The following is a 144179-nucleotide window of genomic DNA, read 5'->3' as shown; positions in this document are numbered from 1 at the left end:
CCCAGAATGGCTTGACATGGGTAGTCAGCGCCCCAGAATGGCTTGACATGGGTAGTCAGCGCCCCAAAATGGCTTGACATGGGTAGTCAGCACCCCAGAATGGCTTGACACGGGTAGGACGGCACCCCAGAACGGCCGTACCGGGTAGTCAGGCACCCCAGAATAGCCTAGCAGTATGTATGTTACGTGTTTGTATGGTATGCGGTACGATGGGGGAACTCACTAAGCTTTGTGCTTACAGTTTTCAGTTTTGGTTTCAGGTACCTCCTCAGCTAGGGGAAAGGAGTCGGCGCGGTAGCAGCATGTCACACTCACACACTCTCCGATTTCCGCATTTACGAGCTTCACTGGGATTTGTACTCTGATATTTTGATTGAATGTATGAATTGGCTTTTAGACATGGTTCACTTGTATTATAATTTGATCAGACAATGTTTTTAGCTTTTAATATTTTCTAAAGTAATGTTTTTAAAACGAAATTTTTGGTCAAGAAAATTGGGTCGTTACAAGTAACTCGGTGTTATAAAACGCATTGTTGTGTATAGTTGGTTAATGAATAAGTAAATGCATATAAGTCGAAGTTTATCTGTAACTTTTATCTAAGAAGGTAAAAGCGATATCTCGGCCGCTCGATGATTTGATTTGACTTATGTGCCGGGCCCGGTCAGAACTGAATTGATGTGTTCGATTAAGTTCTATGTCGAATAAATTGGAGATCGAGAAACCTAAATGCTTGACTAACCATTCCATAGGATTGTCAACATAATATCTAACAGAGGACTGTACGATCCCTTATCTAAAGGACAAGATTGATTAGATCAGAGTTTGACAGCGTCTTTGAGAGCTACGATTGCAAACAGAATTGTACTTGTGCATATAGTTACTAGACTTATCCAAGTGGGAGACTGTTGGAATAGTGTCTAAGGCTACAACTATATTAGGCAAGTACTTGACCCGGTTGTGCATGGTCCTTTTGGGTTGACTTCACCATAGCAACTTGATAGGATGATTTATTAAGAGAGAGTAAATATTATTAATATATTATGAGAATAATATAAAGAATAATAATATTGTTATTTGATATAAGTCATAGAATTAGTTGGAATTAATTTGGTGACTTAAAGAGATTAATTAAATAAGAGGGTATAAACTGTCAATTGTTTGATAGTTAAACTTTAGACTGTAAATCCATATAGATATGCAATGGACGGATTCTAGAAGCTAGGATAGCTTCAAAATCGTCCAAGAAGTTATCTAAGGAAAGGATTTGGATAGCCTTAAGAGAAGATTATCCAATTAGGGTTTAGGTTGTAACCCTTAAGGAGTCTACAAGTATAAATAGACCCTATGGCTAAGGGAATTCGAAACTTCACCTAAAGTAGAGAAGCTCTGGCCGAATTCCTCCCCTCTCCTCTCTCCCAAATCATCCTCCTTGATGTTTGGTGTTTGTAAGCCATTAGAGGAGTGACAATTGTGACTCTAGAAGCTCTAAGACAACAAGATCAACAAGGAATTCAAAGGTATGATTCTAGATCTGTTTCAATGTTATTATTTAACCTAAATAGTCATTAGAAGTCTTGGATTCAAAGCATGTTTAATTAGAAAGCCTAGATCCAAGCATTAGGGTTTTGCATGCGCACATAGGAAAGTTCTTATGGCTAAAACCCATCAAAAGTATCGAAAACACGAATGCTATTCATGGCATGTCATGCGCTCGATATTGGAGTCTAATTTTGCAGCATTTCTGTGAAAAAGAAGGTATTTTAGTTCTAGCAGAAGAGGAGAAAGCTGTGTTTCACACTTATAGTTGTCCGAAGGATGCAACAGATGATGTAGATGTATTTTCGTTTGCTGCTCGTATCCCTGACGCCATGTTAAAAAGGATTGATCCTTCAAACCCACTCTTGGTTTCTTACTTAGAATCCATAGATAGTGCTGTGGAAACTGGGATTCTCTTACAACAGACAACTGAAACGAAGTCAAAGAAGGCGAAGAATACTGATGCTGGGTCTTCGGGTATAAAGGTTACGACATCAAAGAGTACGAAGCAGGTTCCTGTGATCGAACCTGAGCCAATTCAGCCGGAGCCTATTATTCCTGATACCCAAGTAACTGAAAAAGAAGTCATTCCTTCGAAGACTGGTGTATTGAGACGAATCAATATGAAGTCGAAGCACAAGCGTCGATCATCTAGTTCGAAATTTTTCGTAAACCCCAAGTTTCTCATCAAGGGGTGATTTTTAGAGACATACCTGCCCCTACTTCTCCTTCTTCGAAAAAGCGATTGGCTACTGATATGGAAAAACAACTCTCCAAGAAGAAAAAGCGAAGGGTGATTCTTACCTCAGAATCTACTGCAGATGAGGGTGAAACTATTCCTGAGACACCTGAGGCGGATTTGCTTAAAGATTCTTCTCATGTGGATACATATGTTATTATACCACCCGAAGTTTCGCTTGCCAAGACAGTTACTGTGGAGGCTCGAACTTCAGACATTCCTGTAAACATATCTGATATGGATACATATGTCATCATGGGTGAGGACGATTCAAATAAAGCAACAAAAGGTAACCCTTCGAATGTGGTTTCAAATTCTTTCATTTCTTTACCTTCATAGATTACCCCTATCATTCCTACAACATCCACAACAGATTCTCCAACTTTTGCAAACATTATTTCACAACCTTTTACCACTCTTTTTCCTTCACAATCAACTGATCCACAAACCACTACTTCTCCAATAAAAGATTCATTCATGGATACTGAAAATGAATTTGAAGGTTTTGAGGGAACTTTTGAGAATCTGGAATTTGATGAGGAAACTGACTTCCCGGATCATATGCTCATGACGATGAAACAATTCAAGATCTTGAATACGAAGCTTAACTCTATTATTCAATCTCAAGCTGATCTCGGGGGAGGTCATTCTGTATCTAGCCTTGAAGTTGATGGCATGCTGACATTCCTTGAAGGGAGATTAACCACAAAAGTCTCTGGAATGCTGAAAGATTCAGAGTCTAGGTTATTGGAGAAGATTGATCATTCTGATCAAAATAATGAATTAAGAGTGAATTCTTAGAAGTCTGGATTTGCATCTGACTTGAAAGATTTGAAGGCGGTTGCCAAAGAGAGGCATGTGATATTTTTCCAGGATGTAAAAAAGGTGAGAGAAGATGTAAATTTCAAAATTCAGGAGTTACGTGAAGATATGGAGAAAGAAATTTATGTTGTTCGAACGGAGTTTGATTCCATCAATAAGAAGGTGGACATTATTTGTGAGGCAGTAACGAAGTTTGCAAAGCTATACGAAAGTCTGAGCCCTCAGATATCTCAGCTTTCAACCAATGACAACAAAAATTTCCTGGAGGTGTTCAAACTTTTGAAAGTGCTTAAAAGTCTATCTTCCAAGTCTACTGCGTCTATGCTATCTTCGGAAGATCTGATCCAAAAATTTTCTAAGTTTGAAGAATTACTTATCTAACAACTAGCTCCTTTGGCACGCATCTCCAGTCTTCTTCCAACTACTTATGCCCCACCTGCTAGCACAGGGGTGCAAGGGGGAGAAAAAATATATACATGACCAAAACTGGAGGAGTAGATTCGAAAGTGGCGGGGAAGGTATTCTCTTTGAAAATACCAACAGCAAAACCTTTAATGGCAACAGCTGGTCTAATCACCTCGACAGTTGTAACAACTGTACCAATTACTAAACCGAAAGAAATAGTGATTGGTAAATATGTTGACATTTGTGGAAGTGCTTCAAAGCTAAAAGTTGATGATGCTGTATCTGACTCAAAATCAAAAGGCAAAGAAATTTTGATTGAAAAATCTAAGGAGGAAAAGAAAGCAGAGGTAGAGGATGAGGTTGAAAAAAATGAGAATGATCCAGAGTATCATGACTTAAAGGGCCAGTGACCCTCCTAGCTTGAACAAAGGATATTGTAACGCCCGCAAACCGGGCTAGTCAATTTAGAGGCAATAGGGGTCGAAAACGACTTTTGGACAAAAGATTATTTAGAATAAATAATCTTAACCAAGTTGTATAGTATGTTACAAGGTTTTCGTACATATAAAGAACGCCGAAAACCGAGTTATAACGAAGAAGTTATGACCCGTTGAAGTTTCGCGACGGAACCGGCACGATACCGGGAAGCGTAAATAGTGAATTTACGATAGAGCGAGATTTAGCCTTAGCGATCTAAACGAAAGTCGTAGAATATGTTAAACTAAGAAAATCGATAAAAAGAACGCCCAAATCTGACTTCGTATGAGGAAGTTATGATTTTTCTAAGATTTAGCATAGCAGTGCACAGCCCGAAATCTGAATTTTAGATCGGTTGATTTTTAGCCGACGGGATCTAAATGAAAGTTATAGTACTCGTAAATACCAACGCGTGGATATAAAGAACGTCGATAATAGAGCTCATATGCAAAAGTTATGGACGAAGCTTAGTCCCTACTTTTCGAGCGCGGCGAATTCGATACAGTTTTGTAAATACGAGATAGAATGAGAATTAGCCAACGAGGTCTAAATGAGAGTTGAAGATCTCATTAATAGGAACTCAACGGTAAAAAGACAGACAAAAATGGAGCTCATATGCGAAAGTTATGGACGAAGCTTAGTCCCTATTTTTCGAGCGCGACGAATTTGATACAGTTTTGTAAATCCGAGATAGAATGAGAATTAGCCAACGAGGTCTAAATGAAAGTTGAAGATCTCATTAATAGGAACTCAACAGTAAAAAGACAGACAAAAACGGAGCTCGTATGCAAAAGTTACGGACGAAGCTTGGAGACTACTTTACTATACACTTCCTATAAATACAAGGGTGAACTCCTCATATTTTCTTCACACCATAAGCCTTTCTTTCTCTCTCTAACTTCTCTCTAACCTCCCTAAACCCCTCCCAAGTCTAGGGAACCTCCCTATCACAAGAAGAAAGCCCCGGAGCGCCCGACGGCTCCGAGAAGAAAAGCTTTCGGCTCGGAAACGCTGCTCCAGCGAAGCCCGGTTTTTAATAAAAACCCGCTGTAAGTGAGTTACGCCTATACTATATTTAATATAGCTTTTATTTAATTATAGTAAAATTATTAGGACCTTAAAATAATTATTTGGGCTATTATTATGAGTTATATTGAGTGTTATTTAACGCTTATATAATAGTAATAATAGCTAGATTATTAATTAGTCACGATTAACGTTAAAACTAAACTCTAGTGGTATTAACACTAGGTTTTGGTCACGGAAAAATTGTTTTGAGATAACGAAGTGCTGTTCAAGTACCGAGTCACCACCTAATCAAGTGAGTGCATAGTTACTTTCATCTTACACATAGATATGAAGTATTTTATATAAACTACGTGCTATGTGTGCACATTATCTGAATACTTGTTGTCTATGTTGGTTGAACGTTTTATACATGTTTTAAAGGACTTAAACTGTATACGTATTTTATATATACAAAAATTTTGGGTATGAGATGGGTAGATGAATGATGAGAGATAGAAGATGACGTGAGTATACATTGGCAGCTATAGACTTAGTGCCTATGGGACAAACACCGGTAGCTATGGACTTAGTACCTTTTAGACGTTGGTAGCTATGGATTTAGTACCTGTTGGGAATTGGTAGCTATGGACTTAGTACCTATTAGTTAGACGCTGGTAGCTATGGATTTAGTACCTGTAGGAATTAGTAGCTATGGACTTAGTACCTGTTGAACATTGGTAGCTATGGACTTAGTACCTATTAGATAAAGACTGGTAGCTATGGATTTAGTACCCGATGAATAGACTATAGCAGCTATGGAATTAGTGCTTTATGAACGAACATTGGCGGCTATGGATTTAGTGCCAGTCCTATAACCCTGGAAGTAAGGGACTTCGGAATAAACGAATGCAGGATAGATGACTCTTAGGTTAAATCCTTAAAGAGTAAAGAAGATAATGGGGATGGGTAATTGGGTTGATTGTTTGATTGAACATAATAATTATATTATTGTGGGTTGAAAACCCTATGTACTCACCAGGTTTCCCAACCTGACCCACTCAGTTTATGTATATCACAGGTGACGAAGTGAAGTGACATTACACTGAGAGATTTAAAAGAGATGTAGATCACTAGTGTAAATAATTGTAAGTTCTGTTTATGCTTATGTTTCTGTATTAACAATGACATCCCAAACGTTTTAAAATGAAATAAATACGTTTCTTCGAAAATGTTTTAATAACGTATTTATCGTGTTTTTCTGAGAACAAATTCCGCAACATTTTTATAAAATGAAGTACTCTGATTTTTATAAAGCATAAACAAAATCGGTCTTTTCTGGCCGTGATTTTGGGGATGTCACAGATATCCTTCGAAGCATTACAATTATGAAACGATTGAAGCCAAAGTTGCTTTCAATCACATGTACGCATTTGAGAAAAAGCCTAAACAAAGCTATCTTGTCACGAATACAGATGCAGGTCAGCTGGATTTCCCTATAAACGAAATGATGTTTATCATGCCATAATTCAAAGCTGAAAGCAAATTCAAAGAGAAGGAAGAAGGAACACACATGAAGATCAGATTTCATGTTGTTCTTGTGAAGCCTGCTAAGGAGGTGTGGTCGTTAACAAAGATCAAGAAAGTGATAAGTATAAAGAAGGATGTGGTCTTCGAAGACACAGTCCAAAATTTGAAATACACAGAGGTGAGGGCAAATGGAAGTGTACATGAATTCACAATTGTTGACTTTCCATTGATGAACTTGTATGATCTTATACAAGTTGCATTAACTCTCAAGGAAAGGTCGTTTTCTTATTTGCAAAACACTGAGCCGGATGAGTTTAAGTTGGGAGTTACTCACATCAAAATCTTCATTGAAAATTATTATGAATGTCTGGCAATGACAAGTGTGGAGTTGGCTACAACAAAGGGTCTTGAAATAAGTGCTCCCATGAATCCTTCGAAGACTCAAGCAGAACTTAAAAGATATGCTGATGGGGAAATCTGCTTGAAACCTTTTGGTTTAATCTTCTCTGGGAAGGATAAGTCTGGTAGATCGAATAAATTTTTGTTTCAAGCTGCTGAAGTAGAAAGATATTCGACTTCGCAATATACGAACTTAATTGTTCGTATGAATCATTGCAGGAAGAATAATGATGTGACATCCCCAAAATCACGGCCAGAAAAGACCGATTTTGTTTATGCTTTATAAAAATCAGAGTATTTCATTTTATAAAAAGGTTGCGGAATTTGTTCCCAGAAAAACATGGTAAATACGTTATTAAAACATTTCCGAAGAAACGTATTTATTTCATTTTAAAATGTTTGGGATGTCATCGTTAATACCGAAACATAAGCATAAACAGAACTTACAATGATTTATACTAGTGATCTACATCTCTTTTAAATCTCTCAGTGTAATGTCACTTCACTTCGTCACCTGTGATATACATAAACTGAGTGGGTCAGGTTGGGAAACCTGGTGAGTACATAGGGTTTTCAACCCACAATAATATAATTGTTATGTTTAATCATCAAACAATTAACCCCATTACCCATCCCCGTTATCTTCTTTACTCTTAAGGATTTAACCTAAGAGTCGTCTATCCTGCATTTGTTTATTCCGAAGTCCCTTACTTCCAGGGTTATAGGACTGGCACTAAATCCATAGCTACCAATGTTCGTTCATAAAGCACTAATTCCATAGCTGCTATAGTCTATTCATCGGGTACTAAATCCATAGCTACCAGTCTTTATCTAATAGGTACTAAGTCCATAGCTACCAATGTTCAACAGGTACTAAATCCTTAGCTACCAGCGTCTAACTAATAGGTACTAAGTCCATAGCTACCAATTCCCAACAGGTACTAAATCCATAGCTACCAACGTCTAAAAGGTACTAAGTCCATAGTTACCGGTGTTCGTCTCATAGGCACTAAGTCTATAGCTGCCAATATATACTCACGTCATCTTCTATCTCTCATCATTCATCTACCCATCTCGTACCCAACATATTCGTATATATAAAATATGTATACAGTTTAAATCCTTTAAAACATGTATAAAACGTTCATCCAACATAGACAGCAAGTATTCAGATAATATGCACACATAGCACGTAGTTTATATAAAATACTTCATATCTATGTGTAAGATGAAAGGGACTATGCACTCACCTGAGTAGGTGGTGACTCAGTACTCGGACAGCGCTTCGATACTCTCAAAACGATATTCCTTCGATAAAACCTAGTATTGATACCACTAGGGTTTAGTTTAACGATAACCGCGACAAATTAATTAGTCTGACTATTATTAAGCGTTAATAACGCTCAATATAACTCATAATAATAGCCCAAATAATTATTTTAAGGACCTAATAACATTCCTATAATTATTTGAAAGCTATATAAAAAATTGCGTAAGCGTAGCACACTTACAGCGAATTTTATCGAAAACCGGGACTTAATTGGAGCAGCGTTTCGAAACCGAAAAACTCCTTTTTCTCGGGACTCCAGGAGCCTCGGGGCTTCCCTAGGGTGCTAAGGGGTTTTTCTAGGGTTTAGGGATGTTTAGAGGTGCTAGAGAGAGAAAGTAGTGAGAGAAAGAAGAGGTTTTGGGGTGAAGAGAAATGGCAGCCTCGCACCTCAATTTATAGGGTCTGGCTTTGGACATTACGCTGGGCGTACCGAGGGTACGCTGGGCGTACTCTTCGGATAAGATTGCCAGCCTCGGACCAGCTGTCTTGCACTCCATCGGACGGATAAGAACCGAAGTACGCAGGGCGTACGTGGCCTCGGACGCAGGGCGTTCTCCGGACGCTAGGCGTATCCTCGCTACGCTGGGCGTAACCCTCGCACCAGGTGTCACCATCCGAAGCGATTTCATCAGACGGCTGGGAGTTCGGCCACGTCATCAATCCTCATCAGCCTTCGCAAATTCAATTATAAACTTTAAAAATTCATAACTTTCGCGTACGACCTCCGTTTTCGAAGTTCTTTATATCCACGCGAAGCTGGGAACGTACTCTACAACTTTCGTTTAGACTCCGTTGGCTAATTTTGGCTCGATTTTAAATTTTATATTATTAACGGGCCGGGACACGATTGGTCCGTTAAATCCTCATAACTTCTTCATCCGACATCCGTTTTCGCCCATCTTTTTCTCGTTACGCTACTTTCAACGAGATCTTCGATTCTCGTTTAGGTCGTGTCGGCTAAAAACCGCTCGATCAAATATTTGAATTTCGGGCTGTACACTGCTAGTCCGAAACTTCGAAAAATCATAACTTCTTCATACGAAGTCAGATTTGGACGTTCTTTTTATCGATGTTCTTAGTTTAACATATTCTACGACTTCCGTTTAGATCGCTAAGGCTAAATCTCACTCTATCGTAAATTCACTATTTACGCTTCCCGGTATTGTGCCGGTTCCGTCGCGAAACTTCAACGGGTCATAACTTCTTCGTTATAACTCGGATTTCGGCGTTCCTTATATGTACGGAAACCTTGTGACATACTCTAAAACTTGGTTAAGATTATTTATTCTAAATAATCTTTTGTCGAAAAGTCGTTTTCGACCCCTATTGCCTCTAAATTGACTAGGCCGGATTTGCGGGTGTTACAATTTAACTCCCCCTTAGGATGATTACGTCCCGGAATCATCAACGAAACATGGCCGTATAATGACTCCATACGTCGTCTCTTCATCCTAGGTAATAATTATAACTTCTACATTCCTTCAAGTCTATCTCTCAGACTTATTGACTGTATGTAGTACTCGATCGTGCACCTGCTCTCTTCCTCAGGCTAGACTCCAAATTATGATCTTCAAGTCAAAATCTCGATCCTTACTGGATACGAACTTGAGATGACTTCTTTTATTACTACTATGGATCGATGTGTCATATTCTAATGACCTATCATCGTATATTGCAACACTTAGACTTAGGTCTCTTAGAGTTAAATTCTAAAACAGACTATGCCTTCCTTCATGTTCTAATGTGATATAATCACACTTTAACATTAGGCATTTCTAGCTACCAACTTCTTTAACAACGAGCGCGATATTTCTATTGATCGCTTTGATTTCAATCGTTTGGTTTAAGTCGGACGCTACATCAAACTTGGTTCTCTGAACCACACAACATACTCATCGTAGTCGGACTCGATTCGATATGGCCACTAGGGTCGGAATATCAACAATCTTCTTAGTCATTACCGAAACGATGGTAACAACACACTTGAATAAAACGAAATCAATTACTAGCTTCTTGGTAACCTTGTGACTTTCCCTGATCCAAGTGTGAGTCATGTGCTTCCGGTAGTATAGGCCTCTACTACCATTCACACCTACTCATACTCGTCCCAAGTATTGTCTCGCAGTTTCCCAAGTCACCATGCAGCAAATCACACAATCATTCGACACATCAGATAACAAAACGAAGGTTTTATATTAATTCTTGAAACGATTACATAGGTGTTCAAGTTCACCCTAGACTATGCCTCTACTAGGCTACATCATAAAATACTATGGCTACTACATAACTTGATCTTCTGATATGAAGTCCTCATCCTTGATTCCTCGCACGGTTTTCTGCTTCGTCGAGGATCATGTGAAATGCCCTTGGCCTTGGTGGCGTTTCTGGTCTTACTGCTTTATTTTTCTTTGGGCAGTTTCTGAGTCTTTGGAATAGTGACCAGTCCTCCCACACTTGTAACAAGTCACTTCTTCATTGCACTTCCCACCATGCTTCTTCTTGCATCTATCACACCATCTTGCTTCACCTCCATCTCCTCCTCCAAGCTTTGAGAATTTGCTTTCCTTATTCGACCTCGAAGATCCTTCAAACTTCCGCTTCTCTCCTGCCTTATCTTTTTCTAGACCTTTTTCTCTTATCTGGGCCTCTACGTTCTTAGCTGCCCTAACAGCTGCTTTCAAGGTAGTTGCCATCTTGACCATTGGGCCAAAGTCAGTGGGCAGTCCGTTAGCAAACCTATCAATCTTGGAGAGTTCAGTAGGCACCAAGTAGGGAAATAGCTTCATCCTCTCGGTAAATGCGGTGGCATACTCATCAACACTCATCTTCCCTTTCTTCAGGTTCTGAAACTCGTTGTTTAGGTCTATCAGATCTACCTCCGAGCAGTACTGCATTTTCAACTCTTCCAAAAACTCTTCCCACGACATCCTTAAGGCTTCTCCTCGTGGCATCGTATCTCCCAATAGCTTCCACCAGCTCAAGACTCCAGCTTTCAGTTGTCTTACTGCGAAGACAGTCTTCTGTTTCTCGTTACAGCTGCAGCTCTCAAACACCATCTCCATCTCAGAGATCCAATCCATAATCTCAACCGGCTTCGGGCTTCCTGAGAGACTTGGCGCTTTCGCACCCAAGAAATTCTTGTACATCCGCCCATCCTTGTTGTTTCTCCCTTCTGGGCCATCCCTTTGCTCACCTTGAGTCCCTACTTGACTCACTTGGCGGCTGTAGTTCCCTTCCTCGGATTGCTCGGGAACTGGCTCCGTCGGTTCAACATGTACGGTAGGTTCGTCCCTATTCAACATCCGTCTCATTTCTTCCCTTTGTTCAGCCAACATAGCCCGAATCATGGCTTGAACCCCAGCCATGGTGACTGGATCAGGCGCAACTTCTTCTACAACAGGTATTTGCTGAACCACTGGGGGTTGGTTCCTGTTCCCATTTGCGTTTACGTTTCCGCTACGAGTCCTTACCATCTCGATCTATACACCGAATAAGGTGAATTTAGACCTTTACTTGATGTCTAAATCATCCTTATCACTCCGAAACGTTTACATGCTAGTTCTAATACCGTAGTCGTACGTTTAGAATCCTAAACACATAAGGTTTCCAGATCCGGTCGGCAACAGACCATAGATCCGAACAACTAACAGCATATCAGGCACAAGTATTTAGCACATAAAAGCATTTTAGGCATAATTCCTAAAATAATCTAGTGCTCACACCTCACAATCATCGCTTAGCATTCTAAGTTTAAGTCTAGAAATAAATCCATATTCCTAGTTCGCTTAAACTAATACTCTGATACCAACTGTGACATCCCCAAAATCATGGCCAGAAAAGACCGATTTTGTTTATGCTTTATAAAAATCAGAGTACTTCATTTTATAAAAAGGTTGCAGAATTTGTTCCCAGAAAAACATGGTAAATACGTTATTAAAACATTTCCGAAGAAACGTATTTATTTCATTTTAAAATGTTTGGGATGTCATCGTTAATACCGAAACATAAGCATAAACAGAACTTACAATGATTTACACTAGTGATCTACATCTCTTTTAAATCTCTCAGTGTAATGTCACTTCACTTCGTCACCTGTGATATACATAAACTGAGTGGGTCAGGTTGGGAAACCTGGTGAGTACATAGGGTTTTCAACCCACAATAATATAATTGTTATGTTTAATCATCAAACAATTAACCCGATTACCCATCCCCGTTATCTTCTTTACTCTTAAGGATTTAACCTAAGAGTCGTCTATCCTGCATTTGTTTATTCCGAAGTCCCTTACTTCCAGGGTTATAGGACTGGCACTAAATCCATAGCTGCCAATGTTCGTTCATAAAGCACTAATTCCATAGCTACTATAGTCTATTCATCGGGTACTAAATCCATAGCTACTAGTCTTTATCTAATAGGTACTAAGTCCATAGCTACCAATGTTCAACAGGTACTAAATCCTTAGCTACCAGCGTCTAACTAATAGGTACTAAGTCCATAGCTACCAATTCCCAACAGGTACTAAATCCATAGCTACCAACGTCTAAAAGGTACTAAGTCCATAGCTACCGGTGTTCGTCTCATAGGCACTAAGTCTATAGCTGCCAATATATACTCACGTCATCTTCTATCTCACATCATTCATCTACCCATCTCGTACCCAACATATTCGTATATATAAAATACGTATACAGTTTAAATCCTTTAAAACATGTATAAAACGTTCATCCAACATAAACAGCAAGTATTCAGATAATATGCACACATAGCACGTAGTTTATATAAAATACTTCATATCTATGTGTAAGATGAAAGGGACTATGCACTCACCTGAGTAGGTGGTGACTCAGTACTCGGACAGCGCTTCGATACTCTCAAAACGATATTCCTTCGATAAAACCTAGTATCGATACCACTAGGGTTTAGTTTAACGATAACCGCGACAAATTAATTAGTCTGACTATTATTAAGCGTTAATAACGCTCAATATAACTCATAATAATAGCCCAAATAATTATTTTAAGGACCTAATAACATTCCTATAATTATTTGAAAGCTATATAAAAAATTGCGTAAGCGTAGCACACTTACAGCGATTTTTATCGAAAACCGGGACTTAATTGGAGCAGCGTTTCGAAACCGAAAAACTCCTTTTTCTCGGGATTCCGGGAGCCTCGGGGCTTCCCTAGGGTGCTAAGGGGTTTTTCTAGGGTTTAGGGATGTTTAGAGGTGCTAGACAGAGAAAGTAGTGAGAGAAAGAAGAGGTTTTGGGGTGAAGAGAAATGGCAGCCTCGCACCTCAATTTATAGGGTCTGGCTTTGGACATTACGCTGGGCGTACTCTTCGGATAAGATTGCCAGCCTCGGACCAGCTGTCTTGCACTCCATCGGACGGATAAGAACCGAAGTACGCAGGGCGTACTTGGCCTCGGACGCGGGGCGTTCTCCGGACGCTAGGCGTATCCTCGCTACGCTGGGCGTAACCCTCGCACCAGGTGTCACCATCCGAAGCGATTTCATCCGACGGCTGGGAGTTCGGCCACGTCATCAATCCTCATCAGCCTTCGCAAATTCAATTATAAACTTTAAAAATTCATAACTTTCACGTACGACCTCCGTTTTCGACGTTCTTTATATCCACGCGAAGCTGGGAACGTACTCTACAACTTTCGTTTAGACTCTGTCGGCTAATTTTGGCTCGATTTTAAATTTTATATTATTAACGGGCCGGGACACGATTGGTCCGTTAAATCCTCATAATTTCTTCATCCGACATCCGTTTTCGCCCATCTTTTTCTCGTTACGCTACTCTCAACGAGATCTTCGATTCTCGTTTAGGTCGTGTCGGCTAAAAACCGCTCGATCAAATATTCAAATTTCGGGTTGTACACTGCTAGTCCGAAACTTCGAAAAATCATAACTTCTTCATACGAAGTCAGATTTGGACGTTCTTTTTATCGATGTTCTTAGTTTAACATATTCTACGACTTTCGTTTAGATCGCTAAGGCTAAATCTCACTCTATCGTAAATTCACTATTTACGCTTCCCGGTATTGTGCCCGTTCCGTCGCGAAACTTCAACGGGTCATAACTTCTTCGTTATAACTCGGATTTCGGCGTTCCTTATATGTACGGAAACCTTGTGACATACTGTAAAACTTGGTTAAGATTATTTATTCTAAATAATCTTTTGTCGAAAAGTCGTTTTCGACCCCTATTGCCTCTAAATTGACTAGCCCGGATTCGCGGGCGTTACAAATGAGGGAGACAAGAAGGAGCTTAAGAAGATAATAAGCTGGTACACAGAAATACGAAGAGTTATGCTGTATTCAATCCAACTTCTTACAAATTGATGTCTTCAACTCTGATTACAAAGGGGGAGAGTGTAAGGGTATTTTGGGATTGTAATGAGTCGAAGTCTTTTGTACTCTTCGTATGGATTATAATATATTTTACTAAGGCATTGTATTCGAAGCTTAATGTTTAGTCCTTAGTATATTTTTTGTACGCTTTTATCTCCTATAAATAGTAGTGTTTACTAGAGTTAGAAAGTGTCTTTGATCTGAATTATCTCATTTACTCTGTAAAATCATAAGAGCGTAATACTCTGTAAAATCATAAGTGCGTAATAGAGCTGAACCAGAAATCATATTTACATCGGTGTTCAAATCTCGCAATATTACTTTTGATCATTTGTTAGTCTGATTCATTACATACTCGATTCCTTATTTCGTCAACTACGGGCAGTGAAGTTCATCTCATGAGCTTTGGCTTCGGTGTTCTCCATTCCCTCCCCCTTAATAAACAAGTGTATGTTCTACCTCAATTGAAAATTTGGGTATGTGGATTCAAGGTCGGTCTATGCCGACGACATCATAGGCCCATGAACCAGCCCATAAAATTATACAAAGATACAATTAGAATTAAGAAACTTTTAACTACTTTTCTATATTGATCATTAGGATTACTTTCTACCCTTTTGTGAGTTTTACCTAATAAATTTTAGATACGTTATTAATTACACATTCTTTAAAAACCATCAGTTAGTGCTCATAAAATTGAATAAATGAAAGTCAATAAATCATGAAATGAATAAGCGCTTGCAGTTTTGTGTAGATGTAAGATGTTTCAAGTTTAAGTTAATTGAAGGGCATCAAGGGCAAATAGATTAAAGATTACGGTCTTCACACTTTCAAACTTTTACAATTCTATCAAGGGCTAATATAACGTTTGCAGAATTGCAATGTGTATAGTTTCTTTTGGTGTATAAAGAAACAAATCTAAACAAACATGCGGTTTTTCTCAAACTAGGGTAGGAACAGACTACTCTTAACATAAATACTGCATTTTAGTTATACCAGATACTAATAAAAATCAAAGCTAATTATTGCAAAACTTTCAATAAAAGATTTGCATAATAGCAGTCTACTTTCTGTTTTTAACATTTTATAGCAATGTATTTTATATTTATTTAAACAACATAGTTAATTTTTCTACATGTGTAGCCGATATTTACTGATAACCGAAACCATTAACTGATTTAAACTTACACTGAAACACAATGGTTATAAAATCCAATTAATATAATTCTCCCGGTTCTTCAGGAAAAAAATCAAAGGTTTTCTGTGTTGGTCCATATAAAACTACATGAATGTAATACGTAAATATTATAAGCACGTTCAATGGTTCATATTGAAAAATGTTATTATGTAATTACCACATAATTATAATCTATTTAATTATGTCATTTCTTATTTAATATATAAATATAAACTAATAACACAACATACAACAGTAAAAAATAACTTATTGATAACTTTAAAATCACGAGATATTGTTTATCATTGTTACTAGTTGTGAAACCCGTATATTATACGGGTTGATAAAAACAAAATGTTAAATAGAAACGATTAAATGAGAAATTTATTTGAATTTGAAATTTGAAATAAATAAAAATTATGAGAAAAAAACATGCAAAAAATAAATAAATTAAAATTATTGTTTAGTTATCAGACCCGTATACTAAACAGGTTAATTATAACAAAATGTTAAACATAAAGGTTTAAATTGTAAATTTATTTGAAATTGAAATTGAAATTGAAATTGAAATTTAAAATTTAAAATTTGAAATTAATATCATTATGGTAGGTTTAATTTATGGAAACTAACTAATAATATATTAAAAATGGAAAATAAAATAAATGACAAGTGGAAAATAAATATATCTCTAAATTATGATAAAATGACATGTGACAAATTGAATGAGAGAAGGACATGTGGCAAAATCATTCTTATTTATTAGGGTAGATATTTTTAACATTTATTTGCAACTTTTATTACCAAATAATATACAGTAAATAACTAAGAATTTAAGTTCAAATATTGATTATCCATGCAACTATCATATTTTCTCAAACAAATTAAACAAAATAACCCTAGTTCTAACCTATCTAAAAACAAATATGTACGGAGGTGTGGATGTCATTCTCACCAAATAAGAGAGCATTATTACACCAGAGACGAGGTCAGGCTTAATTTGCCAATACAATCCTGCGTTGCGTCTGAGAAACTTCCTATATAAGCCAAGAAAAGTAATCGGCCCATAGGGACAAATCTTCCTTATAGATAAGAAGCCTTTCACTCACACTCTCTATCAAGAACGACCTCTCTGCAGTGTGGAGTATTGGCGATGGCTCAATCCAACAAAGCACCTTCATCCGCTCCAATTTCTGTGATAGGGTCTCACTTCATGGTACCACATCAACTCGATATTAACCATAAAATCATCTTCAAAGTGAAACCATGTGACTCGGTGTTTCCTGAGCAGCGAGTACTACTCGATGTTGATGACCAACCCATCGTTTTGATGTGCAATAAGGTGACTTTGTTGGTGGGTAAGGCTTAATCTAACAGTAAAATTGATAGGAGTATATCGAGAACAAGATAGCCGAATGATTGCGTTTATTGAATGAATAAAACTGGAAAAAGTTACATCTACTTAACAGCTAAAACAATGAACTTTAAATAGGCTAAATACAACTGAAAACATAAAAAATAGCAACGGATCTTTTACTGGGCAAGTAGCACACGTGCCATTTTATTCTCCTGATTACTTGGTCAGCATTGACTATCAGACTTTATTAACTTAAACTTTTAATATATATATATATATATATATATATATATATATATATATATATATATATATATATATATATATATATATATATGTTCAGGTTTATTTGAGATCATTTTAATTTTGTGAGACCGTGAGACAAAATCTAAAAATATTTTTAAAATGCAAAATTAATCGAAAAATCCAAAAATTCATTTTTTAAATATTTTTTCGGAACTTGAATTAACTAAAAATAATAATAATAAATAATAAAAAATTAAAAAAAAATAAAAGAAAAATCTCGTTTTTACTTTTGAAAAATACGTGAAATATTTTAATAGAATATTACACAGATATATTATAAAAAATAATTTTAAAATGCAAAATAAATGGAAAAATCTAAAAATTCTTTTTTTAAATATAATTTTCGGAACTTGAATTAACTAAAAATAATAATAATAATAAAAAAATCTCGTTTTTTTTTTTTGAAAAAAACGTGAAATATTCTAATAAAATATTACATTGTACATATTTTAAAAAATAATTTTAAAATGCAAAATAAATGGAAAAATCCAAAAATTCTTTTTTTAAATATTATTTTCGGAACTTGAATTAACTAAAAAAATAAAATAAATAAAATAAAAAAATGCGTCTCACGGTTTTACAAAATTAGGTCGTCTCACATGAACGTAACCCTATATATATATATATATATATATATATATATATATATATATATATATATATATATATATATATATATATATATATATTACTTTGGATTGTTTTGAAATTTCGATGCTAAATTTAACATTTAAATGGACTGATTTATTTTCCAGAGCATGACTGCACACAATGGATGGTATGTATTCAGGGGTGACAGTGAAAGCAAATCGGATATGATATTTACCACAAAAAAACATTGCGTGATCCAGCTGTTTTAGAGTGACGTAAATGTGTTCTTGGCAAACAAAACCAGTAATAAAAATGTTTGTGATTTCAAGGTCGAAGGAAGCTGGTCGAAGAGAAACTGCACTATTTATATGGGAGATACTTCAACCACAATAGCCCAAGGAATTTAATTTTCAAACCTTTTTTAGTTGGTTTTCTAGTAGAGTTCCATGTTTTAAGTTATGTCTGTATAACTCAAAAGATTCTGTAAGTAACTTAAAGCTCAATCTGAAACTTACTATTGACATATTTATTCCTGTAGATGTCCAAAATGCAGTCATCCGAGAATATTATAAAGTTCGTTCATGAGAAATTCAAGGTGTTTGCCTTTGTGATCACAATTATAGCAATTGTTGAGGCTATGGAAGACTCCGACAAAAAAAAGTAAAGGTGTTGTGCAAGTTGTTGGAGGTGTGACTAACGTTGTTGGCACAATACTCCTTTTATAGTCATATTAGTTGCATTCTCTACTCCTAAATTCTTCCGTGCATCAACGGGTTTATATATGGCTTATCCGGCAATTCATATCATCTTTTCACATCGTGATTGATATGGTATGATTACCATGATAGGCTCAAATTATGGTTCCTTAATTGTGTCAATTAGAAGTAATTAAGTTATAATCTGGACATGTTAATTAGTTGTATCCTAGTGCCGAAGAATAAATGTTGCTTTGGAATTTTTTTTGAAGTTTGTGTAACTATTAAGAAGTGCTATTCAATAGTATCAAACATTGTAATATAAATATCTAAGAACAGTCCAGATGTATGTGTTCAGCTTTTTAATAAATATGATGTTGTATTAAACAATATTTTTTAGCAATTCTTCCTATATATTATTTTAAGTCCTTACAGTCCACTTTCATTATTAAGCAATTTGTGGAATTAGAGGTGTATTTCATAAATGGGTCTCATGGTTTTATTATTTTAATATCTATATTTCATATTTAAAATTATAAAACAAAAACAAAAAATCTTTATAAAACCAAAAACGTGTTTAATATTTGTCTTTGTTTCATAAAACTAAAACTAAAATTTATGATAAAAAGGTTTAGTAAAACATTTCGAGTATTGATTTTGTTTTGAACGTATCAATTAGCTCTTATTTAATGTCGTAATTTCTTTTTTTATATTTTAAAGTTAATATAAAACTTTTAGTAGTACGAAAAATATCTAAACACAATACATAATAATGGAAATTTGAAATAAGATAGATGACATAAAATGAAAATATTTATTAAATGTTGGCCCATGATGTGAACCTTTGTAAGAAACGGATGGTTACTATACCCCTTGAGTCCTAAATTGTATAATTCACATAAATGTTGGGGCCTCTTTATGAAATACACATCTATTAGCTGGGAAAAGGTACCTGGTTTAATACCCACGTGGGGTCAGAGGACGGGAGTTCAATTCCTGCAAAACTCATGTAACGTCTCATTCCTGGTATGTAATTTTAATTATTTTATTTTCAATTTTATAAGGGCTACTCGACGAGTCGGTAGCACTAACTCGTCGAGTAGATACGGGACATCACTCGGAGATTAGTGGGACAACTCGACAAGTCAATATTCCCGACTCGGCGAGTCGGCCAGGCTATATGAAACCCTAATTTTTAAGGTTTGTACCCTATTTAAACGTTATTATAGCCCCCCACTCCAGGCTCCGTCACTTCCACAACACCTTCTTCGAAACCCTAACCCTCCATTAGTGAGCTTGAGTGATTACATGCCAATTTGAAGTGAATTTGTGCATTTTGGAGCTTGTAGAAGAAGAAGAAGGTAGAAGGTTCAAAGGAGAAGAAGAAGTTCCAGGAGCAACACCTCATTTACTACATCTTCCGGTAATCAAGCCTCAAACTTGATCATTCCCTTATTAGATCTTCATCTATGCTTGTTTTTGTCACTTTTAGGTCATTTCAAGGATAACCCCGAGAATTGGAGCTCTCATGGGGTTATGGACTTTAGATTTGGACACCCTTGAGCTCCAGGAGCTCAAGGTAGCTACCCTTATTCAACCAAGGCCCTATCCCAAACCTTAGGTCTCCATTTCTAACCTAGTTTGATGTTTTAGCTTCATATCACTATGTATGCACGTAAAGTTGGCAACTTTACGTGTTATGCAAGCCCTAGAAGTCCAGATCTATGAATTGGATGCATTGAAATCGTTTAAAATCAACTGTATGGTGATGACATGTAAAGGACTCGACGAGTCGCTCATCTGACTCGGCGAGTCGTGTCGCGAACCCTTTATACTTGGCACTTTTATAACTTAGGTTTGATAAGTTATGTAGACAAACAAATATTTTTTACGTGTGTGGGATTACAAGTGTAAAACCCATTATACTTGTCACTTTTATAACTCATTAGTCTAAACACACTTGTGATTATAAAAATACATGAAGTCGGAACGATTAAAAAACCCTCTTTTACTTGTATGGATTTACAAGGGTAGAACATTTTGCACTTTACATGTTTATAATTCATTGGTCTATACACATTTTTGATTATAAAAACACAAGAAGTCAAAACGATAAACAAATATATTTTACTTGTGTATGTTTACAAGGGTACAACATGTTGCCTTTTACTTTTATAATTCATTAGTCTAAACACAATTATGATTATAAAACCATGGTTGTAGAAATCGGGATAATCAGAAATTTAGGATTAGTCGGCTTTGGCGGGATTAATCGGTCTTGGCGTGATTAATCGGTCAACAAAAGTCAACAAAAGGTGAAAAAGTCGAAAAAAAAGTCAAAAAAGGTCAACAAAAATTCAAAAAATCAACTCTTTTTTTTACTCCAAAATTTTCAAATTTTCAAATTTTCAAATATAATACCAAAATGTTCATATTTTTGTATTTTCAAATTTCAAATTTTCTTATTTTCTAATTTTGAAGTACTTGTTTTTCTTAAGATATATAAATATTTGATTAATTTTAATATTTTATTAATAATCTATGGTCTCGATTAATCCCCGCCAAGACCGATTAATCTCTTAATGTCAGTCGACCGTCAAACGATTTTTACAACCTTGATAAAAACATACATAGTAAAAACATATAAAGTTCACCAACATTATTCTTGACGTATTGTTTTCAAACGTATGTATCTTTAGGAACCTAGGAGCTGCAAGACACACCTTGTGTGTCATGGAATAATATATTTCATGTTTAAATGGTTGGCCGACATGTTAGGCCTTTTTGTTCCACTTTGACTTACATTATGCAGAACTTGTTTAAGTAGTTATCGTCTGTTAGATTTTCAATAATGTAATTCCTCATACTGGATTTATGGAAGAATGTAATGTAATCATAAATCCTTGTATTATTCAATATGTGTTGTTAATTGTGATCCAACCACCATATAACTTCACTTATCCAACAACCTCTTTCTTAAATATGTGTTGCTATGGTGGAGATGGAGGAGGAGGTTGTGTTGGCTATGAAAAAATTTGTTGCAAGTAATCCAATGGGGTTTGTGGAAAGGCGATGATGGTAGTTTATGTAGGACGTAGGGTAGATGACAGAGGAGGTATTTCTGTTTATGATAGAGGGATATCAGAGATGGTCAGCTAGGGTGGTAAGGATGTAGAGACAAATATAGTTATTAAGAGTAAGAGAGAGAAAGGGTAAAGAGAGGGGAGTGTAATTACGAAAATTGTCCTCGGGGTGTACTGGATTTTTCATATCTGGTCAAAGGGCATATTTTTCATTTAAGAAAAGTAACAACTCAAACATAATATTTAAGTCCCAAAGGACCAATCATGCAACAAAATAAAAACATGATGACGAGCAACGTAGCGTTTGTGATAGTTAACCTTAACGTGATACCTTTTGCAAACCACAAGCACCAATTGTGAAGTTGTGTATGACTTCAACCGTCCTTCCTCATAACTAAAGCAAATATGTAACATCCAAAGATAAGGTATACCTTATAAACCATTGTTCTTTTAGTAATTGTCAAGTTTAGCCATTATTTGAGAAAAGGGGGTATATATATATATATATATATATATATATATATATATATATATATATATATATATATATATATATATATATATATATATATATATATATATATGTGTTTAGCTCTTTAGTAAGTACGATGCATTAAACAATATTTTTCAGTGTTTCTTCCTATATATTCTTTTAATTCCTTACGGTCCACTTTCATTATTAAGCAATTTGTGGAGCTAGATGTGTATTTCATAAATGGCTCTCATGGGTTTATTATTTTAATATCTATATTTCATATTTAAAATTATAAAACAAAAACAAAAAATGTTTATAAAACCAAAAACATTTTTAATATTTGTCTTTGTTTTAAAAAAACTAAAACTAAAATTTATGATAAAAATGTTTAGTAAAACATTTCTATCATACAAACGATTCATCAATGTTTTCATGAAGTGCTAAAAGCAATGATGTGTTTTGCAACAGAAATTATTGTACCAACATCTTCTAATACAACAAGAAATACCTCGGAACGTTATAGACGGCTAAAAAACATATTTCCTGGAGCATTAGGTGCACTAGATGGAACACTTGTACATGCAGTTGTGTCCGTTGATGAACAAACTCGCTATAGGGGAAGAGGAAAAGGTGAATGTTATCAAAATGTAATCGGAATTTGTGATTTTGATATGATATTTACCTTTGTATGGGCTGGATGGGAGGGCATAGCACACGATTCTAAAGTTTTGAAAGAAGTTGCATTTAATCCGACTTCTGGATTTCCATTCCCTCCACCAGGTTTGTCATTTTTCTATAAGTTTTATTATCTATATTATTTATATGATTAATTTGTCACCCATATACAGATAAATATTACCTTTGTGATGTCGCATACACCAACACCCGTGGATTTATGGCTCCTTACCGCAATACTAGGTATTGGTTAGCTGATTTTCGAAGAAACAGAGCTTTAACTAAGGAAGAAAGGTTCAATCATGCTCATGCACAACTTAGAAATTACATTGAACGTGCTTATGGTGTATTGAAGGCAAGATTTCCAATTTTAAAACGTATGGCTCCTTATCCTTTTCCAGTGCAAAGAGACATAGTCATTGCCTGTGTCGCGATCCATAATTTTATAAAGAAGTACGATATTGAAGATGACCTATTTACGAACTTTGAACAAAACAATATGGTTACTCCTAATGTGGGAGGTGGAGGAAGTGAGGGCCAAAACATACAAGGCATAGAATGGGGTTCGGAAGCCGTTGAGTATATGACTAATTTGGGTGATCAGATTGCTAATCAGTTACTTTCAAATGGTTCACGTTAAATAATATACTTTTTTTATTATATATGACAATGTGTATTTGGATTTTGTATTACACTTCGTATTTGGATTTTTAATTATGTATGTTTAATTTGGATTTAATGTGATAATTTTTATTTGTATAATTATTTTATCCAGCACAAAAGGATAACATAAGGATAATATGGTCATTTTAATCATTCAGCACATCAGTCATATAAATAATCAAACAACATAAATTCAGTCAGATGTGGACTCAGTCAGCAATTCTAACCCAGTCAGCTCCTAACTCAGTCAGCTCTAACCCAATCAGCAACTATCAAACGACCCCTTATTTTGTTTTGAACGTATCAATTAGCTCTTATTTAATTGCGTAATTTCTTTTATTATATTTCTAAGTTACTATAAAACTTTTAGTACTATGATAAATATCTAAACACAATACATAATACTGTAAATTCGAAATAAGATAGATGACATAAAATGAAAATATTTATTAAATGTTGGCCCATGATGTCAACCTTTGTAATAACGAATGGTTACTATACCCCTTGAGTCCTAAATTGTATAATTCACATAAATGTTGGGGCCTCTTTATGAAATACACATCTACAAGTTGGGATGAGGTACTGCGTTTAATACTCACATGGGGTCAGAGGTCGGGAGTTCAATCCCTGCAAAACCCATGTAACGCCCCGTTTCTGGTATGTAATTTTAATTATTTTTATTTTCCATTTTATAAGGGTTACTCAACGAGTCAGTAGCCGTAACTCGTCGAGTAGATACGAGACAGGATGCGGAGATTAGTGGGACAACTCGACAAGTCAATATTCCCGACTCGGCAAGTCGGCCAGAGATGAAACCCTAATCTTTAGGGTTTGTACCCTATTTAAATGTCATTATAGACCCCCACTCCAGTGTCCATCACTTCCACAACACCTTCTTCGAAACCCTAACCCTCTATTAGTGAGCTTGAGTGATTTCTTGCCAATTTGAAGTGAATTTGTGCATTTTGGAGCTTGTAGAAGAAGAAGGTAGAAGGTTCAAAGGAGAAGAAGAAGATCAAGGAGCAACACCTCATTTACTACATCTTCTGGTAATCAAACCTCAAACTTGATCATTCCCTTATTAGATCTTCATCTATGCTTGTTTTTGTCACTTTTAGGGCATTTCAAGGATAACCCCGAGAATTGGAGCTATCATGGGGTTATGGACTTCAGATTTGGACACCCTTGAGCTCCAGGAGCTCAAGGTAGCTACCTTTATTCAACCAAGGCCCTATCCCAAACCTTAGGTCTCCATTTCTAGCCTAGTTTGATGTTTTAGCTTCATATCACTATGTATGCACGTAAAGTTGGCAACTTTACGTGTTATGCAAGCCCTAGAAGTCCAGATCTATGATCTGGATGCATTGAAATCGTTTAAAATTAACTGTTTAGTGATGGCATGTAAAGGACTCGACGAGTCGCTCATCTGACTCGGCGAGTCGGGTCGCGAACCCTTTATACTTGGCACTTTTATAACTTATGTTTGATACTTATGTAGACAAACAAATATTTTTTACGTGTGTGGGATTACAAGTGTAAAACCCATTATACTTGTCACTTTTATAACTCATTAGTCTAAACACACTTGTGATTATAAAAATACATGAAGTCGGAACGATAATAAAAATCCTCTTTTACTTGTATGGATTTACAAGGGTAGAACATGTTGCACTTTACATGTTTATAATTCATTGGTCTATACACATTTTTTATTATAAAAACACAAGAAGTCAAAACGATAAACAAATATCTTTTACTTGTATATGTTTACAATTGTAGAACATGTTGCCTTTTACTTTTATAATTCATTAGTCTACACATAGTTTTGACTATAAAACCATGGTTGTAGAAATCGGGATAATCGGCAATTAATGGTGGATTAACCGCTAGGCGTTCTCCAACCGTCGAGGATTAGGGTATTAATCGGAAATTTAGGATTAGTCAGCTTTGGTGGGATTAAACGGTCTTGGCGGGTTTAATCAGTCAACAAAAGTCAACAAAAGTTGACAAAGTCGGAGAAAAAAGTCAAAAAAGGTCAAAAAAATTTCAAAAAATCAACTCTTTTTTTTAATCCAAAGTTTTCAAATTTTCAAAATTTCAAATATAATACGAAAATGTTCATATTTTCTTAATTTCAAATTTTCAACTTACAAATTTTCTTATTTTCTAATTTTGAAGTACTTGTTTTTCTTAAGATATATAAATATTTGATTAATTGTAATATTTTATTAATAATCTATGGTTCCGATTAATCGCCACCAAGACCGATTAATCTCTTAACACCAGTCGACCGTCGGACGATTTTTACAACCTTCATAAAAACATACATAGTCAAAACATATAAAGTTCACCAACATTATTCTTGACGTATTGTTTTCAAACGTATGTATCTTCAGGAACCTAGGAGCTGCAAGATACACCTTGTGTGTCATGGAATAATACATTTCTTGTTTAAATGGTTGGCCGACATGTTAGGCCTTTTTGGTAAATGAGTACGCGGGGAGTTCGTGTGTGTACGCTCAATGTACTCATGTGCGTGTTTTTGAAGCGAAAGCCACCTAGTATGCTAGGCGTACCATAGGGTACGCTGGGCATACTAGGCCCAGAGTGAAAACCCTATATTAGGGTGTGTCCCTATTTAAAGGACATGATGGTCTCATTTCTGGCCATCATTCCCAAACATCAACCCTCTCAAACCTAATTTCTTGTCCCTTGAGCTTGTATGTCCATTTGTGAGCTATTAAGTGTTCTTGTGGTTTCTTTGGAGTGAATAAGGAGCTTTAAAGAGGAAGGAGTGGGTGTCCAGGCTTTTGATCTAAGCTTATCTGTGGTTGGAGCTTCAGTTAGAGACATAAAGCTCAAAGCGTTCTCACCATTTTGATTTGTGCATCATTTTAGTTCATTTTAGGGTTTTGGTCCCAAAGTTGGATGCTTTATGAAATATTGAGCTCCAGAGTTTATTATCAGCTCTTTTAAGTGTTTTTAGTGGTGTAGAGTCATAAAAATCGATACTTGGACATTTAAACCAACCCATGCATGAGAATTGAGCATTCTTGAGAATAGAGAGTGAGACTTTTGGTGTTTGTGACTTTATCAGCCATGCAAAGGCTTAAAGTCGTAGACTTTTTGGAGTATAAGCCTTTAGGGCGTCCAGATCTAAGATTTGAGCTAAGGTCTAAACGAATTAATACCAAATGAGTAGGAAGAGCAAAACTGGGAGGTACGCTGAGCGTAATCCCAGTATACACAGCGTAGGGTCGAGAATCCTCGATGCATGCATGGCGATGGAGCTAAGGTCGAGAATCCTCGATGGGTTGGTACACACGGCGTACGCGCTGCCGTTGACTTTTAGGGTTTGGTTAATTTGTGGGCTATTAAGGCTATGAAGGGTAAAATGGTATTTTATCCTTCTGTGAGTTTGTAGAAGGGTTTAGTCTAGCTTTTTTGAGAGCTATCATTAATTAGAGATAATTATCGTATGTGTTAGGTGGAGGCTAGAACGGTGATTTGAGTTCGAGGTTATCCGATTTCTTACGAGGTGAGTCTTTTCATTATACTTACCTAGAGTTGTAACTTTGTGTGTGATCGGAGGGTCTTATGTGTTTATATTGAGTATTGTGATATCATGCATTCTGTCTTTGTGATTTATGATGCGTATTATTCTGAGCTTACTGAGACACATTGACCGGAGGGTCCACCCGAGTTCTGGGACCGGAGGGTCCCACGGAGACACATTAACCGGAGGGTCTTATCTAAGTATATCCATGAGAGGCTAATGAGATATGTTTGGTATTTGGGAAACTCACTAAGCTTCGTGTTTACCGTGTTATGTGTTTTGTGTTTCAGGTACTTCTAAGGATCACAGGAAGGCACCGGTTTGATTGTACACACACGAGATGGAGATATGTTTTTGGAGGGTACTTGATTGTGTTTTAAACAATTAATGAACATGTTCTTTTTATAACTCGATATTTGGTGATTTTTATGGTTGTGATAATGAAATTAATGTGATTTTTAAATAAAAATTTTGTTTGGAAATTTATGGGGTTACAAATTAACAAGAAAGAAATATTTTTGGTTGTATTGCTTGGAGGTCAATAGAGGTTCGATTAGCCTACAAGTGAGAGATTTTTGGGTGTTAAGCATGATCTAACACCAAACCGAGGAACACGGTTATGAGATTTGGTCTAGAGAATAGCCATGGAGTATTCACTTAGTGAAGGTTTCAAAGATAAAGGATACTCTTGACCAAGGATGACCAAGGATCACAGCTAGAAAGAGGTAAGGCTTCAGTAGAAAGCGAAGTCGTGGTTTAAAGGAAGTGAAGCGTCTATTGAAGACTAAAGTATGAAGCTTTTGTAGTGAATGCATGTAACAAAGCGCAACTACGGGAAGTGAAGTTCATCTCATGATCTTTGCCTACGGTGTTCTCCATTCCTTCCCCCTTAGTAAACAAGTGTATGTTCTACCTCAATTGAAAATTTGGGTATGTGGATTCAAGGTCGGTCTATGCCGACGACATCATAGGCCCATGAACCGGCCCATAAGATTTAGGTCAACGTCACTATAAATAATCTCATTGATTGTAATATTAAGAGTATGCACAGAAAAGAGCGTATGTGAGTGTGTGTATATCAGCATTGATTGTCAAATATCAGATATTTCTAGTTTGTATGTGGACGTAGCTTGATTACTCCGACCCACTGAAAAATGTTAAATATCCTTGTGTTATTTGTTATATGTCTTAGTGTCTTCATCATCCTGATATTTGTGTGTTTATTGAGTAGTTCTAAATCGTAACGGTTTTACACCTTTTACCACTTTTTTTACAAATATACAACTCCATTTCATCAACCCTTGGAAGAATAACCTTATATTTAATATACAGTTCTAAAATATTATTTATTAATCCAGTATCTACTATAATTTATAAAAGCTCTGATAAAAATCAAAATAACTCAAGTGTAATCAGCTTATAAAAGTATACAAAGATACAATTAGAATTAAGAAACTTTTAACTACTTTTCTATATTGATCATTAGGATTATTTTCTACCTTTTTGTGAGTTTTACCTAATAAATTTTAGATATGTTATTAATTACATATTCTTTAAAAACCATCAATTAGTGCTCATAAAATTGAATAAATGAAAGTCAATAAATCATGAAATGAATAAGCGCTTGCAATTTTGTGTAGATGTAAGATGTTTCAAGTTTAAGTTGATTGAAGGGCATCAAGGGAAAATGGATTAAAGATTACGGTCTCCACACTTTCAAACTTTCATAATTCTATCAAGGGCTAATATAACGTTTGCAGAATTGCAATGTGCGTAGTTTCTTTTGGTGTATAAATAAACAAATCTAAACAAACATGCGGTTTTTCTCAAACTATGGGTAGGAACAGACTACTCTTAACATAAATATTGCATTTTAATTATACCAAATACTAATAAAAATCAAAGTTAATTATGTGCAAAACGTTCAATAAAAGATTTGCATAATAGCAGTCTACTTTTTGTTTTTAACCTTTTATAGCAATGTATTTTATATTTATTTAAACAATATAGTTAATTTTTCAACATGGGTAGCCGATATTTACCGATAACCGAAACCATTAACTGATTTAAACTTACATTGAAACGCAATGGTTACAAAATCCAATTAATATAATTCTCCCGGTTCTTCCGGAAAAAAAGAATCAAAGGTTTTCTGTGTTGGTCAATATGAACTACAAGAATGTAATACGTAAATATTATACACACGTTTAATGGTTCTTATTTAAAAATGTTATTATGTAATTACCACATAATTATAATCTATTTATGTCATTTCTTATTTAATAAATAAATATAAAGTAATTACACAACATACAACAGTAAAAAATAACTTATTGATAAATTTAAAATCACGAGATATTGTTTATCATTGTTATATTTTTAACATTTATTTGCAACTTTTATTACCAAATAATATACAGTAAATAACTAAGAATTTAAGTTCAAATATTGATTATCCATGCAACTATCATATTTTCTCAAACAGATTAAACAAAATAATTAACCCTTGTGCTAACCTATCTAAAAACAAATATGTACGGAGGTGTGGATGTCGTCATTCTCACCAAATAAGAGAGCACTACACCAGAGACGAGGTCAGGCTTAATTTGCCAATACAATCCTGCGTTGCGTCTGACAAACTTCCTATATAACCCAAGAAAAGTAATCGGCCCATAGGGACAAATCTTCCTTATAGTCTGATAAGAAGCCTTTCACTCACACTCTCTATCATGAACGACCTCTCTGCAGTGTGGAGTATTGGCGATGGCTCAATCCAACAAAGCACCTTCATCCTCTCCGGTTTCTGTGATAGGGTCTCAATTCCTGGCACCACATCAACTCGATCTTATAGTTGATAGAATTTCAAGCGGAATCCTTTTGATTACAGATATTAACCATAAAATCATGTTCAAAGTGAAACCATGCGACTCGTTCTTTCATGAGCAGCGAGTACTACTCGATATTGATGACCAACCCATCGTTGTGATGCGCAATAAGGTGACTTTATTAACTTTAACTTTTAATATATATATATATATATATATATATATATATATATATATATATATATATATATATATATATATATATATATATATATATATATATATATATATATATATATATATAGGGAGTGGTTCAAATGAGAACCAAAAATGTTAAGAACCGTAAGAACCTCTAACTTTAGATGTTTATAAAGGGTTTAGGGTAATCCTAAACCCTAACCCCTAAACCCTAAATCCTTATATATATATATATATATATATATATATATATATATATATATATATATATATATATATTGTTTTGAAATTTTGATGCTAAATTTAACATTTAAATGGACTGATTTATTTTCCAGAGCATGACTGTACACGATGGATGGTATGTATTCAGGGGTGACAGTGAAAGCAAATCGGATATGATATTTACCAAAAAAAAGCATTGCGTGATCCAGCTGCTTAAGAGTGATGTAAACGTGTTCTTGGCAAATAAAACCAGTAGTAAAAATGTTTGTGATTTCAAGGTCGCAGGAAGCTGGTCGAAGAGAAACTGCACTATTTATATGGGAGATACTTCAACCACAATAGCCCAAGTAATTTAATTTTCAAACCTTTTTAGTTGGTTTTCTAGTAGAGTTCCATGTTTTCAGTTATGTCTGTATAACTCAAAAGATTCTGTAAGTAACTTAAAGCTCAATCTGAAACTTACTAATGACATATTTATTCCTGTAGATGTGCAAAATGCAGTCATCGGAGAATATTATAAAGTTCGTTAATGAGAAATTCAAGGTGACCATTTCTCCCAATGTGGACTTTGCGTTTGTGATCACAATTATAGCAATTGTTGAGGCTATGGAAGACTCCGACAAAAAAAGTAAAGGTGTTGTGCAAGTTGTTGGAGGTGTGACTAACGTTGTTGGCATAATACTCCTTTTATAGTCATATTAGTTGCATTCTCTATTCCTAAATTCTTCCATGGATCAACGGGTTTATATATGGTTTATCCGGCAATTCGTATCATCTTTTCAAATCGTGATGGATATGGTATGATTACCATGATAGGCTCAAATTATGTTTCCTTAATTGTGTTAATTAGAAGTAATTAAGTTATGGGAAGTGATATATCCACGAATGTTTTTGATTCATCCACAGGATTTTTAAGTAAATTGACAATTTTTAGCCCTACTTACTTATCCCTTCCCCCTCCTCTTTGTTTGGTCATCCCTTCAGCCAGTAAAAGGTAACTGATTTCATGCTTATTTTCATTTGTCACCTGAGAGAGATCTTAATAACAAGATAATAACAAAACCGGCGAAACCCACTTCAAGAAACACACAATCCTCACATTCCAGCAAGAAAGTCAAAGAAGCCAGCAAAACTCTGGCGAGAAAATCATTGTGTTTACCAAACTGAAAGTGGGTTCTCCCGAACCAGCATTGAGCAAAAGGATCGTTCATAATTCAACATTTTACATAGAGAAAGAAACTGTCAGAAAGCTTTGCGATTGTGCTTTGTAATTGTGCATTTTTTGCTTGATTTTACCCATCTGCAACTGCTTTTGATATGTGATCTGTAACGGTGTTTTTTTTTTGCATCTGAAAATAGCTTTGCTATGGTCACTGAAACTTAGTTGAGCCCACCACCAGATATGGCGATTAAGATAGAGGATGAGAGTTGCAGATCCAACCACCAAACTCTAGCAATTGTTCATGGTATTTGGTAATTAGAGGCTGTGAATGTCTTCTTCCAGTAAACATCGCCTTCTCCGGCGAACCTGTTTTTTCTCTGGCAACTTTATGGGTATTGGTTAGAGTGTTTCCGGCTGCTTCCTATGTATTCTTGATGGTGCAAGGGTTTTGACAATGATGTTGTAGTGACGGGCGACAAGAGGAGTAAAAAGACGCGGGGTAAATCGAGGAGCTGGATTTAAGAAAGGGAAACGTAAGTTAGAGTTTTATTGGTTTTTTTTGTGGGGTGAGAGAAAGGAAAGACCGATCAAAGAGAAGGTGGAACGGAGATAAGGGGGACAAGGGTAGGGGCAAAACTGTCAATTTACTTACAAATTATGTGGATGTATCAAAAACATCCGTGGATATATTATAGAGAAATTTACAAAAATAGCCATTTACACTAATGGTATTATAAAAATAGCCAAAAAAAATCGAAATTACAAAAATAGCCAACGATTTCGCAGATGGAGATGCCCCATCTGCGAAATGACCTTCTCATCTGCGAAAGTACAAGCACCTAAACCACAGCTGTGCTTTAGGTGCTTGTACTTTCGCAGATGAGAAGCTCCATTTGCGAAATACCCTAGTTTTTGACTATATAAACGTTTTTTTTTTCTCCATTTTTCACCCTTCTCTACACAAAAACTCTCTCTATCTTTGGGCTTCTCTCGGAATTTTGGCTAGTTTTTGAAGAAAATGGAGGATTATGTCAACAATCCCGCAAATATGGTTAGATTTTAACTCTTTTAATGTTTAAAGTTATTTTTTATTTTATCATTTGTTTTATTATTTAGTGTTAAAAAGGGTAATTTTGTTGTGTTTGATAGTTTTAATATTTCTTTAGTATACTTGAAGTTTAAATGTTATTTTGTTAGTGTTTGTTTGAATGTACAAGTAGAGACTGCGTAGATAATGTTTACAATTTGTTATTTTTGTTGTTTGTTTAGTTGTTGTATAACCTAAAAACTTGTATATTCTTATCGTATAATTGTTTATATAAAGTGAAAAATAGTTAAATTATAGTGTGTGCAAAATAGTCGTTTGTGTATATATTTGTCGTATAAGTATAACATTTGTATAAGTTGAAAATTTGTTGTATATATATTGTTAGAAATTGTTTGTGTTTGTCGTATAAGTTGAAAATTTGTATAAAGTTATCGTATAAGTTGCGAAATTGTTAATTTGGTTGTCGTTTTATTTGAAAAATTGTTTGTTTATATGGTTATTAGAAAGATAAAAATTGTTTATATATTTGTCGTTTAAGTTGAAAATTTGTCGTTGATATATTTGTCGTTTAAGTTGAAAATTTGTTTAATAAAATGTTTATATAATTATGTATGATATTGTTTTTTTATCGTAAATATATTTGTTGTATAACTTGGAAAATTGTTTATATATGTGTATGTTATTGTTTTTTATCGGAAATATATATATTAGTAATTAAGAAATTGTATTTACATTACTAATTGTTTATTTACTTATTGCAGTTCGTAATCATATATTTTAAAAACAAAATATTTTTTAGTTCTCTAATTTGTTTTTATGTTTTTTTTGCAGCATGATTTAAGTTTTATCAATATGAAAGCCTTTGCGAACTTAAAAGGCTCGGGCGGTAACATATGGGAAGTATTTGAAGTTTTAGATGATGTCAGACCTGCCATTTTCAGAGATACCGTATTTGGTTATTTTTTTGATGTCCCTCGTTTACAAGGGGACGCATTATTGTTTCATAAAATGTTCATTCATCAGATCCGGCCGGACCCTTTTATCTCCAGATGGAATAAAACGATTATATTTTCGAGTAGGCAATACGAAAATGGTTTATGGGCCGGAAGAGTTTTGTTTGATTACCGGCTTCAATTTTGGGGAGTATCCAAAAAACATTGGGAGAAAAGGGTTGGAAAAATTATTAAGCAGTAAAAAAAGATGTTTATTGCGTGAACGGCTATTTCCGGACCATACTAATAGTTCGGTGAAAATCGGCGACCTGAAACGTTTAATTTTAAATCGAACATTCCTAGCACTTGACGACGTTGATGCAGTTAGAGTATGTTTGATATACATTTTGTGTGAAGGTTTTTTGGGTAAAGAAGTTAATGATCGGGTGCCACAAGATTGGTTTTTTTTTGCTGAGAATTTGGATCTATGGAACAGGTATATTTTGTTTACGTTAAAAGTTCTATTTTATTAAAGTTATAATTTATATAATAACCAATTTTGTTTTTTTGTTTTGTTAGCTTCGCTTGGGGTAGCTATCTCTGGAATTTTACTTATGTTGACCTTGAGGATACATGGAACAAAATACATAATTATTTATCACTTTCTGAGCGTGGTCAAACTTTAAAGTACTCCGTCTCAGGATTTACGGCTCCAATAAAGGTATAAAAATTTTCATATATTTAAATTGTTTTATTGTTATGTTTTTTATTTTAATTTTAATTTTTATTACTGTAATTGTAAAAAATTGTAGATATGGATATATGAGATGATTCCGGCTGTTCGTGCATGTGGATTTGCATTGAGAAAAAATAAAGACTTGCCTCGGATGAAACGATGGAGTGGAACAAAAAAATTAAAATGGGTTGACGTGAACAAGATTTGGTCAAAGATGCAGGTTTAAAAATATTTCGTTTATAATTAATAAACTTGATTATTAGACTTTTATATGCATTTTTAATATGTTTAATTTTTTAGGAGGGGCAACCACCAAGACAAAACATGTTACCGGGTGATGGTGAGATGACATCTTTTTATTATATGTCATTTCAAGAGTATGTATATGGTGAAGGGAAAGCAGTTCCATCCCCAGTACGGGACCATTTTAGGAGACAAGACAAATCTTCGTCTAGTATGTCGTCCAGTGGTCGTTCTCATGGTAGAGGTCGGGGCAATGGGAAACACAAACTAGACGAGGTGTTGAAACGGCTACATGCACTGGAACAACATGTCTTTACGAAGCAAAAACCTAGAGAGGTTTTTGTTGAAGAAGTAAATAATGAAGAATTTTGGAATGACATCAGTTTTGAGGAGCCTGGAGTATTCCAAACAAAATATGATGAACGAGTTAGTTACACGCTACATTATTTTTTAAATTTTATTAACATATATGAATACCTGTGTTCATATTTTATATTTGAAAATATAAGTTGTGCAAGATGAAGTGATGAATAAAAACAATACAACTGAAAATGTTTTGGTGATATTCAAGACGACAAGGTTGTTATAGATATTACCTTTACGATTTTAATAATTACTTTTTAATAAAGTGTCTTTCGTTATTAAGTAAAAAGTTATATTTTTAATGTAGGTGTTGGAGGAGAGGAATGAGTATGCGGGGAACAAATTTGATGATGATGTGTTTGATGTAAATGATTATAGTGAAGTTAAAGAGGTTCTTATAGTTACATTAATATAAATATTTTGTTTTTAGTAGATTAAATCATTTATTTAATTAGATATTATTGCTTATTAAATTATGTGTATTTCGTTATTAAGTATAAAGTTTTATTTTTAATGTAGGAGTGGGAGGAGAGGAATGACAATGCGGGGAACAAATTTGATGATGATGTGCCGGACGAAGACGAACTAATAATAACGGGAATTGTAGATTATTTTGATGATGATGATGGCAAAGAAGTTACACCCGATAAACCGAGGACTCGAAAACCATCACAATATTTGTGCCCTCCTTACACCGAGGTATTCGTTTTATTTATAAACTGATGATTTTATGTTTACGTGAATTATCTGAAAGATATAGATTTAAACATTTGAATATTGTTTTTAGTTGCACACGACACCGAAGCCAAAAAGAAGAACAAAAAAGAAGGTTGATATCAAATCAACAAGCTCCGTTCCTCCTCCAGTTTTTGGTGTTGCTCATGACTTCTCCATGTTGCGCCTGCAACCTTACGTAGCATGCAACCTTACGTAGCAGGCGGTGAGGTTGTCATCCAAAATTATATATTTCATTCATATGATGTCCAGCATCATTTGTTTAATTTCATGTTAGATAGAGATTTTTGGAGCTTATTGTTTGGGCATACACACGAAGGATGGTTGGAGTCAGCGGTAAATTAATTGTTAATTTATTATTTTAAAAGTTAATTGTTTTTTAGTCAATAACAAAACTATCATGTGTGCAACATATAACCATTTGGTACCGACTATTGATGGAGAGACGGTTTGAGAGCAACCGACATACAATAATGCCTCCAAATTTTTTTGTTTCTCATGCTTTGGAAGAAGGACAGGACTGGAGGGCATTTATGACTGGTATTGCTACATACCCCAACTTCATGGTTGCTTGGTGGGATGTTGATACGGTAAACTTAATTGTTTATATTGAAAATAATATCGTTTTTTTGTTATGTTTTTGTATTGTGATGTAAATAAACATAATTTTATTTTCTGATCCTTATACAGGTCTTATTGCCGATTCATTCATCCCCTAATCATTGGCTATTTGGGGAACTACGATTAGCGTCAATGGAAGTGCATATTTATGACAGTCTTGGTAGAGGGGCTTATGAAAAATTCAAATATAAAGGAATCTTTTCCAAATTTGAACGTCGGGTGGCAAATTATTTGGACAAGATTAAGTATTGGGCCCGGAGGAACATCCCAAGGATTCCATTGAATATGCAATTCATTTATGAAGAAAATGTTCCCCAACAAAGTAGTCATTTGGGAGATTGCGGTGTTTTTGTTTGTATGTTTATGGAGCAATTGGTTTCAGGTCAACCAATACGTGTTCTTATTGACCCAAAGAACGCAGCTTTAGAGTTCCGTCTACGGATGGCAAAAATTATTTGGGGGTCTAGTCTTGGTCCTATGTAGTTGGATTATATAATTGTATATATAAATTAATGTTGGATTTGATTATTAGTTTATTTTTACAGTTTACTCAACGGATGGCAAAAAATATAACGTTACGACAATTACAACAAATTAATGACCTACTAATTACTTATCAATACATACAACATAAGAACGACTACAACATTTGTTTTAACGTTACAAATACAACAATTTATTGACTTAACAACTTCAAAACCATAAAAACAATATTGAAAAGCTTACAACTTGTAAACAAGAACTGCCAAGAACAACACCCAACTACAAATCAACACTATCTTTAACTTCTTATTTTCTGATTAAAAGAGCTTATTAGAGTTAGCTACTTTAGCTATTACCATAGATGATTGGTCCTTCTCTTCATCAACCCAACTGATAAACCCACATTTTGGTCCCTGTTAAATTTAACATTGACAGTAAGAAAATAAATTTTTGTGATGTAAACACGAGGGTTTAAATTTGAATGACGTTAACAACATGATACCAAATATGGGCAAGCGTAAAACAATCTTCCTGGGTTTTTAGCTGTACCCGAAATCCTAACGATACGTTCTCCTCCGCAATTGCAGTATGCCATTAGCCTTCTTTTTCTTTTAAATCGGAGTTACTTTCTCAGTTAAATTTTTCATGCTGAGTGACACCCATTTATAGAAGAAATCATATTACAGACAATTCTTTTTGACTATGAAATGAACTGGTTTGACTATGAATTCAAAAAGTTGAACTACGAAATGCAGACAAGTACATTCTGTAGTATTGTCATGTTGGTCAGTGAAATTTGACTATGAAATGAACTGGTTTGACTACGAATTCAAAAAGTTGAACTACGAAATGCAGACAAGTACATTCTGTAGTATTGTCATGTCAGTCAGTGAAATTTGACTATGAAATGAACTTGTTTGACTACGAATTCAAAAAGTTGAACTACGAAATGCAGACAAGTACATTTTGTAGTATTGTCATGTCGGTCAGTGAAATTTGACTATGAAATGAACTGGTTTAACTACGAATTCAAAAAGTTGAACTACGAAATGCAGACAAGTACATTCTGTAGTATTGTCATGTCGGTCAGTGAAATTTGACTATGAAATGAACTGGTTTGACTATGAATTTAAAAGGTTAAACTATGAATTTTGAATAGTAGAGATACAATATTTTCTATTTATAATTGCATTTGTTTCATATTGCATTTGTGTGATGATTGTAGAGCACTATCATCGGTATTGAAAATGAGTAGTTACAGCGAACGAAGCTTTTCTCAACTACCAATTTTCTTGCATAACCTTCAAAGAACAAATCCTAATACCTTCACGGCCATTAAGAAAACTGATACCAACCGCTTTCAATTCTGTTTTGTGGCTTTAGGTTGCGTGGTATAACATACTTCTTTTATTGAGTTATATAATTTCATGGTAATGTATCTCGATTAGTTTTTACTTATCACTAATATGTGTTCGTTTTTATGTAGATTCGTACCTTCCTTAGGTGCATGATACCGCTGATATATGTGGGTTATTTACCCCTTCTTGGGAGCTTTCTGACAACAATGTACTTCGCAGTGGCTTTAGATGGAAATCATGAACCACTACTCTTAGCAATTGGTTTGGGAACCTTACAGTGTGAAGAATCATTGAGATGATTCATGATGAGGTTAAGAGATTGTTTAGGTGAGGACATAGAGGTTGGTTTCATAAGCAACCTATGTGATAACATAGACTTTGGTGTTCAGAGTGCCTACCCGGATTCCTATCATGGATATTGTCCTAAAGATATAGCTCGAAAGATACGTGAGTCTGTCGGACATAACAATACAGAAGTCGAATCGTTGTTTTGGAAGTCATGCAATGCATATAGCATTGATGATTTTTACTTGTGTTTGGAAAGGTTGCAAAGTACATGTAGGAAACCACCTTTCTGCACCTTGCTTACGAGTCCAATTTACTGGCTTGACGATATACCGATTTCAAAATGGACAAGAGCATTTTTCCCAAAAATACGTTACAATGTTAAATCGATTGACGTCCCTGAAATTTTGCAAACTATATCCACACGTGAGTTTCCTATAACAACGATAATTGAGTTAACCACCACGTCGATACAATCAAAGTATGCTGAACGGGCCGAAGTGACGGGTAAGGGAGATTGTTATATTTAGTTTTTTTATTGTGCTACTATTTTTATTAAAATATCAAATTTTACAGGGAGGTTGTCTGGTGGGTTGACCCCTTACGTTGAGAGTAAGGTTCAAAAAAGTCTCAACAAGTCTTATAATTGTAATGCAAGACGTTTGTATGGGGATACATTTGAAGTCGATGACAATTTTGCCACCAGCAACGTACAACTTGAACGAAGGGTATGTAGTTGTGGTAAATGGCAAAAAAGCGGTATACCATGTGCCCACGCTATAGCATGTCTGAGAACCCGTACATCTGAGTCCATTCACAGAATGGTTGATTACAAGTTCACTAATTATGTGTATCGAATTGCATATGGATCTGAGTTGGTGAATACTATACCATCACATATGCATTGGGAAATACCAAATAAAACGGTGGTCCTGTTACCTCCCTCAATGCAGTAGTTATTCATGTAGCACCTTTATGTTTTATGTAGTATTACGTATTAGTTATCCATGTACCCAGTTTATATTTTATGTCATATTATGTATTAGTTATTTATGTACCCCATTTATATTTTATGGCGTTCTATGTAGTGGCTATTGAGGAAACAACATACATTAAAAGAAATGGGCGTTTATTAAATAGTAACGACTACACACATACAACAACAAGCAACTTAAATAACGAAAAACAATTAACTTAACCAACATGCATATTAAAAATAAGGGACATTCTTTAAAAGATTTCATGCATCTAAGTGGGTAAATCGCTACCATCATATTCAAAACGGTATAGTTCCAAAGCCACCTGCCGGGGATGAATTGTCAATAACGACTCCTTACTTTCCTAGTGCAATGGCTTGTCAATTCAAGCAACAATGTATTGTGTTGTCATTCGACCGGGGATGAATTGTCAACTCGAACAGTGATCTGTTGTGTTATAAGTATAGTACACTGCATTCGTCAGTTAATTTTGACTATGAATTTCAGACATATTAGAAGATTGGACTGCGATTTTGTGTAGAAACTACTATAAATTGACCTTAAGTTACATGCAATACTTTATTAAATAAACCAATACAGCTGTTCAAATATTGTTTTTTAGATTCTACTCTCTTTGTTTCAATCAAAATGAGTTCTATATCATGGAGCAATGAAGAGTTCTTGGTTCTTACACATGCTTATATTCATATGTACGAGACAAGCAAGTTGAACGATCCAATGTTTTGGAGCCGTTTAACCAATATTTTCAATGCTGAAAACCGAATGGCTATAAGAAACGATCGTGACGAACTAGACATCTTAGCAAGATGGTATGAAATGAAAACCGAAGTTCTATTATTCAACGATCTTTATACCAAAATTGACGACACTCGTTTAAATGCTACTGAGGAGGTCATCTTGGAAGCTGCTAAGGAGGAATACAAGTCATTAAGTAACGGGTTGGAATTCTAGTTTGAAGTCCCTTGGAATATTTTGAAATATATCCCATTTGTTTAAAATCCATTTTAGTTTATTATGTGAGTACTACGTTATTTTCATGTACTAGGTTATTTTCATGTTTTTCTTATGTATTTCGTATGTATTTCGTTTGTTTAAAATCTATTTTAGTTTATTATGTGAGTACTAGGTTATTTTCATGTATTTCGTATGTATTTCGTATGTATTTCATTTGTTTAAAATATATTTTAGTTTATTATGTGAGTACTAGGTTATTTTCATGTACTAGGTTATTTTCATGTTTTTCTTATGTATTTCGTATGTATTTCATTTGTTTAAAATCTATTTTAGTTTATTATGTGAGTACTAGGTTATTTCGTATGTATTTCATTTGTTTAAAATATATTTTAGTTTATTATGTGAGCAACTCGTATGATTAACTTGAGTTAATAAATGGCCATTGCATTAGTTTTCACAATAAATTAGAATACATTAGTAACAAGGATTCCATGAACCATTAAAAACATTACAACAATTACATGAAAAACAACGACATAATACGAACAAAGCATTAATGTAAAACACAAGTCCATGGGTTATTCTTAACAGAAATTAGAGCGGTCTACATGAAATACTGTTTATCTTTAACAACCTTCCAAACTTCCTCATATTCGAAGTCTCTGCCATCATGCTCACAGATGTAAAACTCTGTAACAACTTCCAAGAACTCTTCTTCGTCATGATAACGAACATTGTTACGTTTCGCATAATTACATGCTCGATTGAACCATGTCACTTCTTCCTTTACATCCATCCACTTAGTAACAACATCTGATTTTTCTCTTTTTTGTCCTTCTCCCATCTCATGGCCGGTTAAACAAAGATGTTATGCGACTCCATTCATCACCAATTAGGCAATGCGGGGGAGCAAGTAACGATACACCATCCTTAACACTTAGCCAGCATCGTGTTAGAACTAACACCTCGTTTGTTGTCCATGGCCTTTCAGAATTAGAACCAGGTACTTCATTCGAAGAACTTGCTGCATTCGACGACATTTCTAATAATGAGAGTTTGTTTCGTTTAGGTGATTTGGGTGTTTGGTTTTTAGATCTTAAACATCTATTTATATAAATAAATAGACTATGAATTAATACTTTGACTACGAAATGGTTATATTTGGACTACGATTTTCAGCTTTATGCAGTGTTTTGTCATGCCAAAATGTCATTTATCTCTTGTCACTTAAGGGTCCCACTGCGATGTGCAGGTTACTACAGTGACTTGTCATTACTGTCTAGTCATTTCAAAGTTGGACTTGTCATTACTGTCTAGTATGTGTAAATACCACTTATAGATCAAGTTTATTACAATGTCGACTTTATTATGAGTTCCTCACAAAAATTCGAAGTTTGCTCATGCAACGATGTAGATTGTTACTACTGTGATTCGGTAGACCCCTTTTTTTACACCCTCTTCGGCCGGGCCATATATGTCACATGAAAATTTTGAAGAATTGAAGAAGGCTGAAGAACAACAAGAAGAGGACAAAGAGTTATCCCGACTTCTCACTCAACTTGCTAATGATATTGCATCGGAATGCAAACAGGCTCAAGAATGGATAGACCTCAATAAAAACAAAATCAAAGAGCATAAAGATTGGATAAAAAAGAGTAAGAAGGCAATCAAAACGACTGAAAAACGGCTTGCTGATGTCTTGGATAAGACAAAGACCAACTAGGACCAATTTATGAAGTGTTTTGATAAAAACTACACTAACTCTTGAATATTTGTTTGTCAAGAAATGTTTATTGACAAGAGAATCTTATATGTCAAGGAGTCAGTGGGAGTCTTAATGGTCTTGAAAGGTTTCAAGAACAAATCAAATAAACCTTATCGATCATCACTAGCACACGAGTTGAGGTTTACAACCTATCGTGTTGACATTATTTTGATTCTGTGCCAATCCAATCGAGTTAATTATGCATGTGAGTTCTATGAGTTCTCATTTTGAACGCATAAAAGGCAAAGCACCTTAATCAATGAAAGGTACATTGATAGGAAAGGGTGAGCTGCTTAATTACTTGGAAGACATGGTGGGCAGTTGTGCTACCATAAAGGCAAGAAATCGAGATCAAGAAAGTTCGATCCATAAGAGTTTGAATTTGTTGTAAACTTTGGTTTTGACAAATTCACATGGATAGGAACACGTACACCGCTCAAATCTAAGTGTCATAAGATTTCCTCTTTCATGAAAATGATTGTGAGGAAATGCTTTCACTAAGAAAGATTTAAGAAGATAGTGATTGTAAAATTGCATTCTCGAATTCGATTATGGTTACGGTATCCCTTTCCATAATTTGAATTGTGAGGTTTGACAATTAGTCTTAATTGTTTAGACACACATATGGACTATCGAATGAAAATGTGTATAAGTTCAAGAAACCTTGATAAAAGATTATCAAAGCACTAAGTATTAAAAACATGAACTTAAGAAATTCAATAAGTATTGTTTTCTGAAAGTTAAGATGTTTATGAATACATGTCGAAGCTAGTGGGAGCATAAGTGTTATGTTTTATAATAATCATCATGATAGTGGGAGCATAAATGTTATGATTGTATGATTATTAAGGAAAGTATTGCAAGGTTAGCAATATTAATTATAGAAAACATGAGTCATACTTTGCAAAGTCGCAATAGTTGAAGAGTTGTTTTGCTATAATTAAGGGAGAGAATATTATGCTTCATTTCAAATCTAAAGGTTTAGGTTGAGAAATGTTAATAAAATTTAGTCAAAGGTATAAAGTGTGTTCTTAAAATTTCGATTATGATTACGGCATCCCTCTTCACAATTCGAATTTTGAGAACATAGCAAATAAAACATTATGCGTCGTGTCCCATACGCTTCGGGTATAGGATCGATTGCAAATGTTTTAATGTTTGACCATTCTAAAATTTTCCAAATGCCGAGCGCATTTAGAGGGAAAAGGGACTAGAATTGGTTTTGACTAAAATAATTAAACAACTATCAAAGGACAATCCAAGTTCGACGAGGATTGGTCCCTTGTGAGTAGTTGGAAGTATAGTATTGGAAAATATGGAAATTTTTCCATATTGGATGAACCATATCGACATCATTACGAATAGATAAGATTCTATTAAGAATGAGTTGTCATATGGAACATATGAAAGTGTGTCCATATTGGGAATTGAATATTGAGAAATCTATGATTAGATTAGAAACTTCTATGCAAAAGAATGTTCAAAGAATGTACTTTGAGTGAGAGACATCACGTCTATGGAATTGTCTTGTAACAATCTCCGATAGAGGACTTTGTAATATCATTGGCAATAGTCTTTGTGACTTTGGTGCGGTGACATTACGAAAGGATAAGTTGCATAGAATGTTAGAATCTAGCATATTCTATAAGTAGCAAGAATTTGATATTCTTTAACTTATGGAAAAAGGATTTGGAGTTGAGAAATGAGAATGATTGGAAATGTGTTCAATATGATCTATTTCACAAAGTAAGAACCATAGGTAAACATTGTGTGCATGCTAGGAGCATGGGACAAGTGTTGTAATTCAAGTAAGAAGTTGATTACCCGGAACTACAAATAATGAGTAATCAATATGGTGATAAATAAAAGGTGTTTTATTTATGCTCAAAGGGTTGAGGCCATATGGGATTAGTATTATTCTTGTGTTTCACATTTGCATGTTTTGACTTCTAGAATAATTGAGTTTATTAAGAATAATCGAATTATTCAAACGGGCCACAGTCGTTCATATGTTGGAAGTAGATATGAATGAAGACTGTCGTGAATTGGTGTGTGGATTGTCTAGAAAAGTATTAGACATAAGCAAATGTTTGCTGCAACGTTCATGAGTGCTTACGAATATGATTTGAGCATTGGATTAAACCCACGCTCACTTGGATCACTCCATGAATTGTATCACGAGTGATTGGTGAGAAGATAACATCTTATATTCTTGAAACCGAGATGTGTGAGTTGTATCTTGCGAATCGGTTGCACATTGATAATATGTAAACGCACTAGTAACTTGGTGTTATAAAACATATTGTTGTGTGTGATTCGGTGCGTGAGTGCAAGCGAGCATTGTATCAAAGTTTATCCGTTCCTTTTATTCAAAGTAGGATAAAAGCGATATCTTTGGGCCCCTCGATGGTTTAGTGATGACAAACGTAAATGCTCGGCCGGGCTAGGGCTAATTTGATTTGTTCAATTAGTCAGTCGTCATAAATCGGGAATCGAGATATAGTACAAAGAGAATGATTTGAAATCATATCTCATATGATATCTAGAATGGAGGAATATATGATCCCTTATCTAAGGACACGCGTATTTGATATGATCAGAGTTGACAGCGGCTTTGGAAAGCTACGATTGCAGATCGAGATCCGAAGTCATACGCAGAATAGTTATTAGACTTATCCAAGTGGGAGACTGTTGGATTAGTGTCTAAGTCCATAACTATTTTGGTATGTACTTGACCCGATGGTGCATGGTCCTTTTGGGTTGCCTTCACCAAAGCAACTTGATTGGAGAAATAAATAAAGAGAGAGAGGTTATTATGATTTATTAATATGTTATAAGAATAATATATTAAAGGAGAAATCATATTTGTTTAATTAATATTGGTCAATAATTAATTAAGAATTAATTTTGTGATCAAGTGTAATTAATTAAACTAGAGGGGCTGAATTGTAATTATGTGATAGTTACAAAATAAGGTAAGGATTATCTTATATATATGGTGAACGAATTTGAGGTGTAAATCCCTTAGAATTCGACTAGGATAAGGGTTTCTAGGACTTATCTTATGGTTGCTTGGTGGACAAGCAACTAGATAAGGATAAGGACTAAAACCTTAATCTTTACACCTATATAAACCCCCTAGGGCTTAGGAATTCGTCTAACCCTTACTAAGAGGTCCTAAGGATGAATTCCTACCTCCCTCCTCTCTCTTTATACCTTCTCCACTTGCTTATGGTGTTTGTAAGCCATTAGAGGAGTGACACTTGTGACTCTCAGCTTTCCAAGGTCAATTCAAGGAGGAATTGGATTGTTATTGCTATATAACAATCAAGGTATGTTCTTAAACCTAATTACATGTGAATTTTGATTTCCATATGCTAGAATTAGGGTATATAGTCTTGGATTCAAAGTATGTACAATAGAGAAACCTAGATCCAAGCTTTAGGGTTTGTATGAGCACATAGGATGTCTTATGACCAAAACCCATCAGTGGTATCAGAGCCTAGCTTGGTTTCAATTGTATTGATGCTTGGTATAACTGGAAAATCCGATTTTTTGGATTCTGGAGGCTGGACTCGCCGAGTCCATGGCTGAACTCGCCGAGTCCATGCAGACTCGACGAGTCCAAGTCTGACTCGACGAGTCAACTCGTCAGATGGAGGGTACTTCGGGATTTCTTGCTGTTTTTGCTTATGGATAGTTACCTTATCATGTTAGATCAATATTAATCCGATTATATGATATATTTGACTGTATTTTTGATCTAATTGAAGATATTTATCAATTAATAAGATAATTGTTTCCTTATAAGATAATTGATTAATTATTTTGACTAAATTGATAAATTATTTTGCAAGAAATCATCAAATATGGATAATTATGTGATTAAATGTTAATTTGAATTATTTTTTATTTGATCCTTGTTGTTGTGAAAAGTTTCATATTTGGCCTTTTAGGTTTTATAGTTTAAATTTGAACCCCAAAAGTTTTGTTGTTTTGAAATTTAAATAGTTGAAACCCTAATGTTTTGAAAAAGGTTTCAAAACTTGCCCTCAAGTTTTGGAATTTAAATTTTGATTAAATAGTTTAATTTTGATGTATATTTAAATTCTAAACCCTAATGTGTTGAAATGTTTCAAAACTTGCCCTCAAGTTTTGGAATTTAAAAGTTGATTAAAAGTTTAATTAGGAATGTTAAATTCTAAAACTCTAGTATAGTTTTGAAAAAGTTCAAATCACACCCTTATGGTTTTATTAATTAATTAAGGTATATAATTAAAAGAGATTTAATAAATCCATAAAAGTTTAGGTTTACAATTTAATTGAATTAAAAGTATAATTGTTAAATTAGACCACATAGTATTTTAAAAGTGTTAAAATACACCCTATACTATATATATAACATAAAAAGTCTAACATTATATATATGTATGAGTAAAAGTCAGCCTTACCGTTAGTAGGCCTTATTCACGAAGCTGGTCTATAAGGGGTGTTTAAGGAAATTGCCTATAAAATGTCGATTGAATGGGTATCCACTCTTACCCACCGCACTCTTGACTAGTGGAGGGTCGTTAGCCGAACGGGTAGGATAGGACGAAACCTTCCATTATAAGTATAATGAATTACTAAAGTAACTAAATGTTTTTCATAAAATTCCCAATCTTAGTTACTTAGGCAAAAGTGAATTGATGCAATTCCATGAAATTACACTTTGTGCCCTTGCGAAGACGTTAGTGGAGCGTGTGTGGTTAACCAGCACACTAAATGGCTCTAAGCAAAGGTAGCAAAGGGTGACTCGATGTTTGTCATAGTTCGGTGGAGCGTGTGTGGTTTACCGGCACATCGAATAGGTGACTGTAACATGTGAGGGCACCATGTAAGTTTGCATGGTTATTCACACCCGCTTTGTGATCCTCGGCATCCCAGTCACAAACTAGAGGGGCATATCGAGATTTAAGCATGCCATTGAAAGTTCAATGAATCTCAAAGGATCTAGGAGTTTTCATAGATTTAAAACTTAAATTTCTTTTCGTTTTTCATGGTGGAAATTAGTGAATCGTCATTCACTTACCTTCAAATGTTCTGCAATTTGGGTTACGGCATCCCTCTCCCGAGTTGTAGAATATTGTGTTGGGTCCTAGCCTTAGTATTTCATTTGGGTGATTTACTAAGGACTCAATCAATCAACTAACTTGAATTTGTTTTTTTCTCCCGTTTTGTAGATGTCAAAGTTCAACAACTATGGTCTTCCCAAATCCCGTGGAACAAGCATTCCACATGAAGATGGTATTCCACGATTCAATCGAGGAACAAGAAATCATGCTTCACTTCCTCCTCCTCCTCCTATTGTTCTCCCCAACCCACAAGATCGAAGAATTGAAAGGTTCAATATCACTAAAGCCCTATTGGAAATGAAACATGAAGATGGTAAACCCGTGTGTGCCCACGTTCTAGGAATGAAATCACACATTGATAGGTTGATAATGTTGGGCGTGTCATTCCCAAATGAGTTGGCTGTGAATTGGGTTTTGCAGTCACTTCCAGAATCATATAATGAGTTCAAAAGAAAGTATTATATGATGGATCATGACGACAACCTCATTGACCTAACTTACATGCTCATTGCTGCTGAATCAGAAATGATTTGGCGAAGCAATGGAGCGTATTTGTTGGGAGAGTCAACCGACCATACTTCCGAGGACGTTCTAGGAGAACTGACCTGCGTTTGCTACCAAAAGAAAGGGCGTTGGATACAAGTCTGCCCAAAGAGCCTGAAGAGTCCAGAAGATGGGAGAGTCAAAGAGTATGGTTGCGCTTCAGGTAAAATCCACTATCTAACTCCATTAAGTTCCTACTCATTAATTCTTAATACATAATGTAATAAGATTGCATTTGAATGTTTTACAGGATCGGTGAAAAGAAAGGAAGCTTGGTGAAAGAGCAAGATGAATCTAATCACAAGGAATGGATCTTGATCGCATGGACTTGAAGATTAGATTTTGATCTTAGATAGTTATGATAGAGTTGTTAGAAATTTTTCTTTTGAAATACATAGTTTTCAATGGATTTTGCATTGTAAGGACATATGTTTTCCGCTGCTTTTATAAATAAAATAAATTTTCGTTTGACTTATTTATTTATTTGTTTATTTCCTTGCAATGAAATCGTTATGAAAATTGGTGTTTGCATATTTCTACAACAAATGGATATGATTCTTATTTATGGTGTTTATGGAAAAGTCGAGAATTTACCAAATAGGGAGAGTTTTCTCATCGCCCAAGTTTCAATTGGAGAGAAATTTGGAATCATGCAACTTGGTTGGACGATGAATGAGAAATTTCATATATGGAAATTAGACTAATTCGTTGACAAGGTGTCAAGTGAAGGACTAAGAGATCGAGCACACAATGTTGCGTGTTGATCAAGTCCACCATAAGAGTAAAAATGATATTCGTCATGATTTACTAAAGGTTTAGTAAATATGATTATACTTACATGATTAGGTGTAATTCTGAATTGATTAAAGGGTTTAAATCAATAGCAAAACGAATAAGAAGAATCAAGTAGGCAGAAAGATAAAAGTTACTCCATTCTAAGATGAAGGGAGATTACCTTTTATGCTTTATGATAGGTCTTAATGATTAAGAACCATATCTCCATTGATCCTCTAAGTGAGTCTTAGTACAATTGTATGTCTAAGAAGAGGAATCAAGAATTGAAGAAATGGTTAAATCAACAAGTCAATCATACTTCATTCCAATAACAAATCTTAAAGTTAAGATTGTGACATTGAGTGAAAGGTATTAAGAAGGTTTGTAACTTTCATTAAATGTGGAAAGTTGTGATGTCTTGGATAAGACAAAGACCAACTAGGACCAATTTATGAAGTGTTTTGATAAAAACTACACTAACTCTTGAATATTTGTTTGTCAAGAAATGTTTATTGACAAGAGAATCTTATATGTCAAGGAGTCAGTGGGAGTCTTAATGGTCTTGAAAGGTTTCAAGAACAAATCAAATAAACCTTATCGATCATCACTAGCACACGAGTTGAGGTTTACAACCTATCGTGTTGACATTATTTTGATTCTGTGCCAATCCAATCGAGTTAATTATGCATGTGAGTTCTATGAGTTCTCATTTTGAACGCATAAAAGGCAAAGCACCTTAATCAATGAACGGTACATTGATAGGAAAGGGTGAGCTGCTTAACTACTTGGAAGACATGGTGGGCAGCTGTGCTACCATAAAGGCAAGAAATCGAGATCAAGAAAGTTCGACCATAAGAGTTTGAATTTGTTGTAAACTTTGGTTTTGACAAATTCACATGGATAGGAACACATACATCGCTCAAATCTAAGTGTCATAAGATTTCCTCCTTCATGAAAATGATTGTGAGGAAATGCTTTCACTAAGAAAGATTTAAGAAGATAGTGATTGTAAAATTGCATTCTCGAATTCGATTATGGTTACGGTATCCCTTTCCATAATTTGAATTGTGAGGTTTGGCAATTAGTCTTAATTGTTTAGACACACATATGAACTATCGAAGGCAAATGTGTATAAGTTCAAGAAACCTTGATAAAAGATTATCAAAGCACTAAGTATTAAAAACATGAACTTTAGAAATTCAATAAGTATTGTTTTCTGAAAGTTAAGATGTTTATGAATACATGTCGAAGCTAGTGGGAGCATAAGTGTTATGTTTTATAATAATCATCATGATAGTGGGAGCATAAATGTTATGATTGTATGATTATTAAGGAAAGTATTGCAAGGTTAGCAATATTAATTATAGAAAACATGAGTCATACTTTGCAAAGTCGCAATAATTGAAGAGTTGTTTTGCTATAATTAAGGGAGAGAATATTATGCTTCATTTCAAATCTAAAGGTTTAGGTTGAGAAATGTTAATAAAATTTAGTCAAAGGTACAAAGTGTGTTCTTAAAATTTCGATTATGATTACGGCATCCCTCTTCACAATTCGAATTTTGAGAACATAGCAAATAAAACATTATGCGTCGTGTCCCATACGCTTCGGGTATAGGATCGATCGCAAATGTTTTAATGTTTGACCATTCTAAAATTTTCCAAATGTCGAGCGCATTTAGAGGGAAAAGGCACTAGAATTGGTTTTGACTAAAATAATTAAACAACTATCAAAGGACAATCCAAGTTCGACGAGGATTGGTCCCTTGTGAGTAGTTGGAAGTATAGTATTGGAAAATATGGAAATGTTTCCATATTGGATGGACCATATCGACATCATTACGAATAGATAAGATTCTATTAAGAATGAGTTGTCATATGGAACATATGGAAGTGTGTCCATATTGAGAATTGAATATTGAGAAATCTATGATTAGATTAGAAACTTCTATGCAAAAGGATGTTCAAAGAATGTACTTTGAGTGAGAGACATCACGTCTATGGAATTGTCTTGTCACAATCTCCGATAGAGGACTTTGTAATATCATTGGCAATAGTCTTTGTGACTTTGGTGCAGTGACATTACGAAAGGATAAGTTGCATAGAATGTTAGAATCTAGCATATTCTATAAGTAGCAAGAATTTGATATTCTTTAACTTATGGAAAAAGGATTTGGAGTTGAGAAATGAGAATGATTGGAAATGTGTTCAATATGATATATTTCACAAAGTAAGAACCATAGGTAAACATTGTGTGCATGCTAGGAGCATGGGACAAGTGTTGTAATTCAAGTAAGAAGTTGATTACTCGGAACTACAAATAATGAGTAATCAATATGGTGATAAATAAAAGGTGTTTTATTTATGCTCAAAGGGTTGAGGCCATATGGGATTAGTATTATTCTTGTGTTTCACATTTGCATGTTTTGACTTCCAGAATAATTGAGTTTATTAAGAATAATCGAATTATTCAAACGGGCCACAGTCGTTCATATGTTGGAAGTAGATATGAATGAAGACTGTCGTGAATTGGTGTGTGGATTGTCTAGAAAAGTATTAGACATAAGCAAATGTTTTGCTGCAACGTTCATGAGTGCTTACGAATATGATTTGAGCATTGGATTAAACCCACGCTCACTTGGATCACTCCATGAATTGTATCACGAGTGATTGGTGAGACGATAACATCTTATATTCTTGAAACCGAGATGTGTGAGTTGTATCTTGCGAATCGGTTGCACATTGATAATATGTAAACGCACTAGTAACTTGGTGTTATAAAACATATTGTTGTGTGTGATTCGGTGCGTGAGTGCAAGCGAGCATTGTATCAAAGTTTATCCGTTCCTTTTATTCAAAGTAGGATAAAAGCGATATCTTTGGGCCCCTCGATGGTTTAGTGATGACAAACGTAAATGCTCGGCCGGGCTAGGGCTAATTTGATTTGTTCAATTAGTCAGTCGTCATAAATCGGGAATCGAGATATAGTACAAAGAGAATGATTTGAAATCATATCTCATATGATATCTAGAATGGAGGAATATATGATCCCTTATCTAAGGACACGCGTATTTGATATGATCAGAGTTGACAGCGGCTTTGGAAAGCTACGATTGCAGATCGGGATCCGAAGTCATACGCAGAATAGTTATTAGACTTATCCAAGTGGGAGACTGTTGGATTAGTGTCTAAGTCCATAACTATTTTGGTATGTACTTGACCCGATGGTGCATGGTCCTTTTGGGTTGCCTTCACCAAAGCAACTTGATTGGAGAAATAAATAAAGAGAGAGAGGTTATTATGATTTATTAATATGTTATAAGAATAATATATTAAAGGAGAAATCATATTTGTTTAATTAATATTGGTCAATAATTAATTAAGAATTAATTTTGTGATCAAGTGTAATTAATTAAACTAGAGGGGCTGAATTGTAATTATGTGATAGTTACAAAATAAGGTAAGGATTATCTTGTATATATGGTGAACGAATTTGAGGTGTAAATCCCTTAGAATTCGACTAGGATAAGGGTTTCTAGGACTTATCTTATGGTTGTTTGGTGGACAAGCAACTAGATAAGGATAAGGACTAAAACCTTAATCTTTACACCTATATAAACCCCCTAGGGCTTAGGAATTCGTCTAACCCTTCCTAAGAGGTCCTAAGGACGAATTCCTACCTCCCTCCTCTCTCTTTATACCTTCTCCACTTGCTTATGGTGTTTGTAAGCCATTAGAGGAGTGACACTTGTGACTCTCAGCTTTCCAAGGTCAATTCAAGGAGGAATTGGATTGTTATTGCTATATAACAATCAAGGTATGTTCTTAAACCTAATTACATGTGAATTCTAATTTCCATATGCTAGAATTAGGGTATATAGTCTTGGATTCAAAGTATGTATAATAGAGAAACCTAGATCCAAGCTTTAGGGTTTGTATGAGCACATAGGATGTCTTATGACCAAAACCCATCACTTATGAGATGACCACAAGGTATCCCATCAAGTTGCCAATGCCTACATGTACATGTCATATGTTTGAAATCAACAATCATATTTTGTGCCCCCTTTTTGACCTCGCATTTCGTATTTGAGATCATGCGAACATCCCATTTGGTAAAAGTTTTCTTGTTTTCTTTTACAATTTCATCCGCCCAAGGGGTAAGTATTGTTGTTGCTTCCGCTAAAAAAAGAGCCAAAATGAAGAAGTTAAGATCAATAACATCAAAATTAATAAAACATTAATATAAAAAATTTACTTAATACCTGCAAAGTTACGTCTTTGAAACCACCATTGTTGCATTGTAGCACGAAAAAAATCGATCAACATAAGTATTGGTACCTTACGTGCGTGTCTAGATAATGCATTTATAGACTCCGCACTGTTGGACAACATAAGATTGTATCGGTTCCCTTTAAAATGTGCTCTTGACCAAGTTTCTGGATTTATACTTTTTAAGTACTCCCATACTGGTTCTTTTGTCTTTTTCATAACATCCATGGCATCATCAAAAGCATTAACTGTGTACGCCCTACACGCCTCCCAAAAAATTCCTTTAACCGTCTTACTCTTGCCGAATCTAGATACTATGTTGAAATACAATGGACACCATATATTCCATGATGAGCGTGAGGAAAAATGTTGGCAACGGATGTTGCTATAGATGGAGACCTATCAGATATAATTGTAAGTTCCTGCATATTTCCTATGCAATCACGTAGTTTTTGAAAAAACCATGTCCAAGAATCAGTACACTCATTTTTGCATATACCATATGCAACCGGTAATATTTGGTTTTGTCCGTCCTTAGTAACTGCAAGTAACATGGTACCTTTGAACTCGCCCTTTAGGTGAGCTCCATCTACTACTAGGGTCGGTTTATAAAAATTGACAAAAGCGCATACCTACAATACATTGTATATCTATTCAAATACACCAAAATAAATATTAAAAAATTAATATAATATGATAATACTAACCAAGCAACCGAGTGCGACGTACAAAAACTCAAAGCGATCATTAGCATCTGTTTTAATATGTGTGACAGTACCCAGATTATGTTTGGCCAAGTTGTAACAATACGCCGGAAGTTTGGTAAAAGAATCCTCTTTCGTACTCCTTAACGACAAAAATGCATATTGCTTCGCACGCCATGCCTGATGGTATGAGATATTGATATTCAATTGAGCATTCATATCATTAACAATTTCTTTTCCCCGATAAACTCTACTATAGTCTTCAGCCAAAACATCAGCAACATATTCACCCAAAACATATTTGTTTGCTTGTCGATGATTAGGTTGCAACAATGTTGAAGAACATGTGTGTACATCAACAAATTTATTCACTTGGAAAAGTCCATCAGAATTTTTAATTGCTTTTGCTCTTAGTAACCAAGAACATTTTTTTGAAACACACACAGCTTCATACCTTGATTTGGTGGATCTACTTGTCCTCGTCTGGAAACCTTCTCGACGACATTTTTTACCAATACACCGCTTTAAAAGTTCTTTGTTCTTAAATATACTCTCACATTGAATATTTTGAAGATTCATGTCTACCATCTGTGTTGGGATATCTTCATTAATATCAACTGGCCATGCTGGTACAGGGGGCATACCGTGAAAAAGGTTATCGGGAAACTTAGCTTTAACTTCAGCACCCAACTCATCTCTATCGGAATTGCTTTGTAGCTCGCTTATATCTAAACATACATTAACAACATCAACATAATGCCCGTAAACATGATTTTTTTCATTTTTTTGACTTGAATTTTTTTTTCTTTTTAGTTTTATCTACCACACGCCTATTCATAAGTTTAACTTCTTGTTCGGAAACATCATCACAACGACCACCCACATGATTAAGATATGTACCAACATCATCATCACCAACAGACTTGTAATTCTCAAGATCCACATAGTGAATAGGTGAATAACTAACATTAACATTTTCAGCAACACTGTGAAACTGAGGTACACTAGGAGTATTGAAAGTACCTATCGGATCGTTGCTCCCTTTATAACTGCATAAATTACCAACAAGCTAGTTTCCAGTTTCACCACCCCCATTAACCTCCTCAACTTCATCAACAACCACAAACACTTTCACAACCCTTCCTCCACTACATTTGATTACGTTTATCAACATTCTAACATCCATGTCTTCAACTATAGCTATATAATAATTTAATTCAGGATGGTGGAAACGAAGACTAATTCTATATTTGTCTAACAAACCAATTTTGCTTCTTACCAAAGATACAAAATCACTATAACTAATATACTCAGAAAATATCAAAGCAAGTTCAGAAATACCTCCCTGTGGACATATGTATTCCAGATTAGTTCCATTAACTTGCCATCTCCCACCGGTTACAAGACAAACCAACTATTCAATCATTTTTTGAGCAAATTGTAGAGAAAGTTCCTAAACAAATAACAACCAAAATGATATTTTTTCTACAAAACTTTTTATATAGCAACATGATTTCGTAGTCAAACCAATTCATTTCATAGTCAAACTTAAAAAAAATACAAAAAAATATACAAAAAAAACCACGATTTCGCAGATAGAGTGAGAGTAAATCGTAGATGGACCTATTCCATCTGCGATTTTACTCCTATATATACAGCAAAAAAAATAATATATATATATATATATATATATATATATATATATATATATATATATATATATATATATATATTAAAACCACCTGCGAAAGTACAAGCACCTAAAGCACAGCTGTGCTTTAGGTGCTTGTACTTTCGCAGATGAGAAGGTCATTTCGCAGATGGGGCATCTCCATCTGCGAAATCGTTGGCTATTTTTGTAATTTCGATTTCTTTTGGTTATTTTTATAATGCCATTAGTGTAAATGGCTATTTTTATAAATTTCTCGGACATGTTAATTAGTTGTATCCTAGTGCCGAAGAAAAAATGTTGCTTTCGATTTTTTTTTGAAGTTTGTGTAACTATTAAGAAGTGCTATTCAATAGTATCAAACATTGTAATATAAATATCTAGCAATAGTCCAGATGTATGTGTTCGGCTTTTTAATAAATATGATGTTGTATTAAACAATATTTTTTAGCAATTCTTCCTATGTATTATTTTAAGTCCTTACAGTCCACTTTCATTATTAAGCAATTTGAGGACGTAGATGTGTACTTCATAAATCGGTCTCATGGTTTTATTATTTTAATATCTATATTTCATATTTAAATTTATAAAACAAAAACAAAAAATCTTTATAAAACCATAAACATGTTTAATATTTGTCTTTGTTTCATAAAACTAAAACTTAAATTTATGATAAAAAGGTTTAGTAAAACATTTCGAGTATTGATTTTGTTTTGAACGTATCAATTAGCTCTTATTTAATGTCGTAATTTCTTTTTTTATATTTTAAAGTTAATATAAAACTTTTAGTAGTATGAAATATATCTAAACACAATACATAATAATGTAAATTTGAAATAAGATAGATGACATAAAATGAAAATATTTATTAAATGTTGGCCCATGATGTCAACCTTTGTAAGAAACGGATGGTTACTATACCCCTTGAGTCCTAAATTGTATAATTCACATAAATGTTGGGGCCTCTTTATGAAATACACATCTATTAGCTGGGAAAAGGTACCTGTTTTAATACCCACGTCGGGTCAGAGGTCGGGAGTTCAATCCCTGCAAAACTCATGTAACGCCTCATTCCTGGTATGTAATTTTAATTATTTTATTTTCCATTTTATAAGGGCTACTCGACGAGTCGGAAGCCCTAACTCGTCGAGTACATACGGGACAGCACGCGGAGATTAGTGGGACAACTCGACAAGTCAATATTCCCGACTCGGCGAGTCGGCCAGGCTGGATGAAAACCTAATCTTTAAGGTTTGTACCCTATTTAAACGTCATTATAGCCCCCCACTCCAGCGACCATCACTTCCACAACACCTTCTTCGAAACCCTAATCCTCCATTAGTGAGTTTGAGTGATTTCTTGCCAATTTGAAGTGAATTTGTGCATTTTGGAGCTTGTAGAAGAAGAAGAAGGTAGAAGGTTCAAAGGAGAAGAAGAAGATCCAGGAGCAACACCTCATTTACTACATCTTTCGGTAATCAAGCCTCAAACTTGATCATTCCCTTATTAGATCTTCATCTATGCTTGTTTTTGTCACTTTTAGGTCATTTCAAGGATAACCCCGAGAATTGGAGCTCTCATGGGGTTATGGACTTCAGATTTGGACACCCTTGAGCTCCAGGAGCTCAAGGTAGCTACCCTTATTCAACCAAGGCCCTATCCCAAACCTTAGGTCTCCATTTCTAACCTAGTTTGATGTTTTAGCTTCATATCACTATGTATGCACGTAAAGTTGGCAACTTTACGTGTTATGCAAGCCCTAGAAGTCCAGATCTATGAATTGGATGCATTGAAATCGTTTACAATCAACTGTATGGTGATGGCATGTAAAGGACTCGACGAGTCGCTCATCTGACTCGGCGAGTCGGGTCGCAAACCCTTTATACTTGGCACTTTTATAACTTAGTTTTGATAATTTATGTAAACAAACAAATATTTTTTTACGTGTGTGGGATTAAAAGTGTAAAACCCATTATACTTGGCACTTTTATAACTCATTAGTCTAAACACACTTGTGATTATAAAAATACATGAAGTCGGAACGATTAAAAAACCCTCTTTTATTTGTATGGATTTACAAGGGTAGAACATTTTGCACTTTATATGTTTATAATTCATTGGTCTATACACATTTTTTATTATAAAAACACAAGAAGCCAAAACGATAAACAAATATATTTTACTTGTATATGTTTACAAGGGTAGAACATGTTGCCTTTTACTTTTATAATTCATTAGTCTAAACACAGTTTTGACTATAAAACCATGGTTGTAGAAATCGGGATAATCGGAAATTAATCGTGGATTAATCGTTTGACGTTCTCCAACCGTTGAGGATTAGGGTATTAATCGGAAATTTAGGATTAGTCGGCTTTGGCGGGATTAATTGGTCTTGGAGGGATTAATCTTTCAACAAAAGTTGAAAAGGTCGAAAAAAAAAGTGAAAAAAGGTCAAAAAAAATTCAAAAAACCAACTCTTTTTTTTACTCCAAAATTTTCAAATTTTCAAAATTTCAAATATAATACCAAAATGTTCATATTTTCGTATTTTCAAATTTCAAATTTTCTTATTTTCTAATTTTTGAAGTACTTGTTTTTCTTGAGATATATAAATATTTGATTAATTTTAATATTTTGTTAATAATCTATGGTCCCGATTAATCCCCGCCAAGAACGATTAATCTCTTAATACCAGCCGACCGTCGAACAATTTTTACAACCTTGATAAAAACATAGTCAAAACATATAAAGTTCACCAACATTATTCTTGACGTATTGTTTTCAAACGTATGTGTCTTCAGGAACCTAGGAGCTGCAAGACACACCTTGTGTGTCATGGAATAATACATTTCTTGTTTAAATGGTTGGCCGACATGTTAGGCCTTTTTTTTCCACTTTAACTTACATTATGCAGAAGTTGTTTAAGTAGTTATCGTCTGTTAGATTGTCAACAATGTAATTCCTCATACCGGATTTATGGAAGAATGTAATGTAATCATAAATCCTTGTATTACTCAATATGTGTTAATTGTGATCCAAAGTATTACATCGCAATCGCGACCTTTCCGTTGACGGTCAGGATCTGACAATACAACATCAAAAGTACTTACCAAATCTCTCTTAAGCAATATTCTATATTTCCACATTTAATCTGGAAGCACTTTTGAATCTATCTCTAATTCCTCTTCCTTTTGTGTTTTTCAACAAAACTTGGTCGAGGCAATATGTATGAGACACTTATTACTCCAATCATGGTTTTCAGTTGAATTATGGTCATGAAGGCTCTAGTAGCCCTTCACAACCACCATATAACTTCACTTATCCAACAATCTCTTTCTAAAATATTTGTTGCTATGGTGGAGATAGAGGAGGAGGTTGTGTTGGCTATGAAATAATTTCTTGCAAGTAATCCAATGGGGTTTGTGGAAAGGCGATGATGGTAGTTTATGTAGGACGTAGGGTAGATGACAGAGGAGACATTTCTATTTATGATAGAGGGATATGGGAGATGGTCAGCTAGGGTGGTGAGGATGTAGAGACAAATATAGTTATTAAGTGTAAGAGAGAGAAAGGGTAAAGAGAGGGGAGTATAATTACGAAAATTGTCCTCGAGGTGTATTGGATTTTTCATATCTGGTCAAAGGGCATATTTTTCATTTAAAAAAAGTAACAATTCAAACATAATATTTAAGTCCCAAAGGACCAATCATGCAAGAAAATGAAAACATGATGACCAGCAACGTAGCGTTTGTGATAGTTAACCTTAATGTGATACCTTTTGCAAACCACAAGCACCAATCGTGAAGTTGTGTATGACTTCAACCGTCCTTCCTCATAACTATAGCAAATATGTAACATCCCAAGACCAAGTATACCTTATAAACCCTTGTTCTTTTTAATAATTGTCAAGTTTGACCCTTATTTGAGAAAAGGTGGTAAATGAGTACGCGGGGCGTTCGTGTGTGTATGCTCAGCGTACTCATGTGCGTGTTTTTGAAGCGAAAGCCACCTAGTACGCTAGGTGTACCATAGGGTACGCTGGGCATACTAGGCCCAGAGTAAAAACCCTAATTTAGCGTGTGTCCATATTTAAAGGACATGATAGTCTCATTTCAGGCCACCATTCCCAAATATCAACCCTCTCAAACCTAATTTCTTTTCCCTTGAGCTTGTGTGTCAATTTGTGAGCTATTAAGTGTTCTTGTGCTTTCTTTGGAGTTAATAAGGAGCATTGAAGAAGAAGGAGTGGGAGTCCAGGCTTTTGATCGGACCTTATTTGTGGTTGGAGCTTCAGTTAGAGGTATAAAGCTCAAGGCTTTCTCACCCTTTTGATTTGTGCATCATTTTAGTTTATTTTAGGGATTTGGTCCCAAAGTTGGATTATTAATGAGATATTAAGCTGCAGAGTTTATTATCAGCTCTTTTAAGTGTTTTTAGTGGTGTAGAGTCATAAAAATCGATACTTGGACGCTTAAACCAACCCATGTATGAGATATGAGCATTCTTGAGAATAGAGAGTGAGACTTTTGGTGTTTAGACTTTATGGAGTATGAGCCTTTAGGGCGTCCAGATATGAGATTTGAGTTAAGGTCTTAACGGATTAAGACCAAATGAGTAGGAAGACCAAAACTGGGACGTATGCTGAGCGTAATCCCAGTACGCGCAGCGTAGGGTCGAGAATCCCAGATGCATGCATGGCGATGGAGTATGCCCAGCGTAGAGGGCTGGTACACGCGGCATACGTGTTGTTGTTGACTTTTAGTTGACTTTTAGGGTTTGGTTAATTTGTGGGCTATTAAGGCCATGGAAGGGTAAAATGGTATTTTATCCTTCTGTGAGTTTGTAGAAGGGTTTAGTCTAGCTTTTTGAGAGCTTTCATTAATTATAGATAATTATCGTATGTGTTAGGCGGAGGCTAGACCGGTGATTTGAGTTCGAGGTTATCCGATTTCTAACGAGGTGAGTCTTCTCACTATACTTACCTAGAGTTGTAACTTTGTGTGTGACCGGAGGGTCTTATGTGTTTATATTGAGTATTGTGATATCATGCATTATGTCTTTGTCATTTATGATGGGTATTACTCTAAGCTTACTGAGTTGGGACCGGAGGGTCCACCCGAGTTCTGGGACCGGAGGGTCCTACTGAGACACATTGACCGGAGGTTCTTATCTGAGTATAGCCATGAGAGGCTAATGAGATATCTGTGGTATTTTAGGAAACTCACTATGTGACATCCCCATTTTCACGGCCAGAAAAGACCGATTTGTTTATGCTTTGTTTTTATAAAATCAGAGTAATCTTTTAAAGAAAACGGTTGTGGAATTTGTTCCCGAAACAAGATATGATAATAACTTATCAAAACATTTCTCAAAGAGAATGTATTTTCATTTAATAATAAAACCTCGGGATGTCATGTTCCGATACAGACATATAAGCATAAACAGAACTTACATTCAATTACACTAATGATTTATATCTCCTTTAAATCTCTCTGTGAAATATGTCTTCGTATCGATACCTGTGATACAAAGAAAACTGAGTGGGTCAGGCTTGGGAGCCTGGTGAGCATATAGGGTTTTCATCCCACAATGTTATATCATAAATTTATAAATATAGAGCATTCAAACTTGTACAATTTCACCATATAAAGGCAACTCTTATCCCACCCCATCGATCCTCACAACGACACGATCTAAACTCTCGTATCTAAAATTTTCCTCTTTACCTGATCCCTACTCACAGATCTAAAACTATCCTCTTCACCGATCCATACTCACGGATCTAAAACAAATCTTTTTCACCTGATCCAATACTCACGGATCTAAAACTACCTGATCCATACTCACGGATTTGAAACTAACCTCCTGATCTGATCCATACTCCCGGATCAATAATTGTACCCAATCCATACTCCCGGAATAAGGACAATTAACTATACCCTAATCCTGATCTGATCCATACTCCCGGATCAATAACTCTGCCCAATCCATACTCCCGGACTAGGGACAATTAACTTAGTCTTAATCCATACTCCCGGACTAATAACAAGTTTTTATCTCTTTACCTGATCCATACTCCCGGATCTAAAATTAACCTCTTGGTCTAATCCATACTCGCTAAATAACTAGATCAACAACAACAACAACATCGGGGCCTCTCATCTGTTTATCACACATCAGCTATCTACCCATGTTCTACCCAACATATTAGTAGATAAAAATATATATTTTTATACATAGTTTAAAACCTGTATAACATTCTCATTCAATACCTATTCCACATAACAGATGAGGCACACCCACATAACACGTATTTCATAGAGAATAAATCAGATCTATCAGATAGAAGAAAGTGAATATACATTCACACACATAACAACAAAATTATACACATAACACATATTTTGTATAAAATACTTCATAATTATGCGTTAGAAGAAAATAACCACACACTCACTTGATTAGAAGATGATCGGACAGCACTACAACTTGTAGAAGTAGTATTCTTCGGTAGATCTGGAAGATCTTCACAAAAACCGGGCTCCTCGCGGGCAGAGCTTCAGCTCGGGAATCGCACTTCTCGGGATCTTTGGGGCCTCGGGACTTGCTTCGGGGCTCGGGAATGATACTGGGGCTTCGGGATATTTCTTACACGAAAAACGATACGAAAACGCGAGAAAAAGGGAAGAAATGAGCAAAGAAGTCGGTTGCCCTCGACACCCTTTTATAGGGGGCTGAAACATGAATTACGTTGGGCGTAATTCTACATTACGCTGGGCGTAATGAGGATAAGAACGCTGACTCCCCCCCCCCCCCCTGGATAATATCGGATATTTTTAATTAATTTTAAATACCGAAATTATTAAATAAACTTCAAAAATTCATATCTTCCTCATACGAACTCTGTTTTTGACGTTCTTTATATCCCCGCGTAGGTGAGACTACACTCTACAACTTTCTTTTAGACTCCGTCGGCTAATTTTGACTTTATTTTTATTATTTATTTTTAGTAGGCCGGGACAGGAAAACTCCGTTATAAAATCATAACTTCTTTATCCGACGCCCGTTTTTGCCTATCTTTTCATCGTTTCAATACAATTAATGAGATCTTCGATTCTCGTTTAGATTGTTTCGGCTAAAAACCACTCGATCTCAAATTGAGTATTCGGGTTGCATACCGCTAAGTCGAAACTTAGAAAAATCATAACTTCCTCATACGAAGTCAGATTTGGACGTTCTTTTTATGCACACTCATGGTTTAACGAACTCTACGAATTTTGTTTAGATTGCTAAGGCTAAATATCACTCTAACATAAATTCACTTTTTACGTCATTCAGCGTCGTGTCGGTTCTGCCGCGAAACTTCGACAGGTCATAACTTCTTCGTTATAACTCGGATTTCGGCGTTCTTTATATGCACGGAAACCTTGTAACATATACTATAACTTAGTTAAGATTATTCATTCTAAATAATCTTTCATAAAAAATCCATTTTTGACGCCTATCGTCTCTAAATTGACTAGCCCGGATCTACGGGGGTTACACACTAAGCTTTGCGCTTACCGTGTTTTATGTTATGTGTTTTAGGTACTTCTCAGGATCACAGGAAGACACCGGCTTGATAGTAAAAACACGAGTTGGAGATATGTTTTTGGAGGATCTTGGATTGTGTTTTAAACAATTAATGAACATGTGCTTTTTATAACTCGATATTTGGTGATTTTTATGGTTGTGATAATGAAATTAATGTGATTTTGAAATGAAAATTTTGTTTGGAAATTTACGGCTTTACAAAATCACAAGAAAGAAATATTGTTGGTTGTATTGCTTGGAGGTCAATAGAGGTTCGATTAGCCTACAGGCTACAAGTGAGAGATTGTTGGGTGTTAAGCATGATCTAACACCAAACCAAGGAACACGGTTATGAGATTTGGTCTAGAGAATAGCCATGGAGTATTCACTTAGTGAAGGTTTCATAGATAGAGGATACTCTTGACCAAGGATCGCAGCTAGAAAGAGGCAAGGCATCAGTAGAAAGCGAAGTCATGGTTTAAAAGAAGTGAAGCGGCAGTTGAAGACTAAAGTATGAAGCTTTGGTAGTGAATGCATGTACCAAAGCGCAACTATGGGCGGTGAAGTTCATCTCATGAGCTTTGCCTTTGGTGTTCTCTACTCCCTCCCCTTTAGTAAACAAGTGCATTTTCTACCTCAATTGAAAATTTGGGTATGTGGATTCAAGGTCGGTCTATGCCGACGGCATCATAGGCCCATGAACCAGCCCATAAGATTTAGGTCAACATCACTATAAATAATCTCATTGATTGTAATATTAAGAGTATGCATAGAAAATAGCGTATGTGAGTGTGTGTATATCAACACTGATTGTCATATATCAGATATTTCTGGTTTGTATGTGCACGTAGCTTGATTACTCTGACCCAGTGAAAAATGTTAAATCTCCTTGTGTTATTTTTTATATGTCTTAGTGTCTTCATCATCGTGATATTTGTGTGTTTATTGAGTAGTTCTAAATCGTAACGGTTTCACACCTTTTTACCTGTCTCCATAGCTAGCTTCCAATTTCTTTCAATCGATGCTTCTTCAAATGTTGTGGGTTCATCGTCAATTAACAACAATTCTTGATTTCGTTCATACAGCCTCCGTACCTCGTTATCGCTCCTTCTCTCAGTGTTCTAGTAGATTTTATTAATTGAGCGAAATTCCTTTACTGGGGTATCATCAAATGAGGTTGTCGACTGTGGGTCTTTGTAATTACTGGGATATTGGCTTGGAGGTGTTGACCGTGGATCACTATCAGGTGGCGACTGCAAATTTTCAAAGGCTTACAGCATGTTTTTTGGTAACGGCGTCAGCGGTAGTGACTGTGGATCATCCACTTCTATTTGTTCTTAGGTTGGTTGAGGTTGGGCCACAACATTAGCTATGTTATTTGTCCAATAGGGTGTAGTGAGTGGCTCATCTATTGTATCTTTAGTCCAGGCCACGATTTCGATTCTTCAAACACGACATCTCTAGCAATTACAATCCGGTTGTACAGTCGATACCCTTTTGTTCCTTCTTCCACCCCTAAATAAACCATGGTTTCACTCCGATCACTTAATTTGGATACGCCCTGTAATTTCTTGACAAAAACCCACACACCCAAAAACCTTAAGGTGTGCCACCGAAGGCTTTGAACCCTTCCAAGCCTCGTACGGGATCACGTCCTTGAGTGCCTTTGTTCCGATTTTGTTTAGCAAGTATACCGAGTGTCTCACTGTCTCACCCCATAATTGATCCGGCATTGTCATGGCCTTGAGTAGCGATCTCGTCATCTCCAGAACCGTTCGATTACAACGTTCCACTATGCCATTTTGTTGGGGCATATGTGGAGTCGTTAGTTGTCGTCGTATTCCAGCTTCTTCATAAAACTCCAAGAATTGGTTAGAGTTAAATTCTCCCCCACGGTCAGTTCTTAGCATCCTGATCATATGGCCACTCTCCTTCTCTACTTGTAGTTTGAATTTTTGGAACATCCCAAAGGCCTTATCTTTGGTTTTGATCAGGTACACCCACATGTATCTGGAATAATCATCGACAATTAGTAAAAAGTATTGATTGCCTCCCTTTGTTGCAGGTGTGATGGGTCCACAAAGATCCGCGTGTAACAATTGGAGTGGTTCCTTAGCTCTCCATTGGGCCGCCTTTGGAAAGCTTTGTCTAGATTGCTTAGCTACCATAAATCCTTCACACACCTATTTTGGATGGGTTACTAGAGGCATTCCTGTCACCATTTGCTTCCGTGTCATTTCTTCCAGCATTTTGAAATTCGTGTGGCCCATACATGCATGCCATAACCATGAGTCATCAACCATACTCACAGCCAAGCACGTAGGCTTCCCAAGTGTGAGTTTTATCTTATATAATCTATTTCTTGACCTCTTTACCTTCATGATCAAACGGCCAGCTTCATCATACATCCTCAGGAATTCCCTCTTCATTCCTATATCATATCCCTCCTTATTCATCTATCCCAGGCTAATTATATTGCTATGTAGATCTGGGATATAATATACATCTGGGATAATAAACTGATCACCATTTTTGCAATCAAACAATAGAGTACCTTTCCCCTTAATAGGAACCTTAGATCCGTCTCCAAATGTTACTTGTCCAGCCACCTTTTCATCTAGTTCTACAAATAACTCTTTAGAACCAGTCATGTGGTTACTAGCCCCATAGTCTAGGTACCACATGTTGTTATCTTCTATTTCTTTTAACTGGTTCATATACACCTTCTCCTCATTCAGAAGAATCATACTTGTGTTTTGTTCTCCGTGTACAGTTAACAACAAAGCGGGTCCATCTTCATCTGCAGCTAAGTTCACCTCCTGATCTTGCTGCTTCTTGGCTTTACATTCGGAAGCATAGTGGCCAATTTCTTGGTACTCGTAACATCTTATATGGCTTTTGTCTCGTGGTTTCCGGTTGGAGTTATTTGCTTCTTGTCGTGAATTACCACCGAAACGCCCACCTCTTCCACGAGTCGACCCCTGACCTCACGAACTGCCTCTTCTACCTCTGTCACTGTTTGCACCTCTCCCCTGACCCCTGGTCTTGCTTGGACTTTGATGACTTGAGGAGCCCTCCGACCTTGCAAGTAACAAGGCATTATCACCACTTGAGTTTGCCTTCCGGAGTCGGAGTCGATCATCATAAGCCTTTAAGTGCCCAATTGCCTCCTCGAATGGCATGGACTCCATGTCGGAGCTTTGTTCAATTGAGGCCACAAGATTTATAAATCTTTTCGGGACAGTGTCGAATAGCTTCCTCACCAATTCTTCATCTTCCAAAACTGCCCCTGCGCTTCCAAACTTTGAGATCATAGCTGATATCTTCCCTGCATATTCATTCATGGTCTCCGTTTCTTTCATTTGAAGTCCTTCAAATTCACTTTTCAACACCCGTAGTCTTGCTTTCTGGACTCGTTCTACACCTACATACCATGACTTTAGAGAATCCCACTCTTCTTTGGCTGTCTTCTTTTTGGCAGCATGTGCAAGCATCTCTTTCGGGATCGATTGAAAGACGAAGGCTCGAGCTTGCTTGCTCCTTTTCTCGTCCACAACCACACCGGTTGGTGGCTCGATGGCATCCCATAACCCATGGGCATCCTTAATGGCTTCCATGTTAATCGACCATGTGTTGTAATTTGATGAGGTTAGCATCGGGCATTGTAGAGGATACGGGCTGTCTTTGTGTGGGTTTGATGAGGATGCAACTGTCATGGTTTCGTATCTGATGATCTTGGGCATACACAAATGATCAAAACCTCAAAGCTCTGATAACACTTGTTGGTGGGCAAGGCTTAATCTAACAGTAAAATTGACAGGGGTATATCGGGAACAAGATAGCCGAATGATTGCCTTTATTGAATGAATAAAACTGGAAAAGGTTACATCTACTTAACAGCTAAAACAATGAACTTCAAATAGGCTAAATACAACTGAAAACAGAAAAAATAGCAACGAATCTTTTACTGGGCAAGTAGCACACGTGCCCTTTTATTCTCCTGATTACTTGGTCAGCATTGACTATCAGACTTTATTAACTTTAACTTTTAATATATATATATATATATATATATATAGTACTTTGGATTGTTTTGAAATTTTGATGCTAAATTTAACATTTTAATGGACTGATTTATTTTCCAGAGCATGACTGCACACGATGGATGGTATGTATTCAGGGGTGACAGTGAAAGAAAATCGGATATGATATTTACCACAAAAAAACATTGCGTGATCCAGCTGTTTAAGAGTGATGTAAATGTGTTCTTGGCAAACAAAACCAGTAATAAAAATGTTTGTGATTTCAAGGTCGAAGGAAGCTGGTCGAAGAGAAACTGCACTATTTATATGGGAGATACTTCAACCACAATAGCCCAAGTAATTTAATTTTCAAACCTTTTTTAGTTGGTTTTCTAGTAGAGTTCCATGTTTTAAGTTATGTCTGTATAACTCAAAAGATTCTGTAAGTAACTTAAAGCTCAATCTGAAACTTACTAATGACATATTTATTCCTGTAGATGTGCAAAATGCAGTCATTGGAGAATATTATAAAGTTCGTTAATGAGAAATTCAAGGTGACCATTTCTCCCAATGTGGACTTTGCGTTTGTGATCACAATTATAGCAATTGTTGAGGCTATGGAAGACTCCGACAAAAAAAGTAAAGGTGCTGTGCAAGTTGTTGGAGGTGTGACTAACGTTGTTGGCACAATACTCCTTTTATAGTCATATTAGTTGCATTCTCTACTCCTAAATTCTTCCATGGATCAACGGGTTTATATATGGCTTATCCGACAATTCATATCATCTTTTCACATCGTGATGGATATGGTATGATTACCATGATAGGCTCAAATTATGGTTCCTTAATTGTGTTAATTAGAAGTAATTAAGTTATAATTTGGACATGTTAATTAGTTGTATACTAGTGCCGAAGAATAAATGTTTCTTTGGAATTTTTTTTGAAGTTTGTATAACTATTAAGAAGCGGTATTCAATAGTATCAAACATTGTAATATAAATATCTAGCAATAGTCCAGATGTATGTGTTCAGCTTTTTAATAAACTAGTCGAATGCCCGCGCGTTGCGCAAAAGCATCTATATAGTTGGAATCTTTACAAATATATATTTTAAATTGTATGATAATATATACATTTATTAAAACTGCATAATTTCAATCTTTTGAATAAGCTCTATCTGCGGATTACTCATAAATAAAATTAAATACAGTATATGTTTCTTTGGAATTTAAGTTGTTATTATTTTTAATTCATTTTTAAAATTTATTTCCTTAACGTTTTAATTTTCGTTAGTGTAATCATTTAAAACATCAAACAATTTTTTTTATTTTAAAAGTAACAATATAATCATTTATATAGAGTTATTTTTAACTATTGTTATTGTAGGTTATTTTAAGCTACTTATTTCAAAACTTTTAACGATTATAAAAATATCTTTAGGAAATATTTTAGTGAATTGTTATTACAATTTAGTTTTTGCATTTAGCATTACAATTTATCACTTTCACTGTTCACAAAGTATTCTTTGGGTTTTTTAAATGGAACTGAAATTTATATTGAAGTTGACCCTGTAATGTTATATTTAAATTAATAATTTAAGTATTTTGCTCATACAGTTCAAATGTTGTAGGTTTAAACTGATAATGGTTTACATACAACAATATATTAAATCTAATAAATTAAGTATAATATGTTAAAAGTTGAAGACATAACTTTATAAGTAGAAGTAAAAATATTATTTTAATATTGAAATTTAGTTTATTTTTTATTACACTTTAGGTTTGATACTTATTTAACCTTATTAACCAATTTATAATCATTTTTAGAAAGACACTACAATTTATCACTTTTAACTATTTACAAAATATTCTTTGGGTTGTTTTAGTTTAACTAAATTTTATATTTAAGTTGATCATGTAAGGTTATATTTAAATTAACAATTTAAGTATTTTATATAAATTGATCAAAAGTTGTAGCTTTATAGTGATAATGGTTTATACAACATATTAGACCTAATAAATTAAGTATAATATGTTAAAAGTAAAAAACAAACTTTATAAGTTGAAGAAAATATATTTTTTTTAATATTGAAATTTAGTTTATATATGATTACACTTTAGGTTTGATATTTATTTAACCTTATTAACCAACTTATAATAATTATTAGAAAGAAATTGAAAAGTCATGGGAGTTTCAAATGAATGTGGTGAAAAGAAAAAATGCATGAGAGTTTCAAATGAATGTGGTTCAAGAAAAAATGCAAGCTTTATAAGTATATAATGATACGATGTTGTATTAACCAATATTTTTTTAGCAATTCTTCCTATATATTATTTTAAGTCCTTACAGTCCACTTTCATTATTAAGCAATTTGTGGACGTAGATGTGTGTTTCATAAATGGGTTTCATGGTTTTATTATTTTAATATCTATATTTCACATTTAAAATTATAAAACAAAAACAAAGAATGTTTATAAAACCATAAACATGTTTAATATTTGTCTTTGTTTCATAAAACTAAAACTAAAATTTATGATAAAAAGGTTTAGTAAAATTGCTTCAATATTGATTTTATTCTACACGTATCAATTAGCTCTTATTTAATTGTGTAATTTCTTTTTTATATTTTTAAGTTAATATAAAAAATTGTATTAGTATGAAAAATATCTAAACACATTACATAATACTATAAATTTGAAATAAGATAGATGACATAAAATGAAAATATTTATTAAATGCTGGTCCATGATGTCAACCCTTGTAAGAAACAGATGGTTACTATACCCCTTGAGTCCTAAATTGTATAATTCACATAAATGTTGGGGCCTCTTTATGAAATACACATCTACTAGCTGGGAAGAGGTACCGGGTTTAATACTCACGTGGGGTCAGAGGTCCGGAGTTCAATCCCTACAAAATCCAATTTGGGTGCCTCTTAAACTTGTGCCACATGTAGGGAAATTTTCCCTGGAAACCCCTATGTTGGGTTTTCCTTGTAAAGGAGCTCGAACCCGGGGTGCTCGTTGAAATATGCGAGTAGGCTTCCGATTAATCATTTGCCATTTCCAAAAAAACATAAATGTTGTGGCAGGGTACCTTTACTGGGAAAAGTCAAGGCCATCACAACACGAATATACGACCGATGAAATTGTATAGTTCAAGTAAGATGTTTTTTGGGTTAATGACACAAAATCCCTTAAGTTTGAATAAAATTGCTGGTTTACCCAAAGTTGATTTTTATGTTCATTGATGCCTTATATTTGGGTAAAATTTGTCGTTTAAACCCTTTTTTCCGGTTTAGGATCCGAAACAATTCTTGAATGGGGTATTCAACTCCAGATATGAATGGAAAACGACATCTTTATTAGTTTTATTGGTTCTATTTCCTACTTTTTATGAAGAGAACTAATATTTTTATCAAAGGATTAGAAAAACAAAAGGTTACTAAGCCTTTTTGGAACATTGACTAGTCTGTAAACGGTGACATGGCAGCTGACTAAGGAAGCCACCTCAGTCGCTATTCTTTTACTCCAAAAATCAAATGAAGGAAGAAATTTTGGTGATGCCGGGAATCGAACTAGCAAGCTTTTAATTAAACATTACCTCTTCTATTAGATGTACTTATACACACGTGTTCTTTGACAGCTAATCAGTTAGTCGGTTCATTCAGTTAGTTGTTATAGCTATTAGGCGAATGATAAGAATATAGCGTATGATAAGAGGTGTAATTTAGCTATGTTTAGAGCCTGTATATAAATAGGTTGTAATGATGAAATTCAGTAATAAGAGAAATAATTTCATCTTTCTGTGAACTTTAATATGGTATCAGAAATGATGCTCTCGTCTGTGTTACACTCTGTTCTTCCAATTCATTTGATTTCATGATCATTTGATCTTTCCGGATCTAGATCATTTGATATTTTGTTTCGATTGATTTTTTTCTTCAATCTTCTTGTTTACATTTCATTGATCTTCATTCAGTTGAATCTCTATTTTTTTTTTCTTCGATCATGTCTAGAGAATATGTTCATCTGACTCAAACTAGCAATAATATGGATCACAATTCTGCAAATGATCCATATTTTTTGCATCATTCTGACAATCTAGGATTAGTTCTTATTTCGTGGCTTCTCAATTCCATTTCCAAAGAGATGTCGGCTTCTGTGATCTATCTCAATACAGCTGAAGCAATTTGGAAGGAATTCAAGGAAAGATTCCAACAAAGCTATGGACCACGAATATTTCAGATTAAAAGAGATCTCATGAATCTCGTTCAAGGTCAGGACTCTGTAAGCACCTACTTCACTAAACTCAAGTTTATTGGGAAGAATTGGCAAATTATAACTCGAATTGTACATATGGCTTATGTGTTTGTGGTGGAGCTAGAGAAACAGAGCAGTCTATGAGTTTCTTAACGGGTTTAAATGATACATATGCCTAAATTAGGGGTCAGATTCTACTTATGGATCATTTTCCCTCTGTTAATAAGATTTTTTTCTCTTGTCATTCAAGAAGAATGACAGAGGAATGTTGGAATGAATTAAGCAAATACACCTATGGTTATTAATGTTCGCAGTAACAATAAAAATAGAGATTCTAACTCTGTAAACAGGTCTCAAAGCCGTTCTAATTACAAGAACAACAACAAACCTCCTTTTTGCACTAATTGCAAAAGAACTGGCCACATTCAAGAGAAATGATATAGGCTTCATGGCTTTCCTCCAGGATACAGAAACAACCAGTCTTCAAATGATAATCGTGTTAACTCCATCTCTTTCAACCAAGAAGATTCCACAGGCCATAACACTCAAAATACCATAAATATCCCTATGGATGATTGTCAAGCTGTTACCAATCTTACCAATGCTCAATGTCAACAACTTATAGCTTTGTTATCTGGCAAGCTTGCTTTTACAAATACTATTTCTTCTTCTCATGAGACCTCAACAGGTAATTACTATATTCTCAATCTAACTACTGGATATTACAAGTCAAATGTGTGGATTTTAGATTCAGGGGCAACGAGACATATTTGTAATGATAAAGTGTTATTTGTGGGTATGAAGAAAATTACAGATACAAGGGTGTCATTACTAAATCAATCTAAAATATACATTCATTATATTGGGGATTTTAAGACTAATTCACATATTCAGCTTAGAGATGTTCTCTTTGTCCCAGAATTTGAATTGGATCTTATCTCCATTACATCCATAACCAATCCTGGAACTATTTCTGTCAAATTTTACCATTATTTTGCTCTTATAAAGCAGTTGAAGGACATGAAGATGATTGGCAGGGGTAGAGTTCAAGCTGGCTTATATGTTTTAGAGGATTCTCCACATTCTTCTATGGTTTTTGTCAATGTAGTTTCATGTCAACAATGGCACCAAAGATTTAGCCATCCACCTGTCAATAAACTCAAGATGCTTGATAGTATTCTTGTATCAGATAAGGATTTTGATAAAACCCCATGTGTTACTTGTCCTTTAGCAAAACGAAAGAAGTTGTCCTTTCCTTCTTCAAACAATGTAAAACTCAATCCTTTTGATTTAGTACATTGAGATATTTGGGGACCATATGTTGTTAATTCCCATCAAGGGCATAGATATTTCATAACTTTGGTTGATGATTGTTCAAGATTCACTTGGACTTATCTAGTTAGACAAAAGGCAGATGCTCATATTGTTATTCCAAAGTTCTTTCAAATGGTTCAAACTCAATTTGGGACTAATATCAAGGGTTTTAAATCTGATAATGAAAAAGAATTAGCTTTCACTGAATTCTTTGAAGCTAAAGGTACCCTTCACCAATTTTCTTGTGTGGAAAGACCACAATAAAATTCTGTTGTAGAAAGGAAGCATCAACTTTTATTAAACGTGGCTCGTGCATTGTATTTTCAGTCCAAATTACCTCTCATTTATTGGTCAGAATGTGTTCTTCATGCCACTTTTTTGATCAGTAGGACTCCATGCAAGTTACTTGGTAAAATTTATCCATTTGAAAAGTCATATAATAACCAACTTGATTACAATATGCTTAGATCTTTTGGATGCTTAGCATTTGTTTCAACTCTTAATTCAAGTCGTACCAAATTTTCCCCTCGTGCTACTGCATGTGTTTTCATAGGTTACAAACCTGGAATGAAGGCTTTTAAGTTTCTTGATCTTGAAACAAGGCAAATATTCATGTCTCGTGACTGAGTTTTTCATTAGAATATCTTTCCTTTTACTCAAACCATAGATAACTCCAATCATAATCCCTTTCCTTTTCAGACTGTAGCTGTTGTTCTTGACCCTGAATTGGATGATGACACTGAACTGCATAATACAATTTCTAATGATGATTCTTTTTTTAATGATCATGAGGAAGTCTTACAACATCCACCTATTTCTTCTAGACCACAAAGACTTAGAATTAAACCCACATACTTACAAGATTATCATTGTAACCTTGTTCAAAATGAACCAATAACCACCAAAGCCAGATATCCAATTTCTCAATCTGTTGACTATTCCAGATTATCTTCTACACAAAAGGCTTTTACATTAGCTATTTTAGCTGAAATTGAACCAAAATCATATAAGGAAGCTTCATTATCTAAAGAATGGACGGATGCTATGACAGAAGAACTAAATGCATTGGAATTAAACAATACCTGGTCTATTATGCCCTTACCTCCAGAAAAAAAGCTTTAGGCTGCAAGTGGGTATATAAAATCAAGAGGAGGGCAGATGGGTTAATTGAACGATATAAGGCAAGGCTTGTTGTCAAAGGCTTTAATCAACAAGGGGTCGATTTTGTTGATACTTTTTCACCGGTTGCAAAATTAGTTATGGTGAAGCTTCTTCTTGCATTAGCTGCTCAAAATTAGACCGGGCAAAACATGACACGACACGAAAACCCGACACGAACTTAGTGGGTTAGGGTCAGAGATTTCGACACGTTTATGTAAACGGGTTGACATGACACGAGTCGATAATTAAACGGGTAGGGTTATGGTCAAGACTTTCAACCCGAAGATGACTCGAATATGACCCGTTTAATTATATATTATTTATTATAAATTTCATATTTTTATAAATATGTTATATGTTATAGACTCGTAGTAGGCCAAACTTAATAATTAGAAGTAATATTCAAATTTTCAAAGTTACTTAATTTTATTCATCCTCACCACATATCCCTTTTGCTCCCAAACTTTAACTCTTTTCATTTTTCCTTCTAAACTTACTATAAATTTTGTCATTCCATCTCATAACTCCAGTGTTTCACTTTTTCCTTTTTGCCTCCACAACTCTTACTTTCCAACCTTTATAATATTTCAACTCGACATGACACAAAATATTTACAAGGTCTAAACCTTAACCCGAAACCCGACACGAAACCGACACGAAAATAAACGGGTTGACACAACATGACACGATAATTAAATGGGTCGGGTTAGTCAACCCGTTTAATTTCTTGACACGACACGAACCCGACACGACACGACACGTTTTCCAGGTCTACTCAAAACTCATGGTCTTTATTGCAACTTGATGTTAATAATGCATTCCTTAACGGTGACTTACTTGAAGATGTGTATATGCAAGCTACAAAAGTCTTTATATGGACTTAAGCAATCCTCTAGACAATGGTATGCAAAGTTTTCATCATTTCTTCTTGCAGAAGGGTTTATGCAGTCTAAAGCTGGTTACTCATTGTTTTACAAAGGATCTGGGTAAACATACATTGCATTATTAGTATATGTTGACGATATAGTTCTTACCGGTGCTTCTTTGGATGAAATAAATTGAAATAAATTGAAATATAAATTTATATAGTTGCACTTATGAATGACTAAAATAACAGGAAATGACTAAAATAACAGGAAATGGATTAATTGTCAATATGGTTGAGTGCAAATTACCATTATGTCCCTGGAGTACTAATAATAAGAACAAAAATTATAAAATCCTTAAAATAGTACTAATAAAAACAAAGAATGAGAAGAACAAATAACAAACATACAATATTTTGAACAACAAAATCATAAAAGTACACACAAAAAATATAAAGACAAAGAATTTACCATTATGTCCCTGGAGCACTAATAATGAGAAGAACAAAGATAAACTTAAATATAAATTTATATAGTTGCACTCATGAATGGCTAAAATAATAGGAAATGGATTAATTGTCAATATGGTTGAGTGTAAATTATAATTATGTCCTTGGAGTACTAATAATAAGAACAAAAATTATAAAATCCTTAAAATAGTTCTACAGATGGTATAATGGTAATTAAAACAATCAGTTTTTCCACATGCCTCTTAAAAATAATTTACAACCATAAATAAGTTTACCAATATACCCGTAACACATTCATTTTGTATATGTAATACGTAAGATATGAGATATATGTGGCGAGGGCATTTTCGTCCTTTGAACATACTTATAACAATTAACAAACCTCATGATACATTATAACAGTGGATAATGGATTGAAATACATGCATAGATATTGGGTAAAATTAAAAACCAAGCCACACCCTTTAAACAAACCATCATTGAGTTATCAAAATCAGTAACATGAATGTATTCACTATAAATTATATGCAAATAGGTATACATGAGAAAACAGTAAATGAAAAATGATAACTACCTCCACGTTATTGTTTATAAAAAATAAGGCAAACACCTTAACTACATGCATAGATACTCTACTCCCAATACTAAAGAAATTAGTCTGGGTTTAGTTAATATGTTTTCGGTTTAAACCAGTTCAGATCAATGACAAAAAATGTAATTATAGTAAAACATGACAGAAATGCCCCTTGATTCAAAATGGGACCAATCAATCAAGTAATACAAAATACAATCACGTAATACCAAAGCAGAGAATATATAACAAAAAACAGAAAAAAATAAATTATTTCTATAAAACGTGACAGAAATACCCCCGAACTAAAAAATAAAAATAATCAAAATTACATTTCTATTCGTATGAGTTTGACGGTACTTTTCGGTTTCTTTGTGTAATCAGTCAATGAATCTGGCCTATAAATAGCAATATATAAAGCATATCAGGTCCAAAAAAAAACAAAAAACACAGAATTGGATAGAAAGATGAAAATACATTCTCCATATTTACAGATTTACAGATTATGATATATCAAGCATATAAGGTTCAGAAAAAACAAAAAACATAGAATTTGTTCAAGTAAGGGATTGTTGGGAAGTATGAAGTAAAATAAAACAAAAACTTAATGAAACATGGTATAATCGGTAATTATAAGTGAAACAAAGTATATACCCCTGATGTGAAAATTACCAATATGTCCCTGGAGTAGTAGGGGGATAAAAAGATGAAAAACAAACAGGGACAGCCTCAGTGATTCAAGCATATCAGGTCCAGAAAAAACAAAAAACACAGAATGTGATATATCATAATTTGTAAATCTGTCAAAGAGGTTCAGAAATAAAATGGAACAAACCTTTTTTATAAGACAAAGTTAAATTAGCTATTAGCAACAACACCCATTACAAAAAGGATGAAGTGAAAGTTTGGATTTTTAATGTAAAAAAATCTCAATCAACGAATATGTGCAAAAACAATTAAGAGATATTAATTGCCTATGTGGTTTTACCCTGTTATGAGAAAAAGTAAAAAAAAAAAAACATTTATAAACCGATTTAATATTAAAAAAAAAATTTGTTCTAATTACCATTCTACCATTTGTAACTGGGTAATGATTAATTAACATAATTTTCTCTACATGCTGCTCCTCGCGTTCAAAATGAGTAAATTGTATTGGTAAACATGAACCAAATTGGACAAAGATTTCAATTTTGGACCAAACACAGAAAAAATAAGAACGAAAACAATAAACATTGATATAATTATGCGATGGTATTATCTCCAAAAGAACCGATTCGTTTAAATTAAAGTAGTAATATATAAAGAATTTCATAAGAGATGAATAAATACAAATGTGGTTCAATATTAGTACATGTTTCCTGCGAATCAAATTCGTCAAAAACCTTCGTATAAAAAGATGAAAAACAAACAGGGATTGTTAGAAAGTATGAAGTAGAATAAAACAAAAACTGAAAGAAACATGGTATAATCGGTAATTATAAGTGAAACAATAACATACAACGTTAATGTGGCCTAAGTCCTAATTCATATAAATCTGATTATTTACCAATCGCAGGCGTACCTTCAATAGTTCAATGGGATAAACGTGAAGAAGCAACGTAAGCAGTAAAGCAGATTGCGATGAGAGAGTGAGAGAGGGCCTGCCGCCTGCGAAGTTCAATGCTGTAAAGAATGATGCATATTCGTATGTTTCAGTATATATTGAACATAATAAGATCAAATTGACCTAATAATCAAATTAAAATGTAATTGATATGATTGATATTGATACCATAAAAAGATGCTCTTAATCAGGTATATAATGAAATTGATTCCATATTCCATTCGATTTCCATCCATATCCCAAATTCCACATTCAAATTGCCATATTGCCAGATTGCCATTGCCATATATTTCCATATTTCCATATATCTAATCTATCTTCCGTCTGTAATGATACGTGAAACCAAACAGGGTAAAAATGGGATTTAACATTGGCAGGAAATGCGTTATTGGGATGACACGTGTGAAAGAGGTTTTGTTTATTAAATAGGGAGATTAGTTTTTTCCATATATTTTTATATATTATATAATATATTAAATCTAAGACCCCTTTAGGGGCAGAAGTTGCTTCTTATTGGTGGAATTTTTTTTTCTATTTTTCGTTGTTAGGTTTCCTTTTGGTCACAGCCACTAAACAATAATTGCTACGTGTACGTGTTATATTCTCCTCCCACCTCTCGCTGCTTCCAAATTACAAATCGACAGATAATTTACCACCGCCTGATTCCTCAATACACCTTCTTTCCTCGACCGCCTCATCTCACTCCATTAATCCTTCAGTTCCACTCTTCCAGTTTCTGTCTTTCGCTTCTGCTTCCGCCTCCGTCTTAGTCGTTGAAGTTTCAGGTTCCCCTGAGAATCTTCGTTTCCACATTATCCTCATGAATAAGGAAGTTGCCTAATGATTGTAAGCTTTTTCGTTGATTTGTTTTTATACTTATCGATTTTTAGGTCAACGTTACTGCTACCCAACCAATCAACGAAAGGTTTTGTACAAGGGGCATCTTCTTGCTGTATTGAACTATTTCACTTATGATCAAATTGGTATAGGAATGCGTTTGGTGAATTTACGGTAAAGGTTTAGAAAAAAAAATTGCAGTTTTTTTTTACTTACCTATTGAATCCCATTTTCCACATCCTCCAAACTAATAACTTCTTTTTTGTTTTTTTGAATTCGGAAACGCCGATTGACACTCCAACGATCGATCAAATACAAAGGTAAGCTTTTATCGAAAGTTCCTACATACAGTGCGATTGATTTACCTGATCTCATTTATATTATTCACGATTCTTCAGTGATCCTTTTGTCAACTACTTATACACAAAGTACACAAATTATCAATCAATCAATGGCAAAACACGAAGATCTACTGGTTCCAATCCACTCGAAACTTAATGAGGCTTACGGTGATGGATCACAGGTTGAACAAGCTCAACTTCGTTTCTCCATTCTCGATTCCAAATTCGAAGAATTCAGTCATCTTCCTCCTGACCTCTATGCTCGCACTCCAGGTTATCCCTCTTTAAGTTCACAAATTTTATTTTGTATCGATAATTGTATGATTATTCAATTATTGGATTTTTGTGATTATTTTTTAGCTTAATTCGAAAGTACATTGACTAATGACCAATGTTAATCAGTTTCTTAAGTAAATTAAGATCGGGAATAGAAATCTGAACTCTTTTTTGTGATGAAGGTGATAACCGTTTAGATTAAGCCTTTCTTATCTCCTTAAGTTTTAGTTTGTTAAAGTGTTTGTTGCTGGAATACAGGTATGCATCTCTCATTTTCTTTACTAATAGTCATTAATAACATTTTGTTGTAATAACTTCGTAGTTAAATTGTGGGAAATAGCAACGTACCATTACTCTTTTTTACCAATAGTAATTTTTTATTCAATAGATGACTTTCTCCTATCTGGTTCAATTTTTGACCATTTTGCCCCTGATGTTACTTTGGTGAAATTCAATATTTCTGCTTTATAAATGGAGATGAAAATTTTATGGTGTTTTGTTTGTGAAAAAACTGAAACCCCATTTTCTTCTTGGTTCATCTGGAGTTGGAGGTGTGAAAAATTTTGAGGGATTGAAAATTACAACACGACAAGTGACAATAAATACTATTAGACTTTTAATTTTTGTGTGCCAAAGTATGTCATTTCTCATAAAAAAAGGATTTCTCTTTTGCTTCTCTTACCACAATAAACATGTTTTTATATATTTTTTTCACTAGATCTAAGATTTTAAAATTTCAGATTTGATGTTCGATTTAATGGAGTTGTGGTGCTCAATGTAACTGAATATAATCTTTCCGTTTTGTCCATTTCTTTGGTGTATCCATCACTGCAAAGCGGGGATTCTTCCCTAGTTATTACATATCAATATAAATATAAATATAAATAGGTAATTCTTGTTTATATTTTATAAATTCACACCCAAATACGATTATCTTTTTGTATATATTTTATAAATTCACACTAAATATATTTTTAAATACATTTTAAATGTATAATTACATTTTTAAATACGTTTTTTAAATGTTTATATGTATCTATACATTATAAGCATATGAAAACATTGAACTGAAAATCTAAAGATTTCATGGTTTTAATATATGTTATGTGTTTGTCCTGGTTCATCTTTCTTATCCTATAAGTTTTTCTCTCTTTATAGTGACCAAATTTATTAAGATTTTAATTGTTTTCCTCCCATTAGATTTCATCTTTATTTCAAACTCCTCGTAACTAATTTTTCCATCCTAAAACCATCAAATTATCAACTTAATCGAATAAAATGTCGCTAAAATGTCTTGAATAAACAAAAATAAAAATGGAACAAATACAAACCTTGTTTGTATCAACATTTAGAATAATTGCAGCAATGATCTCCTCATTGTAAGTTTTAGTTTCATCAACTAAAGCTTCGCTAAGATCATCCTCAATGTAACCACTTATGTTTTTATCAAAAAAAACTCCAAAGCCTCTTTAAGATGATCATCACTGCCTATTTTTCTTAAGTGAACAGAAATAGCAACGAACTCCCCATAGTTCAACTAGCATCTTTAGTTACCAAAATCATTAAAGAAGTCTAAGAATGGTCATTCCAATACTTCTCCATTATGCAGCAATCCATAAGAAATCTCCCACATTTACAAACTACATGTAACGACCCAATTTTCAAGGCTAAAAGTTTCATTTTTGAATTAACGCATTTAATAAACATTTTACCAAAACATTGTCAATAAAGCATTGCATTACAAAATCATAATGTTGTATTTCAAACCATAACGTCATAAGTATGGAAAATCAGAGTACAGTCCCAAAAACTTCTTGTGGAAACATGTGTGTGTGTGTGTGATGCGCTGCTACACCGCCAGCTCTTTCCCCTTCGACGAAGAGGTACCTGAAACCAAAACCAAAACTGTAAGCACAAAGCTTAGTGAGTTCCCCCATCATACCACATACCATACAATATCGTCGGTATCTTTCAACCAGTAACCTTCATCGGTATCTTTCAACCGGTAGCCTTCATCGGTATCTTTCAACCGGTAACCATCATCAGTATCTTTCAACCGGTAATCAACATCAGTATCTTTCAACCGGTAACTGGGGACTATTTCACCCCTACTACTAACATACAGTCAACAGATATAAGCATACAGTCAGGCATATCCGGGTACTAACCTACCCTTGGGTCCTAAGGACCACTGTTAGGGAAACTAATCCCTAGTATACACATAACATATAATCCAGATAAATCTCATAACCGACACATAACCAGACCAAGATAATTATCACAAAGACCATTATCTTCTAAATACCCCTTTTTGGTGGGCTGACATTGTGGCCTTAGACCCACCCCTACTGGAAGGTAACTCACCTCAATATCGTGCAGTGTCTAAACTATCCTCGGTGCACAAGTCGACTCCCTACGACTCCTCGATCCCTACACGACAACCTTCAACTCAACACACATCACATACAACCCTAAACAGGGTCAGTCCAAGTTCAGTCAAAGTCAACATTGGTCAAAGTCAACATTTAGTTGACCTGACTCACCGAGTTGGCCTACCAACTCGTCGAGTCCATGCTTCTCTAATCCCACACAAAACCCCCGCTCCACTCGTTGAGCCTAGCAAAAACTCGACGGGTTCACCGTTAATCATAACATCGGGACCATCTTCATCCGACTCACCGGGTTCCTTCTTGAACTCGTCGAGTTCATCTCCAACTTAAGAACTTGTCCAGTCTATGACTTGTCGAGTTGTATGAACAACTCGTCGAGTCCATCTTCAAAGATTGGGAGATTGATATGGACTCGCCGAGTCTGCTCATACCACTCGCCGAGTCCCATGGCTTCCAGGTCCCTTTTCGCATCTAAACGCACAAGGGACTTCCTTCCTAACACTTACCCATTCACAGAAAGGGTTTGGTGCACAATGGTCACTTACTCGTTGAGTGCCAAGAACAACTCGCCGAGTCCAACCTTGACTTATTCCATACAGTCGATTTAAATGAGGTCTAACACACCAAAACCATAGATCTGGCCTCCTAATGTCCATTTTATACGTGATGTTCCAACGTGATGCACATGCATGGGGTTTTTAGCTCAAAAATCCATATAAGTGTCCTACAATGTGCATGGGGCTCTCATGGCCCTAAAGTTGGCACCTTTATGCCATGAGACCCCTCTTAAGGCCCAGATTTGAAGGCTAGAGTCCACATAACACTCCTTAAATCCGAAAATGGCTTGAAAAGCCCTAAATGCTCCCAAGATCTACAATCTAAAGATGAACAACCAAATGGAAGACCAAAGCAGGAGCATTTTACCTTTATTAAGTTGAAGATGGAATGAGATTTCTGGATCCACAAGCCCCAAGTCGAATACTCAAGCACCTCTTCTTCCTTCCAAGCTTCACAAGTCAACAAAAGCACCAAAATGGCCTTAACACACACACAATCGGCTAGGGTTCGATATGAAGCTTTCAAGAGAGTGTTAGGGACAAGGGAGGCTAAGTTAAGTTGTTTATATAGGGTGTAAACCCTCAGATTTAGGGTTTCACTTATCCAACACCTACTCACCGAGTTAGTCTCCCGACTCGTCGAGTCGGTCACTTAAAATGTCCGCAGCTACGTCCATACTCGGCGAGTTGATCCTCCAACCCGTCGAGTCCCAGAGAAAAATACATATACTGAAGAAAACATACCAGGTGTTACACTACAGGCACCCATTCTCTCTATTACATCCCTTATGGACCTGCATGTCATTAAACCTCCAATAAGCATTCCCAACCTTACTCAAGATCCATGGGTAAAATTGCCCATACCACTCCAAAACTTCCCCATGCTATAACAAGTATAATTAATAAGGCAGTAAGTTTACAATAAAAAATGGATCATCTAGTAGTAAAAAAATTACTTCAAATACATACCTGGCATCTTTTTGTCCTACAAAATTATCTAAATAAACCATCAAAAAGCTATATAAAAATGAACCCATTAAAAACTTCTACAATCTTCCTTTAAATCAAAAAAACATACAAAATCCTTACAACATCTTTGAGAACATAACGATTTCGCAACTACTGAAAATCCAAAAAGTCACGTGACCATTATCGATTTTTAATGACTTTATATTTTATGTTTTAGGGAGATTCAAGACAAATTTACTATTTTCATAGCAAGTTCTTTGCCAACCTTATTATAAACTTGCCACTTAAATTGAGAAGGGTATGGTACATATATTGTATTTTGAGATGGTTAAAAACCTGTAGACAAAAGAATACAAAAATGTAAACGAAGCATGACAAAGTTTAGGGCAAGAGTACCACCATGAAGGGCAATTGAAGTTATGCGTAGAAGGTGTTGTGCATCCCCAAAATCACGGCCAGAAAAGACCGGTTTAATTTATATGTTTTTAAAGTAATTTCAGAGTAATCCTTTGATTAAAAGAGTTGCGGAATTTGTTCCCAAAACGAAATATGATAAAATAAGATTTACCAAAACATTTCTTAAAGAAATGTATTTTCATTATATAACAAAACCCGGGATGTCATGTTCTGATAAACAGACCAAAAGCATAAAAATTACATACAGACCTTACAACAGTTATATAAAACAACAGGTCCATAATCCAAAAATAACTTAACAAGTCATCCAACTTATGCTTTGGCGCCACTACCTGTAATACAAAGAAAATTGAGTGGGTCAGGCTTGGGAGCTTGGTGAGCATATAGGGTTTCAACTCACAATAAATAATTATATTTAATTTCATCAACCAACAATAACCCAATTACCCATTCCCATTATTCTCACTTTACGTCCCTAAAAACAACTAACACAAGGGATCTAGTCTAAGAATATTTCATCGAGGCGACAACACATACTTCGGGGGTTTCCCAGCAATATATATCAAATAAGGCAACCATGAGGGGGATAGAGTACAGAGAATGAACACCCAAGTTCATTAACACCTACAAGTGACGAGTCTGCTAGCGTTCCACGAGATTGTCTAGAAAAGTCTGTGGTCGTCATCTAAATTCCGCTAGATGACTGAATAAAAAACAACAACATTGAGGCCTCTCATCAGTTTATCACACATCAACTATCTACTCAAGTTCTACCCAACAATTTGTAGATAGCAATATATATATATATATATATATATATATATATATATATATATATATATATATATATATATATATGCATTTACTTGCAACGTTAAACTGATAAGATACTCATTCAATACTCATTCCAATTAAACAGATAACACATAGTTACATAGCACATGTTTCATAGAGAATATCTCATATATATAATCCATTCAAACAATACTTGTATTAGAATTGTGTTTAAAAAGAGGACTATGTACTCACATAACACGTATTACATAAGAGATAATTTATATCTATGTGATAGAAGAAAGGGTATATACACTCACTTGATCAGAAGATGATCAGACAACACTACGGCTGGCAGAAGTAGTATTCTTCGGTAGATCTGGAAGATCTTCACACACCAGGCTTCTCGTAGGTAGAACTTCGGCTTAGAAACTCTTTTCTTCTCGAGATCTTCGGGCTTCGGGACTTGATTCGGGTCTCGGGATGATATCGGGGCTTTAGGGGTACTTCAAGATGACCAGAGAAGGTTTAGGGAGTGAGAGAGTGAAGGGAATAGCAACCAAAATCGGCTGCCCTTAGATTTCTATTTATAGGGCTGAAATATTGAATTCACGTCGTGAGTTCAGTCAGGCATTTGTCATTGCGTTCTTCATCAATCCACTTGCTCTGGAAGGCTCCAAAAGGCGTCAATACTGAGTTCATGTCGTGAACACTATTTTCACGTCGTGAACTCTGACACTGTGTTGGGGTTCGCACCTCGAACTTCAGAAATTCATAACTTTCGCATACGAGCTCCGTTTTCGACGTTTTTTTTCCACGCATAGGTAAAAACAAGATCAACAATTTTCGTTTAGACTCCTTCGGCTAATTTTGAATTTATTTTTATTATATATTTATTATATTATTTTTAGTAGGCCGGAACAGGAAAACTCCGTTAGAAAATCATAACTCCTTCGTCTAACGTCCATTTTCGTATGTCTTTCCGTCGTTGCACTACTATTGATGAGATATTCAATTCTCATTTAGAAATTTTTGGCTAAATATCGCTCGATCTCATATTCGAACTTCGGGCTGTCTACAGCTAAGCTGAAACTTTGAAAAATCATAACTTCCTCATACGAAGTCAGATTTGGGCGTTCTTTTTATGCACGCTCACGGTTTAATGTATTCTACGACTTTCATTTAGATCACTAAGTCTAAATATCATTCTATGGTAAATTCACTATTTACATCGCGCTGTGTCGTACCCGTTCTATCGCGAAACTTCGACAGGTCATAACTTATTTGTTATAACTCGGATTTCAGCATTCTTTATATTTTCGGAAACCTCGTCATGACCACTACGTCTTCATGTATCGATATCGGGCTTATCTAACATTTCATTTTCACGTTTATTTTCATTGTTAATTCATTTAAGCCATATAATTAAGCGATTAAGCATAAAACACATAATACTCAAATAATACATTATTATTATTTCAAAATGGGTTACAAATGTTAACCTAGACTATTACCTCAACAATAATGTCTAGCCTAGAAATGCGGGCGTTACAAGTGCCACTACAAAAATATGTCATTTAGTGGCACACAAAAAGTGCCACTAAAACCCTCCAAAATATCACTAAAGGCTTCTAAGAGAATCAGCGACACATATAGTAAGTGTCACTAGAAACGCTCCAACTAAAACGCTTTAGTGACAGTTTTTGTTTTTGTCGTTGCAGGTTTTTAGGCTTTTAGTAGCATTTTTTTATTTGCCACAATAGAGGAAAAGTTTTTGTGGCATAAGTTTTGTGCCACTAAAGCTCATGTGATTAAAAAATTCATTTTACTTTTAATTACATAATTTAAGATTTTAGTGGCACTTTTTCTATTTGCTACATAAAAAATTATAGCATTTTTTGCATCCGTAAATGCTGATGAGATTCTATAATTTAGGTTATTTATATCTATAAAATTTTTATCTATACTATAAAATAATATAAATAATAAACTACAGTAGGTAGAAAACAATTAAAATTCCATTGTTTTTTATCAATATTTTTAAACTTTTTGAATCCAAGTAAATATCAGATGCGTCTAAATGTGAAACTCAGTACATGCTAAACATAAAATAACCGAACAAAAATAATAATAATAAAGAACTTCAAACTTAATTGTAGATGAACTTCTTCCCCAAATTTAATGCTAGGTTGAATGAATTTTGTTATCTAATACGCTCAAGTCAATACTAGCAAAATTCCCTGTCCAAAAAAATCAAAGACGATTCAAAATTAAGTTAAATAAGGCCCAATTTATCAAATAAATAATATAACATTAAATAAGGAAGAGTTTATCAAATAAATAATATAACATTAAACACAAATCAGTTGTCTATAAGAACAAATGGGAGACGAAAGCAAATAAAACTGATTACCATTATTATGATGACTTTCAGAATATCATCTTCGGTTAACTTTGGTTGACTGACTTAACTTTCAGTTATATGATCATCAATGGCTGCAAAATATGCAATGAGGATTTACATATATGAGTTATATATCACATTTCATATGTCGGAAGTGTATTATTAAGTTATGAAATACTAAAATAAAAAATCTTTGATATAAATATAAATACGACTTAAAAAATTATATATTTTGAGCCAGCATGATAAAAGAACTCATTCATTAAGTCAAATTATTTAATAGGAAATTGAGATTCATACATTCCATGTTTCATGAGTACCTCAATGTCCTATTTATACATACTTAAAAATTACTTTATTGCCCCTATTAGTAATTTACATGTCCATGGTTTTGCTAATTTGCTAACTGACTCTAGCTACCACATAAGTATACTAACCGACTCTTAATACAACATCAACTCTCATGAGATTTAGGCCCCTGCACCTGTCCATATCCCTAATCTATCCTTGATAGTTACTCTAGTTAATAAAACTAATGCAAGAAAAAAGGCTAAAAGATTACCACATAAAGGCTATCTGCTAGTCTAGAAATAGGTTGAGCCTTAAAATAAGAATTGTCCTAAGAGCTTATAAAATGATATCTTACTTGCGAAATCAGGATCTTTGTGGAAATCTTCAAGTTGTGTTTGATGATGTCCCTCCCTCAAAACGAGTCTATTTGCAGCCTAAGCCAGAAAAAAGATTAAACATGACATTTAGTTCAACCTAAGCTACATGTAAAAACAAACTACTTTTTTCTTGACATGTTTCTTTAGCTATCAAAGGAACCGTTATTTCAGCAACAGAATCATAATTTACATGATATGTGTAATTGCACAAATGTTAAAGTGACGAAGGAATATACATCAAGATAGTAAATATAAGAATTGCATCCACTTTATTGAATCAATGGATCTTACAGTGGTTCAGGAAGCTCTTCTTTCATTAACAAACCATCTTTCATAAGCTCATCGAGGGACTAAATCAATGACAAAATCGATTGTGCTGACTGTGTTCCAAATTCTTCAATTTTCGTTTCCATATCGATATCGGGATATTACACGTAGATAAATCGATGAAGATCTCGACTCTTGGTGATGAAAATGGAGACGGATCATGAACATGTAAAAATACGCATACGATTTGTATCATAGAATTAGTTAGGGTTACGATTTCGTATATCAATCACTCCCAACGAATATATATGTATCTTGTGTGTATGCCGACAAAAGAAAACATCGAAGTTATCTATTACTACCAAATAATTTATTAGTTTTCGTTGTTCATACTCATGGTCTTCAAAATCAAAAAAGGTTCTGATGGACCAAAATCGTGATTTTGGTAAGATTAGGGACCCATTTTTTAACTTACTCTTAATTATACTACGTAATATATCATTAATAAAAATAACTTTTAATGGCATATTAAAACATTATGTCACTAATAATTATGAATATTAACGACATAAAATGTTAACTGCCATTAAATCTAATATTTTTATAGTGACACATAAAATATGCCACTAAAAAATATGATATAGTGGCACCTAGAACATATGTCATTAAAAATATATGCCACTAAATGACATATTGTTTGTAGTGTGCTGATGAATTGGTCAAAAAAAACTCCACCAAACTTTGATCCTATTAATAACTAAATCATCATATAAACATGGTAATCAAAATCATACAATGTTTAATCAATGACATGTTCCAGTAGTTGTAGATAGTTTTAAAATATTTTCTAAATAAAAAAAACAATAAGAGCATAAAAGACAAATGTTTACTAAATGTCTTACACCATCTGTTCAAAAGAAATCAAATAGGTGTACCATTTTATCTATGAATAATACCCCTTATTGAAGCTTTCAAATGTCAATCCTCGTGCATTTAAAATGAAAGACAATTTAATTGTCACAGTTAATTGATTTTAGTGAATAAACAAAGCTAAAACATAGTACCTTCAATCGAATTTTAGCCCTCGTTACTGGTTTCATAAGAACTGGTTTGCAGAACATTTAAGTTGGAAGAGGAAGAAATTCATTTCTGGTGAAGCATGAAATTGACGTTTTATTGGCGGTGGGTTGGGGTGCAAAATTTGATGACGACCAATAGGGCTTATTAACTGATGACGGCCGATGGAAATTAAAGCCAACAGTCGATGTAGGTGAAAAGCAGATGGCTGCATAGTTGTTGACTTCATTATCGAAGCGAAAGAACCCCGATTGACAAACCTAAAAGAAGAAAATCCAAATTTAAAAACACAACAAAGTGAATTATAATTTGAAAGTAATGAAATCAGAAGAAATTGGTAAACAAAAACATCATCCATCTTCTCTTGTTTACTTTCACAAATGGGAAAGAAATTAAATCCATAAACCACAATCAATAAAAAAAAATTAACTTTGAAACTATAGAAGGAGGTAACCGAATGCAGGTAGGGTGGCGTTTTCGTCGTTCCGTCATCAAAACAACAAACAATTGAAAAAAATGGTGGGAATAACAGTATAATCGTTTCCCCCCAAAAAAAAAAAGAATCTTGAGAAAGGTCAGAAAAGGGAGTCGGTGTTAGGTCAAACCTCAAGAACGATTTGATGATTATAATGTGGAATATAAGAACGAACACAATAATGAAGATGTGGCGGATGAACAAAATATTTTATTCAAGAACATGAGGAAATTACACTATAAGAAAATATTAAAGTAAATCTATTCTACCTAATAAACGTCATTATAATTGGCAGCTACATCTTGCATTACTCTTAACCCTAATAATGAATAACACATGACAATATCTCCCTATTCTAATTCTAATAAGAGAATAGTTTTAGTCTCATTTCGACATGTGTCATCCTATTAGGCCTTCAAATTAATACATATTTTATTTTTCTTTTGTCATATGTCACCCTATTATGCCTCCTAATTAATGCATGTCATTTGTCAACCTATTAATTCTTCATTTCAAATTTTAAATTTTAAATTTCCCACTATAATTACATTAAATTAATAACATTAGAACAAAATTAAAATAAAATTATTACAATTTATACATGATATAATTTCACATATTTATTTAAATTAACAATTATAATCTTATATAACTAAACAAATATCTTTTAATTAATAATTTATTTAAAATAATTGATTAATAATTTTGAGCTCTCACTCTGAAAGTTTAATTAATTTTGTAACTGTAGTTCCCACGGGTTATAAACTAGTATAAAGAATAAAACAAGTTTTGAGGCTAATAACCTACACTCCTTCAAGGGGGCCCATTATCGTAATCCATGGAATACTTTGAACCCTACATTCGCCCCTTCAAAGTATGGAATTGATGACAAGGCTTCAACTTCCAAAACAAGTATCTAGCAAATAAGAAAGGATCTCGTAACAAGAAATATCAAAAGCGATCCATGAATCCTGATTCTTCCATAGTCTTCAAATCTAGTTCTAGGATATATAAATACGAAACCAAGAACAGAAGTAATGTTTTTAAACTTCATCTTTTAATGTAATCCCAAAGATCGTCAAGAAAGCAAAACCCACCATAAAAACTCATTTCAGAATTAAGAAACAAAATCACTTCTTGTCTTTGAATAACTCCCCCTCCATGTCATAATGATATTTAAATAAGCTAATGATATAAGCCACCGAAAAATATCATGTAACAAACCAAATTTAAGATTCGTAACGTCACTTGATCGAGAAAACATTAAAAGTTAGATATATTCAAAAGCTTTAGAATAGTTCGATGTGAACTTCTCTATAAAAGTTATTTCTCTGTAAAAGCTTTAGAAGAGTTCAATGAGAACTTCTCTGTAAAAGCTACCTTCATATCGCTACCACAAGCTTCAGCAAAAATCTTGAAATTTGAAAAGTCATAAATTCAATTTCGAATTGCAAATTCTCCCCATTTTTATAATCAAAAACATGATTATCAAACCTTCAAATGGTCATGAGAATGATCTTGAATTGGATAAACAATTACTATGCTCCCTCGCGACAAAATGGAATAAACACTAAAGGTTAAAATCTGAAATAGTCGGAAAAAATTGATGTTATTGCAAAATACGACCTTCCGAAGCGCCAAGACTTGTTGGAATCCATAATTTACTGTTCACGAAAAAATATGTTCATGAAAAATCCAAATTTGTTCAACAGCCCTTAAATTTGTGAACATTTTAGAATATTGGGCTGAAACTGTCACTTTGCTGAAAGTCAGGGGACTTAAATGGTAATATTGTATCATTTTCCCCTTTATTTGTAACAATTTCAGAAATTGAATTAAAATTGCCATGTCGCCGACCAAATGTGTAACACGAAGTTGTCTTCCCAGTTGGATCGGATAAAAGCGAACATCAATAACGATCGGTCCCGATTCCGAAAAGAAAATATGTTCATAGATCCGAATGCCAAATAATTCTGATCGCCTCCTTCAGTTCGGATCAACAGGTTCTTTTTCGATTGAAGAAAGGAATTTCGAATCCGAATCCATTCATCATAACAATTCAGAATTCTGAAACCTGCTTTTCAATTATGAAATCAACCATCAATTGCGAATATGGTTTATGTTCCAAACTTCAACCACACCGATCATAGTCATTTCGATTGTATACCAAACGAGCCATCACAATTTCGAAACATTCTTTCATCTCGTTCGGATTCATCATTGATACTGAATGATTGTTCCAATTCCGACAGACGTCTGATTGCCATGATCACATTCGTTCCGATACAGCCTCCGTTTCCGATTATATTCGCAAGTGAGTCCATTCATTCCAATTTTGACTTTCTATTTAACCAACAATTGTGAACATATACTCAAATCATTATGGCTGTAAAGCCAACGCATCTACTGCCATCGTCCTTTCAATTTGATTGAGTTCCAATGAAGTGATTTTACAGTTCCGATTTCAACTTTAAACCTTTTGATCTGATTTTGACTTTCGGTTTTGACCATTTAATTATTCATGGACAAACACCAATTTGATTACTTCCTGAACTTTTTCAGCTCAAACACAAATTTTCTGGAATACAGCTTCAAGAGCAAGTTCATCTTCATCATGCATTGATTATCAAATTTCCAGAAATCAATAATCATAGATCTCCAAATCGATAGTCATTGCCATTCACAGTATCTCCAAAATGATTCAATCAAGTATAACACGAATCATCACAGTAAGATGTAATGAATTTGAATAATGAATCGATCTAGAACAAAAAAACCATGAATAGTTGAATATGAAATCAAATCGATCATATAAATTTGAATTAGAAAGTCAATTCATGAGATAAAAAATAGAAAGTGATTTCGATATGAAACAAAGAACAAGATTCCAACTGGAATTGATATTCTCGATGGAAATGGGATCTTGAAATCAGCAGCCTATAAATAGCTGCGAATTCTCTCGGATTTTCACACCAAATCTCCTTCTCTCTCTAAATTACTTTCTCTCTCTAGCTTATTTTAACCCCTAAACCCTAGGAAAAATCCCTTAGCTCGCGAGGGAAGCCCCGAGGCTCCAGGAGTCTCGAGAAAAGTGTCTTTCGGTTTCTAAGAGCTGCTCCAAATAAAGCCCGGTTTTCGTTAAAATCTGATTTAAATGAGCTACGCTTACGCAATTTTTAATATAGCTTTCAAATAATAATAGTAATGTTATTAGGTCCTTAAAATAATTATTTGGGCTGTTATTATGAGTTATATTGAGTGTTATTTAACGCTTATATAATAATAATAACAGTCAGACTATTAATTTGTCGCGGTTATCGTTAGACTAAAGCCTAGTGGTATTGATACTAGGTTTTATTGAAGGAAATTGTTTTGAGAGTATCGAAGCGTTGTTCGAGTGCTGAGTCACCACCTTTCACGTGAGTGCATGGTCCCTTTCATCTTACACATAGATATGAAGTATTTTAATATAAATTATGTGCTATGTGTGCATATTGTCTGAATACTTGCTGTCTATGCTGGTGAAAGATTTTTATACATGTTTTAAATGATGTAAACTGTATAAAGTATTTTATATCTACAAAATATGTTGGGTAAAACATGGGTAGATGAATGATGAGGGATAAAAGCTGAAATAGAGGAACATTAGTAGTACGGACCTAGTGCCCTATAGGTATACATTGGCAGCAGTGGACCTAGTACCCTATAGATGAGCACTGGCAGCTGCGCCACAACCCGTAGATGATTTAGATCTACGGTAAACGTCCTAGCAGCTGTGCTCTAAGGACAGTATCGGCAGTTGCGCCTAATAGGGAGCCTTATGACCATGACAGTAGCATTTAAAGGTCAATACCGACAGAAGCGCCTCATAGAAAATGTCCCAATTCTGGCAGCTACGCCTAAGTGATAATATTAGCAGCTGTGCTTGACCAATGTGTCATTGGCAACAATGGACTTCATGTTGTTTCCTTAGGAATGAATGAATGAGAAATAGCTGATTCTTAGGGTAGATCCTTAAGAATAAAGAAGATAATGGGGATGGGTAATTGGGTTGATTGTTTGATTGTTTAAACATAATAATTATATTATTGTGGGTTGAAAACCCTATGTACTCACCAGGTTTCCCAACCTGACCCACTCAGTTTATTTATATCACAGGTGTTGATATGAAGTCACATTACACTAAGAGATTTAAAAGAGATGTAGATCACTAGTGTAAATGAATGTAAGTTCTGGTTATGCTTATGTTTCTGTATTGACGATGACATCCCAAATGTTTTTAAAATGAATAAAATACGTTTCTTCGAAAATGTTTTGATAACGTATTATTCGTATTTTTCTGGGAACAAATTCCGCAACATTTTTATGAAAAGAAGTACTCTGATTTTTATAAAGCATAAACAAAATCGGTATTTTCTGGCCGTGAAAATGGGGATGTCACAGTTGGTATCAGAGCATTAGTTTTAGCGAACTAGGAATATGGATTTATTTCTAGACTTAAACTTAGAATGCTAAGCGATGATTGTGAGGTGTGAGCACTAGATTATTTTAGGGATTGTGCCTAAAATGATTTTATGTGCTAAATGTTTGTGCCTGATATGCTGTTATTTGTTCGGATCTACGGTCTATTGCCGACCGGATCTGGAAACCTTATGTGTTTAGGATTCTAAGCGTTTAACTACGATATTAGAACTAGCATTTAAACATTTTGGGGGTGATAAGGATGATTTAAACATCAATCCTAAATAAAGATCTAGATTCACCTTATTCGGTGTATAGATCAAGATGGTAAGGACCCATAGCGGAAACATGAATGCAAATGGGAACCGAGATCAGCCCCCAGTGATTGAGCAAATACTGGTTGTGGTGGCCGCTGCTGAGCCAATAACGATGGCCGGAGTGCAAGCGATGATCCGGGCGATGTTGGATCGTCAAATGGAGGAAACCAGACGTTTGCTCCAACAAAATCGAGAGGAAGTGACCATACAGATCGAATAGCCCGAGTTGAACGAAGGGCAGACTGATGAGGGAAACTACAGTGGAACAATTGGTCAAGTCAACACACCAATAGTTCAACAAAACAACCAAGATGACGGAGTCGAGAGGAACTGATGCAAGTACAAAGATTTTCTAACTTGCAAGCCATCGACTTTCACAGGAAAGGAAGATCCAATCGGGGTCATGGATTGGATCTCAGAGATGGAGTTAGCTTTCATGACGTGTGGGTGCAGAGGCAAACTACAAACAACTGGGGAAGACTCTAAGCCCCAATGAGCCCCTACAACTGACGTGGGCAGAGTTTTTGGTGCAGTTCAAACGTAAGTACTGCTCAGCCTAAAATCTGCTCGAGCTAGAAAACCAATTCCTTACCTTGAAGAAAGGAAGCATGTTTATTGATGAATACACCAACAACTTCACAGAGAATATGGAGTTCGCCTTATGTCTTGTTCCGGATGAGCTGACGAAAATTGACAAGTATGCAAAAGAACTTCCATGGGAGTACGCGGTGTCAGTGCGTCAGACACCTACTTTGGAGGCAGCTATATGGGCTGCCAAGTCGGTTGAGGAGATGATCAAGGGAAGAGCCGCCAACAAGACCGAGGTTGGCGAAAAGAGGAAGTTTGAGGGGTCTGCGAAGCCCGATGAGAGAAGCAAGTCTAGTACCAGGAAGTTTTGAGGAGGGAGTGAAGAAAGATGGTGCGAGAAGTGCAAAAAGAAACACTCTGGAAAATGCGGTGAGGAGGCGACTTGTTTCAAGTGTGGGAAGCATGGGCATTATGCCAACGAGTGTAAATTCAACAAAAAGGTGTGTTACGAATGTAACGAGGAAGGGCACTTCAAGCAAGATTGCCCAAGCAGAGAAGGGGCTACAAAGCCAAATGTGCCGCCAAAGCCAAAGGCGAGAGCATTTCAAATGATCCTTGACGAAGCAGATGACAATGCGAGGATTCAGGAGTGAAGGCTTGACATCCAAAGATTGAGTTATGAAGGGGTCGTGTAGATAGTACCTCGCGATGTAGCCTATTAGAGGCATAGTCTAGGGTGAACTTGAACACCTATGTAATAGTTTCAAGGAATAATAAAAACCTTCGTTTTGATATTTGATGTGTTAAGCTGTTATGTGATTTTCTTGTATGGTGACTTGGAAAAACTGCGGGACAATACTTGGGACGATGAGTAGGTGTGAATGGTAGTAGAGGCCTATACTACCGGAAGCACGGGACTCACACTTGGATCAAGGAAAGTCACAAGGTTACCAAGAATCTAGTAATTGATTTCGTTTTATTCAAGTATGGCGTTACCATTGTTTCGGTAATGACTAAGAAAAATTGTTGTTATCCCGACCCTAGTGGTCATATCACATTGAGTCCGACTACGATGAGTAGGTTACGTGGTTTAGAGAACCAAGTTTGATGTTGCGTCCGACTTAAACCAAACGATTGAAATCAAAGCGATCAATAGAAGTATCGCGCTCGTTGTTAAAGAAGTTGGTAGCTAGAAATGCTACATGTTAAAGTGTGATTATATCACATTAGAACATGAAGGAAGGCATAATCTGTTTAAGAATTTAACTTTAAGAGACTTGAGTCTAAACGTGTAGCACATGATGATAGATCATAATTTGGAGTCTAACCTGAGGTAGAGAGCAGGTGCACGATTAAGTACTGCTTACAGTCAATAAGTCTAAGAGATAGACTTGAAGGAATATAGAAGTTATAATTATTACCTAGGATGAAGAGATAACATATGGAGTCATTATACTGCCCTGTTTCGTTGATGATTCCGGGACGTAATCATCCTAAGGGGGAGATAATTGTAACGCCTGCAGATCTGGGCTAGTCAATTTAGAGGCAATAAGTGTCGAAAACGACTTTTTGACAAAAGATTATTTAGAATAAATAATCTTAACCAAGTTGTAGAATATGTCACAGGGTTTCCGTACATATAAAGAACGCCGAAATCCGAGTTATAACGAAGAAGTTATAGCCCGTCGAAGTTTCGCGACGAAACCGACACGGCGCCGGGAAGCGTAAATAGTGAATTTACGATGGAGGACTTTTTAGCCCTAGCAATCTAAACAAAAGTCGTCGAATATGTTAAACTAAGAGCGTCGATAAAAAGAACGCCCAAATCTGACTTCGTATGAGGAAGTTATGATTTTTCAAAACTTCGGATTAGCAGTGTACAGCCCGAAATTCGAATATTAGATCGAGCGGTTTTTAGCCAAAACGACCTAAACAAGAATCGAAGATCTCGTTAAGAGTAGCGTAACGAGAAAAAGATGGGCGAAAATGGACGTCGGATGAAGAAGTTACGAGAATTTAACGGACCAATCCTGTCCCGGCCTGTTAACAATATAAAATTTAAAATTTATTCAAAATTAGTCGACGAAGTCTATATGAAAGTTGTAGAGTACATTCCCACCTTTGCGTGGATATAAAGAACGTCGAAAACGGAGCTTGTACGCGAAAGTTAAGAATTTTTAAAGTTGAAGCATGAAATTGCGAAGTCTGTTGCTAAATCGATGACGTGGCAGCACCACAACCGTGCAATGATGGTCTCAGAAGTTGCTTCGGATTGCGACACGCCACCCCTCGCAGTACGCCCCGCGTCCGAAGTCAGAACGCCCAGCGTACCTTCGCTCCTTGTCATCCGATGCATGTGCGAGACAGCTGGACCGAGGCTGGCAGTCTTATCCGGAGTTACGCACAGCGTAACCGAAGAGTACGCCTAGCGTAGTCCGAAGCCAGCAGCCTATAAATAGCTGCGAATTCTCTCGGATTCTCACACCAAATCTCCTTCTCTCTCTAAATTACTTTCTCTCTATAGCTTATTTTAACCCCTAAACCCTAGGAAAAATCCCTTAGCTCGCGAGGGAAGCCCCGAGGCTCCCGGAGTCTCGAGAAAAAGTGTCTTTCGGTTTCGAAGCGCTGCTCCAAATAAAGCCCGGTTTTCTTTAAAATCTGATGTAAGTGAGCTATGCTTACGCAATTTTTAATATAGCTTTCAAATAATTATAGTAATGCTATTAGGTCCTTAAAATAATTATTTGGGCTATTATTATGAGTTATATTGAGTGTTATTTAACGCTTATATAATAATAATAATAGTCAGACTATTAATTTGTCGCGGTTATCGTTAGACTAAACCCTAGTGGTATTGATACTAGGTTTTATCAAAGGAAATTGTTTTGAGAGTATCAAAGCGTTGTTCGAGTGCTGAGTCACCACCTTTCACATGAGTGCATGGTCCCTTTCATCTTACACATAGATATGAAGTATTTTAATATAAATTACGTGCTATGTGTGCATATTGTCTGAATACTTGCTGTCTATGCTGGTGAAAGATTTTTATACATGTTTTAAATGATGTAAACTGTATAAAGTATTTTATATCTACAACATATTTTGGGTAAAACATGGGTAGATGAATGATGAGGGATAAAAGCTGAAATAGAGGAACATTTGTAGTACGGACCTGGTGCCCTATAGGTATACATTGGCAGCAGTGGACCTAGTACCCTATAGATGAGCACTGGCAGCTGCGCCACAACCCGTAGATGATTTAGATCTACGGTAAACGTCCTAGCAGCTGTGCTCTAAGGACAGTATCAGCAGCTGCGCCTAATAGGGAGCCTTATGACCATGATAGTAGCGTTTAAAGGTCAATACCGACAGAAGCGCCTCATAGAAAATGTCCCAATTCTGGCAGCTGCGCCTAAGTGATAATATTAGCAGCTGTGCTTGACCAATGTGTCATTGGCAACAATGGACTTCATGTTGTTTCCTTAGGAATGAATGAATGAGAAATAGCTGATTCTTAGGGTAGATCCTTAAGAATAAAGAAGATAATGGGGATGGGTAATTGGGTTGATTGTTTGATTGTTTAAACATAATAATTATATTATTGTGGGTTGAAAACCCTATGTACTCACCAGTTTTCCCAACCTGACCCACTCAGTTTATTTATATTACAGGTGTTGATATGAAGTCACATTACACTGAGAGATTTAAAAGAGATGTAGATCACTAGTGTAAATGAATGTAAGTTCTGGTTATGCTTATGTTTCTGTATTGACGATGACATCCCAAATGTTTTTAAAATGAATAAAATACGTTTCTTCGAAAATGTTTTGATAACGTATTATTCGTATTTTTCTGGGAACAAATTCCGCAACATTTTTATGAAAAGAAGTACTCTGATTTTTATAAAGCATAAACAAAATCGGTATTTTCTGGCCGTGAAAATGGGGATGTCACAGTTGGTATCAGAGCATTAGTTTTAGCGAACTAGGAATATGGATTTATTTCTAGACTTAAACTTAGAATGCTAAGCGATGATTGTGAGGTGTGAGCACTAGATTATTTTAGGGATTGTGCCTAAAATGCTTTTATGTGCTAAATGCTTGTGCCTGATATGCTGTTATTTGTTCGGATCTATGGTCTATTGTCGACCGGATCTGGAAACCTTATGTGTTTAGGATTCTAAGCGTTTAACTACGATATTAGAACTAGCATATAAACATTTCGGGGTGATAAGGATGATTTAAACGTCAATCCTAAATAAAGATCAAGATTCACCTTATTCGGTGTATAGATCAAGATGGTAAGGACCCATATCGGAAACATGAATGCAAATCGGAACCGAGATCAACCCCCAGTGATTGAGCAAATACCGGTTGTGGTGGCCGCTGCTGAGCCAATAACGATGGCCGGAGTGCAAGCGATGATCCACGCGATGTTGGATTGTCAAATGGAGAAAACCAGGCGTTTGCTCCAACAAAATCGAGAGGAAGTGACCATACAGATCGAATAGCCCGAGTTGAACGAAGGGCAGACTGATGAGGGAAACTACAGTGGAACAATTGGTCAAGTCAACCCACCAATAGTTCAACAAAACAACCAAGATGACGGAGTCGAGAGGAATGGATGCAAGTACAAAGATTTTCTAACTTGCAAGCCATCAACTTTCACAGGAAAGGAAGATCCAATCGGGGTCATGGATTGGATCTCAGAGATGGAGTTAGCTTTCATGATGTGTGGGTGCAGAGGCAAACTACAAACAACGTTTGCGGTACGCCAGTTCAGAGGAGGCGCGGTTCGTTGGTGGAACACTCTAAGGAAGGCTCTAAGCCCCAATGAGCCCCTACAACTGACATGGGCAGAGTTTTTGGTGCTGTTCAAACGTAAGTACTGCTCAGCCCAAAATCTGCTCGAGCTAGAAAACCAATTCCTTACCTTGAAGAAAGGAAGCATGTCTATTGATGAATAAACCAACAACTTCACAGAGAATATGGAGTTCGCCTTACGTCTTGTTCCGGATGAGCTAACGAAAATCGACAAGTACGCAAAAGGACTTCTATGGGAGTACGCGGTGCCAGTGCATCAGGCACCTACTTTGGAGGCAGCTATCTGGGCTGCCAAGTCGGTTGAGGAGATGATCAAGGGAAGAGCCGCCAACAAGACCGAGGTTGGCGAAAAGAGGAAGTTTGAGGGGTCTACAAAGCCCGATGAGAGAAGCAAGTCTAGTACCAGGAAGTTTAGAGGAGGGAGTGAAGAAAGATGGTGCGAGAAGTGCAAAAAGAAACACTCTGGAAAATGCAGTGAGGAGGCGACTTGTTTCAAGTGTGGGAAGCATGGGCATTATGCCAACGAGTGTAAATTCAACAAAAAGGTGTGTTACGAATGTAACGAGGAAGGGCACTTCAAGCAAGATTGCCCAAGCAGAGAAGGGGCTACAAAGCCAAATGTGCCGCCAAAGCCAAAGGCGAGAGCATTTCAAATGATCCTTGACGAAGCAGATGACAATGCGAGGATTCAGGAGTGAAGGCTTGACATCCAAAGATTGAGTTATGAAGGGGTCGTGTAGATAGTACCTCGCGATGTAGCCTGTTAGAGGCATAGTCTAGGGTGAACTTGAACACCTATGTAATAGTTTCAAGGAATAATAAAAACCTTCGTTTTGATATTTGATGTGTTAAGCTGTTATGTGATTTTCTTGTATGGTGACTTGGAAAAACTGTGGGACAATACTTGGGACGATGAGTAGGTGTGAATGGTAGTAGAGGCCTATACTACCGGAAGCACGAGACTCACACTTGGATCAGGGAAAGTCACAAGGTTACCAAGAATCTAGTAATTGATTTCGTTTTATTCAAGTATGGCGTTACCATTGTTTCGGTAATGACTAAGAAAAATTGTTGTTATCCTAACCCTAGTGGTCATATCACATTGAGTTTGACTACGATGAGTAGGTTACGTGGTTCAGAGAACCAAGTTTGATGTAGCATCCGACTTAAACCAAACGATTGAAATCAAAGCGATCAATAGAAGTATCGCGCTTGTTGTTAAAGAAGTTGGTAGCTAGAAATGCTACATGTTAAAGTGTTATTTTATCACATTAGAACATGAAGGAAGCCATAGTCTGTTTTAGAATTTAACTCTAAGAGACCTGAGTCTAAACGTGCAGCACATGATGATAGATCATAATTTGGAGTCTAACCTGAGGTAGAGAGCAGGTGCACGATTAAGTACTGCTTACAGTCAATAAGTCTAAGAGATAGACTTGAAGGAATATAGAAGTTATAATTATTACCTAGGATGAAGAGATAACGTATGGAGTCATTATACTTCCCTGTTTCGTTGATGATTCCGGGACGTAATCATCCTAAGGGGGAGATAATTGTAACGCCTGCAGATCTGGGCTAGTCAATTTAGAGGCAATAAGTGTCGAAATCGACTTTTCGACAAAAGATTATTTAGAATAAATAATCTTAACCAAGTTGTAGAATATGTCACAGGGTTTCCGTACATATAAAGAACGCCGAAATCCGAGTTATAACGAAGAAGTTATAGCCCGTCGAAGTTTCGCGACGAAACCGACACGACACCGGGAAGCGTAAATAGTGAATTTACGATGGAGGACTTTTTAGCCCTAGCAATCTAAACAAAAGTCGTCGAATATGTTAAACTAAGAGCGTCGATAAAAAGAACGCCCAAATCTGACTTCGTATGAGGAAGTTATGAGTTTTCAAAACTTCGGATTAGCAGTGTACGACCTAAACGAGAATCGAAGATCTCGTTAAGAGTAGCGTAACGAGAAAAAGATTGGCGAAAACGGACGTCGGATGAAGAAGTTACGAGAATTTAACGGACCAATCCTGTCTCGGCATGTTAATAATATAAAATTTAAAATCGAGTCAAAATTAACCGACAAAGTCTAAACGAAAGTTGTAGAGTATGTTCCCACATTTGCGTGGATATAAAGAACGTCGAAAACGGAGCTCGTACGCGAAAGTTACGAATTGTTAAAGTTGAAGCATGAAATTGCGAAGTCTGTTGCTAAATCGATTACGTGGCAGCACCACAACCGTCCGATGATGGTCTGAGAAGTCGCTTTGAATTGCGACGCGCCACCCCTTGCAGTACGCCCCACGTCCGAAGTCGGTACGCCCAGCGTACCTTCGCTCCTTGTCATCCGATGCATGTACGAGACAGCTGGACCAAGGCTGGCTGTCTTATCCGGAGTTACACCCAACGTAACCGAAGACTACGCCCAGCATAGTCCGAAGCCACTAGCCTATAAATAGCTGCGAATTCTCTCGGATTTTCACACCAAATCTCCTTCTCTCTCTAAATTACTTTCTCTCTCTAGCTTATTTTAACCCCTAAACCCTAGGAAAAATCCCTTTGCTCCCGAGGGAAGCCCCGAGGCTCCCGGAGTACCGAGAAAAAGTGTCTTTCGGTTTCGAATTGCTGCTCCAAATAAAGCCCAGTTTTCTTTAAAATCCGCTGTAAGTGGGCTACGCTTACGCAATTTTTAATATAGCTTTCAAATAATTATAGTAATGTTATTAGGTCCTTAAAATAATTATTTGGGCTATTATTATGAGTTATATTGAGTGTTAATTAACGCTTATATAATAATAATAATAATAATAATAATAATAATAATAATAATAATAATAATAATAATAATAATAATAATAATAATAGTCAGACTATTAATTTGTCACAGTTATCGTTAGACTAAACCCTAGTGGTATTGATACTAGGTTTTATCAAAGGAAATCGTTTTGAGAGTATCAAAGCGCTGTTCGAGTGCTGAGTCACCACCTTTCAGGTGAGTGCATAGTCCCTTTCATCTTACACATAGATATGAAGTATTTTAATATAAATTACGTGCTATGTGTGCATATTGTCTGAATACTTGCTGTCTATGCTGGTGAAAGATTTTTATACATGTTTTAAATGATGTAAACTGTATAAAGTATTTTATATCTACAACATATTTTGGGTAAAACATGGGTAGATGAATGATGAGGGATAAAAGCTGAAATAGAGGAACATTTGTAGTACGGACCTGGTGCCCTATAGGTATACATTGGCAGCAGTGGACCTAGTACCCTATAGATGAGCACTGGCAGCTGCGCCACAACCCGTAGATGATTTAGATCTACGGTAAACGTCCTAGCAGCTGTGCTCTAAGGACAGTATCAGCAGCTGCGCCTAATAGGGAGCCTTATGACCATGATAGTAGCGTTTAAAGGTCAATACCGACAGAAGCGCCTCATAGAAAATGTCCCAATTCTGGCAGCTGCGCCTAAGTGATAATATTAGCAGTTGTGCTTGACCAATGTGTCATTGGCAACAATGGACTTCATGTTGTTTCCTTAGGAATGAATGAATGAGAAATAGCTGATTCTTAGGGTAGATCCTTAAGAATAAAGAAGATAATGGGGATGGGTAATTGGGTTGATTGTTTGATTGTTTAAACATAATAATTATATTATTGTGGGTTGAAAACCCTATGTACTCACCAGTTTTCCCAACCTGACCCACTCAGTTTATTTATATCACAGGTGTTGATATGAAGTCACATTACACTGAGAGATTTAAAAGAGATGTAGATCACTAGTGTAAATGAATGTAAGTTCTGGTTATGCTTATGTTTCTGTATTGACGATGACATCCCAAATGTTTTTAAAATGAATAAAATATGTTTCTTCGAAAATGTTTTGATAATGTATTGTTCGTATTTTTCTGGGAACAAATTCCGCAACATTTTTATGAAAAGAAGTACCTTGATTTTTATAAAGCATAAACAAAATCGGTCTTTTCTGGCCGTGAAAATGGGGATGTCACAAATGAATAGGAAATAATGGCATGTACCCGACAGTATAGGTCTCAGGGATAGGGAATACACCATAAGCCCCAGATCATAAGGCCTAAACCATATACACTAAGGCATAAAGCCTTAAGCTACAAGTCATAATCCATAAGTTATAAGCCATAAGCCTTAAGCTTCAATCTATAAGCATTAATCCCTAAGCACATACACATACACACTTATGACTTAGGGTTTATGGTTTATGATTTATGGCTTAAAACATTAGTGCTTATGGATTAGGCTTAGGCTTAAGGCTTATAGCTTGTGAATTATGGTTTAGTGCTTATGGATTATAGGTTAGGGTTTATGACATAGGGTTTAAGGCTTATCGCTTATGACTTAGGATTTAGGCTTATGGATTGTGGATTTTTTTTTTCTTGTGGCTTATGACATATGGCTTATGAGTTATGATTTATAGCTTTTTGTTTATGATGGATGGCTTAGGATTTAGCTTAGGGTTTACACCAACCCTTACACTCACACCCACCCCTACACCTATATGCATGACTATGTTATTATGGTTTAACTTTTATTGTTATGTTTCACTAACCAACTCAATGTCCATACATATACCCCAACACCACCCCACTTAAATAATTAGCTTTAGAATAATTCCTAGTTTATCATCGTTAATCGAATTTCAAAAAATTCCAATTTTTAAAATGTAACAAAAATTATTACTAGATAAACTTTTTTTGAACTTTTTGAAACCTGAAATATTTGATTTGGATAACTTCTATTTTATTTTTCAAAATTTTGAAAATTTTGAAACTTTGTTATACTATTTACCCCACCCCCCTTCAAAATAAAAAAAATCTTCCTGCATCAAGTTAAAAAAAATTCTACTTTCATCGCAAACCAATTTCAGAACTTAGGCGAACCTTCATGCGCTTTGCGTTCATTTAGGTTCCAATATATGTAGTAATTCTATATTGTTTTAGATAGTTCTATTGTAGAAGAATTAAATTGAATCGTGTATATAAGCTCTGGAACACTATGCATGCACACTTAAAATTTTTGGATTATGGTGGAGGGTTCACTCTAATACCATCCATGAGATATGACCATACCAAAAGCAGGATTGTGGGATCTAAAACTAGTGGGAATCAGAGCAGAAAATTATGTATGAAAAGAGTGTGCAGTGTATTTGGAGCATTCATTTTCGGTATACCCACTGTAGACTTCACCGAAGAAATGCTTGAGTTGCTTCTCTTTGTTGTTAAAGATCTGAAGAAGTTGGGATATGATATGATGATCAGGTACAGAAGGATAGAATTTGTAACCCATGATTTTATAAAAGAGGTTGTACCTTGAGGTTTTCTTGCTAATAATTTCTTTAAATACTTGATTTTGTTGGGGTTGAAACACACTTTTATTCAAAACTAGAACAAAAGAGAAGAGCTTACACGCTCAATATTACAAGAAAAAGAAACAACCCTCTAATACTCAATCTAAGTATTACACACTACACTCTCTGTTTTGTGGTACCTTAGATCTGAGATTACAACTTTTATTTATACTAAAGCTAGCCACTATAAGTACTATGGCAATTTATTATGTTCATCAAATGAAATAAAGAGGCTGCCATTTTTAGTTTTTATTGTTAACAAAGGAGGCATTCATTTGTTAACTGAAGAGGGTGGTGCAGTTACTAATGGCAGGTTCACACCAAAGTAGGTTTACACTCACATTCTCCCCTTAAACCGAACTTGGCTCGAGATTTGTCATTCTGATCATGTTTTTCATTTCACGATGTTTCACGTATGCTAAAGCCTTTGTATAGATGTCCGCCCGTTGACCCTTCGAGTTGACATATTGCACTATAATTTGCCCACGTTCAACACATTCTCGTATGAAGTGATAACGAATGTCAATGTGTTTACTTCGACCATGAAACACAGGATTTTTCATTAATGCGATTGTTATTTGTTATCGACATATAAGGTGATAGGCATGATATGATGTCCTGTGAGCTCCTTCACGAGATTAGCAAGCCAAATGGCTTGACATGCTGCTGCTGTAGCTGCCATGAACTCGGCTTCACACGTGGACAAAGCAACAGTCTTTTGCTTTTGGGATTGCCAAATTACCACGTTCCTTCCTAGATAGAAAAAATCATTCCACGTGTGCTCTTGCTATCAACAGGATCACCTCCAAGATCACTATCGGTAAAACCAACCAAATCTTCAGTTTCACGACCTCTTACATAGTTGAGTCCATAGAGAATGGTTCCTTTCACATATCGTAAGATGTGTTTCACAACTTGGAAATGCAAAGTGGTCGGTTCCTCCATGAAATGACTTGCAATTCCAACTGAAAATGACAAGTCCGGTCAAGTGTGAGTCAAGTACCTCAAACAACCTACCACTCGCCTATATTCAGTTGGATCAACTTTTTCACCATCTTCATCCTTCTTGACCTTCAACTTAGGTTCCATTGGTGACGTTGTCGGATTTCAATATAGCAACCCAAATTGCTCTAAAATCTTCTTTGCATAAGCCGTTTTTCGCAAAGATATTCCGCACTTCTTTTCTGAAAATTCGATTCCAAGGTAGTAAGAAAGTAATCCCCAATCACTCATTTCAAATTCTTTCTTCATTTGTTCTTTGAATTCGACAACATCGTTAGTGTTCGACCCGGTAATGATCAAGTCATCAACATAGACACCAACAATAAGAATTTTGTCTTTTGAGTTCCTTTTGAAAACAGCTAGGTCTTGTGAACTTTTTGTAAAACCAAGCCTTTTTAAGCTTTTATCCAAACGAATGTTCCAAGCTCGAGGAGTCTGTCGTAGACCATAAAGATCTTTATAAATCTTGAACACTGTGTGACTGTTTGCTTTATCAACATATTCTTTTGGTTGGGTGACATAAACCTCCTCTTTGAGATCTCCATTGAGAAAAGCCGACTTGACATCGAGATGGTGGACAACCCACCCATGTTGAGCTGCTAAGGCTAGAATGAGCCTTACGGTGTCAAGTCGTGCTACCGGTGCAAAAACTTCATCAGAGTCGACTCCTTACTTTTGTACAAATCCTTTTTCTACAAGTCGAGCTTTATGCTTCACCACTTTTCCCAAGTTGTCTTTCTTCACTTTAAACACCCATTTCAAACTGATTGCTTTGTGTCCGGGTGGCAAATCCGTAAGTCGCAATGTCTTGTTCTTCTCGATTGCATCCAACTCTGTTTACATACCCTCCTGCCATGCTTTAGAGGTTACCGCCTCTTTAAAATTCAAGGGTTGATCCGCTGCAATCATCAACAATTCTCCGTGTTCAAGGAACACATTTTCGGTTTCAAAATAAATATCGGTTAACGGACGTAATCCCCTTGGCCTAATATCACTATAAGGGCTTTCCATATTGGGCGAGGTTGAAGAAAACACGGTTGAGACAGGAGTTTGTGGGGCTGATTCAGGCTCGTCAAATTCAGCATATGGTTGTCCAACTTGGATAGCATCGATTATGGGACTGTTTGGCTGTTCCGAGTTGATTTCGAGGTCATTTTGAGGTGTTTCGAGGTGTATTTAGGGTTGTGGTTCAATTATGGTACAGGACTTAGGAGTCGTCATCTCTTATTCTTTGTTTTTTACCAATTCCATTCTTCTTTTTCGTCAAAAACAACATCACGACTAACTCGCAACTTTCTGTCTTGCGAATCAAACAAACGGTCGCCTTTAGTTCCATCTTCCACACCTAAATACACCATCTTCTTACTTCGATCATCAAGCTTCTTCAACTGACCACCTACAAGTTTAGCAAAACCAACACAACCAAAAACTTTTAGATGTTCAAGGTTGGGATTTTTGCCAAACCATGCTTCATAAGGCGTCTTGTCGGGAAGTGCTTTTGTTGGCAGGCGGTTGAGAAGATAAACTGCATGTCTAACCACTTCTCCCCAAAACTCTCCCAGAACATTTCTTCCTTTAAGTAAACTTCTTGCCATGTCCATAACGGTCCGATTTCGCCTTTCTACAACTCCGTTCTGTTGAGGCGAATATAGTGTCGTAAGATGCCTTTGAATACCATTTTCTTCACAAAATAATGAGAATTCTTTTGAAGTGAACTCTCCCCCTCGATCCTTTCGAAGTGTCTTCATTTGATAACCCGGATTCTTTTCAACCATCAACTTGAACCGTTTGAAATCGCTCAAGGCTTGAGACTTCTCCGATAGCATGTAAACCCACATCCACCGGCTAAAATCGTCTACTAAAAGGAGAAAATATTTACTCCCTCCAACAGACGTTGGTGTGATCGGACCACATAAGTCTGCATGAACAAGTTGTAGAGGTTTTTAAGCCCGAAAAACTACGTGATCCGGGAAAGGAATTCGGGTTTGTTTGGAAAGAACGCACCCTTCACATACTTGGTTTGGGTGCTTAATCTTTGGGACACCGGTTTCCATATTCTTTTTGTACAACTTCTTTAAGTGGAGAAAGTTAATATGACCGAGTCTAGAATGTCATATCCAAGCTAGTTCGTCTTTTGTTGCTAAAAGACAAGTCGGTCTACCGATCCTTAAAAGAGTTTTATATAACCGGTTTGGGGATCGTTTAACTCTCAAAAGTAGAGTTTTGTTTCTGTCAAACAATGTCAGATCCGACCCATCCATTATGACCCGACTCCCTTCCTCCGTCATTTGTCCAAGACTAATAATATTGTTTTTTTAGACTTGGAATGAAATATACTTCATTAAGGAGTCTTTGGCCGCCATTTTTGCTATCGAATAAAATCGACCCTTTTCCCAAAATAGCGACGGTCGAACCATCCCCAAATTTTACATGGCCCTAACGTGCTTATCTAGTTCGCGAAACTTTGAGCGGACTCCGGTCATATGATTGCTAGCACCATTTTCGAGATACCATACCTCAGATTCGACTTGACTTTCTCTCGATGCAAGAAGATTAACACAAATCTTCTCTCTTAGAGACAGCTTTTTGTGTGCATATTCCTTTGAGGCTGCCATCATTAAAATAGGCTTTTCTTCGTTGGCTTGAGTGAGGTTCGCCTCCTCACCTTGATTCTTGTTTGGACACTCCGAAGCATAATGAATAAATTGTTCACAAGTAAAACATTTGATTTTACTTTTATCCTTTCGAGAAGGATTATGGTCATTCAGATTTGTATTGTACTTGCGACCACCTCCTTGGCTACGTCCACGACATCGGCCTCGTCCCCGGCCTCGGTTACCATGTCTTCCTTGTCCTCTTGAAGTGTTTGACGAGTTTCTCTTGCCAGTTTGCTTCGAACGAGATGCCCACTCGGCATGTATAAACAATACAGAAAGTCCTCCTTTTTCTCCATAGCTTTGAAGTCTCTCTTCATGGGTCTTTAGACGACCCACAACTTCTTCCACCATTATATTCTTCAAATCTCCGAATTGCTCAATAGATGTTACGATTTGTATAAATCATATCAGTACGGCTTGCAAGAACTTCTTCACACCATAATTTCTTCAATCTTTTCACCTAGAGATCAGATACGGGTTACAATAGTATTCAATCTCATGGAAAAATCATCTACCGATTCACTGTCTTTCATCCGGATCACCTTAAAGTCACTTCTCAAGGTTTGAGCGTTAGCCTCCTTGACCCGATCGGCTCCCATGTGCATCATCTTGAGCATTTCCCATGCTTCTTTAGCTGTGTCCTTCTCAGCTAACATCAGAACTACGTCCTCTGAATTTGCTTGATAAATAGCCGCAAGAGCCATCCGATCTTTATGTTAGTCCGTTTCTGCATTTTTAATTACATCCCATACTCCTTGTGCTTGTAAATTCACTTGAATTTTTATGACCCACACCACATAGTTCATCTTCGTGAGCATTGGATAGTGTAACGTAACGCTACCGTCTTTCCCGGTCCTTTGAAAACTTTCAACTTCCGCTTGAGAAGATGACAAAGTTGGTGTAGTCATTTTTGGCATATACTTGGGCACACACGAGTAAGTTTTTTTTGAAGTATGGGGACCAATATGAACTTTTCAAAAGTTCAAGGGGCAAACAGAACTTTTACAGAAGTAAAACAGGGGCTAAATTGAAATTTTTCTGAACAACGGGACCAAAATTGCAATTTTCTGAAAAACAGGGGCTAAATTGCACTTTCCGGAAGAACAGGGGCTAAACTGAAATTTCCAAAACTTTGGTCAGTTGCTGACGTCACTGCTACAGTGCGTCTATAGTAACAGATGACGTCACCCTTCCGGTGAGTTTCCGGCAACTTTTGACCAACTTTGACCGGCGATTTGGAAGCCTTCCGGTGGTCAAAAAATTCAAAAAAATATATTTTCGGAATCCTCAGAACAAGACCTTTCCAAGGGTGTACTCCGAAATTGTTTTTGAAACAAAAAAAATTTGACCAAAAAACAGAGAATGCTTCCCCGGAGCTTAGCCAAGCTTTGATACCACTTGTTGGGGTTGAAACACACTTTTATTCAGAACTAGAACAAAAGAGAAGAGCTTACACGCTCAATATTACAAGAAAAAGAAACAACCCTCTAATACTCACTCTAAGTATTACACACTACACTCTCTGTTTTGTGGTACCTTACAACTGAGATTACAACTTCTATTTATACTAAAGCTAGCCACTATAAGTACTGTGGCAATTTATGTTATTCATCGTATGAAATAAAGAGGCTGCCATTTTAGTTGTTATTTTCAACAAATGAGGCATTCATTTGTCAACTGAAGAGGGTGGTGCAGCTACTCAGGTTCACACCCAAGTAGGTTTACACTCACAGATTTCTGCTTCCATGCGATGTCCACCTAAATTGATTGTCTTCCGATTTATGTGATTTTCTTTTGGACACTTTCTGTTCAGAGGTGCTAGATGGAGGACGAGTTCAACAATTAGCAACAACACTACAAGAAGGTTGAGGTTGGCTGTTGGGCTACTCATCCGATAGCAATACAAAGAAAAAAGTGATCTAAATTATTTCTACAAAAGAGATTATATTAGATGAATTAATTGCAGCCTCTTACGTGTCGTTGCCACCCGAGTATGACATATCACCCTTCTGGAGATCATTATTAGATGGTGAAGCCACGTAAAATACCAACTTTCTCCTTCTATCCATCTCAGATTCTCCTGTCATCTAATCAATTATAACACACAGACAAATGCATGCAAGTTCTAATTTTGTTGAATGCCATGTATTTTTCTTGATTGTGATGAAAAAAAACTATTGTTTGTTTTGCTTTACAAGTTTGATTTCCACTAGAACATTGTGGGTAAAACAGTAATTGAAATATTTGCGATGTCATTAATTTTTGTATATGAAAGAAGGATAACTAGAGCTTCGAAGTTTTTTAATGTCATTATTGAATTTTTTTGTGGTTGCAGAATGGAGATGGATTTTGTTTCATCATGAATATTGGTAATTGAGAAGGTTAAAGAACACCTGGGAGATATAGACAACCCTAAACTGTCACTATGGAGTACCCTATTTTACAATGTCAAGGTATATTTTATACTTTTCAGTTCACCAATGCTACTTTGCATTTTTCATCTTGGATTTTGCTGATGTAATCTAATTTTTATAGAACATGATGGAACTTGTCATATGAGAAATTAAATAAATTTACCTATCACATCTACAAATTTGGCATAGGGTAAGCCATATTCTTCTTGAGAAATTAATATAAAGTTTTCGGTGTTTAATTTGATTCATGATCCAGGTACCTTACTAACACTTCATAATTCAAGTCGTTCTTCAACAGTTGTTTCTCTTACTATCTACTTTTCTATAAGAACTTTATTTGTGAATCTGTACCAATCTTAAAGAGAATCAAAGGTCTATAAATGTTAAAAACCTTTTTACCTTTTAAAGCATTGTACTTTCTTTTCCCGTTTAGACATCGTACATTAAGTTGCGGTTTGCACCTTCACTACTAGAAAAAATTACTTTTTATGACATACATTGCATGTCAGAAAAGGGTACAGATGACATGCAAATGTGTGTCACTAAAACCCATGTCATAAAGGAAAACGACACACATTTACGTGTCATAAGTTTATGACACGCATTTATAACAAATATTTATGACACACATAACGTGTCATTAAAGCCACTGTCATGAAGGAACACTGACACGCATTCAGGTGTCATAAGCTTATGACATGTGCTTATGACACATAGTTTGCGTGTAATAATTTCAAGTGTTTTAAAAAATTATATATTTATTAGTTTTTAACATAAATGACAATTAATGTATCATAATACAAAATAACATAATATATACAAATAATAATAATAATAAAGACAATCCATTTCATAATATATAGTATGTCAAATACAAATGATCATTCCCATGTTAAATACATGTAATACATTAACTTTTTCATCATATCAAATTAATTCCCCCTAAAAACATCATCTCCAATTAATAAGTATGTTCAAACCCATTTACCTAACACAAACGAAACAACTGAAACACGAGCCCAACCCAATCCTGCATATAGTGCCTTTGGTCCTTGATTTTTACATATTGGGCTTAGTGACCTCGAAGATTCATATGTGTTTCTTCAATCCTTTTTTTGGTCTATTCTATAACACCAAATTAAGTATGTTGCTTCCATTGCAAAAGATTCGGTTACCGTAGGTGCCACCTCTCTATAAAAACCTAACAGTCAGGTATGAGCAAGGAATGTTTTGAAACAGAGAGATGTAAGCATGCTTGCACAAGAAGTTCAAAACAAAATGCTTAAAAATTACAAATTATGAAACGAGACAATAAATAACAAATTTGGTACAAAATTTGAGTTTCAACTTTCAAGATTCTACTAAAAAAGGATGTCAAAGGAAATGGTTCCCCTTTATAAATTCCATTCTTCTGTTTATCATAATAACATTTTTTTTCTCAATAGATTCACTCTGAATGTTGAAACCAAGGTCATGGACTCATAATTATAAAAAAGTGCACACTTGGGGCATAAAAGAGTAGGACAACTAAAAGCTTAAGGAATCTAGGAAAACTCTACTAGCATCTAGAAAATCCTTAGTTTTCCTCCCATGAATGAGCCAATATACACTCTATCTAGTTTCAAATCCTTGCATTCTCGTGCTAAAGCACGATTATCAGGAGAATGCAACTGCAATGTATAAAAGAATGAAACAATATATCTAACCTTTTCCACAAGCAGCTTCAATTTTGTGACATCATTTCTATATTCAGAAAGAAATCTATATCTAAAGTTGAATAAGGTCATGCATTTTACTTCTATAAATGTAAATAGTTGTAGCAACTAAATCACATACCGCCACTACAATATAATATCTTATACAAATAGAACCACAAAAAAGTTAAGAAAGTGTTCCTTCTAGCAGACACAACACTGTACTTTTATTTATTTTTGCATCCTACATTCACTTTTTCTACAATTTAACAGTATATGAAACTATAGTAGTGAATAATGCTATGTTAGAGTAGGTTTTTAAAAATGCAATGCTCTAATAGGAATAGGAAGAAACTTATAAGAATCTATGAAAGTAGGATGCCATAATAAACAAATTAATGAAAGTATAATGCAATTTCTTGCATTTAACCCTTTTATAAAGCTATTAATAACCAAGATTCGATTACCTTAATCTACTTAGTTCATACTTCTCATTGTCATCATCATTTTGAGATGGTAACAATCCATCTTTTCTAGAAAGACCAAATTACCCATTCTATCACCATGTATTACTGGTCAATAACTTAAGGTTAAAGAAGTCACGCCTTGCGGCACCCTCCAAAAAAACATTTTTTGTTCCTAGTAGAGCAATAACAAAGATGCTATATCTTGCACCAAGGCTAAATTTGCATAAAACAAGCCAACAATAACATAGCAATAAATAAATAGGATAATAATAGATTCAAACTTTAAGGAAATACATTCGCAAATTTGACCATGTTAAAAGATTTTATAGCTATATAAGAAATGATTGAGAGAACTAGAAAATATTGACATATGTGAACAGACAAAACAGTTCCAAGAAAAGTCATAATCCTTTACATGTTCGTGTATTTCCATACTTTTCTGAATAGATAAACTAAAATTATAATCATTTACATATTTGAAAACCAAATACTTATAACTCCAAATATTCACCAAATATTTTTATCTCTACTCTCATCATTAGTATGTCACCTGTAGACTAAAACTAACGTAATTTGTCTTCAAAATTGCAATGGTCCTTTTTTGCTAGAGTAAATAAACTTCAGCAAATAACCAATTATACCAAGTTTCTTGTCCCTGTGGCACCCTAGTGCTTATGTATAAACATTCAATGGTTGTTGATTCCAGGAAGTGAATACAAAAGAACAAATAAATACCACTCACCTGAACTAGATTCCAATCCAAATTAATAATTGTAAACCTATGAGTTTCTTTGTCAATTTCAGGAACATTCTACCCCACATACCTCCATTTAAGTTCCAAATTTTTCAACATAAACAACAACAAAAAATTAGTATAATCTTTTTTTTGAAACAATAATCGCACAAAAAATTCTAAATGGGATTCACCTGTAAACCAGTGGTTTCCTCCTCTGGATAAGCTTCACCTTCTTCATCTATATCCGTTGTAGTATAATCATCCATTAAATCTTCTTCACCTTCTTCTTCTTCTTCTTCTTCTTCTTCTTCTTCTTCTTCTTCTTCTCTAGAGAATTTTGTTTCTAATTTTGGCTCTGATTTGGATTTAGATGATGTTTGCTTAACTGCCTTCAAAATTTTGACATCATCACTCTCATAGTCTTCTTTCTCTTCGTCACTTTCCACGTCATCATCATCATCATCATCATTCGATTCCTCAGGTTGTTTTTTCTGTTTCTTTTCTTCATCATCCATTTGATAATAGTGTTTAAGAACACTTTATGATGAATCTCTGTCTTGTTTGAAAATCACGTGATGATGATGATGATGATTAATCTATGACAACAATGAAAGAAGTAGAAAGATCAAATCTATAATGTTCATAGCTCTCATATATGATATACCAATTACATTCTTCATTTTCTCAACAACAGCAAGCATTGGCTTGCGTTTCACTTTCTTCAACCACTGGCATGCAAAAGAAGAACATTCATTATAGCCCATGTTAACGTGCAGACACCATTATAATTTCATTTTAAGGGAATAAATTGAGATGATGAACCAACTTACATTGCACAAGTAACGAATTGATTGCTCCACAAGCAATTGGACAAGAACAAAGATAGTCATAACTATAGCGATAGAACTTGTTGGAGTTAAAGCCAAAGATTTGGAGTCATATTTGGCATCAGAAACCATATTTTACCACTTTAAGATCACCCTAAAACTTATCCATAAACATGCAAGGAACAAGATGAATTGATTAAATTAAAACCCTTCATTAGCTCCTCAGACTTAAACCATTTTTTAATGCAAAAGTTTCTTTTTTCCCCTCTCACAATCGTAACTTCTAAAAGTAACCTCTCATATGAATTTAATCGAACAGTTTACGTGCTCTTAAAATTTATTCATGAACAAATGACAATTTTGCCAAATTCACTTCGTTTTTTTGTTGAACCGGCAAGAAAACCAAAATTTGGTTATGCAGGAAAATACCCAAGAACTTAGAAAGAAGTTCAAAGTTCAAAGAAATAACAATCGAAGTAGGAAACTAGTAATGCCAGTCAAGAACTCAAGATCGATACTCATATTCATATTAATTGCTAATTTATAGTGATAGGAAATGAGAAACATTATAGTTTGCAAATTTCGAGTAGAAACAAAGATTTTAGGTCGAAAAGAGAAACATTAAAGTTTATTTCGTGAGTTTCTGGTCTTTTCTGAAATCGGTAGAATTTGTGGACTGTGGTCTATAATAGACACCTTTATCACTCAACCATAAGTTATCAATTTTGAGGTTGCCTGATCGGAGAGGCAAGGCAATTTAATAAATGTATATTAATTTCACTGATAAATTTACCTTTTAGTTTCAAAATTCTTAAAAATAAAGCTTATTAGTTTTTTTATTTAAATTTAAAAGATAAAAAATATTTACATTATAATAAATCATTATTTTTCTTATTTTCTTATAAATTCAAAGTTTTTAAATATTTTGACATTTATATTTAACATTTTTTTTAAATCAACTCATGTAATACATGGGTCTCACAACTAGTTTATAATAGATGACATTTTATTTACATCAACCGTTTTTGCATGTCATAAACTATGAGAAATTAAATATCCGCCAGCAATTTCTTCCTACTTTTATTCCTACCCACTTAATATGATGGCAAGTGTACAAATTTAACATCCTAAATCAAAATTAAATTAAATTAAATGACACTTGTCACCATTTAAAATATATAGAAAGATAGTAGACACAAAAATAAAAGGATATTTAATTTCCCATAAACTATTGTGTGTCATTAAAGACCTTTATTCTAGTAATGAGGGTTTCGAATATATATATATATATATATATATATATATATATATATATATATATATATATATATATATATAATGCTGACTAACACTTAGTAATAATTTTTTGTAGGTCGTTTAAAAGGGAAAGAAAAAATATTTGTCGAAGATCTAACTTCTAAAAAAATCATCCATTTTTAAGAAGTGGGTGCATAGTTATTTTCATCTTACACGTAGATATAAAGTATTTAACTGCTTAAAAGATGTATGTGCTTATTATCTGTATTTTAATATATATGTGCTAGATAAAGTAATATGATACGATTTTACTTGATTAAATCGTATATCGTTGATATCCTATTTTATCGTACTTATATTTTATTGGGTAGTGAAGGATTGTGAAAAATAAATATCGGTGTGAGTTCATGACCAAAATTATACTATTATACTACTAGGACTAGTCATCTAGCAGAGTATAGATGATGACTACAGACTATTCTAGACAGTCTAGTGGAACACTGACAGACTCACAATTTGTAGGTATTAATGAACTATTCGTTCATTTGGGTACACCCTATCCCCCTATGGTTGCCTTATTGACATATATTTCTAAGGAATCCCTGAAGCGGTATTGTCTACTCGTTGCTTACAATGATCCTTAGGATAGGCCCCTTGAGATCATTTTAGGATTAGGGAGTGAGAATAATGGGAATGGATAATCGGGTTAATTGTTTGGTGTGAAATATATTTAAAGGACTTAATTATATTATTATGTGTAAAAAATCATATGTGCTCACCAGGCTCCCAAGTCTGACCCACTCAATTTCTTTTTATCACATGTAGTGCTACGAAGGCACAAGGATAATGAGTTTAAATCAGCTGAGATATTTAAATTTGCTTTTGTTTTTGTATTAGTGTTGACATCCGAAGTTTTTAATATTAATGAAAAATGTTTCTTTGAAAATGGTTTTGATTTTCATCTTACAATAAATATGTTTTGGGACAAATTCCACACTAATATATCCTTTTAAAGGATGCTCTATTTTAAATAAGCATAAAGAAAAAGTGTTATTTGGCCGCGAAAATTGGAGATGTCACAGTTGGTATTAGATCATTAGTTTAAACGAACTAGGAATTTTGAAAAATTCTAGACTTAAACTTACAATGCTAAATGGTGATGGTGAGATGTGTGTCTTTTATATTTTAGGTCATACACCTAAACTAACACAAGCACTAGCTTACCCTAGGATAAAGGCCTAGTTTCCTATTATGTGCTAAATGACTTATATTATAGCATGTCTTAGTTTGCCTACCTAGATTGGTATTACTTGAAAAGATTTAAGTTCTGCTGCCGAAATTGAATTGGAAAAAAGGGAAATTTTATGTGTTTAGGATTTTAAATGTATAGCTATTGTATTAGAACTGGCATGTAACATTTCGAAGTGATAATGAGGACTTATGTGTCAAACATAAATCAAACCTTCCCTATTATAAAATACTCATGTGCTTGTACACTAAACGATTGTTTAGTTGTACAGAACGTAATGGTGAGGACATGGAGTGGAATGCGAAATGATAATGGAAACCGACAGCCTGAGCCTCAATACATAATTGAACGTGCAACAGAAATCATACCAACATAAAAACATGTTACAATGACGGAAGTTGAATCCATAATACAGTTAGGCGATAAGTTATATGTACAATAATATGTTAATCATACTACGAGCGTTTGAAAGAGGAAACACCTTCATAGGAATACGTAGCAAACATAAAATTTACAAACAGTAATATGGGGAAACGCCTAAAAGAACAGTCATACATATACATTATTTATACTACAAATAATAGCAGAAGTGTGAAAGCTTTAGTACCTATAAAAAAGTAGACTACTGCTTGTAAATTAAAGGTACCCCAACATCGAAAATAATAATACTTATATAACTAAGCATAGTTATATACATAAAGTATTTTCAAGTTATAACACTGCAAAATTGTGAAACTTACCAACATTAAGTTGATGTTTTTAAAACCACATGTATTCCTAGGAAACCAAGAAACGAAAGTTCACACTCCCTAAAGTCAAGTCAAGAAGATATAACTACCTATGGATTAGTGATATCATAATAAAAGAATCACAGAGTCATCAAGCAAATACAGGTATAACTAACAGTTGTCACGAACACAATCATCATACTACAACATAAACTAGTGGGTCTGCATTGGTGCCTTCGACACACAGATATAGTGAAGGAAACTCACCTCAGACTGAAGGTATCAAATCAGACTCAGCAGATGACTTGCGAAATCATCTCCCTAAGTCACAGGTATAAAACCCTCATTTAGAAATTCGATCAATATTCTAACCCGAGGGTCCAAACCCTAATTCTTGAGTTAAAAGCAAAAAGGTTTGCTTAACCCTTAACTTATTGGGCCTGTCCCACCAAGGCCCAAGTCCAAATAGTCCAAAAAGGCATTCTAAGCCCAACTACAAGGCCCTTAAGGCCCAATATGCCCCAAAAGCTCCCAAAATGTCCTGCTACTATAGGTAGGTCGGAGGCCCAAACCTGAAAAGTCAAAAAGCCTAACAAAACTCGAGCCCAAAATTTTCAGAAGCCTACAGACTACGTACGCGCATCATACATGGCTCATACACTCAGCATACACTAATGATCCGGAATCGGGGCACTAGCCCAGTATGCCCGACGTACTAGTCAGTCAGCCCAAAGTTGCTCCAATGTCTTAACCCTTTTAACTTTAATGTTAAAAACTTAGATCCAAGCTCATAAAAGTATCTTAAGCCATAAAGTTGAAAACTTTATGCTTTTGCATGCCTTAATGGGATTCAAACCATGAATAAAGCCATCTATCTCTCTTAGGTAGTCACCAACTCATTCATGGTTGAGTCTTGACCATGAAGATATAATTTTTATGATGTTATGCACCCCCAAGATGTGACAACCATCAAATTCTGGTCAAGTCAAAGTTGACAAAAGTCAACAAGTCAAACCGACAAACTTATGTAGTGCTTGTATGATAGGATATATTCTGTGTCTTCTTATGTACATTTTTCTATCATAATGCAAAGTATCACTCAGAAGCTTCTAAAATTCAGAAATTCTAAACCCTAATGAGGATGATTGATGTAACAACTCGATAAAATGTTATTACATACCCTCCGGGGGCGTATAACACTCATAACAAGGCTTAATGGGGTTTACAAACCTTGCATTGTGAAGCTAAACACTCACAAAGGTCACAAACAAAGTCTCTCTCAATCTCTCTCACTCTATCTCTATCTCTCTTAAAACCTCTTTTAACTTTTTATAATCACTTGGGGCTTCCTGACCCTTAATTTAGTCTAAAACCGCTCGAAACGGGAAGATTTCTTGAAAAACAACCATATAGGGCCGAACTTGCCCTAGAACCGAACCCTTAGGAACCAAACTCTTAAGAACCGAAACTGCTCCTAGAACCGAAGCCCCATAAGACCAAAACAACCCTTGAGGACCGAAGTTACCTTTGGTTCGGACTTACCCTCGGCCCGAGAGCACAGTTCGGTTCCATGCATCTTCAGTTCGGCTCCAGCATCCTCGGTTCGACTCCAGTACTTTTGGTTTGTTTCACCTTTGGCCCCACTCACTTCGGTCCTACCTGCTTCTGGTTCCAGCTTACATTCGGTCCTAACTACCTTTGGTCCTCAGCACCAAGGACCGAACTCTCGCCTCTGACCTCGGATTTTCGCCCCTCTTACCCGGTTTTCAACCTCTTTGCCGGTTAAGCTCGTTTTAGGTGATTTTGATGGGAAATTTTCGCCCAAATTCATATTTTAACTTATTAAACTCCATAAATTCATATTTTAATCATTTTAGGGGAGACCTTTACTACATATAATATCTTTTGTAAAGGATATTATCTAAGAGTGGTTGACTTTTCCTAAAAAGCTATGACAACAAGCCATCCCCCATACCCACTCTATGACAACCTCTAGTCACTATTCACACTTTACCATATCAAATCATTGTCCTTCTATGCATATTCCAACACTCCATATTATTCCATAAATCAAATCTTAGACAAATCTTACTTTCACTTCCAAGGCTTCACTTCCCACCAAAAACAAACTCATTTTCCTCTCGCTTTCTCTCTCTCTCTCTCTCTCAAAACTCGAGAATTCAAGGGCTGATATCAAGCTTTTCATCCACTTTTGGTAAGCATCATCATCCTACTCTCGGATATTCTACACTTCTTCACACAAATCATGGATCTTATAAAAATATCGTCATATTTTTTCATAGATCTTTGAATCCTCAAGCATTCTCCAAGTGTTCTTGACTTGGAAACCCCTCTTCTTCAACCATCCATCTCATGAAATCACACAAGGTGAGTTCATACCCCCTTCTTTTCATGTTTTTAACTAGTTTTATGTGGGAGAATACAAGTCACAATATCAAAAACATGCTTAAATTCAGATGACAGCTTTCAATAGAAAAGATTTGGCTCATTCACGATTTGTTTTGACCATCTTAAACTCCATAACTTTCAATACTTTCCAATATGAATATATTTCAGGTTTGTACCTTTAAAATGACTACTTGAACATCCTCATACAATTTTTGTACCATTTATGGTGATTTTTACAAAACTGCCTATCATTTTTAAAATGAACTCGGACCAGTCTGTGAATATGGGCATTTTCTCACTAGTTAGAGACAACTAAAAATCATAATAAAAATTATGAATAAAGTAGACACACTCCCTAAACTCTCAGAGTTGATAGAATTATATTTTGACTTTGTTTGATTTTTTTGTGATTTTCTGAAAACAGTACAGAAAAGCGAAAAACTAGTTAAGCAGGTTTCAATTTATTAACACTTTGTAACATCTTGAGCAAAGTGTATAACAATAAAACTTCTATGTGTGAATGTATTTCTTGTTAGTTTGATATCACAAACAGAAATAGTCATTCATGATATGCTTTCCTATTACTAAAAACACATGTAATAAACTATAATAGGTATAGTTTATGTTTCTTACACACTACAAACTCACTATGAAATGTATTTTGTTTACACAACTAAAAGAGTTTTCATTCACTACAAACATGTATAATAAACTATAATAGGTATAATATATGGTTCCCTACTCTACAAATACACTAAAAGTAGGGGTTCAATTATACTATAGAAAAGGTTTTTCATTCACTCTACACGTAAGCTCGTTAACGTAAATTGTGAGACACTACTTCATTGTACTCTTAGAGTACGGGTTAAAATTCTTGAAAGTTATAACCAGAGTCTCTTGTAGGGAGAGCGTGATAATTGTGTATAGATCTATATTGGGATTGACAACCCAGACCCAAGCAGCTTGCAACAGCCCGACCGGCCAGTCGGGGTGACAAATGTCATAACAATTTCGGACGCCTGAAGAATGTCGCAACAGGTCTACTAAGTCATAGTATGGTTATAACGACTCACATAGGGAGATAACGACACATATAGTTTATGGAAGTTTCCAAAATTAAAAAGGGGTTTTATTTTATAAAACTGCATACACTACTATAAGTATGGTAAAATACTTGTACATTTCAGCCTTTGGGTATTAAGGCTACAAACCATTTTACAAGGAAAATATGGACTACTATAAGTATGGTAAAATACTTGTACATTTCAACCTTTGGGTATTAAGGCTACATACCATTTTATCAGGAAAATATGGGATTTTTCTTGTGCATACTTTACATTTTCAAAGAAAGGATGTCTACTCTATATACAAAAGCTTATGCACTCACCAACTTATTTGTTGACACTCTTTCAAAATTTACTTGTATTCTTTGGTGATCAATAGAAATCGGTGACTACCAACTTTTGAGGATGGAACGCTTCGGCGTTAATCAAAACATTTTGTCATTATATTGTAATCGATTTTGAAACATGTAACTTGTGAAATGATGTAACTTTCTCGATTACTTTTATAATGGTTGTGTTTACTTTGAGCACTATTATACTCGCTGTTATGATACTATACATGAAGTCCTCTATCCCCGGACATTTCTGCCATCCTTGGTTCGGGGGTGTGACAGATTGGTATTAGAGCATTGTTTATAGTAAACTTAGTATATCAAACCATATAAGATATACAAACTATAAATGCAATGGGACTAAGATTCTCTGATTAAACCATTTTCATACAATTATACTTTTAAAAATAAAACATTACTTTTATGAAAAGTATAAGTCCATGCATGCATGCCGGTATAGTGTCACATATAGGAAAATCACGAAAAGTGAAAATGGATGAGTTGTACACTAACATTATGCCTTAGGATATGTAATCAAGTTTGGGAGGAATATAGTCTGATCAACTATATTCGTCTGAGAAGTGACTAGCATATGCCAGGGGATAGTTGTAGTGGGCAACAAGTCTATCAACCTACCAACACTCATGCAAGAGCTACAATAAGAATCAAACAAAATGTTTAAAGTACTATAGGAGTATTTTATGTTACTAAAGCACAATATTTCTAGATTCATTATGTGCCTCTTACACCCCTATTCTCGTACAGACATCATGGAAGGATTTCATTTACCCGGCGACCCCTACTTTCCGAACCAAGGAATTGGTGGTTGGATAGAAGAAGAACCGGAAGAAGATCCCGAGGAAGTATTCGAGGAGGAACCCGAGGAACACCCCGAAGAGGCCGAAGAGGAAGAACCCAAATAAGAAGAAAATATTGACGAAGAAGAACTCGAAAAAGAATTGGAGGATGAAGAATATGAGGAGGAGTAGGAGGAGGAGGAACTAGAGATTCATCAACCCTCCTTACATAACAGGGTTCCTGTAAACCGATTTGGTTACAACGGACCCGATCCCCGTTAGGCAACAAAAATTGAAAGGTGGATTCGTTAACAGCGAAAATGCTCACCGTTTGGCGATCAACGAGGTTACTACGACCTCAACCACGGAGGACTGGTTGACAAGGCCCTCCCAGTCGTGATCCAACAAATAATGAAACTTGGAAATCAGAATAAGGAAATTGCCAACTGTGTTCAGGATCTGAGTGTCGTTGCAGAGGTTGCCAATGTGCGTACTCGAAACCTGAAAGAGACCACTATCCTAGGGACGAACTTATGGAGGACCTTGCCATCGCATGGGCGGAGGTAAGGGAGTATCGGGAAAGGCAACTGGCACTCAAGGAGAGAGTAGTCATAGCCAAGCGTCGATTAGCAGAGCTACAGGGAGCCTCGACCTCATCTCAAGGCTTGCAAGGGACTAGTCCCGTGAGTAGTGTCCACACTACTCACAAATCTTTATAAGTTAGGTTTATGAGTATGCGTTGGTACTACTCTTTTCTATGTGTATCTTGTAACATCCAGACTCCCAGGTATCTTATTTATGCTTTAATATTGAGTTTTTGGAGAGAGACTCGGCGAGTAGGCGCTCAGACTCGCCGAGTAGGAGCGCGGATGCTCAGACTGATTTAATGGCGGACTCGGCGAGTCCATGCTGTTTAATGAAACCCTAATTCCCGGGGTTTGAGACCTATTTAAAGGGGCTTATAGCCACCATTTGCGGCTACCAGACCCTTGAGAGAAACCCTTATTGTGCTTGAACGTTTGTGAGAGAGAATAAGCCATTATTGGACCTTTGTGGGTTTGTTTTGCAAGAAGAAGTTGATTCCAGCTTGGAGGAGGCCAAGGAGGTTACATATTCGTGGATTTCAAGCAGAGGTCATGATCTTTGAGGTAGCATATCGACCCTCTTTCTGTTTTGTTAAAGCATCCATGGACCTAGGGTTTCCTATACCCTTTATTGGGTCGATTTGTTGAGAATAAGGTCCCTTATCATGTTTAGACTTCAGATCGGGACCCATAGTGGTCCAGAGAAGGTTATCCATCTTACTTTATGTTGGGTTATGGAAGAAATGAACTTAGAGTGTTGTATTTGGGACTAAATCATCAAGTAGTGTCATTTGGGCGTTGCATGTGTATCAAGTTCGAACCTTTACGTGTTAATTGAGCTTGGGGAGGTTAGATCTATGGATTAGAGGAGCAGATCTAACCTCAGAAGGTCATTTGAGTTTGAGCATGACTTGAACTCGCCGAGTCCAAGACCAGACTCAGCGAGTAGGATGGGTTTTCCCCATAAACCACGCAGATGGTAACTCGCTGAGGACGTGAGTTTATGACTGAACTCGCCGAGTCACAATAGTGCACTCGGTGAGTCTGGTCAAAGGGTTGACCGTTGACTTTTGTTGACTTTTAGGGTTTGGTCAACTTTAGAGTATTTGAGCCTTAAGAGGGGTAAAATGGTCTTTTACCCTCCTGAGAGTGCTAAGAGAGGGAATGGTCTAGCCTTGGGAAATGTGTTGATGCCGAGTGTTTATTTTCGTATGATTAGGCGGAGGCTAGATCCTATTTCATGGAGTCCGAGATTTCTGAGTTACCGAGTTACACGAGGTGAGTCTTCTCACTATACGTTACCTAGAGTGGTATTATGATTTGACCGGAAGGTCTTATGTGCTATGTATGAGATTGTGTGCCATGTATGAGATTATGTGCTATGTGATATCTGTATGTATATGATGGTATAGACCGGACCGGAGGGTCCAACGATACAGACCGGACCGGAGGGTCCAACGATTTAGACCGGGCCAGAGGGCCCAATGAGCAATGAGACTGGAGGGTCCCGCTGAGACACATCGACCGGAGGGTCGTACAGTAGCCTCGAGTGGCGTATGTGTTGTATGTGGTATTTTGGGGAACTCACTAAGCATTTATGCTTACAGTTGTTGCGATATGTGTTTCAGGTACTAGCGAGGATCGTGGAAAGGCGTCGGCGTGAACCATACACACAGAGAGGAGATTCGATTTGTGATCTTGGGATATGTTTGATTCGATAACTATTGTGGAATACTTCTTGAGAATGTTTTTTTATGTTTGAAATTTGGTTGTTGAAAAATGAAAATTTTGTTTTGAAAATCTCGTCGTTACATATCTACAATCCTGCGATTATGTTGTTACACTGATCGAAGGAGCTTAATGCCTTCAAAAACTTCACTTTTCAATGATGTGATATTGACCTACGTCAAGGTCAAAATTTCGGAACTCTATGTACAAAAATCATATCTATGAAAATTAGCATGCATATGTGTTATCACTAAATTCATAAACAATACTTGTCATTGCTTATGGTGAGTCTACAACTACTTGGTATAGGCAATAAAGTTATATGCAATTAAGATTCTATCGGTTTACAAATAGTGGTACCGTTTTAGGTCATGTTCCTTGTCTGGTTGTGGGCTTAGGGAAGACCCATTAGATTCAACGATCTATTCGATCTTAATCACATATAGAAAGCATATACTAAGAAGATGTAGAAGGACCTGGCATGGATCAAGTCAAAAATTTGCACTCTGACACTACTAAATGCATGGGCTCAAAATTATATGAGCTCTCTAACATGAATTACCTACAATTATTTTAAAAGTCGGAACATAACGCAGACAATTTTTGTTCAGTAAAAACCGACTATTCACTACTATTAAAGGCTTACCAAAATTTTAAAAATTGTGGCTGAATTATGCCACCACGGAAAAATCCCAGGCCTTCTCACAACATACCACCCCCTTTGCCACCATCTCCACCACCACCTCTACACTTTGACCCCACCATGTTCCAAGCTACCGTAACAGCAGTCATGGCAGCTGAAATGTCACAAATTGGTACAAACAGTGCTGGTGGTTCAGGAAATGGTGCTACTACCTCCAATCAGAGGGACAATCTGGGAAGTTCGAAGGAATGTTCCTATAAAGATTTTTCGAATGGCAAACCTAAATCCTTCAACGGAACCGGGGCCATCATCACCCTTATGCAGTAGTTTGAGAAGACTGAATCAGTCTTTGAAATATGTGCATGTTCTGAAGCAAGCAAAGTTAAATTTGCAGCTTGCACCTTCACTGACCAAGCCCTTACCTAGTGGAACGGTCATCTAATTAACTCTCCCGGTGGCGAACGCGATGATTTGGGATGATCAGAAGGTCCTTATGCTAGTGGAATGCTGCCTAAGGGGGGAAATTCAGAAATTGGAACAGGAACTTTGGGGCCTTAAAATAACAGGCTCTGACATCGCATCCTACACATCTAGATTTAGCGATCTGGCCATACTATGTCCTAGGTTGGTCACCCCAAAAAGAAAAAAGGTGGAAAATACATCTGGGGATTAACACCCCAGATCCAAGGAAATGTGTTGGCTTCAAAGCCGACTACTTTTGACAATGCCAAGCAATTGGCACAACTCATCGACCACCGTACCAGCCATGGCACCATGGTGGCCACCTCCGAACAAGCAAAAGGGGGAAACAACAAAAGGAACTTCTTGAACAACAAGAAAAACCAACCGACCTAGGAACCTCTCAAGAAGCAACAAGTAGTGGCGGTTCTCGCTGCCACTACCACCACCGCTCCAACTCCCCTGAGACAGTACGCTGGGAATCTTCCCAAATGTAACAAGTGCAACTTTCATCATAATGGCCCTTGTCGCGAGATGCACTGCAAAAACTGTAACAAGAAAGGGCATACCGCCCGTTTCTACAGGGTGACTGCCCAACAAGCCAACCCAGCCGCCAACGGCGGAGCAAGCCGAGCCTGTTACGGCTGCGGTGAAACTAGGCACTACAAGTGGGACAGCTCAAAAGCTAGAAATTTTGGATAAGGTGTCTAAGTCCGTAACTATATTTGGTAACAACTTGACCCGACCCGACATGGTTCATTTGGGTTGCACTTCACCTAAAAATTTGTTTGGATATACTTTTGAGGATAAGATGTTTATGATATATTAATATATTATTGGTTATAATATATTAATATGATATCATAATTATTTAATTCGTATTGATCAATAATTAATTTAGTGATCAAAATGGAGCTAATTAAATATGGGCTCTTATTTATATATATGGATTGGGGTAAGATTTATTTAGGATGGGCTAAGAGTATATGGAGTCCATGGATAGTCCATGGAGCTTTTAACGCATGGATCCTAGGTAAATGAATAGTCATGGGTATTAGGGTTTAACCCTAATCCTCCATACTATATAAAAGAGTTCTTGGTTCTAGAATTTACACTAGTGTGTGTGAGCATAAGAGTGAGCCGATTTCTATAAGTGTTCTTATTCTCTCAAGAGCTTCCAATTTGTTTTGGTGATTTGTGACACCACTTGAGGCATCCACACTATTGGTGCCAGGCTCATAAACTCCAAGCAATCAACCACAAAAGTAAGGTATGTTATTCTACTTAAAGTTTTGTGTTACAAGTACCCCATAATATGCTAGTTAGGTTGTGAACCTTGGAAATCAAATTTGCATGTATTTTAGAGAAAACATAGATCCAAGGTTTCTAGGGTTGCATGTACACCATAGGAGTGTTAGTATGCTCAAAACCTGTGACAGCCCAAAATTTCCATTCTGAACAAACCATATCAAGCCAGTAGAAGTTAGAACAGTTACAGTGAAATTCCAGACTTTGGGTATAAGTTTGAGTATTTCAGGTTTAGCACTTAAGGAGATATCAGGAGAGTGGATGCACTAGGGTTTTTTGCAACACTGTTATTCCAATACTCTATGATATTAGAGTTCATTCCGGGAATATAATATTTTCTGCCAAAAATCTCAGGACTATATATAGAAATCTGAACCATATTCATTCATTAGTTGCATTTCCAACTAGAGAGAAAAGCCGAATTCTCTCTCACGGATCTTCGAGTTTTTATCCCAAATCGTGAGTACCTTTCTCTAGTTGTATTATATGACTTATAATGTGCTTAATAACATCAATTTCATAACAAACCAACTAGATTCGGGAGTTTACCGCCCAAGAACACCTTGGGGAGTAAACTCCTAAACAGATGCCTAGTCCTTCCCCCGTGATTTGTAACTACCTTAGGCTTGTATGCTAGTGTGTATATGACTAGAAAACATCAAAATCAGATCAAGACCCCAAGATTTGGAAGTTTACCGCCCAAGAACACTCGGAGAGTAAACTCCTTTTTAAGGGCCAAAAGAGTGCCCAATGTCCCACAAAGCCTTGGAACTCAAACTAGAAAACACCATTACATGTTTAGACCACAAAATCAATTAGAAACAATGGCTAGATGTGAGTTCACGGCCAAGGAAGTTCTTGGGCCGTGAACTCCATTTTTATGTGCCAAAGTGCCCTAAAAACCTTCCTTAAGCCAAGAGACTAAATTGGACATGTACCTAAATGAGTTTAGGACTAACAAACACACTTAGAACACCAAGAGTAAGGTGTTCATGGCCCAAGAAGTCCCAGGGCCATGAACTCCATAAAATGGTGTCAAATGGTGCCATAAACTCTTCTAATGCCTAGTACAAGAGCCTAGTTTAGTTCCTAGTGAATTTAGGGACTTGAAAACACCATAAACATCCTCCCAAGGGAGATTACGGCCATAATGTCCAAGGGATATGGTCCTAGGGCCGTAAACTCCTCAAAGGAGTTAAAAGGAAGCCCAAACACTTGTTTAAGCCTAGAATCAATTCACCACTTGAGTTGTAATAATGTTAAGCTTCATTTAGGGGCCCTATATAGAGTTTACGGCCAGGAGTTTACTCCCCTGGGCTGTAAACTCCAACACACTTGGTCTATTGACCATAAACTCCCATAAGAGGTCTTGCACTCCTTTGTTGCAACCCATTAGCCTCCTAGCACTTGACCAAAAGTGTTTTTCTCGCATTAGGATATTTTTATAGGTGTAATTAGTGTTATAATCACTAATTGTTAATATACATATGTCTTCATATGTATTTAGGACCATTGGGTGTGTCTAAAGTTTTCACTTGACACCTAGCAGTCCTACCTCATCAGTTCATCCGGATCACCCACAATAGGTGAGTTCATACCCCTTAATCAATGTTTTAACTGTTTTTAAATGTTTTATGGGGGGATACAAGTAGAATAATGCTAGTTATTATATTAATCACTTGTGATTAATAAACAGCATTCAATTGATTGGCTACTCATTAGCCGTTTTACCAAATAGTTTCCTTCAAATGTTTATCGTAAACGTTTATTATGTTTAAAACTCCTTATTAAGCTGTACATTTTACTCTGTATGTTTCATTTCAAATTTATTTACAACTGTGTTTCAAACAAATGTTTATTTATACTTAAACCGTTTTATCAAACCTATGCTTTCAAACCATTTTATAGATTGACATCAAGTCGATCTTTTCTTAGATAATAATTATGATCAAAGGTTTTACAAAACTTATTTTATGCTTTTAAATTATAAATTGCATGCCTCTATATGTATAGTTATATAAGAAATGTTTAAAAGACTTAGGAAGGCTATCCACCTAGTTTCCTTTTCCTCGATTTGGATGTGGTCTGGTGGGATATCGGGTACCCGTCCGAAGGTCGTTTAAATATTAGTTATATATCATGTGTACATATATAGTCATAAAGGTCCTTCCAGTTCATCCAATGCCCTTGGGTAGCAAGGGTATACATCCATGTCCATATGTACCAGTTAGATTACTAGTAAACTACCATATGGGTAGTTTAGGAAGATACTAGAACTATTACTAGAACGCGATATCATACAATGATTCAGTTCATTCATGAGTCAATACTTTCTAGAACATTACAGTACATTACTATACTTACTAGATAGAGAGAACACACATTACAGCTAGAACATTACAGTACATTACTATACTATTACATAGATATGTATACATGATCACAATTACATGATTACAATTACATGATCACACTTACATGAGTACGCTTACATATACATAGGACAGACGTCACTAGGTGCTATAGCATGGAACCAGTTCAGGATCTAACTATATCGATGAATCACAACGCAATTGTGATAGTTATATCGGGTATACATGATCATAGTAGTGTGGATGCTCATGGCTTGCATACATGCAGGGGTCGTGAGTAGGTCCCAAAATCGCTTTGACAGGGGAGCGTATAGCCTGGGATCTAGACATCACATTATACCTTATCCCTCAAATAAGGTAATTGAGTACCTATGTAGTTATTTATTTCAAATGCTACAGTACTTACAAGAATTACCCTAGACTTAAGGTAATTGGTACGGCTGTAGTACGACACTACACCATAGTACTATTTCATTTTCCCATTACATTCACTTTGTGAATATTCACACGTTGCACGGTAATGTGGAAACTATCTTTTGGTTAATGATAGTCAGACTTGGGAAAATACACACTCTTACAAGAGACACACACAGACACTAGATGCATTGGTAGAAGGCTACATATAGATCAGTTAAGTCTTGGAAGAAGACTCCCTGTCATAATAGTAGGAATCATAGGGATTTTCTAGAGTTTTTCAAACGTTTACAGTTATTTTACAAGCATTTTCATACTTACAGTTCTTATACATACAAATGCTTACATACAAATTAAGACACTAAAATACTTATGATCTCACCAGCTTTAAAGCTGATACTCTCTTTCAAAATAACTTGTATCCTCAGGTCAACCATAGACAGGTACCGATGCAAGGTTTAGAGAAGATGGAGCTTGTTCAAGACTCATCTTTGATTTTGATTTATGCTTTAGTGTTTATCAAAATTTGACAGAACACACTTGTATAATAATTATATTATTAATGCAATGGATGATGTTGTTGCTTGTTTACTACTTTTCATTGTTGTGATACTGTACATGACGTCCTCCGCCCCAGAACGTTTCCGCCGTTCTTGGTTTTGGGGTGTGACAAAACCCATCAGTGGTATCAAAGCCTAGGCTTGTTTTCTTGATACTTGATGCAAACTTGTTGAAAAAGCTGAAAAATATGCACTCTGAAGCATGAACTCGCCGAGTCCATGGGGGACTCGACGAGTCCATGACCAAACTCATTCTACTCGTCGAGTAGGTTCTTACACTCGACGAGTAGGAGCCCCAGAATGCAGTTTTTCGACTTTTGCTGCTGGAAATAGACTAGAAACATTACCCTAAATTGTTTTGGTGTTTTAAAACCTATTTTAGATGGTGTAATGTTTATGCTAATCCATTTACAATGGCTAATATCAAAATCCCATGTTTTATATGTGTTATTATGATTCTTGTAATTTTGATATGAATGTTCATGTTCTTATGAGTTTTAGAAGATCATAAGAATTATGTGTTATTTGCTTGTAGTGTAATTCTTGATCTTAATGGCTAATAATGGAATCTATAACTTGTCCTCAAGTTATGGATAACCAAAAGTCACTTTCTTTAAAAATGTTATTAAAGAATAAGAGGTTACATAAAATGAAGAGTCTTCTTTTGATGGACCATTAAAATTCATAAGTTATGAAATGAAAAGTCTTGAATAGTTTCAATACTTGCCCTCAAGTCTTGGAATTTGTAAAGTCTCACACATTAATACTTTAATTCCAAATTAAACCTTAGTTTTTTTAAAAGGTTTAAAAACAACACTTATACTATTATTATAATCTTATTTATATAGATATGTATAAGAATAATTCAATCTTACCGTAAGTAGGCCTCATTCATGAAGCCAGTCTATAAGGGGGTATAAGGTTGTTGCCTATAAAATGGCAGCTTAATGGGTGTCCACTCTCACCCAGCGCTTCCTTGACCGGTGGAGGGTCGTTAGCCGAACTGGTAGGATAAGACTTTAACTCTCATTAAAAGTATAATGAATTATAAAGTAACTATACATTATTAATTCCCAATCTTAGTTACTTTAGGAAAATGTGAAATAGGTGCTAGCCCATAAAATTACACATTGTACCTTACCAAGTCGTTAGTGGAGCATGTGTGGTTAACCAGCACAATAACAAGGACTAGTAAGTGTGGAAAAGGGTAACTTGACTTTATTATAGATCGGTGGAGCGTGTGTGGTTAACCGGCACATCGATTAGGTAATATAGTTAAGGGTACCAAGTCAATTTGTATGGTTATTCACACCTTGTTTGTGATCCTCGGCATCCCAGTCACAAACTTGAGAGGGCACAATCGAGATTCAAACATGCCATTGAAAGTTCAATGTATCTCAAAAGATCTAGGAGTTTCAAATCCAATAAAACCTAATAATAAAATATTTCGTTCTTATGGTGGAAATTGGTAAATCGTCATTTACCTACTTTCAAATATTTTATAGTATGGATTACGGCATCCCTCTTCCAACTATAAATAGTTTGTTGGATCCTAGCCTTAATATTTCATTTGGGTGATTTATTAAGGATTCTTCATCTAATTAAACTTGTCCTTCTTTCTTTCAGATGTCTTCCAACACTAGTACTAGCTTAAACCCTACAGGATCCTTTTCCCTCATGAACTTGTGTGGGAAAGTCACTATTGATGGGTCTAACTGTTGGATTAGTGTCTAAGCCCGTAACCATATTTGGTAAGTACTTGACCCGGTTGTGCATGGTCCTTTTGGGTTGCCTTCACCAAAGCAACTTGACTGGAGAAATAAATAGAGAAATAGGTTATTATGATTTATTAATATGTTATAAGAATAATATATTAAAGGAGAAATCATATTTGTTTAATTAATATTGGTCAATAATTAATTAGGAATTAATTTTGTGATCAAGTGTAATTAATTAAACTTGAGGGGCTGAATTGTAATTATGTGATAGTTGCAAAATAAGGAAGTGGTTATCCTTTGTTAGGGTTGGACAAATTCAAGGGTTTGGATATCCTTGAAATCGTCCAAAGGGATAATAGATAAGGGTTATTAAGGCTTATCTTATGGTTACTTGATAGGCAAGCAACTAAATAAGGATAAGGACTAAAACCCTAATCTCAACACTATATAAAGACCCCTAGGCCTTGAGAAATTGTCCACTTGCTTCTAAGAGCTCCCAAGGCCGATTTCTACCTCCTCCCTTCTCTCTCTATAACCTCTCCAATTGTTTGTGGTGTTTGTGAGCCATTAGAGGCACTACACTTGTGGTGCTTGCTTTCAAGACTAAGGGTTTGAAGATTTAAGTTGTTATTGCAATATAACAACAAGAGGTATGTGATCTAACCTTATATATGAATTTCGAAAATAGCAAGCTACATTAGGGTTTTATTCATGTGTTCATAATGTTGTGTATCTAATAGTGAAAACATAGATCCAAATCTAGGGTTGCATGCACACATAGGATTGTTTGTATAAAACCCATCAGTGGTATCAGAGCCTTTGGTTAACTTGTTTTCAATTAGTATTATTCAATTGTATGAACTTGACAAATTAGGGTTTATAGCCAATAAACCCTAGGAGGCAAGAAATTTCGAGATTAGGGTTTCCTAACCCTAATTTGCGAAAATTGTGAAAAGGTTTTTTGAATCCTTTCCATTAATCCAAGATTTCGAAATCTAGGGTTTGCCAACCCTTAGATTTCGAGATTGGCCTCCTTTCCCAAAGATAAGATCCAAATTTTTTAGGGATTTGGATAATCCCATATCTTGTAATTATCTTTTGATAGTTAAATATGGTAATTAAAGATTTTGAATTATCCCCTTCCATTATTTTCGAAATTTAGAGGGATAAAAAGGATTAGGATGGTAATTATCCTTTAAGATTTAATAATCCCTTATGATTTAATAATTTAAATTAATTGTTTAATTTGTGACAATTATTAAATCAAGAGTTTTAATATTTAAAACTTTAATTTAAATGGTATTAAATTTCGAAAATTTTAAATTGAAGATTAAAACCCTAGTATTTTGAAATGTTTAAAATACACGCTATACTATTATATTATTACAAACTTAATATATATATATATATATATATATATATATATATATATATATATATATATATATATATATATATGTATAATTAAAATGCTAGTCTTACCGTTAGTAGGCCTCATTCACGAAGTCGGTCTATACGGTGGGTATAAGGTTGCTGCCTATAAAATGGTGCTTAATGGGTGTTCACTCACACCCACCGCTTGCTAGACCGGTGGACGGTCGTTAGCCGAACGGGTAAGATAGGACAATCCTCTCCTCATTAATAAGTATAATGAATCTATATAAAGTAACTAAACATTTTTTTCAAATTCCCAATCCTAGTTACTTTAGGCAAAAGTGAAATTGATGCAATCCCATAAAATTACGCTTTGCACCCTTGCTAAGAAGTTAGTGGAACGTGTGTGGTTTACCGGCACACTAATTGGTTCTAAGAAAAGGTGGTAAAGGGTGATTCAATGTTTATCATAGTTCGATGGAGCATGTGTGGTTTACCGTCACATCGAATAGGTGATTGTAACAATGAAGGCACCATGTAGATTTGCATGGTTATTCACACCCACTTTGTGATCCTCGGCATCCCAGTCACAAACGAGAGGGGCATATCGAGATTTAAACATGCCATTGAAAAGTTCAATGAATCTCCAAGAAAAATCTAGGAATTCTCAATACATTTAAAACTTAAGCTTATGTTTTTCATGGTGAAGAATTAGTGAATCGTCATTCACTTACCTCCAAATTATTTGTGTGTTGGATTACGGCATCCCTTTTCTAATATGTAAATAATGTTGTTGGATCCTAGCCCTAATTTTTCATTTTGGGTGTTTAATTAGGGATTCAATTCTAATCAAACTTTGTCCTTTCTATTTGTAGATGTCTAACGCAAACAACGTTGCTGCTAGTTCATTCACGCTAATGAGCCTTTGTCAAAAAGTGACCTTCGATGGATCGAACTTTAGCGAATGGATAAGATACATTCGCACTATCGCGCGTTATGAGGACAAAGAGTATGTTCTCGATGAGAAGCTCGAGAAGATCAATCCATAAACTGCTACTCCCGAAGAAATGGCTGTCTTTGAGACCCATGAGCGTGATGCAACGAAAGTTCATTGCATCATGATAGCCACAATGAACTCCGAATTCCAAAAGTCCTATGAGGACATGTATCCCTATGAGATGCATATAGACTTGATGGAGAGATATTACCAAAGCGCGAGGCAAGAGCGCTATGACATCATTACGAATATGATCGCTGCTAAAATGGGAAGTGGAGAGTCTCTAACCGTGCACTTGCAAAAGATGCAAAGGTATGTTGATCGTCTTCGCAAGTTGAATGTCAACTTTGGGGAAGATTTGGCTATCGACATTGTTCTTCACTCCTTACCCTCATGCTACAACCAATTTAGTATGACCTACCACATGAACAAGGAAGAGGTCACCCTAAGCAAACTCCAAGGGCTCTTAAGGACTGCTGAGAGCAACCTTAAGGACAAGTCTGTTGCACCAACTCCTAATCCATCCGCTGCTCCTGTTTTGGCTATAGGGCAGGGAAGGGGCAAGAAGAGGAAGGCTCCATCAAAGAGCCACCGCAAGGGAAAGTCCCAAGATGGTTCCTCTTCTAGTGGGACCAAGGTTGATCCTGCTAAGCCCAACCCTAACCCAAAGGAGGCAGAGTGCCATCATTGCCACAAAATAAGGCATTGGAAGAGAAGCTGCCCGAAATATATGCAAGCCATCAAGGATGGAAAAATCAAGCCATCTTAAGCAGGTATATACACAATTAAGACTAATGATTCATCTCATGCTATTTCTTGGGTTCTTGATACAGGATGTGGTTACCATATTTGTTTTGATTTGTAGGGACTAGGAAGAAATAGGGATGTGGAGCTTGGAGGAATAAATCTAATCATGGGGAACAGAAGAACGTCGGTTGTTACCAAGATTGGAGTGTATTCTTTAGTGCTTAGTAATGGATTGAATTTAGATTTAAATAATTGTTACTACTCGCCAGATATGGCAAGAAACATCATTTCGTTTCATGGTTTGTTTAGACAAGGATTTAGATATTCGTTTAATAATGAGAATGGTTCGATTTATGCTTATCTAAATGGTGTTTGGAATTTATGAAACTGTTATGGTTGTAGATAACTTAGGAAATGATGTGTTGTATATGGATTCTTCCAATAGTATGGATAAAGCATCTTTGTGGCATTGTCGTCTTGGACATGTTAATAAGAAGCGCATAGCCCAACTCCAAAAGGATGGAGTGTTGGAGTCATTCGACCTTAGGGAAGATAACACGTGCGAATCTTGTTTACTTGGAAAGATGACTAAGTCACCCTTCACTGGCACTTGTGAGAGGGGTGAGGGTTTATTGGATCTCATACATACCGATGTATGTGGGCCCTTTAGATCCACCACAAAGGATGGGAACCGCTTCTACGTGACTTTCACCGATGATTATAGTAGATATGGGTATATTTACTTAATCAAGCACAAGTCAGAAATGTTTGAAAAGTTCAAAGAATTCAAGCATGAAGTGGAGAACCAATTGGGCAGAAAATCAAGATGCTTCGATCCGATCGAGGAGGAGAGTACCTAAGTCTTGAATTCCACGACTATCTCAAGAAATGTGGAATAGTTTCGCAATTGACGCCACCTAGGACACCGCAATTGAATGGTGTGGCAGAAAGGCGTAATCGAACCCTGTTAGACAAGGTTCCTTCTATGATGAGTCGTGCTTCACTACCTATTTCATTCTGGGGGTATGCCTTAGAGACTGCCACCCATATCCTTAACCGAGTCCCTAAAAAGAAGGTTGCCAAAACACCTCACGAGATGTGGACAGGGAAAGCTCCCTCGTTGGCACATATCAAGGTTTGGGGCTGTGAGGTTTTCATAAGACGAGAGACTCACGACAAGCTCGAACCTCGTAGTGAGCGATGTATTTTCATCGGTTACCCGCGGAGATCCTTTAGATATCTCTTCTATAGACCGAGTGACAATGTTGTCTTCATTGCGAGGATAGGGGTTTTCCAAGAGCGAGAACTCATAAGCCAAGGAGACAGTGGGAGGCAAATCAATCTTGAAGATATTCAAGAATCGAGCACTGAAGGAACCTCTACCGCTGGCGCTCAACCCGAGGAGGAAACTCCGGTTGAACCAATTGACGAGTCCTTACCTCTTAGACGTTCCGAAAGAGTTAGAGTTCAACCCCAGTTTTTTGGTTTTCATATTACTACCGAAGGGGACACGTATATTAGTGATGGTACACTAATAAATCTAGATGAACCTAATAGCTATAAGGAAGCCATGGCAGGCCCAGAATCTGTAAAATGGAAAGAGGCGATGGACAGCGAGATTCAGTCCATGTATGACAACCAAGTTTGGAATTTGGTTGACAATGTGCCCGGACGTAAGACGGTTGGGTGCAAATGGATCTTCAAGAAGAAGACCAACGTGGATGGGAATGTGCACACGTATAAAGCACGACTGGTGGCGAAGGGCTTTACTCAAACTCCCGGAGTTGACTATGATGAGACCTTCTCAACAGTTACTAAGATAAAATCTATTAGGGTGATGCTAGCCATTGCTGCATTTCATCATTATGAGATATGGCAGATGGATGTCAAGACCGCTTTCCTTAATGGGAAGTTGGCTGAGGATGTTTACATGGCTCATCCAGAGGGTTTTGTCAATACAAAGCATCCCAATAGAGTGTGCAAGCTTGAGAAGTCCATTTATGGACTTAAGAAAGCATCTCGCAGATGGAATCTTTGCTTCGATGAGAAAGTCAAAGAGTTTGGATTTGTACGAAGCGAAGATGAATCATGTGTATATGTTAAAGCCAGTGGGAGTATAGTTAGCTTCCTCGTTTTGTATGTCGATGACATACTGCTCATAGGAAACGACATCCCGACTCTACAGGAGGTTAAGTCCTGGCTCGGGAAGTGCTTCGCTATGAAGGACCTCGGAGAGGCTTCCTATATTTTGGGAATAAGGATAGTGAGAGAACGAAGTAAGAGACTAATAGGACTTAGTCAGAATACTTACTTGGATAAGGTACTAAAACGTTTTAGTATGGAAAACTTGAAAAAGGGAGAACTACCGATACAGAGTAATGCCAAGTTGAGTAAGACTCAAAGTCCGAGTACCGAAGCCGAGATAGCAGAGATGAGTCGAGTACCTTACGCTTCCGCAGTTGGATCGATCATGTATGCTATAACTTGTACTCACCCTGATGTGGCCTTTGCCTTGAGCATGGTCAGTAGATATCAAGGGAACCCGGGCAAAGCTCATTGGATTGCGGTCAAGAATATACTTAAGTACCTTCGGAGGACGAAGGAATGGTTCTTAGTCCTCGGAGGGAGTGATGACTTGAAGGTGCGAGGGTATAGTGACGCCAGCTTCCAGACCGACAGAGACAACTACCGTTCGCAGTCGGGCTGGGTCTTTACCCTAAATGGAGGAGCAGTGACATGGAAAAGTTCCAAGCAGGAAACTGTAGCTGATTCAACCTGCGAATCAGAGTACATTGTAGCGAGCGAAGCATCGAAGGAGGCGATATGGTTGAAGAACTTCATTGGTGACCTTGGAGTTGTACCTGCCATAAAGGAGCCTATGGAAATTTTCTGTGATAATGAAGGAGCGGTTGCCTTGACCAAGGAACCAAGGGATCATGGTAGATCTCGGCATATCGACAGAAAGTATCACTTTATTAGACATCGAGTAGAAGAAGGACACCTCGTGGTTAAGAGGATATCATCAGAAGATAACCCAACTGATCCACTTACCAAGGGACTGAGTAGGATTAAGCGCTTGCAGCATGCTAGGAGCATTGGGCTGAAGGATGATATTTGTTTAAGATTAGATAGTTTTAGAAACATATAATAGATAAATGTAATTGACATTTGATGATTAAATAAAGGAGTATTATTTATAAGTAAAGTTACTGTCTTATGCTAATTGTTTAACTAATGTTTCAATTTGCATGTTTTGACTTCCTGAATAATTGAGTTATTAAGAATAATCGAATTATTTGAATGGTCCACAATCGTTCATATGTTGGAAGTAGGTATGAATGAAGATTGTCATGAATTGGTATGTAGAGTGTCTAAAAGGTATTAGACATAGTAAAGGTCTGCTGCAACGTTCATGAGTGCTTATGAACAAGTTTTGAGCATTGGAATAAACTCGCGCTTGCTAGAATCATTTTATGGAATGTGACAAACGTGATCGCAAGACGATAATATCATATGGTCTTCAAACCAAGATATATGGTTTATTTTTTACTAATTGGTTGTACATTGATAATTCGAAACTGCATCAGTAAATTGATGTCATAAAACGCATTATTGTGTATAGTTGATTAATAAATAGTAAATGCATATAACTTGAAGTTTATCTATTACTTCTATCCTAAGAGGGTAAAAGCGATATCACGGCCGCTCAATGATTTGATTTGACTTATGTGCCAGGACCGGTCAGGACTAAATTGATGTGTTCAATTAAGTTCTATGTCAAATGAATCTGAGATCGAGAAACCAACTGCTGGACAATTAGTTCCATGAGATTGTCCGCACAATATCTAAACAGAGGACTATACGATCCGTTATCTAAAGGACAGGTTACTAATGAGATCAGAGTTCGACAACGTCTTTGAGAGCTACGATTGCTAATCGAGTTGTACGTTACATTTGTGGTTACTAGATTTATCCAAGTGGGAGACTGTTGGATTAGTGTCTAAGCCCATAACCATATTTGGTAAGTACTTGACTCGGTTGTGCATGGTCCTTTTGGGTTGCCTTCACCAAAGCAACTTGACTGGAGAAATAAATAGAGAAATAGGTTATTATGATTTATTAATATGTTATAAGAATAATATATTAAAGGAGAAATCATATTTTTTTAATTAATATTGGTCAATAATTAATTAGGAATTAATTTTGTGATCAAGTGTAATTAATTAAACTTGAGGAGCTGAATTGTAATTATGTGATAGTTGCAAAATAAGGAAGTGGTTATCCTTTGTTAGGGTTGGACGAATTCAAGGGTTTGGATATCCTTGAAATCGTCCAAAGGGATAATAGATAAGGGTTATTAAGGCTTATCTTATGGTTACTTGATAGGCAAGTAACTAGATAAGGATAAGGACTAAAACCCTAATCTCAACACTATATAAAGACCCCTAGGCCTTGAGAAATCGTCCACTTGCTTCTAAGAGCTCCGAAGGCCGATTTCTACCTCCTCCCTTCTCTCTCTATAACCTCTCCAATTGCTTGTGGTGTTTGTGAGCCATTAGAGGCACTACACTTGTGGTGCTTGCTTTCAAGACTAAGGGTTTGAATATTTAAGTTGTTATTGCAATATAACAACAAGAGGTATGTGATCTAACCTTATATATGAATTTCGAAAATAGCAAGCTACATTAGGGTTTTATTCATGTGTTCATAATGTTGTGTATCTAATAGTGAAAACATAGATCCAAATCTAGGGTTGCATGCACACATAGGATTGTTTGTATAAAACCCATCACTAACTTCAATGAATGGATTAGAATCATCAGGATGATTACCCGCTATGAGAACAAGGAATATGTCCTTGATAAGGAGCTTAGGGTTATCAATGAGTCCACTGCTACTCTTGAGGAGGTTGCGGAGTACACTGCACATGAGAGGGATGCTACCAAAGTGTCCTGCATCATGTTGGCTACCATGACTCCTAAACTCCTGAAATCCTATGAAGATTTCTACCCCTATGGGATGCACCTGGATCTGATGGATAGGTACCATCAGAGTGCGCGTCAAGAGAGTTATGAAATCATCTCCTCCCTGATAACGGCCAGGATGAACGATGGTGAACCCATCACCGGTTACTTGTAGAAAATGCAAAGGTTTGTGGACCGGTTATTGAAGCTCAATGTTGACTTCCCTGAGGACTTAGCGATTGATATCATTATCCATTCCTTACTTCCAAGTTATGATCAGTTTCGTATGACTTATCATATGAACAAGGAGGAGGTCACACTTAGCAAACTTCAAGGACCTTTTAAGGACTGTTGAAAGTGGTAAATCGGCTATTATTTCTACTCCTACTCCTACAGCAGCCCCTGTTCTTGCAATTGGTCAGGGAAAGGGTAAGAAGAGAAAAAACCCTTCGAAGGGTACCAAGAGTAAGCCCCTTGATGGTTCCTATTCAAGTGGGACAAAGAAAGGTCCCATTACTCCTTCCTCAAACCTAAAGGAAGCACAATGCTTCTATTGCCAGGAAAAGGGGCACTAGAAATGAAGCTGCCCCAAATACTTGCAAGATGTAAAGGATGGGAAAGTTAAACCCACCCATGCAGGTATCTATACAATATTGTCTAATAACTCATCTAACGCTTTCTTGGGTACTTGATACAGGTTGTGGTATTCACAGTTGTACTAATTTTCAGGGTCTAAGAAGAAGTAAGCAAGTGGAGCACGGGAAGATAAACTTAGTCATGGGCAACATGAAAGCATCACCTGTCACCAAGATAGGAGTTTGTTCTTTATTGCTTAATAATGGGTTAATGTTAGATCTGAATAAATGTTGTTACTCGCCTGAAATGGCGAGAAATATTATTTCCTTTCTTGGCTTATACAAACAAGGGTTTACATTTTCATTTGACAATAATAATGGTGCAATTAATGTTTATTACAATGATGTTTTTTTCTTTAAAGCATTACCTTGTGATGGTGTATATGAAGCTGTGAATGTTGTAGACAATCTAGGAAATAATGTGTTGTATATTGATTCTTCAAATAGCTTGGATAAAGCATCCTTGTGGCATTATCGTCTTGGACATGTCAACAAGAAGCGCATAGGCCAACTCCAAAAGGCTGGAGTTTTGTAATCATTTGACCTAAAGTCGGATGATAGTTGCTAGTCTTGTTTACTTGGAAAAATGACAAAGTCACCCTTCACTGGTACTTTTGAGAGGGGTGAGGGTTTGTTGGACCTCATACACACAGATGTTTGTGGACCCTTCAAATCAGCCACAAGGGATGCTAATCGTTATTATTTGTCTTTTACTGATGATTACAGTAGATATGGATATGTCTATTGAATCAAGCATAAGTCAAAGACTTTCGAGAGGTTTAAAGAGTTTAAACAGGAAGTCAAGAATCAATTGGGCAGGAACATTAAGATGCTACAATCCGATCGTGGTGGTGAGTATCTTAGTACAGAGTTCCTCGACTATCTCAAGGAATGTAGGATCATCTCACAGTTGACACCTCCCAGGACACCACAATTGAATGGTGTGCCTGAGAGGCGTAATCGAACCTTGTTAGATATGGTTCGTTCCATGATGAGTCGAGCTTCGTTACCAATCTCATTCCGGGGGTATGCCTTAGAGGCTGCCGCCCATATCCTTAATCTAGTCCCTACTAAAAAGGTTGCTAAAACACCTCACGAGATGTGGACTAGGAAAGTTCCCAATCTAGACCACATCAAGATTTGGGGTTGTGAAGCTTCTGTGAGGCACGAGTTTCATGACAAGCTTGAAACTCGAAGTGAGAGGTGTATTTTCATCGGCTACTCACAGAGATCCTTTGGTAACCTCTTCTACAGGCCCAGTGATAATACGGCCTTTGTAGCAAGAAGAGGAGTCTTTCATGAGAGATAATTTTATAATCCAAGGGGACAGTGGGAGGCAAATTTCCCTTGAAGAGCTTCAAGAGTCAAGTGGTGAAGGAACCTCAAATACTACCGACCAACTTGAAGAGGAAACACCTGTTGAGCCGATAGATGAGTCCATACCTCTGAGGCGTTCCACTAGGGTCAGGAACACACCTGAGTTTTATTATGGTTATCACATCACCACTGAAGGTGATACATTTATTAGTGATAGTACACTAATAGATTTGGATGAACCTAATAATTACAGGGAAGCCACGGCAGGCCCTGAGTCTGCTAAGTGGAAGGAGGCTATGGACAACGAGATTCAGTCCATGTATGACAATCAAGTGTGGAACTTGGTTGACAATGTACCAGGTTGTAAGACAGTTGGGTGCAAATGGATCTTCAAAAAGAAGATCAACATGGATGGGAAAGTACACACCTACAAAGCAAGACTGGTAGCAAAGGGCCTTACTCAAACTCTGAGAGTTGACTATGATGAGACCTTTTCACCAATAGCAAAGATTAAGTCTATTAGAGTTTTGTTGGCCATAGTTGCATTTCATAATTATGAAATATGGAAAATGGATGTCAAAACTGCTTTCCTTAATGGGAAGTTTGCTGAGGATGTTTACATGGCTCAACCAGAGGGTTTTGTCGATGCAAAGTACCCTTATAGGGTGTGTAAGCTTGAGAAATCCATTTATGGATTGAAACAAGCATCTCGTAGATGGAATCTTTGCTTCGATGAGAAAGTCAAAGAGTTTGGTTTTTCGAGGAGCGAAGATGAGTCCTATGTGTATGTTAGGGCTAGTGGGAGTATAGTTAGCTTTCTGGTGTTGTATGTGGATGACATACTACTCATAGGAAATGACATCCCAACTTTGCAGGAGGTTAAGTCCTGGCTTGGGAAGTGTTTCGCTATGAAGGAACTTGGAGAAGTTGCCTATATCCTAGGGATGAGGATAATGAGAGATAGGAGTAAGAGACTAATTGGACTTAGTCAGAGTACCTACTTGGATAAGGTGTTGAAAAGATTTAACATGCAGAATTCCAAGAAAGGGGACTTGCCGATTCAGCACAATGCCAAGCTGAGTAAGACTCAGAGTCCGAGTACAGAGGCTGAGATAGCTAAAATGAGTCAATTTCCATATGCTTCCAATTTTGGCTCGATCATGTATGTTATGACTTGTAGTTGCCCTGATGTAGCCTTTGCTTTGAGTATGGTCAGCAAATTTCAAGGAAATCCTGGCATGGCGTACTGGACTGCGGTAAAGAATATTCTCAAGTACCTAAGGAGGACTAAGGATTAGGTCCTTACCCTCGGTGGGAGTGATGACTTGAGAGTGATGCTAGTTTTTAGACTGACAGGGATAATTTCCGCTCTCAGTTTGGCTGGGTCTTTACCCTAAATGGAGGAGCAATTACTTGGAAAAGTCCAAACAGGATACAGTAGTTGATTCTACTTGTGAATCAGAGTCCATAGCAGCGAGTGAAGTGGCGAAGGAGGCAATATGGCTAACGAACTTCATCGGAGACCTTGGAGTTATGCCAGCTATATAAGAGCCTATGGAAATTTTTTGTGACAGCAATAGTGTGGTTGCCTTAGACAAGGATCCAAGAGATCACGGTAGATCTAGACACATTGACAGAAAATACCACTTCATAAGACACAAGATAGAAGGACTCCTCGTGGCAAAGAGGGTATCGTCAGAAGAGAACCCTGCAGATCCCCTCACGAAGGGACTAACTAGGGTTAGGCATTTGTAGCATGCAAGAAGCATCGGGCTGAGAGACAATATTGGTTTTAATAATTAGATTTTCTGAAACTTGTAAAATGTAATTGACATTTGATGATTAAATAAAAGTTGTTATTGATTTATGAGTAAAGTGTTACTATCCTATGTTGATCGTTTAATATTGTTTCAATTTTGCATGTTTTGACTTCCAGAATAAGTATTTTATTTAAACTCTCCACAGTCAATCATATGTCGGAAGTAGATATGAATCAATACTGTCATGAATTTGGCTTGTAAGATTTGTCTAAGGTGCATTAGACATAGCAATGGTTGCTGCAACATTCATGAGTGCTCATAAGTCCTAAGTATTGGATTAAACCCATGCTCGCGTGTATCACTTCATGGAATTTATCTCGAGTGATCGCGAGACGATAATATCATATATATATATATATATATATATATATATATATATATATATATATATATATTCAAACCTAGATATATGAGTTGTTGACTGTGAGTTGGTTATCCATTGATTGTACGAAAACACATCAATAACTTGATGTCATAAAACATGCTTTTGTGCATAATTCAACAAGTAGTTAGTACAAGCATATGATTCGAAGTTTATCTGTTCCTTCTAACGATAGAAGCAATATCTAGGACCATCAATGATTTGGTTATGACTTATGTGTCGGGCCCGGTCAGAACCTAATTGATGTGTTCAATTTGGTTCTATGTCGAAACAAATCAGCGATCGAGAAACAAATGTTGGACAATAAGTAAGACCATGTTCCATGTGTTTGTCCAGCTGATATCTTGAGAGTAGAGGATTATATGACCACTTATCTAAAATGGCGCTTCATAGTTCAATAGAGTTTTAAAGAGCTACGATTGCTGGTTGGTTCCTGAAGTTATACTTGCAACTATAGTTATCAGACTTATCCAAGTGGGAGACTATTGGATAAGGTGTCTAAGTCCGTAACTATATTTGGTATCAACTTGAC

General features: G+C 35.8%; 1 protein-coding gene and 1 long non-coding RNA gene across 5 annotated transcripts; both read left to right on the top strand.

Moving 5' to 3' along the window:
* The first annotated feature begins 29696 nt into the window (after positions 1-29696).
* LOC111885796 (protein LURP-one-related 10-like) lies at positions 29697-67711 on the top strand. 3 transcript variants are annotated; one of them, XM_052766978.1, is made up of 9 exons: positions 29699-30177; positions 30539-30772; positions 30912-32638; positions 33467-34063; positions 34147-34523; positions 34604-35300; positions 35429-35608; positions 35697-36234; positions 36335-36788. In XM_052766978.1, the coding sequence occupies exons 1-3, from the start codon at positions 29944-29946 to the stop codon at positions 31116-31118; spliced, it is 675 nt and encodes a 224-aa protein (XP_052622938.1). In that variant the 5' UTR covers positions 29699-29943; the 3' UTR covers positions 31119-32638; positions 33467-34063; positions 34147-34523; positions 34604-35300; positions 35429-35608; positions 35697-36234; positions 36335-36788. The 3 variants fall into 3 exon arrangements, with proteins under 3 accessions (XP_052622939.1, XP_052622938.1, XP_052622937.1); XM_052766977.1 differs by lacking the exons at positions 29699-30177; positions 30539-30772 and having other exon boundaries at positions 31130-32638; positions 34147-34288; positions 34380-34523; XM_052766979.1 differs by lacking the exons at positions 30539-30772; positions 30912-32638; positions 33467-34063; ... (3 more) ...; positions 35697-36234; positions 36335-36788 and adding exons at positions 66901-67134; positions 67275-67711 and having other exon boundaries at positions 29697-30177.
* Positions 67712-77520: 9809 nt separating this feature from the next.
* LOC111885776 (uncharacterized) lies at positions 77521-110434 on the top strand. 2 transcript variants are annotated; one of them, XR_006186324.2, is made up of 6 exons: positions 77521-77808; positions 77914-78034; positions 78259-78474; positions 109987-110104; positions 110187-110255; positions 110322-110434. It is a non-coding gene; the product is annotated as an uncharacterized LOC111885776 (long non-coding RNA). The 2 variants fall into 2 exon arrangements; XR_006186322.2 differs by lacking the exons at positions 109987-110104; positions 110187-110255; positions 110322-110434 and having other exon boundaries at positions 77530-77808; positions 78259-78658.
* The last annotated feature ends 33745 nt before the right edge of the window (positions 110435-144179 follow it).

Source organism: Lactuca sativa, chromosome 8 (genome assembly GCF_002870075.4).
Source record: "Lactuca sativa cultivar Salinas chromosome 8, Lsat_Salinas_v11, whole genome shotgun sequence".
Taxonomy (NCBI): domain Eukaryota; kingdom Viridiplantae; phylum Streptophyta; class Magnoliopsida; order Asterales; family Asteraceae; genus Lactuca; species Lactuca sativa.
The sequence above is the reverse complement of the archived record's forward strand: the minus strand, read 5'-3'. Positions and strand labels throughout refer to the sequence as shown.

Coding starts and splice junctions, on each gene's coding strand:
- LOC111885796 (XM_052766977.1), top strand. CDS start 33,552: ATGATGTCAGACCTGCCATTTTCAGAGATACCGTATTTGGTTATTTTT. Junction 34,064..34,146: donor AATTTGGATCTATGGAACAG/GTATATTTTGTT, acceptor TTGTTTTGTTAG/CTTCGCTTGGGGTAGCTATC. Junction 34,289..34,379: donor GATTTACGGCTCCAATAAAG/GTATAAAAATTT, acceptor AAAAAATTGTAG/ATATGGATATATGAGATGAT.